Genomic DNA, 144,179 nt, shown 5'->3' on the forward strand with positions numbered 1-144,179 from the left:
CTGTGTAGAAGCCCGCGAAGAGACGGTGAATAAAGGAACCAAACCTGGTTTGGCGCGTAGAGAAAAAAACGAGAAAGACATTTTCAAAAAGAAATGGCGAATAAAACCAGCCAGAACCGTATAAAAACATATATTGTCAAGTGGGTTTAAGCTTGAGGCTACCAAGATAGCTTAAAACAATACCAAGTTTATTTAAGATAACCGCGGTAGGAAAAATAGGGTACTGACCACTGTCACCAGCCAAGTCTTGATGAAAAGGGAGCAAAACCATGCTCCAAGAGAAGCAAACAAAAAGGGATAAGTATTAACCCTTTCCAGTACTCCATGTAAGATGGTTTGTACTGGGTCTGTGGATTTAAAAAGACTAATAAAGTCAATGGCAACTTTACATGTTCTGGGAGACAGTAGTCATTCCCAGAAAATGGAGTCTTAGTTGGGAAGTCTAAAAGACAACCCTGTGTCACTGCACTGAAGGTGCTGTGTAACACACAGTAAAAAGATGCCTGTGGAGTAGGTGAGGCTCCACAGTCTATGAAAACAAAAATGTTAAACACACACAGCAAAACACAAGTAAGAGTGGGAAAAAGGGGTCACACTCTTACCAGGTGAAAAAATAAATCCTAGAAATCCAGCAAAGCTGCTGAGGGACTCAGAAGGTAAGGGGAATTAGCCATTCTTGAGAATTCTCCCTACAAGCTGGGTTTGACAGTAACACCTCGTAACGTAAAACTCTCTGTGTTGACAATTTACTTTTGGACCTTTCCAGTATTGTATAGAGAGCATGTTCCATATAAAGAATGGTGCTGCATCGCATGGTAATACTCACTGATTTGTATACTGCGAATGTGGCGGCAGCCAATGCCTGTCCGCATGCGTAGTGTCCTCTCATTACTGGGCCTAATTTCCCACTGTAATATGCTCGAAGTTTGTGCCCCATGCTTATCTTTTGTGGCAGTACTGCAGTCATAACCTGTCATGATCTCTGCTTCCAAAAGGTCAGGGTTTTCCCAACTCCCTTGGAAGCAGATCCATAACCCAGGTTCCGAGTGCCAACCAGTCCCAATTGGGACCTTTTGGACCCAGTCCTGGCGCCAGTGGCACCAGGCTCATAAATATGCCCAGTCCCAGCGCTGGAAGCGCCAGGCTCATAATGCTTGGGTGGACTTACCTGCAGCAGACCATGCTGCTTACTTGCCTGCCAGTTGAGCCTCTGATCCTCTTCTGTTTGGAACTACTTTTCCTGTTGGGTGGGGCTGGAGCCACTCCCTAGATTTAGAACACTGGAACTCTTCTGGAAGGCAGGAACTCTTTTCTTACCAGGAACTCTTTTCTTACTTAGGCGTGGCTGTGGAAGGAGACACCTAAGCACTACAGGAGGCTATTTAAACCACACCCGGTGGATGAATCTTGCTTTGCGTTATTCTGCACCCTCTGCAGCAGGACGCTCATCGTGTCTTCTGCATCCAGTCCTGGGCCTAAGGAAAAAGGCTTACCATCCTGAATCCAGTCTTCAGCAATACCTATAAAGACAAGAAAGAACAGGTTAGCATTCCGGCATCTGAAAGGCAAAGGCTTACCTACTCTTCGTGCGCTCCGGAGGTCTTCACACTGCATTCCGGCATCTGAAAGGCAAAGGCTTACCTACTCTTCGTGCGCTCCGGAAGTCTTCATACTGCATTCCGGCATCTGAAAGACAAAAGCTTACCAACTCTTCGCACGCTCTGGAGGCCTTCGGCGCTGCATCCGCATCTGAAAGACAAAACAAGGTGCGTTTAAAGACATTGGGGAACTTTAATACTCACGTGCCATTACTCCTTTCCGCATCTAATCCAGTGGGTATTCCGGCACCCTGCAGCCGCTCCGAACTCGTACCTGCAAAATAAAAAGACAGAGCGCATCGTGAAGCAGGCAACAAGCGCTTACTCACGTGCTTCCAGGCGCTTCTATTCATCACACGGGCTCCATCTTCAACTCACTTCAGCCCGTCATCCGCCATCGCCGGAACCCTGCAAAACAAGAGACATCATTACTAAAGACTTTAAAAAGACATTTGAATGACTCGAAACTTACCGTTCGTGCAGTAAACGACGGACAGCAGTCCTCTGAAGTCAAGAGGCCTGCGCTACCTATCCAGTGAAGAAACTGGCTACAGCACCCTGCCCCGAGGCAGATGGAGAGCTCGGCATTCACTTACCTAAGGTGAGAGCGTTAACCTTTGGGGGTCTACAGGAGAGGAGAAGAGGAAAGAGATAGGGACACCCCAATAACCCCAGTTCATTAACCCCATATTTTCTATCTGCAGACATCTTACTCTACACGTCAGGCATACAGTGCACAGAGGTCCAGCCCAAAGAGCCAACCGGGTGCTACACATCACCTTTGAAGATACGGTAGTCGCCCAGTCAAAACCGGCGCCTCTGCGAGAATCAGGTGAGCGTTACAGAACGCAAAGCCTACCGCAAAACTCTCGCCCAGGCGCTATGGAAACCTCGGATACTGACCCCCTAGCCCGGTTACTTGGGGAACTAAGGGCAGAAGTGCATGCAACTCGTCAGGAAACGAATGCTCTAAGAAGGGAACTAATTATTTCCAAGGAGAGAACAGACAATCTTGCTAGACAAGTGCTACAGTCACAAGCCGGACAGACCCCGTTACCCGCATCAGGGGCAAATCTTCCTTCAACATCCTCTATGAATCCAGTGCAGATCAACCTACCTGGGAATGTACCTCTGGCTCCGCCCGAGCGATTTTCTGGTGACCCAAAGAGGTTTGCAGTATTTATCAATCAGTGCCGGTTGCACTTCTTATGCCGGCCAGCAGCCTTTCCAACTGATCAAGCTAAAGTAGCTTTTGTACTTTCGTACCTTAGTGGCAATGCGGCAGACTGGTCGATCCCTCTAGTTCATCAAGATGATCCGGTTCTCCATGATTTTCAAGCCTTTCAGCTTAGTATGGAAAAACTGTTCGCAAGACATTCACAGGGGCAGGCCTTGGACAATGAGCTTCTTTCGTTGCGACAGGGTAATCAAGACCTTTTGGCTTATATTGCATCTTTCAATAGACTAATAGTGGAAACTCAATGGCCTGAGGACAAAAGGATTACGCTGTTTTATAGAGGTCTACGTGGAGAGCTCAAAGACGTTTTAGCCCAAGTAGTGAATCCCCCACAGGACTGTTTGGATTACATAGACTTGGTCGTTCAAATAGATCACAGGCTGCAGAACAGGAAGGCCGATCGTTCCAAGTTTGATGCTCGAGTATTTTCCAAACCGCCAACTCCTTCCAAAGGAGTAGACTCCGGGGAACCCCTGCAAATAGGGGGTCTGAAAGGTCCTCTAACACAACGGGAGCGGGAAAGGAGGAAACAGTTGCAATTATGCCTATATTGCGGAAACTCAGGGCACTTTCTTCGAGACTGTCCGGTGAAACCTGCCAAGAAGGCAGTAGGAGCTGCAGTTACCAAAGTTACAAACTCTGAGCAGGGAAACGACCTCGCCCGACAAGAATAGAGGTCCTCTTGCCGAGCGTAAAAACCAGTTCCGTGACCTCGCATTTCGTGATACCTATGGTCCTCATTAGCCCTGATAATCCGGATCGATTACATGCAATTGAAGCTTACGTCGACAGCGGTGCCATCGGCAATTATGTGGATCATGAAATGGTTTTGAGGATGAATCTAACTCTTTGTCCCAAGGCTGTAAAGGACGTCATTACTACGGTGGATGGTACGGAGATAGCCTCCGGGCCAGTAACGCATACCACTCAAGAAGTGACGCTAGTAAGTCAAGATGGACACCATGAGAAGATCGTGTTCGATGTGATCAAGGCCCCTCAGTTTCAGATTATTCTAGGAATACCTTGGTTAGAGAAACACAATCCTCTGATCGATTGGCGAGCAAGAACGGTCCAGTTTCCAGAATGTGTCTCTACTTGTCACCCTCCACCTGGTGTTGCACTGGCCGCAATTTCTTCAGAGACTCCCCAGTTACCTCCCGAATACCTAGAATACCAAGATGTTTTCCGGAAGGATCAGGCTAACTCTCTACCTCCTCATAGGTCTTATGACTGCCAGATAGACCTGATACCTGGATATACTCCTCCTTGTAGTAGAATTTATGCCCTCACCGAGCCTGAGAACCTTCACCTTCAACAATACCTGGATCAATACCTGGCAAATGGGTTTATTCGTCCTTCCAAGTCCCCTGCTTCTTCAGCTTTGTTCTTCGTTCCAAAAAAGGAAGGAGACATTAGAACTTGTATCGATTATCGCTCCCTGAACCAGATCACCGTTAAGAATAGATATCCGTTACCTTTGATCCCTGAACTCCTGGACCAAGTCAGAAAAGCATGCATATATACAAAGCTGGATCTTAGAGGAGCTTACCACTTGGTACGAGTAAAAGAGGGCGATAAATGGAAGACGGCCTTCCGCACCAAGTATGGGCTATTTGAATATCAGGTCATGCCCTTCGGACTTTGCAATGCCCCGGCCGCCTTTCAATATTTTATGAACGATGTCCTCAGAGAGCTCATAGATGTATGTGTTGTTGTTTACATTGACGACATCCTCGTTTATTCTTCATCGGAATCTGAACATCGGAAACACGTGAAAATGGTCCTCGAAAGATTGCGTCAACACAAACTTTTCGCTAAGTTGGAAAAATGTGTTTTCAACGTGACTGAAGTTGAATTCTTGGGATTCATATTATCACCTGGCGGAGTGCGTATGGATTCAAAGAAGGTCGATGCAGTTCTCAAATGGCCATCACCATCCTCCGTAAAAGGTGTGCAAAGCATGTTAGGCTTCGCTAACTTTTACCGCAGGTTTATCCCCGAGTTCTCTCGAATAGTCCAGCCCATCACTGCCTTGTTAAAGAAAAACAAACGTTTTGAATGGTCTACCGAGGCGGAACAAGCTTTCCAGGATTTGAAGACTAAATTTATCTCTGCACCAATCTTAAAACACCCTCGCCCCGAACTCCCCTACATCGTGGAAACTGATGCTTCAAGCCTTGCCATGGGGGCAGTTCTATCACAAAAGGACCCGGTAACCAATCAGTTGCATCCCGTGGCATTTTGGTCCCGCAAATTCTCGCCTCCTGAAGTCAATTACACGATTACTGACAAGGAACTTCTGGCTATCAAGTCTGCCTTTAAGGCTTGGCGGCATTATCTGCTGGGGGCCCGACACACCGTTACTGCGATTACGGATCACCGAATCTGCAATATTTGAAAACCGCAAAAGCCCAATCCTCTAGACAACTCCGTTGGGCATTATTCTTTGCCGAGTTTGACTTCATAATTACCTATCGACCTGGTACAAAGAACGGTAAAGCCGATGCCCTTTCTCGGATGGGAGTGGAAGAACACTTGATCAACCCTAAACCGGTACCAATCATTCCCGAACAAAGAATTCTGGGTGTGATCGCCACAGAATCCATAGAGGAAGTTAAGGATAAAGCCAGGCAACTTGTAACTCCAGCAGATATACAGAATTGGCATCTGCAGGGAAAGGACTTTGCAGTAAAGGACAACTTATTGTATTTCCAAGAACGATTATACCTACCCAGCACAGATTTACAGAAAAAAGTAATCTCTTGTTATCACGACTCTTTAATGGAAGGTCATCCCGGTATAGCCAAGACCTCAGAAAAGATCAAGCGCTACTTCTGGTGGCCGTCTTGGAAAAAAGATATCAGAGACTTTATAATGTCCTGTGGAGTATGCGCCCAAAACAAGAGTCAAAAGGAAAGACCAGCAGGCCTCTTACGCCCTATTGACATCCCACCTCGCCCTTGGCATACGCTTTCTATGGACTTCATCACCGATCTACCTCCATGCTCCGGATACAATACGATTCTAGTAATCGTGGACTTATTCTCCAAGATGGCGCATTTCATTCCGCTCAAAGGCTTGCCAACAGCAGCAACTCTGGCCCGAGAATTTCTCGAAAACATCGTCCGACTGCACGGTTTTCCTTCGGTTCTAATTTCGGATCGAGGTAGTCAATTTATTTCTCATTTTTGGCGAAGTTGCTGTCGGTCAGCTCAAATTGATGTGAGACTATCGACCAGTCACCACCCTCAGACCGACGGACAAACCGAGAGGACCAATCAAACTCTGGAACAGTATTTACGCTGCATGCTGCAACAAACTGAAAAAACTTGGAAAGATATCCTTTGGATAGCCGAGTATGCCTACAATAACTCTGTCCATTCGGGAACTGGGAAAACCCCGTTTTTTCTTTTGTACGGCAGTCACCCTCGAACCTCGGAGTTGGATCCCCTCCAAGATCTTGAAACACCTGCAGTAGACTACCTGCATTCTACAATCACCCAAGCCTTTAAGGAAGCTGTTTCTCACCTTCAAAGGGCTAAAGAACAATACAAGAAGGGAGCAGATCAACATCGGAAGGAATCCCCTCTCTATCAAGTAGGGGATCAAGTCTGGTTATCCACCAAATACCTATCTCTAAAAGGGCCACGCACATTCAACCCAAGATACCTTGGTCCCTATTCCATCACTACCATAGTAAACCCAGTAGCGGTCAAGTTGGACTTGCCCCCGCACATGAAGATACATCCGGTCTTCCACGTCTCTCTATTAAAACCCGTGCAACCTCAAACCCGACTAACCAAATCTCCAAAACCTATCCTAGTGGATGGAGAACTCGAGTTTGAAGTCAAAAGCATTCTGGACTCCAAGATCTCCAAATCTAAACTATTCTACCTAATTGACTGGAAAGGCTACGGCCCCCAAGAGAGATCCTGGGAACCTGCTGAATATGTCCACGCTCCTCGCCTAATCAAAAGATTTCACCGAACATTTCCTGACAAGCCAAAACCCCCGGAGAAGCCCGGTTTGGGAGGGGCCTTGAGGGGGGGTACTGTCATGATCTCTGCTTCCAAAAGGTCAGGGTTTTCCCAACTCCCTTGGAAGCAGATCCATAACCCAGGTTCCGAGTGCCAACCAGTCCCAATTGGGACCTTTTGGACCCAGTCCTGGCACCAGTGGCACCAGGCTCATAAATATGCCCAGTCCCAGCGCTGGAAGCGCCGGGCTCATAATGCTTGGGTGGACTTACCTGCAGCAGACCATGCTGCTTACTTGCCTGCCAGTTGAGCCTCTGATCCTCTTCTGTTTGGAACTACTTTTCCTGTTGGGTGGGGCTGGAGCCACTCCCTAGATTTAGAACACTGGAACTCTTCTGGAAGGCAGGAACTCTTTTCTTACTAGGAACTCTTTTCTTACTTAGGTGTGGCTGTGGAAGGAGACACCTAAGCACTACAGGAGGCTATTTAAACCACACCCGGTGGATGAATCTTGCTTTGCGTTATTCTGCACCCTCTGCAGCAGGACGCTCATCGTGTCTTCTGCATCCAGTCCTGGGCCTAAGGAAAAAGGCTTACCATCCTGAATCCAGTCTTCAGCAATACCTATAAAGACAAGAAAGAACAGGTTAGCATTCCGGCATCTGAAAGGCAAAGGCTTACCTACTCTTCGTGCGCTCCGGAGGTCTTCACACTGCATTCCGGCATCTGAAAGGCAAAGGCTTACCTACTCTTCGTGCGCTCCGGAAGTCTTCATACTGCATTCCGGCATCTGAAAGACAAAAGCTTACCAACTCTTCGCACGCTCTGGAGGCCTTCGGCGCTGCATCCGCATCTGAAAGACAAAACAAGGTGCGTTTAAAGACATTGGGGAACTTTAATACTCACGTGCCATTACTCCTTTCCGCATCTAATCCAGTGGGTATTCCGGCACCCTGCAGCCGCTCCGAACTCGTACCTGCAAAATAAAAAGACAGAGCGCATCGTGAAGCAGGCAACAAGCGCTTACTCACGTGCTTCCAGGCGCTTCTATTCATCACACGGGCTCCATCTTCAACTCACTTCAGCCCGTCATCCGCCATCGCCGGAACCCTGCAAAACAAGAGACATCATTACTAAAGACTTTAAAAAGACATTTGAATGACTCGAAACTTACCGTTCGTGCAGTAAACGACGGACAGCAGTCCTCTGAAGTCAAGAGGCCTGCGCTACCTATCCAGTGAAGAAACTGGCTACAGCACCCTGCCCCGAGGCAGATGGAGAGCTCGGCATTCACTTACCTAAGGTGAGAGCGTTAACCTTTGGGGGTCTACAGGAGAGGAGAAGAGGAAAGAGATAGGGACACCCCAATAACCCCAGTTCATTAACCCCATATTTTCTATCTGCAGACATCTTACTCTACACGTCAGGCATACAGTGCACAGAGGTCCAGCCCAAAGAGCCAACCGGGTGCTACACATCACCTTTGAAGATACGGTAGTCGCCCAGTCAAGACCGGCGCCTCTGCGAGAATCAGATGAGCGTTACATAACCACTCGGTTGGAGTGCAAGAATAAGACAAATTCACTTTGATAGTCTGGGATCCCTAATACTGGAGCTGTGCATATTGCTTCTTTCAGCTCGTCAAATGCCTCAGTCATTTCTTCTGTCCATTGTAATGTACCCTCCCCTCTTTGTGCTTCCTTCAGTGCACTCAATAAGGGCCTAGTGTAAGTGCTGTAGTCAAATACCCATGCTCTGCAGTAATTACATAGTCCTAGAAGCTGTTGCATTCGTCTCATAGCTGTGGGCCTTGCCGACTTGCGTATCGCCTCTGCTCTTTCTGGTTTCACTTTTTGCCTGTCTTTGGATATCAGTTGTATATAATGTATATAATGTATAATACATCTTAATGGCAATACTGTAGTTTATAGCCTTGTCTACCTTGTACCCCTTTTCTGCTAGTACAGTCAACATGTGCACAGAGTCATTTCTACACTGTGTCTCTGTCCTGCTGCAAATCAATATGTTGTCTACGTACTGTATAACAATGCTTTCTAATTTTACATTTCCTAAGTCCATTCGAATGACACTGTTGACTATGGAAGGTAATTCGCAATACCCTTGAGGAAGTCTTGTATGTTTCCACTTCTTATTTCTATTTAGAAACAAAGTTAAGTCTTGTGAGTCTGAGTGTAGTGGCATAGAGAAGAAAGCATTCTTCAAATCTTCAAAGCAACTTCCGTTGGAATACTACACAAAATTGTCTCTGGATTCGAAACTAAAGGAAATTATACTTCTACAATATGGTTCAGAGGGCGCAAGTCCTATATAAAACGCCATGGCCCCCCGTTGTCTTTTTGACAAGGTACAATGCCACGTTGCATGGTAATTCTGATGGTATTAGGATGCTTTGCTTCACTAGTGCTTCAATTGTCTCATAAATATCTTAGCCTGCCTCCCTGGATAGGATATTGCTTAGCTCATGGTAAAATGGTTCATGGATTCAGTTTTATTTTCACTGCTCCTATACCTTCCAGAAGCCCCACATCATAGGGACTTGTGGTCTAAAAGATGCTGGGGACCTTTGCCAAGTCTTCCTCAAGAAATGTTGGCGGTGTTTGTAGCATCATCGCCATTCTCTGTGGTACCTCTCTGTTATGTATTTTCACCCAGTATGTAATGCTAATTTCAAACACTACCTCAGGATTTGATCTATTGTCTTTGAACAGTTCTTCATCTGTAAGTGTAGTCAATCTATACCCTTCTGCCACAGCGATCACATATCGCCTTGCTCGCCCTGTGTCATCTGCCCCATGTACTGCTATGCAGTCGTCTCCCACCATTACTCCCTCTAGTTCTAATGGCACCATCATCCCTTCCTTCCTGCCTAATGGTAATTTTGGCCTGAACAGGTACTCATTTGGAAGATGCCGCATTTTTCCCTGAATCCCTGGGAGCCATGCTATTAATAGTTCAGTCCCATATCAAAACAGTTCCTCATCTTTTGGCACTCCCCTCTGTACCTTGGGCCCACAATAAGCTTGAATAATCTCCCTCACATTTAGAAGGTGTATCCCAGGTGTAGAACACACTATCCCCTTGTCAGCCCCTTGTCAGTGAATGTTCGGTTTTCTCATGATGTCTCCCTCCATTATGTTTACTGGTGTCTGTCGGCAATACAGTAAGGGTAGCGCTTGGTCATGCTCTCCTATAGAAAGTGCAATATCCTCTGTAAATGGAACCAATTCCATTGCCCCAGAGAATCCTTGAGCATTCATTGCATCGACTGACATTCTATACTTCCCTTCCATGATGCAGGATCTAGTCACCCCTGTGTCTACAAGAAAGGAGAACGTTGTATTTCCTATTGTCACCCCTATGCGTGGTTCCTCATCCGGGTTGGGTGTAATCGATAGGATGGAACACATCAGGTCTGTCTAGGGACGTCATTTCACCAAAATGCCAGGGGTAGCAGAAGGGACATCACATGACCTTTGACCCCCTGATGACATCACAGGAAGTGATGTCATTTGACCCCACCCCGAAGTGATATTGCGGGAAGCGATGGAACACGACCTTTCACCCGTTGACAAAACAGCAAGTGGCATCACACAGCATTGTACACTACGAAAAATATGGTTACGATATCACTATAATGTGATGTACATTTCATGCAAGAATGGATCACCATATGTATATTTAAGATTAGTGTGTATAGGCCCATATTACCAAATTACTGTAAATGCAAGCAGACGTCCATGACCAAATGATAAGGATGTGTTATTATATAGCACTTATGCTTAAGCGCTTTATATAGAAAACATATACACGCCATTTCACTGTGTTGGTACTCATTTATCAACCTCAGAAGGATGAAAGGCTAAGTTGAGGCATTTAAGAACAGACTAAATCAGTGACTCACCCCCTGAAGTGTGCCTGAAATAAACCTGCAATTATTGTATAGAATTCCAGAAAGACACATTATTTGGTATTCCTATTCTTTCTTATTTAGGGTCAGTGCTGAAAGTGTTAGACTTGTGGCACTCCTGTTCTTATTTTTCTTCTTTTTTTTAAGGGGTCTAAACAAGAAAGCCAGCCACCCCAGAACTAAAGAGCCAAATGGTGCTGGCCATAGCCCAGGAGCTTGCATTAAAAATAAAATGTTAAAAAAATAAAAAAAATAAAAATATTTGCTTTTTTATTCAGAGGTCGCAGGGGAGACCACAGAGGTCGCAAGGGAGACCCTAAATGACGTCCCTGGGTCTGTCTGTGGGCTGTCCTATTGAGGGTATAATGAAATTCTGTTTCCTGAGAATGGGTTGCCCCCACTACAGTAACCTCCCTAGTTTCCTAATGGGAGTCATTGCCATGAAGTCAGTGTGCCAGTGTCCCGTTGTTTGGCTGTGCTGTGTTTGATGGCTGTGTGTTATTCTGCACCTGCAGCATTTGTGGTGCCTGTGAATACTGTTGCACTGGTGCCTGTATTTGTGGTGTCTGCGTTATGGGCTGGTGTGTCTGCGGCTATGCATTTGGTGCCTTTCTTTTTAGTTGTGTTTAGTCCTGGGCATAGAACTCAGTCTGTTTCCATGGATAAGCTGGCTGGTATTGCTTTCCCCCATTCTGTGTTATCCCTCCTCTGCTTCTACACACCATACAGATGTGTCCTATCTGTCCCCACACGCAGCACTGGGATGGCTCTGTTATTTGGCTATGATACCCTCCAGAGAACCCTTCTGGACCCTGCTGCATTGGCTGCCTATACCTGCGATACCCCCCTAAAATCCCATTGGCTTTGTTGCATTTGATGCCCATATCCGGGTCTCCTTGGTGGCCCCCCTCTTGCTCAGAAGCCATGCTGCACATCCCCCGCCCAATGAACCCTTCTTCCGCTGGCGGCGGTGCATACTGTGTATGTGGTGTGCTCTGACCTCCCACGCTTGTTAACACTGCCCCTTCCGTGGCGTATTTAGACAGTCCCTTCTGCACTATGTTTATCTCCTCCTGCTTTCTTTCCTCACGCTTTTTCCTCTCGCTTTCCTGCATTAACCTGTTATAATGTACTATTGTGAGTAGAATTTCACTCTACCTTTACCATGAACAACCCTTTACATGTCTTTCATTGTGGCTTCACGCCCCGCCCTACCATTTAATACTCTGTTGGAAGGGTCACGTGGGCTACATGTTTGTCTTCATTTGAAATTTGGCTCATCCCCACCAGGGAGCATTTGCTGTTTTAAATAAAACTTGACTCACAGCAGTACAACAACATTGTTCTGAGCCGCCTTCTGGGAAGTCTCGATCTGTCTATGGGATAGTAAAAGTATTGTGTACCCACAATAGACAGTCCGGACTTGTTATCATTTATATGTGTTTTCAGTCCAAGGTGTAAACTTTACTTTTATACCCCTTTGCCTCTGTGAGGTTTAACAGTGACCGAGGACATACAGGAGTCTAACAACCTTTATGTTGTTATTGTTCTTCAAAAATGGATTCTCTTTGACTTCTTTTACTGTCCCCTTTTTTGTAAGCGGCACATCAGTGCTTCCTAAGGAAAGTTTTCCCTAATTTCATGTATAGGACACGGACAGGCAGTTATTTTCCATCTATCCTGATGTCTTCAAAACCGACCCAGGCTCTCCTTGGTCACTGCTCTGTAGTGCTTTTGTCTTGCGTTAATGGGATTTTCCTACTGCCTAATTTTAATTACATACAGTTGTGTGTTGCCCTCCTTCTTCGTGTTACAATACTAGTCTGTTAGGGCTTCACCCTGCTTACTGCACCTCAGTGCCCTTTGGATTATAACCAACAAAGGTATCCTAAAACTCATATTCTCCTTGTCAATATGTTTCCAGGGTATGTATTGAGGTTGCCCCCCCCTTCCTTTTCCAGTAAAGGGAACTGTGTCAGCCCAGCCTCACCATCCAGTCTCCTGGTGTCTCTGGTGGCGGGGCATGCCCTTGCCACTTCTCCCTTCCTTCGCGCTGGAAGGTCTCTAAGTCTCTGCGCGATGTGGCCCTGGACTGTCGTGGTCTCTTGCACTTGTCGCCCCGCAATCCTCCTGTATCTTTGTCTGTTCCCCATGTGGAGCTCTGATCAGTGTGGTTACCTGTTGATCGACGAACAAGTTGCCCTACTCCTTCATCCTCAATCCCTACCAAGTAATCTTCTGACTCAGTGTCTCCCAAGTCACTGCCGAAATCGTCATGGAGGCTCAGTCTCCTTAGAACCTTTGCTTCTGTGGTTCCTCTTCTAGGTCGATCAAGTTCTTGCAGTCCTCCCTCACGGAGGAACCTCACCGTGTGTTGTTTTGTCTGGCAGTGTAGCTGCCCTATCACTTTTTCTGCCATGATCTTGCTCTGCTCGCTCGTTTCTTCGTTCGTCATTGTCAAAACGTGTCAGCCCTACTTCCCTTACTGCTTGCTCCTCCTCCTCTTTCAAGCCGCTTTATTTCTCCTTTCCCTCTTTGCCAAAACCCGCTTTTCCTTCTCGCCTTCCTCCCTTTTCCTCTCTATCTCCTCCAACTCTCTTTCTCCGGATCTCTCACTGCTCCTGCTCTTTCTCTTCTTGTTTTTTTTCTCTTTGCACTCTCTCGCGTTCCTCCTTTTCTTGTCTCTCTAACTCTTCCATTATTTCTGTCCACTCTTGTGCTTCTCTGTTCTCCTTGCAGCCAGTTACGTCTTTATTTGTCCCTCCTGATTCTTCCGCTGTCTTCCTGTCTAATCTCAAGAGTATTTGTCCTCCTACCCACTCATTCGATCCTATATTCTCCAGCCACTCCCTTGTGCTTGTCTGGATCTCGCGGCGCACCACTTTTCCATCTCCTGTTAGTGCAACCCCTTTCTGCCCCACCTGCTTGGTGTATGGTGGAGGTACGAACATTGGATTTATTTACCCCTCTGCTGCTTTCAATTCTCGTATAGGGTATAGTCTCTCTGCTCATGCTGCAGCCCCTTCTGCACCTATCTGCCTCCCCGGGACACCCACCAATCTTGTGCATGCGCCTTATGCTCACCACCACAGAACAGCTTACTCTGTACATTTTTGATTGCCAAAACCGAATTCTGCACCTCCTAATGGTCCCTAGTCCTATACACGGACCATCCTGGTGATGTCACCTCTTCAATAAGTAAGGGAATGATAGAAATCACTAACAGAGCTCACACACCCAGCATATACCCATGGCTGTTGTTCTGCCTCCTAACAGGGGATACCAATATTTCACGTGCTCAATCTGTACCTACAGCGTCGTAGATAAAACGCCTCTGTGAGACTTGACCAGAAGAACACCTTCCGCATTTCAAGCTAGCTTCATTTGCTAAGCCCTATACATGGGGATACCATCATCTATGACCTGAACTTAAACGCCCAATCTACAGGAAATCCAATATTTACATAACTTCTGTCATCTGTACCGTTAAGTCAATAGTCTAGGCTAACCGCCTGAACCTTTTTACCTCAATATCGAATGTTCCCTAACCACGAACAAATGACATCTGCCTTCGCCCCTTTCTGCAATATAAATTATGAAATTATATTTTATTTATATTGCGCTTGTACACAAGTGTTTCAGAACGCGACCAGGCAAAAAGGGAGGGGAACAAGGGAGAAACAACCACAGAAAAAAAGAAAACAGCAATCTTACTAGGCCCAGTGACATTAAAAAAGAGCAAGTGCATGGAAAAAGGGAAAAGGGGGAAAGTACATGGAAGGGGGGAGTGGAAAGTGTAGAACAGGGGAGAGAACCGAATAAATTGTAAATTAATGAAATAAACCAAAAAAGAATAAAGGCAATACACCATGGTAGTGCAGCCAGCAAGTGGCAGGTGAAAGTTTAGTCAGATAAGGTATATCTGATAAGTGCAGACAAAAAGTGGGAGGGAAACTTTATGGGTACAGATACCGAACCCCAGTGCAGGGGGTGGCCTGGAGCCAGTGCAGGAGGGTGGCAGGGTGAGCAGGTACCTGGGCCCGAATGACAGAGGGTGGCCAGGTGCATGATGCCAAGAGAATAAACGGATCAACAGGGAAGAAGGGGGGCAAAGGCAGAGGCAAAGAGGAAGGTTTTGAGGTGCTTCTGGAACCGGAGATGGTTTTCCTCAAGTTACTTCACAATACTCAACAATACTTCAATGATGCTCAATAATACTCATTAAAACCCCACAACCAACATTTCTTTACCACCCCCCTCAATTGCTGTGTCCCTGAGTCAATACTTACACTCCGTGATCCACTGACGCTGCTCGGCCACCGGCTCTCCCCAAAACAGCCAGACAGCTCTTCTGGTCTGCAGGGCTCCTCGTGGACCCCGGGCAGGATATTTCCCAAGACGGCTCCTGGCGGCCTCTGCATGGGGTGCTCTCCCGTGTGATCTCACGCTCCGTGGGGCGCCTCACAGCCCTCCCTGCAATGGAAGAGGTGTCGCTATGCCAAACGGACGTAGTGAACCATTCCTCTGCTACCAATTGTTTAGGTATACCAGAGGTCCGGGGTTCACACTGCACATTCACCATTCAGAGCACCCAGCACCCAACAAACCCTCCCTCAGTATAGAGATGTTGAACTCAGCCAAGGGCACGTTAGAAATGTCCTTTATTTTCCATAACAGACAGGGATCATACAGGAAATAGGGAAATCTCTAGCAATCACAGTTCGTGAGCCTGTGCCAGGGGATTTTGTGGTGGTGTGTCATCACAAGTCAAGGCTCTTCCCCAAGAACCTAAGAGCATACATGATTGGGTGGCTGGGTGGTATTGCCTATAGACGGCACCTACAGAGGTTAGCTGACTGGTCCTCACATGTCAGGTGGCTTCGTCTGAGCCTTCCCTTAAAACAATCTATTACATTGTTGCAGTGTCACAGGATTACCATTGCCCCCTGCCCTTTGCCATCCATCCCTGGAATTATGTTCCCTGATTGGCTGGAGGGGGTCTCCCCAGGCCTGGGACCCAGCTCTGTTCTTAGCACTCTGTGTAACTTCTCAAGGTGATGAGAAAGACTATGAGGTCATTACGAGTTTGGAGGCATCCATGGCGCTATTAGCGCCATGGCTGCCTCCAAACTCGGGTCTGGTATGGCTGAATGGGGACTTACTGGGACATTCCGACCTATGCGGACCCGGTAAATCCCCATTTTACCATTCCCCATTCCCATTTGAGCATCCATTGTGCTCACTGGGAATGGGGAAGGCGCTAATTCTGGGCCCGCAATTATTATTAGCTTCATGGTCCCTTAACGGGACCCGCAGAGAACAGCTAGTCAGACAAGCTGTTCCTGCTGGGACCCGCAGAGGGATCTCGGAATAGGGCGGTAAGGGTTTACCGGCACCGGCATCATTACCGGTGACCGTTAAGCCTTACCGCCCAACTCGTAATGACCCCCCATATGTCCCCATTGTTGCTACTGGTATAACCACTTTGCCTTAGAGAGAGTTGGCAGGTTGCAACATTGTACAACAACACATGTATCATTTCTTGTCTGCTTCGCTGGGAACTGCTCCTCTTCCCACCATGGGTAAATGGCCATTGTTCGGCTCAGCCGGACCACGTGGGTGAAGATGGCAAAATTGAGGTTTTCCGTCTGCAATTAGTGGGGATTTATTCTGTTATTTTGCAGGTGGCTCCTTATCTCTGGGGCCAGGAATGTTCTGCTTGTCTCTGACCTTGACTGAGAGCACCAGTTCTGAACACTGTACTGCAAACCCTGTTTTCCTTTATCCCATATTCTGAGGTCTGTGGCTTTATGTAATTCTACTATAGTTATGCTCTGAGTTCTATATGTCTATATTGTATTATCGTACTTGGTCCTTCCAGGTTCCTTATACAATCCTGTGGTTCCATATGGTTAGTTGCAATAAATGGCTGCAAGCTTGCTCTGGGCCACTTGCTTTTCTTGTGTCTCTGCAATTCTGCGTTTGGCTAATGGAAAGGAAAGGTTTCTGACAGTATGTATATGTATCTGTCCTCTATCTACGGTTGTATATCAATTGTTCGTTTTACAACTGCTCGAATGACAATTGACCTTTTCACAATTGACCGAATTGTGAAGGTCAATTGTACCATATATGTGGGGGGAAACCCCCACAACCCCCCATCCAACGCCAAAACCCATATATATATATATATATATATATATATATATATATATATATATATATATATATATATATGTATATATATAGATGTATATATATATATATATATATATATATATATATATATATATATATATATATATATATAACCAAACCGAGATATATATATATATATATATATATATATATATATATATATATATATATATATATATATATATATATATATATATATATATATATTCGGTCAATTGTGAAAAGGTCAATACTGACCCTTTAAATTCGGTCAATTGTTCATTCGAACAATTGTAAACGAACACTTTGGGTAATACCCTATCTACAGAACTGTGTAGGCATGTTCTTCGTGGGTGCTCATGTGTGTCTGTGTAAATTCGTGCAGGGATGCGAGTTTGCTTCATGGCTAACGTTCCTGTGTCGTGGTGTCTCTAATGACATCAGCCGAGCTGGATATTTATCATTAGTCGGTCAGGTCCAGTGAGGCACCTGCAGCCATAACCAGTGTTGAGGCACCTGTATCCAGGAAGATGTCAGCTGGAAAAGGTTTGAATGGTTGTCTGAGAGAATATCTGTTTTCATATGTAGATGTCACTGGCCCTCCTGATGGCTGGCCAAACATTGACTGGCATCTTGCTTTTCTGGTGCTTTGTTTTATCATGCTTATAGGGGTCCAGAGGGGAGCAGGACAGGAGCAGAAGCTTACTGATAGCCCTACTGATACTACCTCAGAAAGGCCGAGTGAAAAGTACTTCTTACACACAACCCTCACCAGAAGGTGCAATCAGCTTCTAAGTAGAACATGGCCTTGTACCGCCCTGCTGGTCCCTTTGTAAACTTTTGCTGTTCAACAAAGCCACATGAAGGCTGCAAATACCTGGTGTGTTATAAAAGTGGATTATAGTTTGAAACACCACTGATAACCTAAAATCTGGGTAAATAACTTAACACTGGCCTTGTGACAAGGCACTATTTGCTGCTTTCCACACCTCTGCTGCTTTCTACGTTATGTTAGCCGCAGTTTTAACACGCACATTCACCCAGAGGCATCTTGGTGCAAAGATTCAATGGTTTGGCTAAGATAACTAAACATCTAAAACAGCAAGGTTTTCAGGGATCGCCTGAATTGGAGATGATTGATTCTCGGTGTGCCTAAGAGCAGGCGGCAGGTCGTTCCACAGTTTACCGGCAGCAAACGTAAAAGCATGCTTTCCAACTCTTGATAACTGGTTTTTCAGAATTTCCACCAGGTGAGGAGTGCCAGAGTGGAGAGTCTGTCCTGGAACATACGTACAACATTCTTCTTAGAGGTAATCAGCACCCTAGCGATAGAATGCCCGGTGAACTAGACACAGGATTTAAACTTGATCTTCTGGGCCACAGGGAGCCAATAAAGTGCACAAAGCACAGATAAGGAGAGTTAGTGGCCACCCGGGCAGCAAGGTTTATGTAGCAGCTGCAGTGATGTATAGAGTCAGTGGTTTGGGCCAGATATAGGGTGTTGCAATAGTCAATGTGACTAATAAACAATGAAGCAACAACCAATGGTCATAGGTGGCCAGGAAGAAATGGAAATATTTGCGGAGCACTTGAAGAAGAAAGTGCCCCGTTTACAGACTGCACTCACTTGAGAGGCCATCAAGAGAGCTGAAGAGAGGAGAAACCCCAAATTCCTATCCAGCGTCACTGGAATAGGAAGATCAACCAGGCCAGGGGGCCAGAATGAAGATATCCATATAGATGGATTAGGTGGAGAACCCACCAGCAAGACCTCCGTCTTGTCCCTATTCAGCTTAAGCTAGTTCCCATTCATCCACTCGGCCACGGGTGACAAGCAGGCACGCAAGCGTGACAACACCTCAGCTTTGCCAGATCTAACCAGACCAAAATCTAGGTGTAGTTGGTATAAGAGTAACATCGAAAGCCGTGGGAGGGGATGAGGTGAACCAGCGGCTGAATATAGATGTTAAAGAGCATAGGGGATAGGGTGGAGTCATGAGGAACCCAACAGGACAGTACATGGGATAGAGAGAGGAAAGAAGTAAGAGAAAGCAATTGGCTCCTATCTACTAGGATTGAGGTAAGCCAGGCCAGGACAGGACCAGAAAGGCCTGCCGAGACCATGCGGGACAACAGCATGGAGTGGTCGACAGTGTCGAATGCCGACGGCAGATCAAAAGTATCAGGCCTCCCAATCCACCCAGGTCAACCAGAATGGTCAGGTCATCAACAAAGGACACCAGGACACTCGCCCCGGCCGAAAGCCAGATGAAAGGGGTCCAAGGAATCAGAAGTTTCAAGAAAGAAGGAATGAAGGGGAGACACCAGGTACTCTAACAACTTCATGAAAAAGGGAAGATGAGAGATAGGACAGAAATTAGCCTAAACCTACGCATCCAGTGACGTTTTTAAAGAAGGAGATTAACAGTTGCCTGTTTTAGTTCAATGGGAATTGAGCCCGACAGTCAAGATTAACTGCTTTCGTGACACAGGCGATCATACCCGGAATAATGGCCGTAAGGGTAGCCAAAAGGATTGGGTCAGAGGGAGCAGCAGACTTAAGTTGGCTAACCACCCTCAAGACCCCCTCCAAACAGAATTTAAGAAACTTAGACCAGGAGTGAGTAGCAGTACCCACTGCCTGTGCAGGGTGGTATGGTGACAGTATTATGACCACCAAGATGGATATTCTTCCATATATTAGCGACCTTGGTAATAAAGAACTCGGCAGTGATCTGACCACAACACCTGCTTCACTGAGGAGACACGAATGCTAGATTCAGATGAGAAGATAAGGTCCAAAATGCCACCTTGCACAAGTCAATTCACCCACAGACTGATGGAAACCTAGGTCCAGCATAGCCTAAAAAACTGAGCCAGCACTGGAGTCTACAGAGGATTATAAAACTCCAATTAAAGTCCCCCAACACTACTAAGTTGGCAAACTTTATTTGGAGAGCAGCTACAAGATCCAAAAACGGATTCAGGAATGCAGAATATGCACTATGAGGGCGATATACAATTAGAAAATGCCAAGAAAGTGACGCGGATAGCATAAAACGAACTAAAAGGGCTTCCATCTTTAAATAATGATGTAAAGGAATCATGGAAAAATGGTGAACCATTTAAAAAATAACTGATGCTCCGCCCGCCAGGGTGGGGAGAAGCCTGATCCAGGTGAATGATGCTGTAATCATCGGGGAGTGCCTGTGACAGAGCAGGTGCAGATGTATCTGCAAGACATGTCTCTGTCATATAGACCACATTCAGAACATTTTCCGCCAGAAACTCATAGATAAATGAAGCATAGGTCACCAATGACAGGGAATTGATTAAAAGGACACTGAGAATGCAGTCCTCATCAGTTGCAGAAACGTCGCCAAGAGATGCAGTAATAATAGAATTAATAGGCAGCACCATACCTGGGGTAAAAGGTCCAGTAATGCTTTCCGCGATTAGCTCTGTAAGACTGTACAAACAAGCCCGCCCAACCCGTCTGCGACCCGGTCGGGCCCTGAGGGTGTTAACTTTGGCCCAACTTCAGCGTGACGGCTTGCTCCCACTGCGCACAACCTCTGCTCTGTCTGCCAGCATACCTATTAAGTACCAGCATTGTTTGACTAGAGTGAATCCGGTCCCACTGCCTATCGACAGTGAGAACAGACAGCAGGGGCGCCGAGTATGGGGGGGCTCTGGGGCCCGAGTCCCCCCTGGCACAATCACGTCGGGACTGACCCCCCCCCGGCAGGAGAGAAGTGATGCAGCATCGATGGCCCTTTCCATCGATACTGCATAACTTCTCTCCGGCCGGGTATAATCGCGAAAATGTCCGATTAAGCCCTCCCCTCTAGGACTCATATTGGTGTATGGTCCTGGAGGGGAGGGCTTAGGGCAGCGGTATTCAAACTGTGGGGCGCGCCCCTCTGGTGGGCCGCAGCCTCATGCCCAGGGGGGCGCGCATCCACAGTTTCAAAAGAAAAAAAAAAGAGGATAAATTACCAAAGGATCGAGCTGTTGCTTCATCAACAAGCAGCAGCCCTATCCACGGCCCCTGCCACACATACTTGGTGCGACAGGGGCCGGGCCTTTGTGAGGCCTCAGGCTCCTTTAACAGCCTATTTATGAAGACAAAAGAAGGTGTGTGCTTTTTATTTTCTTCATGAATAGGCTCCTAATGGAGCCTGAGGCCCCACAAAGGCCCGGCCTCTGTCACAATATGGGCTGTGGCCATGGCCGGCCTTTGGAGTCCCAGCGCCCTGGGCGAATTGGCGCCCCCCCCCCTTCCCCTGCACGCCCCTGGTGAAAAGGGGGGGGAGCTAAGAAGTGTCACTTATTTTTTTATTTTTTTTTAAACCTCCTCACTCTGGCGAGGAGGTAATTATTTGACTGGGGCGCATCAGCACCCTGTTGTTATTAGATGAGCTCTGCCACCGCAGATAATAATGATAATTATATAATTATAATAATAATGAGGCGCCTGACACACCTTCTGACACTATGCCAGCTCGGGGGAGACCTTGAAGGACTGCCCCGAGATTGGCGTAGTGGGGGGCTAATGGCAGCATTTGTTGTTGAAGGTGCTGCGGCAGAGGGGCGCATTTGGTGACAATTGGGTGCTGAGCACCCGATTGTCATTGAATACGCCCACCTGCCGTGCCTTCTCCCTCTACGCCAGCTCGGGGGAGCCCTTGAAAGACTTCCCTGAGCTGGTGTGGCGGGGGCTAGTGGCACCCTGGGGGGTGTGGCGCCCCGGGCGGTCGCCCGGCTCGCCCCCCCCCCCTAAGGCCGGGCCTGGTTGTGGCAGCAGTGGTGTGGAACTGCCCAAGTGTCACAGAAGTGCTAGAACATATTTGGGCACATGCACCTACTGTTTTACAAATTAAGCACTTGGTATACAAATGCAGTTGCAATTAAATGTTCATTAAAAAAGTATGCCCTTAAAAGTATGCTATCACAGAGAAACGGGGACCCCAAAGCCAGTTCAACTACCCACTCCCAAGTGTGCTACTGAACAGGTAGAGGTAAGTCGAGAGCCAACCAACCTCTTTCTCCTATCTGTCCTACTGTACCATACAAATAAGGGGGATCGCTCTCCTGCAGGGGGTTCATTTTGTTTACAAAAGTAGCACATTGCTAAAACCCCCTGGCTGCCAGTTCGTTGTCCTTGGAGCGTCCCAGGCTCCCTACCCCCTGAGAGCCACCAACCTTGGGTGCTGTTTTATAACAAATGAAAGACGCCGACAGAACAATAACTGTGTGAGTCAACCGAGAGATGAATGCACTCATGCTCCATTCAGAGAGAGGCTTTGAAAATACAGCTCTGACAAATCAGAGAATCAGGGGGGCAAAGAAGCACTGCACATCTCCGCTCCCTCTTCATGGGTTTATGGTTGCCACCTGAAAGGTTGCCAGCAGCTAACTTGCCAACCTGTCCCAACTCCATGCCTCGTGTCCTATTCCCTGGTCAAGCAAACCCTGTGAACTCATAGGCCGCATACGACCCACAGAAGTCTTTTTACCGCCCGTCCTGAACATCTGTTTCTTGCACCAGTTCTATTAACGCGTGCAGCTCCAAGGTATAATATTAACAACCAGTGTTTGTGGGTAAAGGGCTGGTATAAAGTCTCTATGTTTAAGACCCCTGGCTTTAAGGAACAGGAAGTCAAATAATCCATGAAAGTAACATGAGTATGACGTTCCTGGATCTACATGGGTAGAATAAAAGTTGACTAGAAGATCAACAGCCTTGGGGAATCAAGTTTATGCAGGATGGAATGGTGAGGGTCTGAGTCACCTGAGGAGACAGGGGTATCTTACAGGTCTGAAACCTGGTAATCCACTTTACTATAAAAGACAACATGGAGAGGGGTGATGTCTCTGTGTGGCCTGTAAATCTGCCGAGATACCACCAAACTGTACTACCATTACTGCCACTTGGTCTGGCGGTATTACTGCCAGATTACAAGTGGTGGTAGGCAGTGTTAGTCCCCATTAATTGGAGTCCATAGGACTCCATGGTGGATTTCAGCGGTATTACTGCTGGTAGTAATTTTCCCGGTGGTAATACCCCAAATTGTTCTATTTTGGGCGGTAAGGTGGAGGAAATACCTCCAGCTTCTTGCTGGAGTAACGCTCACCTGGTATCCACGGGGACGTCACTCAGCCTGTTCTGACCTCTTACGACCTCAAACTCTTCCCTGGAGGCTATTCGACTGGAGACTGGGCCTGAAACACAGGATTGGTAGAGTTTAACTCCCTATTATCTCTGTGTGCTTGAACCCCTTCTTCCCCTGGGTCCAACCCTTCCCTCTGATCCACAGCTCACCTTGTTTTCTTGGATAGTGTGCTCTCCGTTCTGCTTTCAGCGCAGGGGCGCGTTGATTGATGCAGGCTCGTTGCTGCCTAGTTACTTACTGGCAAGAGTCCGACAGGTAAGTATAATGAGTCTTTTGAACAGTTCTCTAAATTCGTTCCTTTCCTTCCTTAGATGATGGCCGGCCTCCTGGGATGGCGGCGTACTGCTGAGATTAGTAGTGCTGAAGGTGAGTGTGAGCGCGATGCATCCCTTTCGTATTTGCATTGAACTGAGTTCTTTTTCTGTGTCTTTTAGGTGCCGCAACGTTTTCAGCGTGGATGCCGGTTATGAAGAACAAATGCGGTGGGTAAGTGCGGTATGCAGCGCCTCTAGATGTTTCCACGCTAACCTGGAGTGTCTTTTCCCTCTTGCAGATGGATGAGAAGTTCCGGAGACAGAGTTCCCCCAGAGCGGCTGGGATTCAGATAAGCGTTTGAAGCTCGTACAGTATTTAAAAATAAGCGAAGATTTGCAGAATGCTTACTAATGCCTTTTTTCTGTTCTTTTCCCTTTTCCTTAGGAAGCAGCATGCCGGGATGGGAATGACACCGCCGAAGATGCCCGCAGAACAGAAGGAGCGATGAATGATGGGCAGAAGCGCCGCAAGGTAAGGCTGTTCCTAACAGTGTTCTTGTTCTTGCAGGAGCTGAGCGCAGAAGAAAGATGCAGGCCTACTGGAGACCGATCCGAACACGGTGAGTGTCACGCTGCAGGTGCAGAAAACGCAAAGCATGTTTCTCAGCCTGGGTGTGGCTTAAGGTCTCTGGGTATCCCAGGTGTCTCTGGGCTGAACCACACCCAAGAGACTAGACCGCACATGCAGTTCTGGGAACTGAAATATGTGGGGGCATCCATCTTGTCCCCATCAATGCACTACAAGTCCAATCCCCAATGTTGTCCTATGGGAGTGAGTGAGTCTGGTGCCACAAGCGCCAAGTCTGACTCCAAGTGGGTCTTTTGGGGGATGGAGAGGCCCTTGAGGGCCATGTAGGTGATCGTGGCCTGGCTCCAGCCAGACGTCTTGGAGGGCTGGGGACATGAGGGGCAGGAATCATGACAGCTGGAGTTTTTTCCTCCCCCTTTGCCCTCAAACTCATAGTTGGGCGGTGCGATAACGTGGCTCTATACGGTATTACCAGTGTTGCCAGTCAGAACTCATTTACCTCAGCAATGTATTGAGTTCTCTGTTTTCTGTTCTGACGCTTACAATGTGCAATTTGCATTACAAGCTGTGTGCCGCAGACTGCTTCCACTCTAAGCGGGGGAGAAGTTAGGACTGTGGGAACTGAGACGGCAGGACTTTTCAACCTTTTGACACGAGGGGCCTTCACTGAGTCTTGGGGGGGGCATCACCTCTCACGGGATATGGTACAGTATAATCACCTCATTGCTTTCTAACACTGGTTCCTCTACATCAGCCTCTTGCGGACATAGAAGGGTTTATAGCTGTTCAGTGGGATCTCAGTGGTTAATACCTGTGCTGGCCTGCCATCTTGTGATAAACAGCAGCTATTAATCTTAAATTTGTCGCCATCGCAAGTCTCACTTCTCCCACAGCAACAGCAGAGCCCGCTTACCAGTGCCTGATAATCCCAAAATTCTCTTTAATTTCATGCACAGCTGCATTTTATTTTTACAAGGTTATTTTACTCGCTGAATGCTGATCAAGTGTTTTAAGTCTGGACTTTATTAACAGGGTGCATGTAATTGCAGCACAAGCACTCTTTACAATCTAAACTAGAGGAATGTTTACAATGTTGATTGTTCCAAATTACATCTCCTAGTGTGCTGCTTAGGGTCAGGTGGCCCCCTTTAATCTGTACACAATGATACATTGTCTGGTTGACACACTATGTGATTTGTGTATTTTACAAAGGAAACTAAGACCACTAGAACCAGGGTAGGTGTCAGGCATGCACGCATGCACTAATGGCTTTAACTGGACAGGTATCTGGGCAGTTAAAGGCACATCTGCAAAGGCACATCTGCAACAAAGCGGATACTTTCCCGGGTATTTGATGGCAATGTGTTGTTACCTGGGCTTTTGATGGCAATCCATGGTAGTGGCACAAGTACCTGGGCAGTTTTTCAGTCCTTATTGATGGAGCATGTAGCTAGGTATTTGATGGCAGAGAGGTGAATACCTCGGCAGTTGATCACAATCCTTAGCAATGGAGTAAATACCTGGGCAGCTGATGGTAATCCTTGATTAGGGTGAAAGCCATGGCAGTTGATGGCAATGGGGCTAGTTCCTGGGTATTTTTTGGCAACCATTGTCCATGGCCCAGGTTCCTGGTCAGTTGCCGTTCCTTCTTGGCAATATTGCAAACATCTAGGTAGTTTGCTTGACAATTGTGCAAGCACCTGATTAGTAGCTGGGAATGGAGGATGGTCCTGGCAGTTGATGACCATTTCTGCGATGCAAAGCCGGACCAAGGAGGGGGATATCGGAGTACGTGGCTGATGCCCTCCTCTCCAGTGGCTGTCCTTCCGCCATGATGGCACTTTCCAGGACCCTCGGTTGGGCAGCCTGTGCTGGCAACCTGGCAAAGGAGCTAAACCTGTTGGCTTTGCTAAAGCTAATTTTAAAGCTGTCACTGTTAATTCCAGTAATCGCAGTCCTGTGTTTTGATCACAATGGGCAACATCTGGGAAGGGCCACATGGCTATGGCTATGGACCACTTCGTTTCGTGTCGCTACACAGAGTTGTGTTCTTGATAGGGCGGTCTGTCATTTGAGCAATTTGGAATATTTCGGTGAATGCCGTTTTTTATTTTGCACACTTTAATTCTCTCTGCATCCGTCTACAGTAACCTCAAACAAGCATTGGCAATGTCAACCGTTTGGGCTTTTGTGCAGGCAGGGGAAAGGCACTTGCCAGGCACAACCATAGTGGTATTAACTAGCCAGTGATTGTAGCAGGTGCAAAATGGTGCGAGTACCAGGGCCTCTAATAGCAGTCCCTGACAAATTAAGTGTATGCTCGTTTCTTGGAAGGTAAGACGTTATTAAGCATAAGTGGGGTGTACCTTTTTTTTACTGACTCCTTCATTTTTTGAATAAGGGGTGTTTCACATGAATGTTGAAAACCAGGAAAGTGGGAGTTTTTAAAACATGGAGACGACCATGGCTACAACATTTAGACCCGAGTGCTTCCATCAATCCCAAACATCACCTGGGTGCAGGGTGAGCCTGGGTAACTGCTTCTTAACATTGTACAATACTTTACCAGAATTTCGGGTAAACTACCATGTTAAAAGCAGTTAACACTCTTCCCCCCAAGTCTGAAACCACACTTGATTGCATTATACTTCAGCCAGGATTGCATTATACTTCAGCAGCACATCTAATGTGTCCACTGAAAGGTTTAAGATTAAGCTACATCCCTAACTCGATCTGGTTACCCAGAGGTAACATTTTAGCAAATGTCACTTGTGGCTGGCCAATCTACAGCAGCACTGTTGTAAGTTTGAATTGTTGATGTTTTACTGAACTATGGCACCACACACGTCTTGCTTGGTAGTTTTTAATTGGGAAACGTCTTTACTTCTCGTTTCCCTTGAATTGGGAACTTTTTTTGGTGGTGGTGGCACTCCACCTTGCAGCTGTACCTTCTGTTTAGCAAGCATTTCATTCTCCCATCCTAGTTGTGTTGCTGGACGATTATAGAGCGGTGGAGTAGGGCAGTGATGTCTTACTGGAATGCAACTCGAAGGCTTAAATCTCCTTCTTTCTTGACTTTAGTATATGCAGTGCATGCTAGCCAATGTTTCCACTGTTCTGCGCTGCGCGCGCCAACACCCCCCCTCCCGCACGCGACGTTGCACCAAGTTGGCTACTACATGCAAATTTGCGGTCATATAACTGCAAGTGATGTCACTTCCGGTATTTGCCCCCCTCCCCCTGGAAATTCATAAGTCGGCTTCCCTGACAGACAGCCCACAGTCGATGTGTGCAGGCAAGAAACAAAAGAAAGACCAGTACAGCCCAAGCAAGGGCCGTGGTGTACTTTGAAGCAAGGCACCCTCTGCCAGTCTACTGACATATAAGGACAAAATAAAAAAGCCAGATATATTCAAAGATGACCAAATTTAAATTTAGATAACGAAATAGGTTTGCTACAAAGTAGTGTGAATATATGTGAGAAGTGCCATGTCACGCGCTGGTCCATGTTGTAACCCGGTGCCCGAAAGGAAAAGAAAAGGTGAAAGCCGCAGCAAAATAATGAATGAAAGCAACCAAAGATAGAAGCAGACAACTGTGAAATCCCAGTATCATTCAAGTAAAAACACACAGCAAAAAAAACTTGGTCCATTTTTTATTCAAAAGCCAAGTTAAATGTCGCAAATTCCCCACACACGCTGTCAAAGCATTGGTGCACTTGACATTTTTTAAAGGGTGTTTTAGGGCAGGATACACAAGCCAAGCCCTCTGTTCTGTCAGATAACGTGTGCGCATTTAATTCCCTAGATTCAGGTCGGGGAAAAACACCTGTCCTCCATGAAAGGGCCGGCCCCAGTGCTCCTGTCCTCTTTGAAAAGTGCAGTTCCCGGTTTTCCTGTCAGCACCTGGTACCTAAAAGGCCTTAAAACTAATGTCCTATAGAGTTTCCATAGCCATGCATTTAATTTCATGTTTCATTGCCATGAACCAGTTTGATGGGTCTGCAGATTAATTATCAGTGCACACATTATTCCCTACCACCTCTCACTATCTTCTCCTTAGGTGTAATGCATTCAGGAATACTTTGGGGGTTGAGAGATCTTCATCATGATGAACGTTAGTTACAGTGGCAAATGTGCGCATGTCAGTGATGTATAGTGGGCATGTATTGTGCGTATGTATTTTGGGCGCATCCTCGTGAAAGATATTTACAATGTCAATTCTGGCTCATATTGTATTGAAAGTATTCCACTGTGTTATTGCAGGCACAGATTGTTATTGATGCATAATGAAACAAGCATTGGCAATGCTAACCTATTTGAGCTTTTGTGTAGGCATGGGTAAAGCACTTGCCAGACCCTGTCATAGTGAAATGAACTGCCCATTGATGGTAGCAGGTGCAAAATAGTGCAAGTACCTGGCTATCTAATATTAACAAGACAAAACTGTTCACTTTGCCAGTGCTTGTTTTTAACAAGACTTCAGTGAAGGAGATGCATAGATCAAGTGGCTGAAGGCACACCTGGTTAAGACATTTTTATTACACCAGTAGTGCATTTACAGTGCCAATTAAGTCCTAACTCTCAGAAGAGTGCTTTGAAAAAACACTGACAGGCACTTTGAGTGCAAAGATTGATGGTAAGGCTTGATCAAAACAAGCTCAAACACCTGAGTTCGTGTTTTGGGATGGCAGGGGAAGGAACTGGGTGGGAATGGAACCAGGGCTTAGCATGGCTATGCAGGCCTCCAGATAAGGGTCTTAGCAAGCCTTTTAATGCATGAGAATCTTGTAAATCTGACAGCTTTATTTTTCCTGCATACATTTAGACACAAATTTAGAACAGAGGGAAGTGCAAAGTTTCAGGTTACTCAACAGAAACCAGAACACTTGTTTTGATTTTTATCTACAAGGATATAATTGCAAGGCATGGAGAAAAGCCCCTGTAGCAGATTTCTTTTTCTCTGAAGCCTTTTAAAAAAAGAAACCGCACACCGTGATAAAATAAATTGTTTCTTTCTGTTCAGCTTCTGCTGTGTTGTGTGTAGATGCTCATGGAGCAAACAGAAGTACTTTGTATATTTTATTTTCCTATCATTTTCGGACTGTATAATTATTAAGAATTAATCTTTTGTAACAAATTATGCTTTTTTCCAGTGAAAGCAAACCAGTATTGCACAATTTAATTTTTTAGTGTTCCTGCGCTGTGTGCATAATTATTTAATTTACATTATAATTATAAAAACTTTTTGTAAAATGATGAGTTTCCACATTCTAGTTTATATCCATTGAACCTTGCAGTCAATGGGGTACATTACTATAAATGGTAAGTGGCAGCAAAGTCTTTGCTCAAGGGTGAGTGATTGTCATTACACCAATCTCAGTTGTTAAAACATCTCAAATCATCAAGACTACAATTAAAACCTCCAAAACCTGATTCCAGGAATTGCAAGCGTTGTTCAAAAACAAACAAATAAAAGTCACAATTGTAATTGAAATGGAAACTCAGCACAACCTGTCCCTGTGATAATCCAGATAGGTATTTAACTTTATGTAGCACTTCATGCGTGGTTTGTCCAACATCTAGGCACTGATTATTATACCTGAGTCGATACACAGTTTACCGACCTTTGAAGGACAAGCTAGCTCAGCTGGTTGTGCGCTCGTTGCTGTGATCTATGCGTGATCTGTAGGTCCGAATCCCAAAAAGGCCAACTCAGCTTTTCATCCGTTTCGAGATCGATAAAGTAGTACCAACTTCGGTTTGGTGATAATTGTGATAAATATGTTCTATGCACAGCGCTTTGACAAAAACGCTTTATGAATAACAATTTGACCTTGAGATTAGGTATCGAATTTAGCATGGAGTCCTTGCCTCTCTGCACTGTTGTATGATAACATTGGCATACCGTTAGATAGTAATAGTTCCAGGAAATGAAGATTAAACATCAAATTAAAATTCTGCTATCGAACCTCCAAAATACACACCACAATTCAGGTTTGCTTTGCTATGTAATTGGCTAGGGCTTTTGTGTTTTCAATATTTAAATATATACAGGAGAGATCAAATGGTCAGACCTTAGAGAAACAATGAAAGGTATAGTCTGTCACAATGCAGAAAGCTGCTGCATTGTTATGATTTCGATACAGTTTTTGCACACGTTGGCTGGATGACACATACATTTTACTTTCTTCCAAAGGAGAAAACTCATTTTACTCTCTTGAAATCACATTTACTATTAAAGTTTAAAAATAGGGAGTAAAATACTCCCACCTCAAAATCTTATCTGGAGCACTGTGGCGATGGGAATAGGTGGGAAAATAACCAAACAACCCTTACAAGCTGTATGTCCCTTCTCAAATGTAATTTCTCCCTATCTGCACTCTGATGCAATAGTTTAAACGTATAGGTGGCGCTTTAGCGCAATCTAATTGCCAAAATGGAAAATGCTCTTGGGTACTGTTGGCGCCAGGGCATCTATTCAATTTTCTCATTTGTTACTCAAGCCAACAAATTGTAAACTGTATGTCTTTTACCCCATTTTAGTGTGTGCAGTAAAATATGGGATCTCATCACATTGCTATGTTAGGTTGCTTGCCCTAACTTGAGAGAGATGGTAATGCTTTGTGAGGCACCAGGAATGAGACGCAGACACAGAGGACTTATGATTTTGGTCATAAACCTTTCTTCAATTTAAAATGGGATTGGAAAATGCCTCACTGTCCCTGACCTGGGGGTATTTCCCTGCCTAAACCAAAAACTAATGTGTCTGTCCTTGGTCAAGATGTTCAAAGCAAAATATGTCCTGTGTTTGTAATCATATTCTGGCCCTCACACTCAAAACTAATTGTAAGGTGAAAAGTGTATTGTCTCGGAATCTCAAAAGTGGTCACAATTTTCAAAATCTAAGAAAAAGTCTCAATACAAACCAAAAAGTTCTAAATGGATAATGTTCACAGTTCCAATGACTGGCTCCTCCCCCATATTCCTTTATATCAATATGCAAAAGTTCTTACAAAGAATAGCCAAGTTTCTTGTAACTCAAGAGGACAACTCCCTCGTTTTGGTATGCCCTCAACTCCAGAGAATGGATCCCTTCCACAGAATTCTCCTTATATTCAAGACAACTCAAAATCCCCAAGGTAAGAATCCTCTTTGGGTTTCTCTTTCCAATATTAGCAATTTGGGTGCCAGACTTGCAGATCACCTGGTGTAATTCCCTGCCAGGTTTTCTCCCCACCTTGAAAACAACTCACAAGGGTATGGTTCTTCCTCGAATTTCTTTTCCACTTTTTAAGGATTTCAATCAGGCGATACACCCTGGTCTCAGCCTAGTATGCAGCGCACAACTGAAATTCTTATTTTGTTATGTATAGGTTCAATATTTGAGAGATACACCACTCATATCACGCCCCCTTTTTTAATACCCCGGGTCACAATGGACCAGAAACCAGAGTTGTAGGTAAAGGTAATATTTATTTATTTATTTAGAAATTCCAGAAATTCGCACACTTTTTAATATTTGGGGCAGCAATCACCAATGGGGTGATAATAACAAATAGAAATGTGAACAATGTATTAAATTAACCCTTTAGCACCACAGATAGAAAACACCAGAGAATAGAGATACTTTTGAATTTTGGGAAAGATAGCGCTCAAGTTAGGATTTTCCCCTGCAATATTCCTCAAACCACAAATAATCAATTCTAAATAGATATAAGGATGCAGCAGGTAATCAGGAATGAGGAATAAGAAACAAAATTCAAATCCAACTTTTCCTCCCCAAACAAGAGAGAAAAGTAGATTTAAACCCTTGCAAGGTTAAAGTGACACTCGTAAATGGTTGAATAAAACAATATATGTGTGCAAAAATCCTTAAATAAGTTCATTTCTCTACGGGAGCAACACTGGAAAGTTACAAGCAATCATAAGCAATAGATTGAGCAAAAGCATACAATTGGAAATTGAATGGAAGGTTTAAAACAATTGAGAGTAAAAATAACACATGTAAAACTTTGTAAAAATGCTCATTCCCGCCTAAAATTAACCAACCGGTTTTTAATAAAAATGGGTGAAATATAGCGGTTTTTGGATTGGGGTAACTATGGATCCTAGGTACCATATGAAAGCGAAATGAGGTCTCTAGCTGTTAAACTGAGTGAGTTATGCAAGATCTAGTGAGGTGCGTTTTTGGAAAAATAAAGGCGCAAAAAAGGAACAGAAATCAATGTTTTTACAAGGACAGTTTTACTTTACATCAGGGCATTCAGGCTAGGCTGCCAGCTTGAAACACAGTAAGCTCTGGAGTTGATCCGCGGAATCAACCCCAGCACTTCCGCGCCCGCCCTGGCGGACACAGTCCGATTACCCGAGGGAAGATTAAGGGTTTAGGAATTCACAAGTCAAAATTATTAAATATATTGGCGCTAGCACAAGGAATCAAAGCAGGGTTTCAAGAATGATTGTGACAATATTACAGTTATAAGGATTGGATGACTTATGGATTGGTATGGAACAAAGCAAAGAAATGCTTACTATGTTTCTATGGTTCCTATTGATACTCACATTACACTTTTAGTTTGGATTTTGGACAGTCAGCGGTTCTGGTCGCCACACGGGTCTGGTCTAACACAGGGCAGCCGGACAAACTCAGCGGGGCAGAGTCAGCTGGGCAGGGACTGGTTACCAAAGGATAGTTCTTATGGACTGGCAGTTCTGGTTACTGGATACTATAGGGCATCAGGATTGCAGGATAGGAGGATAGCAGTGAGTGGCAGCAAGCCAGGTAAATTCGGGATGCTTCACCAAAACACCAGAGCGCTTCCCTTGGTTATGGGGATTCTTTTACAATGGAGGCCTAGCTGAAGCAGGATCAGCAATTGCTTGGCCCTGTGGTTGGGATCTGGAGTTTAGATGGATAGATGCAAGATGAAGACAGGAACAGAAAGGAACAGGACACCGGAGTAGGAATCAGGAATCAGTGTGTGTGACCCGAGTGCTAGTCAGGGGCCCTTATTTATAATGCCAGATGACATCATTACAGTGTATGACAGGGGCAGGATTCACTACCCACGCCCCTACAATAGGATTGGGCAAGGGCATAGTCTCTGCCTTGCTCACAATTGGTTAGATATCAGAAAAGTGATGTCATATTTATGAGGTGATTTTTACTGTATCTAGAAACTCCCACATTTCCTTTACTGGAAATCAGATTTTCCCAAAAACAGATATTTATGCAGTTGCCACCTCATACACAGGTTACACATTTGGTGCAGCACAGATTAGTCCAAACCTCCAGTCTGTGCGACCTTCCTCTGCCTTTCTGACACATTTTGGTAATTTTACACATTAAAGATTTTGGCCACAATTCCCCAATTTTATACAAAGATGCAAAATTTGCATCTTTGATGTACGTACAAAATTTGACATTTGCAACATGGATGTTTTTCTGGTAATACAACATATATCGCCGTTTCTGTCCAGAGTGCGTCACAACATTCTACCAATTTTTCAAACACAGCCCACAATTCCACTTTTACGCTGGGAAATGTCCACCTTTTTTCCAATTTTGACAGCTGAGATATGTCTTTTTTGAAAGTTTTTTCTACAATTGTCTTAAGCCAAATGGGAGTCATTGTCATTTTTTTCTTCCCAGCTAACATCAACTCATAGTTTCTTTGAAGCAGGATGAGGGGCCTCTCTCTTGGTTGAAGTTTTTATTGCCCTTCACACTTGACAGGGGAGAGTCTCAGGACTGCTATTGTCCTAGCCTGGAGCAAAGACGAATGTCTGTTGAGCATGTGAAATCCCTTTGTCCTGTTCCATTTAAAGTCTTTCAAGCTCGCAATTAGTGCTTTCCTATGCCAGGAATTTATGGTGTGCCTCTCTTCCTGAAGGAAGTTACAGGGCTGTAACTTGAAGAGCAGGTTTTTGTTGTTATTAGCTTGCCAACTTAGCCTATGAGTTTTAGCCTTCATTCTCTCATTTTAAATATTGACTTAAACAAAATCTGTGGAATTAATGCAGCTCATAGGTGTACCTTTACCAGCAACAAACCATTTACATTGCTAAGCAGGCCTTCACCCAACAATTTACTTTTAAATAGGCCAATTTGTCTTCAGTCAGTAAAAGCACTTTTTTCCACATGTGTTAACAATTAATAACATTTCTTTCTTTTTAAATTCAACTTGGCAGCCCTATCTGCTTTTGCAAACACTGCCTTTGCAACCAAGGTCATTTTACTGGAAGCATGAGTTTTATCAGCACAATGATACATGACACTAACCAGGCGCAGATAGATAGAAGTTCTTTGAAGACAGTTGATGTTTGATAGCTTGTAGAAAAATATGCACGCTTTTCCGTGTGAGTGAAAACAGAGTCCTTGGTTGATTTTTCAAAGTTTCTTTTCGACTGGAGCTGTCATTCAAATGAGGCCTAGTTCCTCTGAGACATAATGATTGATCCTGGACATGGCAGGGCTTTTTCAATCACAGTAATTTCATGAGAAATTGATGAATTTAGCGCCAGGCAGCACTTTTAAGGTTGAATAAGGTGTCATTTTTAAATGTGAATTTTGAGATTTCCAGCAAGGCAATGCTGCCTCTTTCACTTAATTTGTAGAAAATGTGTGTAGCACGGTGATGCAGCCATTTTTTTGGTGGTTGTAAAAACGCAATTTTGAGATCCTGGCGGGCACAGGAGTTAGCACAGCCATTTTTCTGTTTCTTTCACCAATGCAGCAAGTGATGTGGTAAGGCACATCTGAGTGGGTCAATATATCCCACAGATTCCCCCCCCAACTTCATCTGGACTTCCAGTCGTGGGGGAGTCGGGCAAGTGGGATTTCTTTTCTTGAAAAAGCAGGTTTAGTCGGGTATGAGTCCTTCCATCAACGAAGGATGCAACACGCTCCCCTCGCAGCCTCTGGTTGGAATGTGGAATGGTACCCCCAGCCTTCTCTCAGGTTTTCCTTTCTGGTGTGGAGTGACACCCCGGATTTCCTTGGGTTTCTCCTTCTGGGTCCCAGAGGTGGTCCTCCTTGGTAAGGACGTGCTACCAGTACGAATCTATAAAAGTGAACACAAACCGGTTACGACAATTTCCCACTAACTGTCCTCCAATCGGGTTGACAGCAGTGGGATAAGCATGCATTCAGTGACAATTGAAATATTCCTATGCTTCAGATGTATCCCCTACTGGGTTTTCTATGGACTCCTCTATTTGTTGCAAAGTATGCCTGGGGTGGCAACTCATTAGCTGATTGATGTGGACCCATTTCTCTTCTGTCAAGTCAACTTTGGGGATGTGGGTTCCGTAGGCGACAGGTGAGATTTTGTCTACAGTTTCAAAAGGTCCCCGCCACTAGGCAAAAATGTGCGCTCTTTGGTCTGGTTCGTTTGGAAATCGTACAAGTAGACCCTGTCTCCTACTTGGTATTCCTTTTTGGTGGTTTTTAGATCATAGCGTCTTCATGCCCTCTGCAGATCTTTCTAGATTGCGCTGAGCATACACAAAAGCATGTTGAAGGTGTTTTCTTAGATTCTCAACATACTCATGGGTTGTGGAGGCATTTATCAGTGTCTGCTCTTGTGTTCTATAGAGCAGATGCTGGGGTAGCACAATCCCACGTCCAGTCTTCAGCTCAAATGGAGACATCTTAGTTGCAGAAGAAGTGGTAGATCTGATGGCCTTCAGGACAAGCAGTAATCGGATGTCCCAACTTGGCCCAGAGTCTGCCACAAACATTTTTAGTATGCTCACAATGGTTTTATTGTACCTCTCAATACAACCACTACAGGGAAGCGGTGTGCAATGTGTAGTTTCCTTTTTACCCCAAGTATCTCCCACATCTTTGTCATCACTTTGCTGGTGAAGTGACTACCTCGGTCTGACTCAATCCTTTGGGGTAGTCCAAAACCCGAGAAGATGTGATTGATCTTCAGGGCAGCTGCTGTTTCTGCCTTGGAATTTGGGGCCGGGAGACCTTCCACCCATTTAGTAAAGAAGCATGTTACGGTTAACATGTACTTGTTCCCCCTAGAGGAACGAATCACGGGCCTGATGAAATCTACTTGTGAATCTGACCAAGGCAGTGTCATCCACCTCTTTTGGAGGGGAGCTCGGTGTGTGAGTGATGTTGGGTGAAATTGTGCACACACAAGACACACCTTCACGTATTGGTCGAGGTCCTGCCTCATGTGTGGCCAGTATGCAACCTCTCGCAAGATTTCTAATGTAGTATGAAACCACTGATGACCTGCTGTGGCTGCATCATGGGCGTGATTTAGCATCAGACTTCGGAATGAGGTATGGACCAACCACTGGTCACAGCCAGATATTGATCTTCTTACCAACATACTGTCTTGGATTCTGAACATTTTTGGACATTTCATCAGCACCCTGAGGTTCTCTTTCCCAATGCAATCGGTATCCGTCAGGGGAAAGTTCTCAGGGTCCTCAATGTGTTGTTAAAACTTACCAATGATTGGATCCCCTTTTTGAGCCGTGATTAAATCAGCATCTGGGGTCTCCTTTCTCCACTGGGAAGTTGAGAGTTCATTGTGAGCATTTGTCTGCAACCTAGTAAGAGCAGTGACCTGAATTTCCCCCAACAGGGACTCGATCTCAAGGAGATCCCATTGGATGGCTCTGGTTTTGGCCAGTTGATCAGCTAGGACATTTCCAGTTTTGTCAGGTCCCTCTATCCTGGAATGACCCTTGATCTTTTTCCAATAGATGGGCATCCCGCTAGAGGTGAACAGATCGTCAATATTTTGTATTAGCTTGCCATGTTTAAGCGGTTTGTTATTAGCACATAGCATGCCTCTGGTTTTCCAATTAACCAGGTGCTCCACAAACCCGTTCCGGACATAATCTGAATCAGTGATTATGATCAGTTTGTGGAGTTGGTGTTGAATGGCAGTGAGGATGGCTTAATGAACTGCCATCAGCTCTGCCACCTGGCTACTACGGGGACCGATTTTCTACCCAGCGGAAGGTTCCGGGACATCATTCACCCAAGCATTCCCAACGCCGTCCACCAGTTCTTTTTCCCCATTATTGTCAACATGGTTGGACCACCCATCCACATAGACTGTGGGCCTTCCTTCACACTTGGCTTCTTCTTGTGCGGGGAGTTCAGGTAAGCCTCCATGTTGTCCTGGGTTTTAAGACTCTCGTTTTAGAGACAGTTTTCTCTGACACAATCATGCAAGTCAGCCAGACCTTGCACTTTGGAGATATTGCAAAGGCTGGTGTGGAGTCTCCACTGTGATGTGTTCCCCCGGATGAACTGGCGGTAATTTTTCAATGCCCACACCGTTGCCAGGAGTGCCTTCTCACAATCATTGAATTTTTCCTCCACAAAGAATAAAGTCTTGCTTGCATAGGAGATGACTTTATTGACCTTGTCATGCTTTTGATGTAATACTGCTGTCAAGCATGTATTCGAGAAACCTGTCTCCAAGAAGAATTCCTTGTTTTTAACAGGGTAAGCTAGACAAGCCGCTTGTGAGAGATTTCTTTTGAGCTGCTTTACTGCCTCGGCTTGTTCTGGACCCCACTCCCACTTGACCCCCCCCCTTCAACAGGTGAATCAGGGGTCTTGTGATCTCTGCGTAATCCTCAATGAACATTCTACTGTAATTAGTCAGTCCAAGGAGGCTCCTTAGCTCACGCAGAGTTCTGGGGTCCTTTAGTTTCAGGAGTGCTTCCACTTTCTTTTCCTGGGGACAGAGACCCTCAAGAGTTATCTCATGTCCCAGGAAATTGACACATGTCCTGCACCACTGTGCCTTCTGGAAGGATAGTTTTGCTCCGGCAACCCTCAACTGGACAAGAACATAACGGATTTCCACTATGTGTTCCTCCATAGTTGAGCTTATGATCAGGACATCATCCACATAGGCCAGGTTACCCCTTTCACCCAAGATGGGCATGGCCTTCTGTCAGAAGATGTTAAATTTGTTGCCAGAATTGATGTATCCAAACGGAGTCCGGTTCCATGTGTACTGCTGCCCCCGAAGGTAAAGGCCAGCTTGTATTTGTCCTCCCTACTGACAGGTACAGTCCAGTACCCATTGGTCAGGTCAATGGCAGTGTATACCTTTGACCCCTGGATCTGGGCCAGCCCCTGGTCAATGTAGGGGAGAGGCCATCGGGACATATGGACCCGTTTGTTCAGCTCCCTTAGGTCAGCGCAGAGTCTCCACTGGCCGTTTGGTTTTAAAATCCCCAGCACCGGATTATTAAAGGTGCTGTGGACTGGATGAATTATCCCACGGGACTCAAGGTTTTTGATAATTTCCGTCAAGGACTCCATGGATGCGAGAGGCAAGCAGTATTGCTTCACAAACACTGGAGTCATACCAGGGTCCGTGGGAATTGTTGTTGTATGGATTTTGGTGCGACCACAGTCATAGGAGTCCACCGCAAAGAGATCTTGAATATCTAAGAACACCTGCTTCAACTTTTGCTTTTGCTCCAGAGTCTGACAGGCATCAGCTAGGTTGACTCTCTCTTCAACCATTTGCCTGAAGCCTGGAAATATTTCTGGTTTGGCTATTTCAGTGGCCTCCTCCAGCTGGGTAGAAAAGTCCCTGGTTAAAGTATTGACCTGAAGGTTTCAGGTAGGGGAGGCAGTCCCTGTGGACTTGGAAGATCACCTCATCCCTCCTGATGTCACAGGTCACCTCTTCCTCACCCCAAGGGCAGGAAGAGTACACCAGGAAATTCCTCCCATGCCGGGTGAAGATCCTGTCTGGTGTTATGTCATTGTCACTATCAGTGTTAAAACAGTCATTGGGGATTGGTCCTACCAGTTCATTACCTAGATCCATGGAAAAATGCTGGTCATAAACTGCCATTCCAATAATGGTGCCTGCGGCTAGCGTAATACTCATAAAGTCGCTGTTATTCATCAATATTGGAATGGTGTGTTGTTCTACATTGACTAATGGTGTTGGGTTTAACCCCAACCCTTGCAGTTGAAGATGGGCATTGAGGTGTACATATGCGTCATGATTTTGCAGTTTCTGTCCTCTTTTAATTTTTAATTCAAGTGGGAATAGTGAGGTCCGTCCTGGGATGGTGACTTCCTCTCCAATTTGAACTTCAACTGCATACGGCAACAATTGGGCTGACCGAAATGCTTTTACTGAATCAACAAAGTCCATGGGATTACCCCCTAATCGGGACTAGGCTTTGTAATTGATCATGTCCAAATTAATGGCAAAACAATTGAGAATGTCACTGCCTAAATAGAATGCAGCAGGGACATCTCGCACGACCCAACAATTATGTACTATGCTTTTGTTGCCTAGAGAAATTTTGAGAATATACCTGCTAGGCAGGAATTGGGAGTTTCCAGGTCCATTTCCCATTCATCAATCAATTTAAATGTGGGAATGGCTGGATCTTTTGGGAGTTTTTGGAAAATGGCTTCGCTGATGAAGCTCTTACCGTTGTTCATGCACACTCGGGCAAGAACAGATTCCTTCCCCTCATTTAACTGAATAGGGATGAATAACTGTTCTCTAAATTTCTGAATATCAGCTAAACTTTGAGATGGTTTCTCATAATTTTTGACTATGGAATTAGGATTTTCAGATTGTGAATCAGTATAGAATTTCTGTCAAGGTTGATTTGTAACTTGCCCACGGCGTATAGATGAAGAATTCTACCCAACAATATAAGCCTGTGTATGGATAGAAAACCAATACCAAGGGATCTATTATTTGGAAGAATGAACCCAAATGCATGCAGCAGACCTCCTACAACCAGAAAGGAAAATGCACATTAACAGCAGCCTTTTTCTTTATCAATAAGAAAAGGAGTACAACCAATTGGCACCAACCTCAACTGTGCCATAACTAGCAATGGATAACACCACCCTGGCTGGCAATACAGGACAGAATCAACAGGCGTACAAGGAGATCTGAAGCATCTGCAGAATGACAAGGAAAATATATGCAAGATGAGAAATTGTATGAGGGGTCAGAAAAGTGAGATAGGAAAAGGAATGGGATCCTTACTGTGTGCTGAGATGGGACAGTGTCTAACTTGAGGTAGCAAAGTTGAAGCGCTACAAGTAAGGTCCGGAAGCATCAACAAAATGATAGGACTATTCCCGATAAAACGCGAACGCCTATAGGCCTGGAAGTTCCTTGTCGAACCCGACGGAACGAGGATGCTCTCAAACACCCCTCAAGGTACAAAGGAAGTCTCTAGTCCGTACCAGGATGATCGACAGCAAATAGAAGCTTCCGGACTTATGGGGAAGCATGAACAGCAGGTAAGGATCCAATTATCTTGCAGTCCGTTGAGCAATCCGAGTCGGCAACAGGAGGAGCAGTTCAATATCAAAAAACGAAAGGCGTGAGAAGTCCATTAATGAGTTCCGGGTTGGTAACGGGAGGTCTTCGTAGAATCCAGATGCAGGGAAGAAAGCAGTCCTTAAAAAGTACCGGGTCAGCACTAGGATGGGCAGGTAGGTATCGGGAAGGAGCAGGAAGACAGCAAGGTCGAGGGGACAAAGCAAGGGTCAAGAATAGCAAGGCAGCAATTATCAGAAGTAAACCGAAGCAGGCAAGGATTAGATAAAAACAAAGTCCAAGAACAGGCCAGAAATCAGGAAACCAGGAAACACAGAATGTCGAAAACACAGGACGTAGCACACTTCAGCCAAAATCAGAAGCACTGGCTAATCGGCAAGGAGGAGTTTTAATAGCCATGAAGTTAAATGATGGAACGTGTGTGTGATTTCGTAATGCCTCAATGTTTATGCCCGAGGCTCCACGGCAACCGCCACCGCGTGGTAAAGGGCGTATGTTTCCTAACTGCTGTGCATGTCAAGAGACGACCGCTATATCTCAATGCACCATATTTCATCCGATGAGGAAAAGGAAATACATGTGATTGCGCAAATACTTTAGGGGCATTACAAGGTTTACTCGTAAGAGAACGTAACGGAAGAGTGGATGAACCACCGGAATTCCTGACAATTTCCTTGCAGCATGGAATGCCACATGAAACTGGAAGGAAGGTTGATTTTCAGAAATGTAGAGGAGTTCCCATCACCAGTTTGTTGTCCTACACTAATTACTGTCACGTCAGGTACTTGTTTTTTTTAAAAAAATACTTTTTATTATTTTATAAACACACTAAACTTTACCAACATATAGGACATTCACATATATGCTTCACATAATTATTTTCACGTTATGCATCACAGTCCTCCCCCCTCCAACTCCCTTAACTTGAGCCCCTACTTCAATACCTCAGAATTCGTTCCTTAGGGTTTATCCCCTTCCTTGTTCTCAGGCGTGTCATCTTCGCTAAGTTCAGCGTGAGAGAGTCCCACCATCGTGGCCACCAGTTGTCACCACGCTATCAGGGGTTCCGCTTCCTCTTTGTTAGGAAACATTTAATAATTGTATGTAATTTTCCCTCCATGTGGCAACCCCCAAACATTTTGCTGTTGTTTTACACCCTGATCTAGACTTTGCCAGAGAAGCACAGCCTTCCGCTCACTCCTCTGGGCTTTCGCTCAATTGTTATGGGGAAACTGACATGCCCTTAAGACAGTCAGTACTGGGAGACTTTGTTTCCATTAGTCCTTTCCTCATGTTGCAGCTTTTGTGTAACATGAAACAAGAGTGCACTGTAACTTACTTTACCGCGCTCTTGGGTCTCTAGTCATTCCAAAGGCCCTAGAAACCTCTTGCTGGACTTATTATGAACAGTGCAAGTGTGTAACGGACAGGACTGGTGGCAGCTATCGTTTCTCGTGTTTTGAACCCTTTTTCGCCATGTTATCCGCGCTTACCGCGTTTGGCACGAGTAAGTGGCCTGGCTCCCAAATGGCCATGCCACGAGGTTCTTTGTCCTGTCCGCTGACCGTCTTGCCCCTTCACCTTCCCCCAGGTCGAGCCGACCCGGGGCAGTCCTTATTTGGTCATGCACTTTCCCGCGAAACACAACGCTTTCGCGCGCTTCTGAATGCCTTGTGTGTGCCTCCAGGATGTGGGCTGGGATATCTGTTCCCAATACACATCCTGGGTGCCAGAGAGTCTGGAGTGTCCTGAATGTCTAGGACCACCGTGGTCTGTGATAGGTCCACGTATGGTGTGAGTGTTTGTGAGCAGATCTCCCATTGGGTCCTCTCCATTATGGCGCGAAGGGAGCTTTGGATAAGAGGAGGCTGAAAACACCACTACCATGTCGATCTCCTGAGTTCACACCGAACAAGGGATAAGGAGCCAAGTATCCTGCAACAAGAAGCTGAGTCGAGGAACCGCTGGTGACCCGCTGAAGGTTTGGCACCCTGAACTGCTGTCGTCCTGTGAGACCCCTCTGCATCTGATCGTCCTAGAAGGTCTGCGAAGGCCCTTCGACCCATTGGAATAGTGGGATCAACTATTCCCGGCACCTTCATCAAACCCTGCAAGTAAGCCTCTTCGGAAGTGTCCCTGGGCCAACCAGTGGGCTGACAAGCTTACCCAGGACGCTTTGCTCTGTCACCGCCGCCGTTTCGGGGAAGCCCTCAAAACTTGGTTTATTGCTTGCTCTGCGTCCACGGCACCCTCACACCGAATTTCGTACACTTGGCATTCCCAGGTCCGAAGTGAGGTGAGTGCGCCCGGACCAGAGTAAATGCGGTTGCCGTGTTGCCCTGCTGTGGTAACAACCTGTGCATGTCCGCTGCATTTGGGACACCCTCTACCTGGCATCCTGCTACGCAGAATCTACACGGTGTCGAGACGTCCTGATCATCGCAGCTGAACCTGCCAGCAACGTGAACTGAACTGGAGAAGGCTGGGTCTGCCTGCGTTGGGGACCGGTGAGTAGTCCATACCCCAACCGGTGGCCCCTCGTGCAGGAGCCCATTTCTTTTCTACCGCTGTTACGAACTAGCGACTCTATCCCGCACTCTCACCCTGCCTCTGCCCACAAGTGGAGGCCCTGCTTGAGTAGTGGGGACTTGTTCTGCATCGCTCCATTCACCTTCCTGAACTGCCTGATATCCTCGAAGAGGCCCTCTTTTGTCCACTGGCACCCGCGCATGCAGGTACTTTTGAGCACAAGGCTCCTCTCTTCGTAGGGCTCAGACTTCCTCCTAGTTGGGTGTATTTCAGATGTCGAACTGGGTCTAATGATTACTTGCACTGCCTGTTTTCCTCCCCATCTAGGTGGTCTACATATTACGTGCTCCTAACTCCTTAGACGCATCGGTCTTGTATATATATTGTATTGATTGTTTTGTGTTGGTTTACTTTAGTATTATTGTGATTCTTTGCTATGGTCCATGTTACAAAGGCCTTGTAATAAATGTGTCTATATTTTTAATATAACACCTGTCTGGAGTAATTTGTAAGTGTCCTTGCTTTGTGTGCTCATTGCGGGCTTTGTCACCCTCACCCCTATGAGACTTAGTGCCTCATTACACGGTACGCGGTAAAAAACGGCATTTACCGGCATGGCGCTATTAACGTGTCCGCCTAGGCAAGAGGCAGCTAATTGCGTACCATTACGAGTACTCGGACACGAGCATAGCGCCATGCCGGTAATGACCCTATCGCCATGCCGTTAAAGACCCCAAAAAAAACCTTAGCTGCACTGATAGCACTTCCGACCTCCTGCAGCACGCAAATAGCGGTCACCACTATTAGTGGTCACCGTTAAATAGCGGAACCGGAAATAGCGTCTTCACACAGGAACGGGAAAGAGCACGGTGGCCATCTTTAAAAACACAATCCATTGCCATCCTCTGCCCCCTGGACCTTTATCGACAACTGTACCATCCCAAAGCCGCAAGGATCCCCTCACCATGCCAAAGGCCATAAAAAAAAACACTGATCGCCAGCGTAAAGAGAAGTTTACGAACGAGGAACTCATAATGCTGACAGAGACCCTTGCAGCAAACTCTGATGTGGTATTTGCCAACGACATGCGGCGGGAGACCCTGATCCAGAAAAAGGCCATCTGGGCAGAGGTCGCCCTGAAAGTGAGTGCGGTGGGCACCACCACCCGCACCGTCAGGGAGTGCAGGAAGTGGTGGGACAATCTCTGCCTCCGGGTCCGCAGCATACTGTATGCGAACCGCAAGCTGGCCATGGCCACAGGAGGGGGCGCTGATTCACCAATTAGATTGAAGGAGTGGGAGGAGACCTGCGCCAGCACGATTGGCGTTGAATCAATCGAGGGAGTGGGGAGCATGGAGCATGGTGTGGCCGCTACATCAGATGGAGGTGAGTGTACACATGAAACAATGCACTGTGAATGTTGATGCACCGCCCAAATGTGAGCCCAGATTCACCTCATGGATTTGGCCACAATCATACATGCACACAACCCTGCCCATGTGAGTGTCACACCCCAACACACACACTTGCACGCATCACCACAGACAAGTGCCACAAAGACCCATGCATGGATGACCCACTCAACAGCCCCATCACCTGAATTCGCACCAATGAAGTCCCAATGCACAGAACAGCATGATGAACTGAATCTGCATGAAGCACGTTGAACCATCACCAATGCCATCCCCCTCTTTGTCCCCACAGGCTCACATACAGACAGCGAAGAACCTGCCGCTGCGACTCAGGCTCCCCCTGCCAAGAAAAACACAGGGCACAGGAGACAGTGGACACCCCCACCACATCAAGGGGCACAGGGAGGAGTGAGCTCCTGCAGAGGGGCAAACATCGCAAGAGCGCCACTGCACCAATACCGCAGTCTACATCAGCAACAATTGCCACACCCACTGATGTGAACCCCCCACCACAGGCTACACCCACGGAGGGCCCACCCTCCACTGCCACAAGTCCTACTTGTGAGGCAGCAGCCACAGCGCCGCTGTCAGATGTGGAGGACCCTATAGAGTTCATCATGCAAATGCACTCTCCCCCACCCCCCAGGAAGCCCAGAAGCAACTCCACGGCCACACCAGGATCCAGTGTACATGGCCAGTCTGGCAAGGAGAACACGGGAGGGTGCTGGAGCCCACCAGAAGCCTCGCCTGATGTCTGGGATGTAGAGGTGGGCGCAGCAGCCACACCACGAGCTGGCCACAGTGACCATGACCTGGCCACCATCAGGCAGCGCCAGGAGGACATTACAGTGCTGGTTGGGCAGCATGTGGAAGAGGCTGCCTGTCTCAGGGGGGAGATCACGTAGACTGCTAGGCAGTCGAGGGAGGCGATGGAAGCCTGTACCAACAGGCTGTGCGTGGAGATTGGCCAACTGAGGCAGGTCCTCACGTGCCTAGCAGACGCGATGGACCGCCAGTTCCCACCACCACCAGAGGGACAGACACCCTCCTCATCATCTGCGAATTCAAGGCAGACAAGCCCTCTCCGCCGCTCCATGCGCACCATGAGGCGCACATCATCCCAACCTCCTAATGGTGGTGGTGGCAATGGGAATTGGGGACAGCATGGTCTAGCTGGCACGTGTGCAGCAGGACACCAACATTGTGCAAGGCACACATGGGGTCGTTGTGGGGGGAGGGTAGAAAGGGTGTTTCGGGAGTGTTGTTGGGGGAGGGGTGGGTGAAAGGGTGGTGGGATAGTTGCTGACATGCACTTTTTCATCTCATTATACCTTAATACACTGGTGACTAGTTAAAACACATGCTTGGACTTCGTCATTGTGTATGTGTACTTCATTGGTGTCAGGGTCCATTGTGCGCTTCCCCACAGACACCAGTGCACTAATACCCATATCCATCCTACAGAGTTAAACCATGTGCCTCAGAATATTTGGTTGATCAGATGCTGTCAGACATCGCGTCCCTCCTGGGCATCGCCTCTTGCATGACCAGCATCCCCGTCACCTCCGTCCTCATCACCATCATCATCCTCATCAGGTGGTTGCATTTCAACGTCAGGGGGCAGTGTCACATTCCGTCTGATACACATATTGTGCAGCATGACACATGCCATGGTGATCTTGGCCACCTTCTCATGGCCATACAGGAGAGCCCCACCTGACCTGCTTAAGCACCTGAACCGTGTCTTCAAAAGGCCAAATGTCTGCTCAATCACGACACGGGTACGGGTATGTACACGATTGTAGTCCTCTTCGTGCCTGTTTTGTGGGTTCCGTACAGGGGTAAGGAGCCACCTCTTCAGGGGATAGCCAGCATCACCTGTATGGGGGGAAGAATGGGGACCTGTTACTGTTCACCTCAAGTGCGGCCTGTAGATATCACACAAATCGATTTTGCATTGTGATTGAAATCCACGATTACCAGCATGCATGCAGACGATCTGTGTGACTGCAATGTGCAAAGGTGATCTCGACCCTGCAAGTGGACATGCCCGATTCATGCCTCCGACAGTAATTGACATGTCCTGGGTGAGGCCAGGTCTTAGGTGTCCGTAGGCTAGGCAAATTTGGTACCACACTGCTAGTGTACTGCCATTCCGACATCGATGATGCCATGTTGTGAAGCATCACTTCAGTGGTGCTATAGGTGTGTGGTTCAGTGCTATGGCTAGGGGTGATCCCTTTGCATGCATTCAAGGGCGCATTGCTGTATTGATGTTGTGCTGCGCTAAGTCTGTATTACTATCTTGACGCCATGTTGCTGATTTGTGTATGATGTGGTGTGGCATGATGTGCGATGTGGATGGATGCGTAATATTAGGAAACCTGGATTGTTCTCAATGTTGTGCAGCTTCAAATTGCATGTGGGTTCTTCTCAAGTACATTGTGGCCTTCTCTGATGGACATTGGCGTACATCTGTATGTCCATTTGTCCTACGGATGACTGTCAACACCCAGCTGGAGTATGTATCCCCTCCCCCCCAATCACACCCAGTTGGAGTATGTATCTCTCCCCCCCAATCACACCCAGTTGGAGTATGTATCGCCCCACCCCCCAATCACACTGCCATGTGCTTGCCCTGCTACTCACCAAGTAGCCACGAACGTTGTCCGGCTTGTCGCTCCATGTAGCGTGGTATGGTTGAGTTCCGCAGGACCATTGAATCATGGGTTGATCTGGGAAATCGGGCACAACAATGTGTGATTATCTTGTTTGCGTCACATACCATTTGGACATTGATAGAGTGGAATTGCTTTCTGTTTCGGTAGACTACTTCTTTGTGATGTGGGACCACCAATTCCACATGGGTACAGTCGATGGCCCCGATGCAACTTGGGATGCCTGCCAGTGAATAGAAGCCAACTTTGGTGTTTGCGATCTCCTGGGCAGTCCGTGGCAGGAATATGTGTTCACGTGCATGCTTCAGGAGGGCATTGAGAACCTGGTTCAGCGTGCGTGAGAATACTGGAAGTGAGATGCCATGCATCTGCCCCACTGTATGCTGGTAGGTGCCTGTGGCCAGGAAGTGGAGCACAGTCACCACCTTCAGTAGAGGGGGGATGGCAGTTCTGATGTCTATGAGGCTCACAATGTCGTCATGTATCATGTCCACGATGCTGGTGATGGTATCCTGGTCCAGACGGTACAGGGTGTGTGTCTGCTCAGGGGTTAGGTTAAATGGACTGGCTCGGATTCTGGGGATTGGTGGCAGCCTCTGGGGTATTACTAGGTGCCCTGGTGGTGCATGCTGCGCCTGTCTTGCCCTCCTCCTCCTCCTCCTGCATCTCCTCTGTGCTGCCTTTTGTTGTTGCTGCTGCACTGCATTCATGTCCTCCTGCCCATGTAATGCTGCTAGTATTGGAACCATCTTGGTGTGGGAAGGGGTGGGTGAAGGGGTTTGGTGTTCTCCTTTTGTGCTGCCACAGTCTCCATTGCCTCCACCTGTGCTGATTGTGTCCACCTGTGGCAGGTGGGAACACTGCTCAATTCTCTTAACGGGTAGTTCGCGATGCTGGTATTAGCGCCATGCCGGTAAGAGGTTTTTGGGGCTTTACCATGCCGCTATTAGCATGTCCGCATGGCTTGTGATGGTGTGCTATTAGCGCCATGCCGCTATTTACGGGATGAAGGGTTGCACGCCCGCGAACTAGCCGCTATTAGTGGCACCGTACTTAGCAGTGCCGTTAATAGCGGTAACCCGGGTCGTAATTGGCATGGGTATTTAATGATACCGGTATTCCCTTGCCGGTAACGTTAATCCCTTACCACACAACGTGTAATGAGGCCCTTAGTCTTGACCGCCGCCATCGCTACCCTGATTGGTCTGGCTTGTCCAGAGGTTACCCTGTTCAAAGAAACTAGGCTGGTCTTCTGAACCTCTGCCCCTCCAGTTCAGAGTTCAGAAGTCCATTTTAACAAATTGGTGTACCGCGGTGGGATACGACTGAAGGTATCCAGTGTTGTGCACGAGCGAAGGCATTTCGAGTTATTCCTACCAGGCCACATAGTGAATTGTCGTAGTATAACTTTTTAAAGGCCTTAGTCCTATCTAACAGTATGGAAACAAGTACCTTGTTAACTTTAAATGCTTCTGAATCCGAAACATTGAAAAAGATGTGTGCTGAGAGAGGTGTCTCCTCACAAAGCACTAAAATGTAAATGATCCAATGAATCATGGCGTGGCAAGAAGCTCAGCTTAGCACTATAGCTTCAGAGGACAGTACAGAAGGAGGTGGGGCTGCTCTCACTGGTAGAACTGACAGTTCTGCCGCTGCACTGGTCCACAGCGACCATGAGGACAGGGAGGATGAAATGTCCAATGTTTCCTCTGCCAGTGCTGATGGGGAGGCCATACTTGAATTCAAGAAGCAAGAACTGCTTTTTAGACAGAAGGAGCTTGATTTCAATATGGCCAAAACTAAAATTCGAACAGGCAGAAAAACAGAAAGACAGGGATCACCAGTTGGAACTGGCCAAGCTTCAAGTTGCCAATGGATCCAAGGGTCCTGGACATGGGTCTGGGGCCTCCTCTCATCCAAGGTTTCCAAAAGATCTGCTCAGTGTGTATGAGGAAAAGAATGACATTATGGACTGGCTGAATACATTTGAGTATGTATGTGAAGTTCAACAAGTTGACAATGCTGATAAAATTGCCTGGTTACTTAGCAGACTGCCCCATTCTGGCTGCAGTGCCATTATGAAAATGTCGAAAGCTGAGAGAGCAGATTTTGCAATGTTGAAGCAGACTCTCATTTTAAAGTTTGGAAAGACTCCTGTCCAATACTTAAAAAGATTCAGAGAGTATAAGAAAAAAGAAGCTGGTACTTGGGTATCTTATGTAACTGACTCCTTAAAAAACTTGACTGGCTGGGTTGAAGGTTATAAGGTTTCTACCTTTGAAGGTATGATAAGTCTTGCCATGCTGGAACATATTTTTGCATCTTCTTCCCCTGAGCTTAAGCAGCATTTGGCAGATTCAAAGGAGATAGATCCTAAGAAACTTGCCATTGCAGCAGATTTATGGGTGTCACATCGAGTGTCCCATAAGGACAAGACTCATCCTGGTAAGCAGGAGGAAGGGAAAAAGTCCAAAGATAAGGAGGGTGGGGAAACTGATAAATCTTCTTCCCAAAAGGGCCACAAAAAGAAAAATAAGGGTAAGACACAAGAGAACTCACAGGGTAGTGGAGGTCAGCCTCCGAAACAGAACTCTGGTTATAATAAGCTTCCCTATGTAAACAGACCCCATGGATCTTGTTTTGCTTGTGGAGCAACTGACCACGTGAAGAGGGATCCCAGATATAAGGTAAAAACCTTGGGGGTCCACTCTGCTAATCTGGCCTTCTCCTCCTACAAGGAAGAAGAGATTACCGGAGCATCCTTCTCCTTCCTCAGACTCCTTCCCCAGTGGGATAGAAGCTGAGGTAGTTTTAGTTTCCCTGGGTTCCTGGGAGCCTAAAGTCGCAGAGGCTTATGCTAGGATTCCAGTTAACACCAAGCACTACTTTAAAGACAGTGTGCTGATCAATGGACTAGATACTCCAGCTCTTAGGGATTGTGGGTGCAGTCGCACTGTAGTGGATTCTACCTTGGTAGACTCAGAGGAAGTTGCCAGAGCTACTCTGATGCCCACTAGGTTGGCTGACGGCCCACCTCTCATGTTCCCCGTAATACCTGTAAATCTTACTATCAATGGTACAGCAGTCAAGATTCCAGTGAGCATTCAGAGGAGTGTCCCAGGAAAGGTCTTGTTGGGCAATGATCATGATCTCAGGGCTTTAGGGCTTGTGGGAGATACTGTGACAGACCCTGCACAAGGTCTCAAACGAGGGAAGCATTGGCCAAGACCAATGCCCTGCCCCAGCCAAAGGGGAAACCAAAGGCTAAAGGAGTCAAGAAACCAAGAAGAGTGAAAGAGAATATTCCCCCTAGCTCGCCTACCACTGCTGTGGAGGTAGTTGGTCAGGACCTGACGAGGAGGTGGTGATGCCTGAAGTATTTGACCCCAATGACCATCCTGAACTAAACGATTTGTTAGTAGAAGGTGGTCCTGACAAGGAAAAATTCAGTAAAGGCCAACGTGAGTGTCCATCTCTGGAAGGCCTAAGGAGACAGGCCTGCTCCAAGCTTGAGGGTGAACCTCCTGGGAAGCATCGGGTTTATTGGGAAGGTGGACTCTTGTATAGTGAGCCCACAGAGTCTACAGAAGGAGACCATAGGAGGTTGGTGGTTCCCCTTGCTGTAAGACCCTTCCTCCTGCAGCTGGCGCATGAAGTGCCTCTTGCTGGTCACTTTGGTATTAAGAGGACCAAGCAAAGGTTATCCATGCACTTCTACTGGCCCAAGATGGGGGTGTAAGTAGAAAGTCACTGCAGGAGTTGTGCCTCCTGCCAGTTATCTGGTAAGAGTGGCTCAACAATCCAAGCTCCATTGGTACCACTCCCAGTTGTGGGAGTACCATTCGAGAGGGTAGGGATCGACATAGTTGGTCCCTTTGACCCCCAAACATCCTCAGGCAATAGGTTTATCCTGGTATTGGTCGACCATGCCACCAGATCTCCTGAGGCCATCCCATTGAAAACTGTGACTGCCAAGTCAGTCGCAAAAGCTTTACTCGGCATCTTTACTAGGGTTGCCTTCCCTAAAGAAGTTGTGTCTGACAGAGGCAGCAACTTTATGTCGAAGGAATTTGCAGGCTATGTGGAAAGAATGTGGGGTCACCTACAAGTTCTCCTCTGCATACCACCCCCACACCAATGGTCTGGCGGAACGGTTTAACAGAACATTAAAAAGTATGATTGGGGCTCTGGAAGAACCTCAAAGAAGAAAATGGGATCTTCTTTTACCATGCTTACTGTTTGCCTACCGAGAGGTACCACAGGAGGGTGTTGGCTTCAGCCCCTTCGAACTTCTGTTTGGTCACCCTGTGCGGGGACCCTTAGCCATAGTCAAGGAGGCATGGGAGATGCCCACTCCCCCTATTACTACCAACGTAGTAGACTATGTGTTAGGGCTCAGAAAAAGGATGGTACTCCTGATGGGTCTGGCTAGTGACAAGTTGAAGGCAGGACAAGCCCTGGTGAAACATTGGTATGACCAGAAAGCTTCCCTCATCAACTTCACACCTGGTCAGCAAGTCCTGATCATGAATCCCATAAGGCCTAGAGCTTTACAGGATAAGTAGTCAGGCCCTTACACAGTGGTGGAGCCCCTGGGTGAGGTCAACTATTTAGTGGACCTTGTAAGGCCTGGACAGGCTCCAAAAGTGTTCCATGTAAATAGGCCGAAGGCTTCCATCCCAAGAGTTGAAATCGCAGCACTGCTATTGGCTTCAGATGTTGAGGAAGAGGAGTCTGAACCTCTCTTTGACCTGTTTCAAAGTAGTCCTTCAGATAGCTCCTTTGAGGGTGTCCGAGTGGCCCCTCAACTGACCTCCGATCAGCAGGCTGAGGTGAAAAGTTTGCTTAGGCAATTTTCCCACCTGTTTTCACAGTCCCCTGGTTTGACACCTTGGTGCAAACATAACATAGACACAGGAGACAGTGTACCTACCAAAAGTAGGGGATACAGGATTTCAGATAAAGTACGGTGTTACATTAAGACGGAGGTGAACAAAATGTTAGATCTTGGGGTGATTGAACCCACTAGTAGTCCTTGGTCCAGCCCTGTGGTTTTATTTCCAAAAGCCGGTACTTCCGAATCGAGGCTCTGCATGGATTACAAGGCTCTGAATGCTGTCACCAAGACAAATGCCCACCCCTTGCCTCGAACAGATGAGCTGGTGGGTACTTTGGGTGCCTCCAAGTACCTCGGCACGTTTGACCTCACTGCAGGCTATTAGCAAATAGCCCTTGCAGAACATGCCAAGTAGAAGACAGCGTTCTCAACTCCAGAAGGTCTTTACCTGTTCAGGGTAATGCCTTTTGGTTTGAAGAATGCACCGGCCACTTTCCAGAGGCTTGTGAATCATGTGTTGAATGGGTTGGATGAATTCTGTCTTGCATATCTAGATGATATAACAGTTTTCAGTGCCACCTGGGAAGACGATGTGAAACACCTTGGGATTGTGTTACAGGCTCTTCAGAAAGCCCACTTGACCATAAAGGCCAGTAAATGCCAGATTGGACAAGGCTCAGTGGTTTACCTTGGACATGAAGTAGGTGGAGACGAGGATACAGCCTCTTCCCAGTAAAGTACAAGCAGTACAAGACTGGCCTACCCCCACTACACAGACCTAAGTGAGAGCCTTCTTAGGACTCACTGGGTATTACAGAAATTTCATGGCAGACTATGACACCATAGCTGCCCCTCTGACTGCTCTCACCACTCCGAAGAAACCCAAGAAGGTAACCTGGACTGAAGTGTGAGAAGGCCTTCAATGGCTTAAAAGACTCCTTGTGCCAGGCCCCTGTACTCAGGGCCCCTGATTACCAAATACCTTTTATTGTGCAGACAGATGCCTCTGACACTGGGTTGGAGCTGTACTATCACAAGTAGATGAGAAGGGTAAGGAACACCCTGTTGGTTTCATTAGTCACCAGCTTGCTGAACAGAGAGCTCAGATGGTCCACAGTAGAGAAAGAATGTTTCTCTGTTGTGTGGGCCCTACGGAAGCTGAGGCCCTACCTCTATGGGACCCACTTCACCGTGCAAACTGACCATAAGCCCTTAAAGTGGCTGATGAACATGAAGGGAGAGAATCCACAGTTGCTTAGGTGGTCCTTAAGTCTACAAGACTTTGACTTCACTATTGAGCATAGGCCAGGTGTCCAACACAGCAATGCTGATGGGTTGTCCAGAATGTTTAACCGACCTGAACAAGAAACTCATCCAGGGGTGGATTAGTACCCCCTGTCCTTAGTCTGGGAGGGGCGAGTGTTAGGAAAGATTTCATAATTGTATGTAATTTTCCCTCCATGTGGCAACCCCCAAACCTTTTGCTGTTGTTTTACACCCTGATCTAGACTTTGCCAGAGAAGCGCAGCCTTCCGCTGCACTCCTCTGGGCTTTCGCTCAATTCTTATGGGGAAACTGACATACCCTTAAGACAGTCAGTACTGGGAGACTTTGTTTCCCTTAGTCCTTTACTCATGTTGCAGCTTTTGTGTAACATGAAACAAGAGTGCACTGTACCTTACTTTACGGCGCTCTTGGGTCTCTAGTCATTCCAAAAGCCCTAGAAACCTCTCGCTGGACTTATTATGAACTGTGCAAGTGTGTCACGGACAGGACTGGTGGCAGCTATTGTTTCTCTTGTGTTTTGAACCCTTTTTCGCCATGTTATCCGTGCTTACTGCGTTTGGCACAAGTAAGTGGCCTGGCTCCAAAACAGCCATGCCACAAGGTTCTTTGTCCTGTCCGCGGACAGTCTTGCCCCTTCACCTTCCCCCAGGTCGAGCCGACCCGGGGCAGTCCTTATTTGGTCATGCACTTTCCCGCAAAACACAACGCTTTCGCGGGCTTCTGCATGCCTTGTGTGGGCTGGGATGTCTGTTCCCAATACACATCCTGGGTGCCACAGAGTCTGGAGTGTCCTGAATGCCTGGGACCACCGTGGTCCGTAATAGGTCCATGTATGGTGTGAGTGTTTGTGAGCAGATCTCCCATTGGGTCCTCTCCGTTTTGGTGCGAAGGGAGCTTTGGATAAGAGGAGGCTGAAAACACCACTACCATGTCGATCTCCGGAGTTCACACCGAACAAGGGATAAGGAGCCAAGTATCCTGCAACAAGAAGCTGAGTCGAGGAACCGCTGGTGACCCGCTGAAGGTTTGGCACCCTGAACTGCTGTCGTCCTGTGAGACCCCTCTGCATCTGATCGTCCTAGAAGGTCTGCGAAGGCGCTTGGACCCATTGGAATAGTGGTATCAACTATTCCCTGCACCTTCATCAAACCCTGCAAGTAAGCCTCTTCGGAAGTGTACCTGGGCCAACCAGTGGGCTGACCAGCTTACGCAGGACGCTTTGCTCTGTCACCGCCGCTGTTTCGGGGAAGCCCTCGAAACTTGGTTTATTGCTTGCTCTGCATCCACGGCACCCTCACACCGAATTTCATACACTTGGCATTCCCAGGCCTGAAATGAGACGAGTGCGCCCGGACCAGAATAAACGCGGTTGCCGTGTTCCTGCTGTGGTAACAACCTGTGCACGTCTGCTGCATTTGGGACACCCTCTACCCGGCATCCTGCTACGCAGAATCTACACGGTGTCGAGGCAACCTGATCATCGCAGCTGAACCTGCCAGCAAAGTGAACTGAACTGGAGAAGTCTGGGTCTGCCTGCGTCAGGGACCGGTGAGTAGTCCATACCCCAACCGGTGGCCCCTCGCGCAGGAGCCTGTTTCTTTTCTACCGCTGTTATGAACTAGCGACTCTATCCCGCACTCTCACCCTGCCTCTACCCACAAGTGGAGGCCCTGCTTGAGTAGTGGGGACTTGTCTGCATCGCTCCATTCACTTTCCTGAACTGCCAGATATCCTCGAAGAGGCCCTCTTTTGTCCATTGGCACCAGCGCGTGCAGGTACTTTTGAGCACAAGGCTCCTCTCTTCGTAGGGCTCGGACTTCCTCCTAGTTAGGTGTATTTCAGATGTCGAACTGGGTCTAATGATTACTTGCACTGCCTGTTTTCCTCCCCATCTAGGTGGTCTACATATTACGTGCTCCTAACTCCTTAGACCCCTCGGTCTTGTATATATATTGCATTGATTGTGATGTGTTGGTTTACTTTAGTATTATTGAGATTCTTTGCTATGGTCCATGTTACAAAGGCCTTGTAATAAATGTGTCTATATTTTTAATATAACACCTGTCTGGAGTAATTTGTAAGTGTCCTTGCTTTGTGTGCTCATTGTGGGCTTTCAGTCACCCTCACCCCTCTTGAGTCTTAGTCTTGACCGCCGCCATTGCTAACCTGATTGGTCTGGCTAGTCCAGAGGTTACACTGTTCCAAGAAACTAGGCTGGCCTTCTGAACCTCTGCCCCTCCAGTTCAGAGTTCAGAAATCCATCTTAACACTCCTCCCCTCCCTTGGTAACTGCTTCATACCATGCCGCCGTCTCCGCCTCTGCCCACTTCAGGAGGTCGGTCCACCACACCTCTATTATGGGCCTTTGGGCTGCTTTCCAGTCTATTGCGATTCTCTGTTTGGCCAAGATGTAAGCTAAGTCTTTCATCTTAATGATGTGCTTCAGGTTGCGTGGTCTGGCAAAACCCCCCAGCATGCATGCCCATACTGACTCCACCTCCAACTTAATCCCCTTTTGGGACAGACGTTGTCTATCCTCCGTCCAGAATCTGCCCACCTCCGGGCACACCCAGAACATGTGAATCACCCCGGCATCCACCTCCCCACACTTAGGGCATTTTTGTATCACTGAGCTTCTAAACCTGGCAATTTTGCTAGGGGTCATATATGCCCTGTGGGTGACATATAACTGGATCTACTGTAGCCTCGCATTCCGGGACACCTTCTTATGATACCTCTGGGCCCTCTTCCATTGTCTGTCTTGCACAGGTTCTCCCGCCTCCTCCTCCCAGTCCCGCCTCAGTTGGAGAAACTCCTTGCCCACCCTGGTCATCAATAATTCGTAAATTCGGGATATTTCAGGCCCGCCCTCTGAGATATCGTACATCGTCTCAATGACTGTATCGGGTTGTTCCGCTAGTACTACCTCAGGCCACCTTTCCCGCAAACGCTTGATAATTCTTGTATATGTAATGTATTGTCCTTTGTGTACCCCGATGTCCTCCATTATCTTCTGGTAGTCTAGTACCCCCCCTCTTGCCACATGTATCTGAGGGTCGCAAGGCCCATCAATTCCCAGTATTTGCGGATCCCTTTTATCATTTGTGTCTCCTCCCCGCATAGCACCACTAACGGCACCTGCGGGAAGCATGGGGTCGGGTTTCCCGCTATTTGGCATGCTCTGCGCCATATTTTCCGACCCAGTTCCATTAATGTCGCGCTTCCCTGTATCTCTGATTGAGGTAGCCATACCAGTTGTCTCAGAAAAAATGGGGCGGAATCCTTGCTCAACAGTCTAGCTTCGACCGTCTCTTCTTCGGACAGCCACCTAGCCACATACTGGAGCTGTCCAGCCAGGTAGTATATCTCGAAATTCAGTAGGTTTATGCCCCCCTTATCACACAGGTTCTGCAACTTTCCAAGGGCCACCCTGTTCCTGGAATTGTGCCACATTCTGCCCCTGCATAAGCTATGGAGCTTCATGAAAAAGTGTTTGGGGAGCATGTATGGGATGTTCGTGAAAAGTGTAACAGCCTGGGCAGAACCACCATCTTGATCAAGTCTGCCCTTCCCACCATGGCCAGGGGGAGCTTTGCCCAGAAACCCATACTATTCCTGATGCCTTCCACTGCCTTTTCTGTATTGTATTTATGTTCGTCCGCAGCCATATGATGTATGTTGATCCCCCAAGTATCGGAATGTCCTGGTCTGCCAGGGTATCGGCAAAACAGGTAGTTTCCTATGCAAGGCCCCTCTATCTCTCCCCACGGGGAACATGCTTGACTTCTTGGGGTTTACCGATATGCCCGAAAGGGTCGCATAGCGTTCCATCACTTCCAGGACATACTGTAAGTTTTCCTCTGGGAAGCGCAGGTATAACAACACATCATCGACGTACAATGATATCAGGTGCGGTCCCCCCTTCATGTGGATTCCTATCTCCCCGTACTGTTGTCTGAGACAGATCGCTAGTGGTTCTAATGCAAGAATGTAAAGCATGGGCGACCAGGTGCAGCCCGGTCTAGTGCCCCTACCAAGTTGCCATTTGTCTGAGATTATCGCACCCATTTTGACCCTGGCCATTGGGGAGCTGTATACCATTTGAACCCACATCAGATACCCTGGTCCCATCACGTATTCTTTCAGGGCCACCAACAACCGCGGCCACCTCACAGAGTCGAAGACTTTTATTGCATCCAGCAAGGCTATTGCCATTACGCCTGGGTCCTTCTCTGTCTGTTCTATAATGTGGTGGAGTTTCCTGTGGTTGTCGGTTATATTCCTGCCCGGAACATAGCCTGTTTGATCAGGGTGTATAAGTTTGCCAATTACCCTTTTGAGTCTGTTTGCCAGCACTACCGTTAGAATTTTGCTATCTTGGTTCAACATAGATAGGGGTCTGTATGACCCACAATCTGTGCTTGGCTTACCCTTTTTTAGGAGTGGTATGATCACCGCCTCCTTCAGAGACTCCGGCAGCCTTCCCCTCTCAAGCTCTTCATTGAGCATGGCTAGCAGCGGGGGGAGTACTTCCTGCTTATATGTTTGATAGAATTCACCAGAGAGCCTGTCCGACCCCGGGGCTTTGCATGTGGGTAGGTGCAGAACCACTGTCTCTAATTCCTCTATTGTAATTGGGGCGTCCAGGTTCTCCCGTTCTTCATCGTTTAATTTGGGTAATCCTATATCTTCCAGTGTTTCCTGAATCTCCCGAACCGTCTCCTCCCCCGTGTCCTCATAGAGGCGTTTATAGAATCTAAGGAACCCCTCGTTTACTCCCTCTTGGGTGTCCCAGGTCTAACCTTCCTCTCCCTTTATCTCTCTGACAACTGTTCTCGGTGTCTCATTTTTATATAGCCATGCTAGCTGCCTTCCTGGTTTATCTTCTTCTGCGTGTTGCCTTTCAATATATTTTTTATAGTTCAATTTACATAGTCTTTCTCAGTGCTCCCTGCTGGTTTGTTGTAGTAAGTTCACCTGTTCGGCGTCCTCCTGTGAGGTGCCCCCTTCTGCATCATTTCTTCCAGTTTCTTCTCTGCCTCCTGTAGCTCTCGCTCTATGCCCCCTTGGAGTCCTCTGGATTTGGATATGGCCGCGCCTCTTACACCACTTTAAACGCCTCCCATAAGGTTCCCTCTGACTGCACGCTCCCTGTGTTGGTGTCAAAGTACTCGATAATCTCCTCCCTTAAATCCTCTTGGAATACCGAGTCCTGCAGGGCCTCGGCTCTGAGCCTCCATGTCGGGATTCTCGCTCTGGGGGGCTGGTGTCTCCACTCCAAGACCAAGGGGGAGTGGTCCGATAATACTCTTGCCTTGTATTCTGAGCCTATCATTTCCCCTACGAGTTCCGAAGCGACAAACGTATAATCCAATCATATATACAGGCTATGTGGGGCAGCGTAGTGTGAATAATGCCTATCATTCGGGTGTTGCTGTCTCCAGATATCCTCTAGTCCAAAATCTCTCAGCAGGGCCTGTAGTGCTTTCGCGGCAGGGGTGGGTTTATCTAGTTTATTGTCTGACCTATCCATTTTGGGGTATAACGTGCAGTTAAAATCCCCTCCCCATATAATCGCACCTCCCAAATGGGGGATGATTTTGCCGTATAAAGTCCTGAAAAAGGCTGCCGTGTTGTGATTGGGGGCATATGTATTTATAATACTCACTTCTCTATTTTCCAGCAGCCTTCACAGCACTATCATCCTCCCATCTGGTTCCGCCGTGGCCTGCAGCATCTGAAACGGCACATGAGGTGCCACCCAGGTAACTACCCCCCTAGCATAAGCAGAATACGTCGCTTCCATGGTGGTCCCTCTCCGTTTTTTTTTAACCACCTCTAGTTTCTCTCTAGTAAGGTGGGTTTCTTGTAGTAGCGCTATGTCCACTTTCAGCCTTCCCAAGTACATCATTACTTTGTTCCTCTTCAGGTAACTATTGAGGCTTCTCACATTCCAAGTTACAATTCTAAGACTTCCCATCGCCATGCGTGATTTGTCCCTTCTCCCTCCCTCTTTGTTCTTCCCACCAATCTTGTTTGGCATGAATATGGGCTCGTACTCCTTCCAATCTCAACATTAACTCCCCAACTGACCCTCCACCCCTTCTTCCCCAACTATGTTCACAGCACACATTCCCACCCCTCCCTCCTCCCGACCCGTCCCCAACTGGTGCCCAGCTCCATCCCTGGATCTCAGGCTCCCCCACATTTGGTCCTCTCTCGGAATGTCAAGATCACGTTCCCAGCAGGGTGTCACCGATGTACCGGTTACCTAACTAATCTGTTAGTGGGGGTGTGAGAGCAGGTTCCTTTAGGTTCCTATATCTTGCACTATATTCCCGTGCCCAAAGGATCATGTTAATACAGCCCTTGTTGCACCTATCCCAGCAGTCTTAGCCCTGTCTTATATTCTAGTCCTAGTGTCTGATTCTGCAGCACCGTGAGTACCGCTGCCTCCCTTTTACTTATCTGCACCATCTTCCTTCTTGATACCTGATTCCAATGGGCAGCTTTGTGTGTCAAGCCACTCTGATGCATCCTCTGGAGTATCAAAGAACAGTGCTCTGTTTTTGTGGTACACCTTCAGTTTCACCGGGTATATTAATATGTACTTGTAGCCCGCTTCCCGCAATCTTCTTTTTACTGCACCATAGTTCATGCGTCGTCTTTGTACCAACATTGTGTAATCCGGGTATGCCGTTATGTTTGCCGATGCCCTCTGTATCGTTCCTCCCTTCCGGAAATGCTCCAGGATTTTCTCCCTGTCTCGATAGTTCAGGATCTTGACTATTATCGGCCTCAGGGGGGCTCCTGGTGGTGGCCTCCTTGTCAGGGCCCTGTGCGCCCGTTCCACCGCAAATCCTTGAGTCAGCACCCCTCCAGTTATTTCTTGCAGCAGCATTGTCTCGATATATTCCGTGGGGTTTGGTCCCTCTGCTCCTTCCGGCAAACCCACAATGCGTACGTTATTTCTCCGGGCACGTCCCTCCGCTACCTCTGCTCTGTTTTCTAAGTTGCTCACGCGTTGTTCAAGGATGTGGATCTCTGATTTGTGGGATGCACTTGCAGCTGTATTCAGGGCTACTTCCTTTTCCAATTCGCCTGTGCATTCTGCTAGTGTTCTGACATCTTGTCTGAGGAGGTTCACCTCTTCCTGCACTGCTCCTACTTTAAGTTCCAGTGCCGCCTTCAGTTCGACCATAGCCGATTCCAATTTAGTTTCCCATGCTAGTTTCAGGTCCGCTATTGCTTCCAGGATTTGCTGATCTTTGCTCATGGTGTCAGTGCCCGTGGCGGTGGTCCTCTCCTTGCTCGTGGCTCCTTCTGCCGTTAGCAGTGTTCTGGCATATTCTTTCAGTGTGTTTTGTTTGCCCTTTGCTTTAGCCTGTTTGTTGGCCATCTTGATGTTGCCGTGTGTTTCTCTGCGGGCACCCCCGGTTTATGGTCTTCAGCTCCTCAAGGTCATTTCGTAGTCAGCAGTGGCCCTTGGGGGAGGCCATAGTGGGGGTATCTGTGCTCTGTTAGTTTGTGTCTGGAGTGGATTGTGTCGTCCCATGTACTTGATCGCTATCGCTTCTGATTGTCCTTATGCCCCGACTCCTGGTAGTTCAAATCCGAGGATCGTGGACCTGTTTGGGTGTTGTGGGCCTATCTGTCTCTAGCAGTGGGTGTTGTTTATTAGGATCGAGCTCCAGCGGGTCCCCCACTCCAGGTTATGCCCCAGGTTGTACCCTCAGCACATCTCGTGTGCCCCGGGCGGCTTTGCTAGCTGCCACCGGCTTCCTTATATTGCAGTACACGTGGTCTTCGCCGGGGCCTCCAACCTTGGGGGGGAGCGGACACTGCAACCTTTGTGACCGTCCCTCATATGGCATCCGGTGTAATTCGTTTTGCCCCGTGTCTTTCAGTGCTCTCAGAACTGCACTGCAGAGCAACATTGTCAAAGCCCACTGAGCCTCCGCTGTGGCAGCCTCTCACGTGTGTGTTCCTTCTTTGTTTGTTTATTTTTTTTATGATCCGCGCTCACTGCCAAGTATGCGGCGCAACAATGTATCGGCAGCAGTTCTCCTCAGGGCATGGCCGCGTATGCGTGTGTTTGCGGGCCCTGTGGGACGTGCCTGCAGTACAGCTCGGCGCGGTCACCCCAAGCGTATGCCTGTGGTCTGATTGTGGACCTTAGTCAGGGCGTGCTCTGCTCCTAGCCGCTACTGCTGTGCCTCACTCCCCAGCCACTGTGTCCCCTGCTATGTCACTCCGCCTCGGGTGCTCCTCGCTCGCTGGGTCCACCGTGGCTCCTCCGCGGCAGCGCTAATTCGGGCCACTCCACTTCTCCGCCCCGCGGGCGTCCCAGTGTTCTCTTCACAGGCTCCTATGTCCCCCTTACGTGTCCGCCTTTCCCTTGAACTGCTCCGCAGCCAGGGCCAGAATGGTTATGTATTGGTTGTTCTTTGTCATTTACCGGGTCCTGCTAGGGTTTGAATGTTAATGTATTGGCTGTTGCCCTCCTATTCATCCGGGCACCTTCATCCACATGCCACCATCTTTTGCCCCTCTCCCACTGGCACAATCAAGGGCTCCAATTGCAGGTCTGCTTTCCCATCCAGGGTTCAACTGGTGCTGGAAGCTCACAGTGTCATTTGCCCAGTACAGTCACATGAAGCGGTTAATCCTGCTGTTTCATATTTCGTTTCTGAGCTACAATGTATTGACCCACTCAGCATGTCAGTTTCATACCTCTGAGAAGGACCGACTGCCCTTCAGTGTTCACATGGCACAGCTTGTGTCTCTGAGTTTCTGCACACGCACTCCGGGTATGTTCTCCACCCAGTGCCTGCACGGCGGCTGGCTGACCCTATTTCGTGTGTTGTTGGTGTGCCACCACCCATAGCCATTATGAGTGGGGGCTTGTGTCCCGAATGTTTTCTCGATCGCGCACGCACAATGGCCCTTCACTGCGATGAGAAAGGGTTGCAGTTATGCAGCGCTCGCCTCGCGGGTCCATGGACCCCTCAGAATCCCCTCGGCTGTGCCCCGACGTGCTGAATGTCTCCACGGGCACCGTTGCATTGGCGTCCCCAACGGCTGTTTTACCGCTCCTAGTGATGGGGGCAATGCAGCAATGTTTTTTGTGTGTGTGCACTGCACTGTCCCATTTATGCCACCTTCACACAGGCAATCCTCGATGGAATCCTTCCTTCCCATAGTTACTTCAGGCGGTCCCTTTGATGCTCGGGACCGCAATTTTGTATCATTTGTTCATTCTGTGTGCATCAATTAAAGACTCTGGACTCCTGAATCATCACACTGAGACACTTCCAAGTTTCAGCAGTTGTGCAGCCTGCTTTCTGATGTCCAAACCATCTTTTATGGAGTATCTTGGTACATTATAACGCACTTAAGCGCTGATCGATTTCGGATCAACAGGAGCCATCAAGAGAGAACGTCCTACTCCATGGCTGGTCAGCCACACCCCCGTCAGGTACTTGGTTATTCTGGAAATGAAACTCAATATGATCAGGTTTTTGTTCAACAATGTGGCATGTGCTATTTAAACTAACATGGTTGACACTATGTTTTAATTTTATCGGCCTGTTGGTTTGGGTCCAGAGGACCTTTTTCACACAGTCTATCAAGGGGGACAACCTTCACAGGATGCCATTCCCTAGTAGACATGGTGTGCCCTCTGGAGTTACGACTATGACAGGGTGTTTTTAACTTATGTCGCCCCATTTTTTTCCAAAACCTCAGTCCCCTCGACAGGAATTTCATTCCCATCGAAGTTCTGAAGTTGTCCAGGAAGAGGGGTGAGAGGGATCTGGTATTTCTCCCCCCTTCTTGAATTCAGCTGATCGAAGGCCCTCTTTGACAGAAGAGTGGCTTGGGATCCAGTGTCCACCAGTGCCGAAAATGTACATTGCCCTTGCACTTGGACTGGGGCATAAAATCTACCCTCCTTCTCCTCCAATGGGCAAAGGTAATTGGCATTCTGGGCAAGTTTGGTGTTCAATTTCCTTATTTTTGACTCTGATACAGGGGTGGTTTGGTCATGATTCGTGTTGGAGTTTGGGAATCTGAAAGGAGAATTTGACATTGGAATATGTGGGGAGTTTGGGGCTGCCCTTCTTCTGATTCTGGTCCGCCCCACCCCCCCTTTTTGGAGGCAGTCCCCAGACTTGATTTTGACAGTGTGGTTTCCGGGATGTTCATTCTGGGGTTCAATGACAGGCGGTTTTGACTCAGTCCCCACCTTCCCCCAGTCTTCATTTGGATCTCTTGGGACCCATTTTTCTTTGGGAGGAGTTCCCCCGTCCCTGAAGGAGAAGATTATTTTCCCAGAACCCTCTGAGTATTTCTCACCTTCAAATTAGAGGACACTAACCTCCTCCACAAAATGGGTCTTTTTGGGTTCTTTATTTCTCCTACCTGCCCTCTGTTCCTTGGGTTGCAGGTTTATGGGGGCAGGAGATTTTGGTTCCGGTTCCTGGGTGTCCTGGGGCTTTTCATGGGTAATGAAGGAAGTTTCCTCTAGGGCTTTACACCTCCCTTCCCCCTGTGCCTACTCCTCTGGAACCAGTGAGTTGTCTGGGTGTCCCCCCGTCATTGTTCTGGAGTACCAGACCCTTGGCTGTTGGGGTTCTGAGCCGCCATGTTAATCCAACGGTTCTGTTGAGCCCTCAGCATGCGACCCAAATCCTGGGACAGGTTCTGGACCTGGCGTTCCAGTTGAGACACCCGTTCCGGCTGGTACGGGGGTCTCTGGTCAACCCTAGGCGAGTCACGTGAAGGGTAACTATCCCTTCTCCCATAGTACCCTGGGTATGGAGAATTTTGGTAACCCTCCACCCTTTGCCTCCCCTCTCCTGGATTGGGCTGTCTGGGCTCCTGAAAGCGGGTAAAGAATGGAGGGTTGTCCTGCAGGTTGGGGCTTTGTGAGTAACAGGGAAAGAAACTCAACCTGGCATTTGGGGGATTACTGCCCTCCTGGGGACAGTTAGGAGGGAAGTTTCCTGGGGTGGTACCTACCTAGTTGGATCCCTCCCTTGGGCTGGGGGAGTCCATACATACCCCAGGATGGGTCTGTTACCCTTGTATCGGGGGCTAATGTAATCAGGGGAGTTAGGGGTCCCATTTGTGGGATTACCTCCCTGACTAACATCTGTCTGGGATTGGCCCGAGGACCTTCTGGGTCTTTGATTGGATGGATTTGGTATAGGTATATTTTTAGGCCCCCCATCTCCAGATCTAGAATGGGGGCAACCTTCACCTCCGCCACCTTAGCAGCAGCAGGGGTGTTGGCTGGTTTGAGGTTTTTGTTTGTGTTTTTGTTATCTGCCGGTTTTGGTACCTCATAAATGCGGGTCGACTGTTCTATGACCCAGTCCAGTGATCTTTTCTCATGAAAGTCCCTCACCAGCTGGGTCATTACCTATTTTGGGAGGGCATGAAATAAGGTGGTGATGAACTCCCGACTATCTGTGCGCACCCTCCTTGTGGTCTGTGCAAAGGCGCGTTTGAGCTCCTGCACAAATTCTTGTTGGGCCTGATCTTCCCCGCACTGCAGATTGTAGGCCGCTTTGCGGGCCTCTTGGGGGTTTCTGTGAGCAGAGAAATGTTTTAAGATGGCTGCCCTGTAGGTGGACCATCTGGAGTGGTTCTGGTCCTCCAGTTCCGCAAAGAAACTGGAGTACTCGGGGGAGAATGTCCATTTCACATACTGTATGCAATTCTGGCTGTCCTTCATATGAAAAGTATCCATCATTTGTTCATATAATTCTAGGTGTTCCGAGACAGAATACTTGGCGTTTTTATGATATGCAGTTATCACACTTCTAATGGCCTTGATCTTCCTAATGGGATCTTTTTTAATAGCTCTCTTAAGTTTTTTTGCTTTCTTTGTTTTAGTCACCCGAGTCCACTCGTCCTCAGACACAGAGGCACTGCTACTGGAGGTCCTTTTTTGATCCTCTAGGCACTCCTTGATTCTGCGAGCTAGAGAAGGGCTCGCAGAATGTTGGGGCCTAGTTTCCCTACTCCTGGGGTGCTAAGAAGAGTCTTCTGACTCTTCTCTGCTCCCAGGATTGGCAGAGTATCCCCCCCCCACTGCCCTACCTGGGTAGAGGTCTTCAGGATACACTTTCTGGGCTTTATTTCCTTAAGTTCCCCCCAAATTTCACAAACTGATCTTTTGGAAGGTGGTATTTTAGCAGATCCAATTCCCTAACCCTCACCTCATAGGAGTCTTCCTTGTCAGAGATATCAGCCCAAATATTTGGGTATCTGTACAGGGACGCCCGTCCATCAATTTCTGGGGGGCGCGGATCTGTCAGTCCCATCTTACCAACCCTATTGAATTCTGCCATCCCCAGGGCCACTGGTTCATATGAGCCAGTAGACATGAAGCTGGCAGTGTTCATGGTATTGAAGGGGTTTGAGTCCCTGAGTTCAGGGGTCTTTATATTATGATCAGGGCTTGCTCTGTCCCTCTCTACCTGTTCAGGGTCCCTCCAATCTTGCTACCTTTTCTTTTTCAACCCCTATTTCCTGGTGATAAGCAAAAATCTGAACCTTTTCATCTATCAAGGCCTTACTGGTCTCAATTATTCGATCTTGCACTGCTACTTGTTGGTGGAGACCATCAATCTTTTCACAGAGGGCCTCGTTGTCCCTCTGCGCTTCCTGCATGTTTTGGGAGCACTGGGACATTCTCTGTTGCAAGTGATTCATCTCCTGGTTTTGGATGTCTTTGGCTTGGATGTTCTCTTTCAGAGCATCTTCTACCTGTCCGGTGTGCTCTAGTCGCTTCCCATGCTCAGTTCTTAGTTCCTTTAGCTCCTGGAGGGCCAGCCTACTTTCTTGTAACTCGGTTCTTAACTCGCTTATTTCCTGGCCTATGGCGTCTTTCTCTTGATTTAGGGTACCCCTCTACTAGGTCATCTCTTTGTTTTTTGATAGTGTGGGATTTCTGGCGCTCCTGATTAAATTCCTCTTGAGAGTGGAGGTCTTTCACAATTAATTTATTATTTTTATCTTTCAATTCGTCTATCTGGTCTTGCAGGATAACCGTCCGCTCTGCGCAGGCTCTATTAAACTGTAATTGTTGAGCCAGCTTGTGTTGACTCTCTTCCAGAGAGCCAACCCTTTACTGACACTCCTCTTTTAGTGACTGTAATTGGGTGTCTTGCTCTGCATTCTCTTGCTGTAGGAGAGCCAGAACCTCTTTTAATTTTGTGACATAATGTCTAGATTCTGTCTCCAATTCCTAGCTCTTCTGTAGCCTTTGTTCTGCTGAGTCTAGATCATTCTGGATTTTCTCTAGTGATTCAATTTGATTCTGTGCCAGAATTATGTTTTCAGCGTGCTTTTCCCTTATCACTCCTACGTGGAAGCATAGGTAGGCCGCAATTCTGGCAATTTTGCTTTGCTCCTCTTTAACGTTTGGGGCCATGTACAATCCGCCCTGCCATGTATCCAGGTTCATGGCAGTGACCGGTTGCGTGATTTCCTGTAGCCAAACATGTTCATTCTGTTCTGGCCTCTCACCCTTGACAAAAAGCTTGTGCACAAGGTGCTCCCTAGCCATACCGATTTCTACTGGGATAGTCATTTTGGAAATGTCAATTTCTTTATTAATTATTTTGGGGTTGATTCATTTTTACTTTTACAGACCGGCCTGGTCTTAGAGTATTTGTTTGGGAGGCGCTTGTACAGTGTAGCACAGTATACCAACCACGCAAAGTAACACTACCCTGCAGGTTAGCCTGCTGTGCTAGACTGTCACGGGTGGTAATCAAACTCAAAATCACGGCACAAGCCCCCAAACTCGTTAAGGACTTCAATCAGGCGATACACCCTGGTCTCAGCCTAGTATGCAGCGCACAACTGAAATGCTTATTTTGTTATATATAGGTTCAATATTTGAGAGATACACCACTTATATCACACACCCTTTTCAAATACCCCGGGTCACAATGGACCAGGAACCAGGCTGGTAGGTGAAGGTAATATTTATTTAATTATTTAGAAATTCCAGAAAATCACACACTTTTTAACATATGGGGCAGCAATCACCAGTGGGGTGATAACAACAAATAGGAATGTGAACAATGCATTTAAATGAACCCTTTAGCACCACAGATAGAAAACACCAGAGAATAGAGATACTTTTGAATTTTGGGAAAGATAGCACTCAAGTTAGGATGTCCCCCTGCAATATTCCTCAACCCACAAATAATCAATTCTAAATAGATATAAGGAAGCAGCAGGTAATCAGGAATGAGGAATAAGAAACAGAATTCCAATCCAACCTTCCCTCCCCAAACAAGAGAGAAAAACGGATTTGAACCCTTGCAAGGTTAAAGTGACACTCAGAAATGGCTGAATAAAACAATGAATGTGTGAAAAAATCCTTAAATAAGTACAATTCTCTACGGGAGCAAAACTGGAAAGTTACAAGCAATCATTAGCAATAGATTGAGCAAAAGCATACAATTGGAGATTGAATGGAAGTTTTAAAACAATTGATAGTAAAAATAACACGTGTAAAACTTTGTGAAAATGCTCATTCCCACCTAAAATTAACCAAACAGTTTTTAATAAAAAAACGGGTGAAATATAGTGGATGCGGTTTTTGGGTTGGGGTTGCTATGGATCCTCAGTACCATATGAAATTGAAATGAGGTCTCCAGCTGTTAAATTGAATGAGTTATGCAAGATCAAGTGAGGTGAGGTGCGTTTTTGGAAAAATAAAGGTGTGAAAAAGGAACAGAAATCAATGTTTTTACAAGGACAGTTTTAATTTACACTAGGGCATTCAGGCTAGGTTACCAGCTTGAGACACAGTAAGCTCTGGAGTTGATCCGTGGAATCAACCCCAGCACTTCCGCACCTGCCCTGGCAGACCCAGTCCAATTACCCAAGGGAGGATTGAGGGTTTAGGATTTCACAAGACAAAATTATTCAAGATATTGGTGCTAGCACAAGGAATCAAAGCAGGGTTTCAAGAATGATTGTGACAATATTACAATTATCAGGATAAGGATTGGATGGCAGGGATTGGGATGGAACAAAGCAAGGCAATGTTTACTATGTTTCTATGGTTCCTATTGATACTCACAGTCCACTTTTAGTTTGGATTTTGGACAGTCAGCGGTTCTGATTGCCACACAGGTCTGGTCTAACACAGGGCAGCTGTACAAACTCAGCGGGGCAGAGTCAGCTGGGCAGGGACTGGTTACCAAAGGATAGTTCTTCTGGACTGGCAGTTTTGGTTACTGGATACTCTAGGGCATCAAGATAGCAGGATATCAGGATAGCAGTGAGTGGCAGCAAGCCAGGTAAATTCAGGATGCTTCCCCAAAACACCACAGCGCTTCCCTTGGTTATTGGGATTATTTTAGAATGGAGGCCTAGCTGAAGCAGGATCAGCAATTGCTTGACCTTGTGGTTGGGATCTGGAGTTTAGATGGATAGATGCAAGACGAAAACAGGAACAGACAGGAACAGGACGCCAGCGTAGGAATCAGGAATCAGTGTGTGTGTCTTGAGTCCTAGCCGGGGCCCTTATTTATAATGTCAGATGACATCATTACAGTATATGACAGGGGCAGGATTCACTACCCACGCCCCTACAACAGGATTGGGCAAGGGCATAGTCTCTGCCTTGCTCACAATTAGTTGGATATCAGAAAAGTGATGTCATATTTATGAGGTGATTTTTACTGTATCTAGAAACTCCCACATTTCCTTTACTGGAAATCTGATTTTGCAAAAACAGATATTTATGAAGTTGCCACTTCTTAGTAAATCAGATACACATGTTACACATTTGGTGCAGCACAGATTAGTCCAAACCTCCAGTCTGTGCGACCTTGCTTCGCCTTTCTGACACATTTTGGTAATTTTACACATTAAAGATTTGGCCCACAATTCCCCAATTTTATACACAGATGCAAATTGTCCCCAGGGATGTATGTACAAAATTTGACATTTGCAACATGGATGCTTTTCTGGTAATACAACATATACCACTGTTTCTGTCCAGAGTGCGTCATGACATTCTACCAAGTTTTCAAACACAGCCCACAATTCCACTTTTACGCTGCGAAAATTCCACCTTTTTATCAATTTTGACAGCTGACATATGTCTTTTTAAAGTTCTTTCTACAATAGTCTTAAGCAAATGGGAGTCATTGTCTGTCATTTTTTTCTTCCCAGGTAACATCAACTGGCAGTTTCTTTGAAGCAGGATGAGGGGCCTCTCTCTTGATTGAAGGTTTTATTGTCCTTAACAATTGACAGGGGAGAGTCCCAGGACTGCTGTTGTCCTAGCCTTGAGCAAAGACGAATGTCTGATGAGCATGTGAAATCCCTCTGTCCTGGTCCATTCAAAGTCTTTCAAGCTGGCAATTAGTGCTTTCCTGTGCCAGGAGTTTATGGTGTGCCTCTCTTCCTGAAGGAAGTTACAGGGCTGTAACTTGAAGAGCAAGTTTTTTTTATAGCTTGCCAACTTAGCCTATGAGTTTTAGCCTTCATTCTCTCACTTTAAATATTGACTTAAACAAAACCTGCGGAATCAAAACAGCTCATAGTTGTACTTTTACCACCAACAAATCCTTTACATTGCTAAGTAAGCAGGCCTTCACCCAACAATTTACTTTTAAATAGGCACATTTTTCTTCAATAAGCAAAAGCACATTTTACCACATGTTTTAACTAATAACATTTCTTTCTTTTTAAATTTGACTTGGCAGCCCCATCTGCCTTTGCAAACACTGCCTTTGCAACCAAGGTAATTTTCCTGGAAGCATGAGTTTTATCAGCACAATGATACATGACACTAACCAGGCCAGATAGTTAGAAATTCTTTGAAGACAGCTGATGTTTGATACATTGTAGAAAAATACACACATTTTCCATGCCAGGGAAAGCAGAGTCCTTGGTTGATTTTTCAAAGTTGCTTTTTGACTGGAGCTGTCATTCAAATGAGGCCCGGTTCCTCTGATGATCCTGGACATGGCAGGGTTTTTTCAATCACAGTAGTTCAGTGGTCTTCAAACTTTTTTGGCCTGGGCCCCCCCTGAGCAAAATGTAAGCAGGCCAGGGCCCCCCAAAAATGCCAAATGGACAGTATGTACAAATGGCTATGAACTACCTTGCGCTGTCACCACACCCTACTCCCAGTATAGTACCTGGGCTCCCCAACCTGCTCCTTTCACAGTCACTGGGCTCCCTCATCCCACTCCTACACAGTCCTTGGGCTCTCTCCACCCCATCACAGACCCTGGGCTCTTCCCACCCTGCTCCCATCACTATCCCTGTGTTCCCCTCCACCCCGTTCCCAACACAGTCCGAGGGCCAGTCGGAGCTGGTTAATTTTTTAAGTTGAGGGGAATAAATATTTCCCCCAAAAATGCCTAGCGACCAATGGCAGCGATGGAACCCGGACCAATCAATTGGGGTTCGGGGGGTTTTCCCCCATGATTTTCTTTTAAATAATGGGTTAAAATGCTGAATTTTTAGCATACATTTAAAAAATAAATGGGTAAAAAGCCCAGCAGTTTACAATCGGCGCTGGGGGCCCAAGGGAGAAAGCATGGTATTTTTGACTGGACATCTATGATAGATAACAAATACCATCCCTGTCCCCTGTGCTCCACAGCACCTCAGAAGGAGAGCTGATTTTGGCAGCTGGTTAGGGGCATTATGCAAAAAAGGCATTTTTAAAATGCCTTTGTTGTACAACCCTCCTTCCCCCTCACCCCCCCACTCGCCAAAATCAGCTCAACAGACCAAAACAAACACACACACCTTCACACAGCAATCACTATCATTCATTCATCTTATTCAAGTAAATATGTACCTAACCCATTACTTGCAACACGAATAATGTCTGTAACCAATCTTTTACCATGTCCACATACTGTACCTATGTCACTGTTCCCATGTAACCCTGGAACAAAAGCAATGTCTGTAACCATTCGCCTATTGTTGTCCTCATATTATACCCATGTCAAGTAAGCTTCATGTAGCAGCGCCACGATGCCTGAGGGCAGTTGCGCACTTTAAAAATGCAAATACATAAATAAAATAAATAAATACGAGCACCCATCACCATACACTCACTCATAACACAAGCATACATGCATCCATACACATATTTAAATAAAAAAATAAATTAACATAAACGTACCTTCTGCAGGGACCTGCGCGTGGGTGCTGAAATGCCCCACTCCAGGTTGCTCTGTCCGTATGTGTGAGGAGGTGCAGGAGCTCCCCCTCACACATACAGACATGCAGTGCCCCAGCCAGCATTTCCAATGAGCTATGTAAGGCTGGTGAAGCAAAATGTCCCCAGCCTTGCATAGCTCAGTGAGCATGTGCGGCTGGGGTACTGAACTGTCAAAGGGAAACAGTGTTTCCCTTTGACAGTTCAGCCAGCCCAGGAGCACTCCGTGTTTCACTGGGCTGGCTCCTCGGCTGGTCCATAATGGGTGAGGGGCCACTGGATGGACGCCCCCTAGCCCATTATAGATGAGCCGCCAGGCTCGGACTGGCCTATAGGGTAATAGGGCAAGTCCTGTATCAAAAACGCAAAATGCTAGTGTAGGCCAGTCAAAATGGGTCACTCTTTTTGGCCCATGTGGGCCAGTTTGATGAGTTACTTCACTATACAGCTAGTAGGTTTGACCATTGTTGCTGAATAAATATTCTTTAATATCACAATTTGCTTAAATTTTAACAAAAAACACCCCCTTGGGTACTATTCAAACATTCTGTGCCTAAAGGAATGAATACCCATTTGCAACTGTGGGACACTTTTTAATTGGTGCCTGAGCTGTTTTATGGTCCAATCCGACCATTAGAGCCACCCCCTGCCCAAATCTTGCAAACTTACAAAAAAACATTTTTTTTTTTTACACATGTCATGCTGGGTTCTCGCGCCCCCCCTGGGAGGTGGCCTCATGCCCCACAGTTTGAAGACCTCTGCAGTAGTTTCATGTGAAATTGATGAATTTAGCACCAAGCAGCACTTTTAAGGCTGAAAAAGGTGTCATTTTTAAATGGGAATTTTGAGATTTCCAGCAATGCAACGCTGCCTCTTTCACTTAATTTGTAGAAAATCTTTGCAGAGCACACTGGCACACTCCTGCGGTGTGTAATCTGTTCCTCCCGGCCTAAAATGTGTGTGGCAGGGTGATGCAGCCATTATTTTGGTGGTTGTAAAAATGCAATTTTGAGATCCTGGCACGCACAGGAGTTAGCGCAGCCATTTTGCTGTTTCTTGCACCAGTGCAGCAAGAGATGTGGTAAGGCACATCTGAGTGGGTCAATATATCCCAAACACTGTAGTTTATTACACACCCTTTTACTTTGCCTGGTGTACTCTCCTGCTAGGTCTTTGATGCAGTCTTTCAAACATCTAACTTTCCCTGGTATACTCTCTTGCCAGGGTTTCAACACTTGGACTTGCCTAGTATACTCTCCTGCCAGAACTTCCTTGTAATCATTCAACTACTCACCGTACAGTCTTTCTCAAATGCTTTACTTTGCCTGGTTTACTCTCCTGCCAGGACTTATATGCAGTTGTAATAGTAATTGGTTAGTTATAACGTGCTTAATACCCAGAGATTTCTAAGCGGGGACCGGAGATCGTACCTGTGTGGCTCTGTGTCATCTTGCTTCCAAGATGAGCACATTGCCCCTGAGCTATCCTCCTGAGACAACTTTCCTTTTGCCCACAAAGTGATGTTTGCCCACTGTTGGCTTATCACCTCCGGCTTTATAAAGTTTGTTTCAATATCTGTACTTGTATTGGTTATAATTCCACTTTTCAGGTATGGGCCCAGCGACCTGTTCGTGGTATGTTTTAAAACCATGTTAAACCCTTCACAGGTTTCATTTAGCGTTTCTCCTGTTACTTTCATGGTGCAGCATGCATTCTTAGGCACCCTGGTAACCGTCCGCCTTCCCTGGTCTTACCTGGTGCTGTGAATGCTCCTTGCGCCTATTCATTTCTTCTCTGTGCAGCTTGTTGGCTCAGCATGTGTCCTTCCAGCTGCTGTAGCTTCTACACATTCAGTTCCACTCTGCGTGGCTTCTGCTGCCTCTCCAGTCTCCCCCCATGTGGTCCTTGCTCATATAACTGCCTCCAGGGTCAGGATCAGGTAGCGACTGCCGTTCCCTGGCCATATGGGAAAAGGCTTTCCCAGTGAAAGGCGTGATGACAACATGGGATTATTCACAGCCTCCACTAAAATTATTCACCAGCCACCACTAACTTCATTTAGAATGCAAGTGCCCTTCCAGGAACCACCTGCCCCACTGACACCAAAATCCTCTTTCGCCTCTAGCTGGGACACCTGGAGCAATTCTAAACAACATTGTAGCATTTGGCTGCCCATGGTACACCTAGGCTGAGAGGAAGGGCAGAGTTGAGAGGTACCTTAAGAGATGGTAGCCGGTCACATCCATGAGCAGCAATTTTGGACTTTAGAGGGCAAGGACTATGGATAGATTGGGATTTTAAGGACTCAGGGAGGTGGTCTGGACATTTCAGTTTCTTTTCTGAAAACACTACATGGACACACTGGGCATCACTGACATATTTGTCAGCTAGAACTCAGAAGATATGTGGTCTGGGCACAAATCCCAACAACACCTCTTAACCAAAGTGTGTGATCCTTGACAAGTTAATTGATCTTTGTGCCATATCTGTCAGTATTGGCACACCTGGTATGGGCCTAATGATGTGTGGGGTTAGGGTGGGGAGCCGATACTTTGTATGAACAAATGTACTTTAAAGAGCGCTCTTTTTAGCCATTATATTCATGGATTATGGGGTTTTGGGTTGAGCTATTTTGCTACGCTTGATAGATGCAAACTGGGGGCCACTTTGAAAATAATTTCCAGGACCACCTTTGGTTCCCAGTCCACCTCTTCGCTTCAGTGGGGTAAGCAAGGTTTCATGAGTTTCAGAAAGTAGGGTCTGGTGCCAAACAGGTGACAGAAGGTCTTTGCCCGAGCTGTATTTTTTAAACTGACTCAGGCAGAAAAGGGTTTATAATTATTAGCAAGGAAAAAGGGGTACCAGGCTTGCACTCTTTTCTTGGCAATGCGTGGTTGGAACGGGAGATCTCTGCTGAGTGAAAGTTTTACCAACTTGCCATTGTTAGAAACTTGGATTGTTAATCAATCAAGTTTCATCTCTGTAATTGAACTTGGACATGGCTTGTGCTGTATGAGACTTAGTTTGCCAATGAGATTTAGTTCGTGTTTTGCGAGGAGTTTCAGACAAGCACTAGACAGCAAAATTGGCAGACAATTTAATTTAATTGGTCATTTATAACAGGCTTAATAGCCAGAGGTTTCTAAGCGTCCTGGGGATCGAACCTGCGTTGCACCCGCATTGTCTTGCTTCCAAGGGGAGAATGTTGCCTCTGAGCTATTCTCCCGGCCGGACAATGTTATAGTATTCCTTTCAGTTAATGTATGTGCCTGCTTGCAGAGCCGTTCAACTACTGCTTAGTCCCATAGGAGCCTTGGTGTGTTTGAACTTCACAGTTTGACAGCACTCGTCCCAAGTGCTCCATATGAAGATCATTAACCCAAGGCTGGATTCAAGGGAAACCATGCGCATTGCATGTGGTTGCTGAGATCTGAGGAACTATTTGGACTGACTAACACTGGTTGGAAAGTTAGAAGGGTATCCTTTGTAAGATGGTTTCCTTGAAGCCTAGTCATGTTGCAAAAGTTCAAACTAGTCATGGCAAATCACCATCAAATTCATGAATTTCATGCAGGAAAGTACAGGTTTTTGGTTCTTCATTCACAACAAAATATTGTTGTCAAGGGACTTTTTGTGCACCCAATTTGAAGTTACAGAAGGATGTGTTAGGCCCGGACTGGGCCCTTGAAAGGAGGACAGACACACCGATGGAGAGTATACGTCTTTCTTTATTCGTATACATGCATAAAATGAACTCAAACTCCCTTCCCCCATTCTGACGTACTTCCTCACGTGACGTCTCCCACGTGAAGTGACGTCTCCCACGTGGTAAGGTTGCAGTCTCTTAAGGAGACACGAGCCCTGCAATGGCATAGCCCCGTAACATCACCCCCGGACGAAATGTCCTTGCATCGGGTTCAGCACTCTTCGACTAAGCGTGCTGGTTTCTTTATGACATGTTGGGGCCGGGTGCTGGTACCTTCTTGAGGATCCTCTTCAGGCCTCTCTGTCCTCTTGATTCCTGGCCGGGGGGAGAACCTTGGAGGCGTCCACAATGTGTCTCGCACATCTACTGTCATCGTCTCAGGGTCTGGGGTTTGGAGTCCCTCAGAGTCTGTGGTTGTTGCCAGCTTGAACTTTGAGCAGTTCCTTGTAATTTCTCTTTCTTCGTTTTCGGCGGTCACCATTGTTCCTCTCACGGCAGTGACCTGTAGTGTCTGCGGGGAGAATCGGGAGTCACTCTTCCTCACCGTTGGCTGTTGGACAAAGACCTCATCTCCTACTTGAAAGTCTTTCTGATGGGCTCGCCGCTTCTCATCGGTTCGGGTGCAGGCCCGTTCTTTTCTCTGTGTGTCTCTTTCTATGAGTTGTGTGTCAGCGTCCGGTCTGTTCAACGGGTGTTGAATGATCCTGGTGCGAACCTGGTACTTTACCATAAGTTCAGCCGGGGTCATGTTTGTCGCTTCATGCGGCGTGTTCCTGTAGTCACGCAGCATTCTGCACAGAGCTTGGTGGAGATCTACGTTTTCTAGCTTGGCTCTTTGTACTGTCTTCTTGATAGATGACATGAACCGCTCCGCCATGCCATTCGCCTGGGGCCAGAGTGGCGTTATTTTCTGGTGTTTGAACCCCAGGTGCTTTGCCAGTTTTGAGAAATCATGACTACATAAAGGGGGTCCGTTGTCGGATAAGATCACATCTGGTATGCCCCATTCGCTCACTACTTCATCAAAGATTGCTGCTACTTGTGCAAAGGCTGTGGATGGTGACCTTTTGACGATGGGGAAACATGAGTGTTCATCAATGAACAGGAGTAGGTATTCTCCTGACTCTAGGGGCCCGTAGAAATCTACCGCCACCCTTTCCCACGGGCGTTCCCGGATTTGCGTCACTTGTAAAGGTGCGGGTGCCTCCTCTCTGGCTGTGCATTGGCATGCCATGCAGTTTCTTACCCATCGATCAACCAACGCATTGAGAAAGGGAAACCATACGTGGCGCCGTAGTTGGCGCTTGGTGTTGTCTGCGCCTCTGTGGCCTTCATGTGCCATCTTGATTATTTCAGATCTCAGGGCCGTTGGGATTATTATTCTGCACCCTCTGAGAAGTATGGTGCCGTCCTGCACGGCTAGCTCTGAGTGAATTCTTGCAATCCTTTCCAATTCGTCTCGCTTTGCTCCTGGGTGTGTTGACAGAGCTCTCTTGTAGTCTTTCCACTTGTTGTGTTCTGTGAGTTCAATCGCCAAGGCCATGGATGGGTCTGCCGCTGTTGCGAGTGCCACTGTTTCCAGTGACATAGCCGGAGGTAGTGCGTTGGTGGTGACATAGTTTATGTATTCTATGTCGCCTTGCCTTGGCATCGACGTTCCGGAGGGGTGTCTCGACAGATAGTCGGCTGGATTATGCTCGCCCCCCGGTCGGTGAATGATGTGATAGTCATATTCTTGCAGCCGGATGCCCCATCGCTCTATTCTGGGGGGCATTTTCGTCCGCGGGTTCCCAAACAGCGAAAGGAGGGCCTGGTGATCCGTGATGAGGGTGAATCTTTTCCCGATGATAAAGTTGTGAAAGTGTTCACATGCCCAGACTGCTGCCAGACTCTCCTTTTCCGCTTGGGAATATGCGGCCTCGGGGGGCGAAAGTGCTCTGCTGGCATATGCCACTACATGCCTCGGGTGAGCTTCAGTGCCGTTGGTCTGGGCGAGTATGGCACCCAGTCCCACCGGACTCGCGTCGACCACGATTTCAGTGTGCCGTTCTGGGTCGAAGTAGGCCAGTTTTCGCGCTTCAGCCAGGGACTGTTTAATGGAGTCGAACGCTTCCTGGCATTCGGCGGTCCAGGCGAAGATCATGTCTTTCTGGAGCAATTTCCGAAGAGGTTCCGTGATGGTGGCATAGTGGGGGATGTATTGGGCGCAATACCCAGCCATGCCTAGGAACGAACGGATGTCGGCAATCTGTCTCGGGGCTTGCAGATTGAAGATAGTGGCCACTTTGTCGGGGTCTGGTGTCATCCCGTCGGCCGAGAAGATGTGTCCGAAAAATGTTAGCTTGTTTTTGCTGAACCTGCACTTCTCCACGTTCAACGTGAGGCCTGCATCCTGGATGGCTTTGCATGTGGCGCGAAGAGCGGCGTCATGCTCTTCACGGGTACGCCCGAATACCAGTATGTCATCACTGTAATTCAGTGTGCTTTTGATCGGACGTATGATTTGCCTGATGGCTTCATGAAAAATTTCCGCAGCTGACGAGATGCCAAAGTTTAGGCGTTTGTACCTGAACAACCCATCGTGTGTGGCAAACGTGGTGATCCCTCTCGATTCCGGGTGGAGTACCATCTGGTGGTAGCCCTGGTTCAAGTCCAGTTTCGAGAAGAGGGTGGATTTATTCAGTTGCACTATCATATCTTCGATACGTGGCCCGGGATGCCTTTCGCGTTGGATTGCTGTATTGGCTATGCGCATGTCAACGCAGAGTCTGAGACGTCCGCCTTCTTTTGGTACTATTACCAGCGGAGATACCCATGGGGTCGGGCCCATGGCTGGTTCAATTATTCCATCAGTTAGGAGCTGATTGAGTTCTGCTGACACTGCGGCCTGAAGATGGAAACCAACTCTTCTCGGGTGCTGTGGTATCGGTCAGACGGTGGGATCTATGTGAAGTTTCACCGGCGGTCCTTTCAGTTGACCCAGGCCCTTGCAGATGAGGGGAAACTCTTCCAGGATGTCATCGCGCGACATCGTTCCAGTTTTAGTGGGCGCTGATGAGAGGAAAAGCACTGTCTCCCTCGTCTCCAGTGTTGGGTCTGTCGAACGTATTCTGTCCCCTTCGCAGACATGTATGTCGATGAGTCCTAGGCACGACGCCGTCCTGTAACTGAGCAGGCATCTGCCTTTGGTAGGGCTGCGAATGACGTGGATGTCCGTCGTGGTGGATTGGTTATCATGGATGAGCCGACGGCTGAAAAATCCAATCGATTGCAGAGGAGTTGTGGCGCCCCATTGGTAGATCTTGGAGTTTGAGGGTGTCAGGGGCGGCCGGTTGGTGATCTGGTTGAATTCCTTCTCACCCATTATGTTAACGGTGGCTCCCGAGTCCACAAGGAAACAGAATTGCTGCCCTGCTATGTCAACGGGTATCTTGGGTGCTTCACGTGCTTCGCCTTCATCCATGATGAGATTCACGAATTCGTCGTGCGGATTCTGGTTGTATTGGTCGAATTCCTGTTGGCCCCCTTGTGAGCCTCCCTCATATTGTGAAAATTGTTCCGGGGGCCCGTCGTATTCGTCTCTGATGTGGGACACTTGCTCTTCACCCTCGTGCTCTTGACCGTCATCCATGGGGTATACTTCTCCGACTACTCTGACGTATCTCCGTGGATTCTGGGCATACGGGCGTGGTTGATAGGACTGGGTTAGGGGATTCCTGACAGGCGTTTTGAATTGGGCGGCGATTGGGAACTTTTGTGTCGGGAATGGTCTGCCTTCTCTGCAGACTGATTGGAAATGTCCCTCTCTGCCGCAGTTGCCGCATCTCTGTGATATGGCGGGGCAGGTCCCTGCGTGAGGGAAAGTCATTCCACAGCAGTAGCATTGGCGTTGTGTCCTCGGCGTCGTGGAATAGTTGGGGTTGACGCCCTTGTCCCCCTGTCTTGCGTGGCTGGCCTGTACTGCTGCAACGGTTTCAGCTCTCTCTTGTCTCGGCGAGGCTGTGTTCGAGATTTGGGACACCTGCTTCTCGACTCTCTCTAGAATCCTGGCCATCTGGCTCACTTCCTCTATGGTGATAGGTTTTTTGAGGAGTTGCTTCTTTAAGGTTTGAGACAAACAGCCTTCAATGATCCTCAACCATATGGCTTCGTCGAGTGAGAAGGCTTCAAATTGACAGTTGGCCCCTTTTATTCGTAGGCGGGTTATGAACTCGTCAATGGTTTCATCGACTCTCTGTGTACAAAGGTTGAATATGTATCGTTCATAGTCTCTGTTTGGTTCAATAACTAATCTTCTGTTTATGGCCCCTATTAGTGTTGGAAAGTCAGCTTGTTCTGCGGGGGGAATGGTCTTGGTGAGGACTTTGATGTCATTGCCCGCCAGATTTAGGAACATGCTTCGTAGCCGAGGGGACTTGTCTTCCCCTGCCGCATCAATGAAGGTGTTAAAGTCCTCTAGCCAATCAACCCATCTTGGACCCTTGTCTGCCTGTGGCATCATTGAAAATGGGGGAGGCATGCGCCATGCTGTCGTTGCCGTGTTACTTGCAGGGGCATTCGGCGGTTGTTGGGCCTGAGGTAAGCTCATGCTGAGGGCTTATGCAGCGGTCCGCACGTGCGTGGGTATGTGCGGTCTGACCCACCTTCGATGGCTTCTAGGCTTCCGTAGCACTTGCTGGTGGGTCGTCGAGTGACCGGTGTAGGGCGTTCCGAAAGTACTCCTGGGCAATCAGCGCCTGGCACGTGGGTCCACTGTAGTCTGGAGCCTGGTGGTGGGGTTGCTGCGTCACACGGCGCGGGCGTGAGGTCACCCTCTCTTCAACTCTGCGGGACCACTGGCGGAGGGGGCGGACTTGTCCGCAGCCTGGATGCGCTGTCTGTTCGGTGAGGCGAAGGACGGGCCTGGGATCAGGCTCAGCGCCGGGCTCGGAACTGCTCGCGGCGCGGATGCGCTGTCTGCGCAGCGAGGAGGAGGCAGGCCTGGGATCAGGCTGGGCGCCGGGTGCGGAACTGCCCGTGGTGCGGATGCGCGGTCGGCGCGTTGAGGAGGAGTCGGGCCTGGGATCAGGCACGTGCGCCGGGCCGGAAAGTGCCCGCGGCGCGGTTTGGAGCGGGATCATTGCACTCAAGGAGGAGGACTCGGTGGTCTGGTAGGTCAACTCGTCGCCAGATGTTAGGCCCGGACTGGGCCCTTGAAAGGAGGACAGACACACCGATGGAGAGTATACGTCTTTCTTTATTCGTATACATGCATAAACTGAACTCAAACTCCCTTCCCCCATTCTGATGTACTTCCTCACGTGACGTCTCCCACGTGAAGTGACGTCTCCCACGTGGTAGGGTTGCAGTCTCTTAAGGAGACACGAGCCCTGCAATGGCATAGCCCCGTAACAGGATGTTTAAGGGCCGTACCAGATTGTACATTTGGAATGTTGGCTGTCCCATTGTTTTAAAAGGGGCAGGAGTGGGCGTAAACCCCCAATATAACGCATGCTCCTGTCTCAGAGCCAGTGTTCCAGCATGTGCGGGGCTGAGAGGCATAGACAGGGTAGGGCCTGAGTGGGCACGGCCCACCTAAAATCTGAAAATCTGTAAATGCCCACTCAACAGCGCTGCGTGGGCCTTTAAAGATGTTAATGTCCCTGCTTTGGGCCCAGCTTAATTTGCTTCAGGCTCCACTTATTTGACAATCCTGGCTGTCCTTTCCGTTTCTATGGGCACAGATAAAGCATCGTTAAAATCAAAAGCACCTCTTCAAGCATAGTGTTTCCAATCAACTTCAGGCAGCGTTTGTGTAAATTGTTTTTCTTTTACGTGCCGTATTATAAGGGCATTACAGACAGCTCTGGCGGGTTTGTAACTTGTAACGACTGTCAGCCCATTCTCTCTCGCAGAGCACCTTCAGTTTCACCTTGGGTCCTTTACTCAGGAATGGGTCAATACAACCTTTTAGAGACCAGTGATATGCGCTGGAATGCCTCCATAAAGCTCCTGCTGGGCATATCGATTTGAAAGGGATTCTGGGATTTGTAAGACTGCAACTTTAGTGGTCTACTTTACTGGCAAATATCGGTCATTATGTACTTTCTTGGCCGATGAGGAAGTCTTGGCATCAATAACTTGGTAAAACCCTTAGATATAGCTCTTGAATCATGTATTACTGTAGGAACAGGTGCCATTGTTGAGTTACATATTACTGAGGGGTGTTACGCAAGGTTATACAGGCTATCTTGCAAGATGAGACATTTATTATCTTCAAATTATGATGTGAACTGCCCAGACCCTACAAATCGTTGTATTCTTCTCGAAGGTCGAGGAAAAATGTTGAGAAACCTTAGTGGCAGATTCTCCTTGTTTGGTGTTCAATCGATGCAATTGGAAAAACACTTGGAGGCTCTGCAAATATTATCCAATTGATGCGGTTGGAAAAACCATGCAGAAAATCTCTGATTGGGATTCCGATACAAGCAGAAAGTGGAGCTAATATTGGTAAAGCCAACAGGTCTAGTTTTTTTGGAGTTATGTGTGAGTAATGTAATGTAATGCAAAGTGGTTTTATATGGCACACTCCTGCCATTTTTGTTGGCCTTGCTCTGTAACAAAAGAGGCAGGGAGTCTGTTAGTGGGATAGCTGGTGAGGCAAATGCAAAACAAACCTGTGGTATTGATGGGTGCAAGCCAGAACTACCCAGCTCCTGGGTCATGATATGCTTCTGTAGGTTAGACAGAGACACTTGGGAATATAATGTCCAAAAGGGAGAGCTCAAGGTCTGATAGGCCAACTTGCTTTGTACATTTATCTGCTGACTGCGTGGAAGTGTAATAGGACTAGAGAGGAGAGCTTAATCCTTGCTTCATTAGTGTTCATGTGGTAGTGGGTCGGCCCGTGTCAGCAGTCTCTGGGGGTTTTGTGCGTGGAGTGTTACACCGTTGAGGACTTAAGATGGGAGTGTTGTGTTGGGGAGATGGCCGAATAGTCAAATTAGGGGTATGTGTTCTGGGGGAAGACGATGGGTGACCTATGGGTGTGAGGTAGCATGCGCCACCCGTGAAAGTGATTAAGGTGGTTTGTAAGATATTAACTGAAGTATTAGTTTGGTTCTGATTTGGTTGTGTAGGTCCACTGAGCCCCCATTTCAGTATTCTTCATCTGGGGTCTGGTACTAGAGTTCGTAGAGCAGCCAGGCTTTTCGAGGTTTTCTCAAGGTTTATTGATCTTCTTCTGTGCTGAGGTCTTTGGGGAGAATGTTCCAAAGTTTAGCAGATTGGAAGGAGACGGAGGACCCTTCGTGCCATTTCTGATTAATGTTTGGTACCATTACCAGTGTGCCACTACTGGATCAGAGTGTTCTCAATGTTATGCAGTGCACGAACTCTGATATGACATGATAGTTTATATATATAGCTCCTATACACAATGTGTTTCAAAGTGCTTCAAGGCAAGGGAGAGAATAAAAAAATACAATGACATTCTTGCAGGCCATGAACAGTAAGGTTGTGAAATTAACTATGGTACTCGGCCTGACGACATTTCAGATAGTGCAAGAGCTAAGACATAGATAAGGAAGGGAGGGGGAGAGTGGGAAGTAAATGGAAACAGACAGGCGACTACCGTACTAGGCCTGGTGACATTTCTGGTAGAGCCGGAGAAAAACAAAAAGTGAGGGACAGGGGTGCAGAAAGGGCGGGGAGGAACAAAACAAGCGACTATCATACTAGGCCTAACGACATTTCAGTTATTGCTGGGGGGGGGACAAGTAAGGGGAGGCGGGAGGAGACAGACGAGGTTGATATCATACTCGTTCCAGGGACAATTCTGATAGAGTAAGTTCATAGAAGAAAGTAGGGGAAGGAGATAGGAAAAGGGAGAAAGGGAGAGGAGGAGCGAACAGAGAGCAAGCAGTCAAAAAGAGTGGAGAAGCAAGAGGGGAGAGCGAATACATTGCAGAAGTCAGTAGTAACACATAATGTTGCAAGTCAGGATACAAGATGAAGATGGGAACAGCATGATTCAGGGCCACCGTGAGTACAAGATGCAAATGAAGTCCAGCATGAGAGTTGAGAAAAGGTGATGCACCGTGAATCAATGAAGTCCATAAAAGTTCAATCCAGCATTGGCCACAAGAAAGTGATGGTGAAACCAGAATGTATCAGGACAGACTCCTGGAGAAGTAGGCTGGAGGGAGGGGGGGCGGTGGTGAGCAGGGTACAAGAATCAAGCAAAACAGGCAACACCTGTGTTCGAGAACAGAGGGGGGCACAAGGGAACATCACACAGGGACCAGATTCCCTGCCATGGCAGGTGGGATGATCAAGTGAGGAAGGATAGGGTTGTGTGGGTGTGTTAGTGAATATGGCAGTCTGGGTGAATGGAAGTGAATATGGCAGTCTGGGTGAATGGAAGAGTGGGTGAATAGAGCTGGGAGTAGGCTGCAAACCAATTGGCGTAATTTAAAACTTTGAAATGGATAATTTCCAAAAACATATTTTTGTGACTATCATAAAAATCTAGAAGGAGATATAAAGAGGGAGGCGGTATGACGTCGTCAAATGTGTTATCAAGGCATTTCCTAACAGAGCCCGGATGTACAAATGAGCTGTGGGCTTGTTTTATAATGCCTCATTGTTTCATACCAAAGCTTTGCATAATATAATGACTTTACATCTTGTAGCAGCAGCTTCTCTTTAGCATTGATTCATTGCTCATATTAGCTGATACACTGAAACACCCTTGTGTCCAATCCTGGTTCATTGGGCAGATTCTGTATTGTAGCGATTAAGATTCAAAGTGTGCAACTCCATTGAAGTCAAAAGAGAGCGGATAATTAACTTTTTGCTGTTGCTTCCTTGAATAGAGGTGTTAACAAAATCAGAAACGTATGGAAATTCAGCAACTATGCCGCAAGACTGTGAGTAGAATAGATGGGACAGTGAACACAGGAGACTGGAGGAATTAACTTACTCAATATGATATACATAGAAATTCAAGAACTGAAGTATTCAGCAGGCTTTTTGCTTCACAAACAGCGTGTTGTCAATATGACCCCTCTACTGCGTACTTTCAAGAGCTCTAGAAGAGAGCTAAAGCTCGTTCTATCCAGGTTAAGAAAGCGCTGCCAAAGCTAATAGCTTTGTTTCTCTACATTGTTTTACATTTGTAAGTTTGATTGCAGTAAATTCCATACCCATTAATATATACTATACTAAGAGTACCTGGACAGGTCTCGGTCACCCAGGTGATCAGTAAATATAAACAAAGCAGTTGACCCAGACCAGGAAAGGGTGAACCGAACTAAATGTGGATACTGCTGACCAGGGTTACTCAAAAAGTAACCATTTATTTAAACACACATTTCATAGAAATAGATGGCAATATCAAAGTGTAAACGAGCATCTTCATACAAAACACCTGTTAAAAACATATATAAAGCCCCAACGCCATTCAACCTATTTGATAAGACATACTCAATCATACATTCATTCATACCTCTCATTCAATGCACATTTTCTGTACTGGCCTAAATCAATAAAAGGCTTGGTTACAATATTTATTCAATTCGTATACACCCCATGTGTCTACAGATGTGTCTTTCTATTATGCAACAGATGTTGTCGACAGTTGGAATGTGCAGGCCTTTATACTGTGGCTCTCAGATATCTCCAACCTTCTTCAGGACAAAATGGGCACTTTGCTATGCCCCACTTCTACGCCTTACTGTGTTGGTGCCTCATCTACAAAAAATAATAATGCAAAAGTCCTGTTACCAACCATGTTCTGTCCACCCTTGTTTATTCTTTAATAGAGCATATTTACTCAGTGAGACATATGCATTCTAGACAGATGGCCATCTTTTCTGAGCATTAAACACTGAAAGAATTGCATGGGAAGGGTGCATGTGTGTCAGAGAATATGCATGCCAAAGTGAGAACAAAGGTTGTATGTAAGAGTGAGAGCTAGGGTGCATGCAAGAACTAAGGGACATATGTGACATAATTTCAACTGGTACAGGTGTGATTAGATTTTTTGATTTTTATTAATATAAAGTGATGCAGAAAATTCTGTTTTTGAAAGGTAGACCTGCTATGCAGACCTCATTTAGTTAATATCTATGCCAAAAGCTGTGTGCATCCATGTGCGTTTTCTGCACCAGTCTCCAAATATTTGCAGTTCCTGTTCTTCAGTGTCACTGGGCAGGTTCAAATTTCACATGTGCATCCATGACAGCTAATGTGACCCAAAGTCACTTTAGCCAGAAGTAGCATTTTAAAGTCTGCACCTCTTTTCTAAATTATTCAAATTGTCTGTCTTAATCAGTCTGGTGGCAAAGTAATCTCTAAAAATAGCCATGCCTGGCTATGGTATGGTGACTGTAAAATGCACACAGTTGTGAAAGCCACAGCAATTTGATGTCATGCACGTGTCAACCATGTGAGCCAAGAAGATAGACAGAATAAAAGGCAGACGAGTGATTGCCCCCTAATTATCGCCTGGGGACAAAGGCCTGCCAAGTACTACCAAAACACCATAGCCAAGGCCAGCAATGAAAGCCGAGCCCTCTTCATAGCCATCAAGCCCTGCACCAACCCTATGCACAACCCACTCATATCACACTCCATCGAATAATCCACCACCATCAACTCTTTCTTCATCAAGAAGATCAGCATGATCCGCCAACATATAGACAATTCCACAACTGATAAAACATTACACATCCCATCTTGCAAAAACACAACCACCTGGACAACCTTCGTAGACACTCATTATGGAAGACCTCACTGCCACCCTAGCATCCCTCAAGGTCACAACTTACACTAATGACTCCTACCTGCCTTCATACTCAAGACCATTCCAGCTGAAGCACTGCTGCCTTACCTGACAATCATCAGCAGCTCCCTAACTCAAGGCACCTTTCCCTCCACCCTCAAGACTGGACAAATACTCCTGCTTTTCAAGAAACCAACACTGGACCCTGATGACATCAGCAGCTACCACCCAATTACCCATATTCCCTTTCTAGGCAAGATCCTTGAGAAAGCAGTAGCCACGCAACTCCTCAGACACATCGAAGCAACCAAGCTTCTTCAGTCATACCAATCTAGCTTTATACCCAGATGTAGCCGAGAAATGGCTACCATCAAGGTGAACGACGATGCCCTTAAACACCTTGATGTTGGTCATCCTTGCTTCCTGGTTCTCCTTGACCACTCAGCAGCATTCGGCACAGTAGACTACCAGACACTGACCAACAATCTACATCACCACATGGGGATCAGTAAGATCATCCTATCATCCTCAGTCGGTTCAAATCATACCTTGCTAATCACCACCAGTTTGTACAAATGGGTTCCTTCAGATCACGATCTTTACCCATCACCTGTGGAGTCCTGCAAGGATCCATACTTTTCCCTGTGATTGCAAATCTTTTCATGGAACTGCTTTGAACTTTCCTTACGCGATACAACATCCATATCTATATCCTCCAATATGCAGAGGACACGTAGCTCTACCTCAAGATATCCTCGTTTGAAGTTATCCAGAGTCTGAAGGCCTGCCTCACATTCATCCAGTCGTGGATGTCCAGTGCTTATCTAAAGTTCAACCCTTCCAAGACTGAATTACTACTGCTGACCAACCACACTGAACACCCTGACATCCAGACCTGACTCTCTGCTAGGAGAGAAAGTTGATACCACCTATTTATGTCTTTCTTGCTATTTGCTGTTTGAAGAAGAGGTGGCTGTCGAACCCAAGAGACTTAGCGCAGATTGCCAGCTGCTGTGTGAACCTAAAGCCCTTCATCCCAGAAAACAACTTCAGATCTGCAGTCCAAGCCTTGGTTCTCCCGCACCTGGATGGTGGTAATGCTATTTTGGAAGGCCGTTAGCCGACCACCCTCGCATCCATGAGATGTGTTGTGCATGCTGCAGCATGTCTCATCAATTGACTCTGCAAATTCGACCACATTACCCCAATCCACATAGAACTGCACTGGCTACGGATGCAAGCCTGCATCATCTTCAAATCCTGCTGCATCATCTACAAGGTTTTCACCCTGAAGTCCCCAAACTACCTCACTGAGAAACTCAGCATCTTTGGAGGGTTACGATCCACCAGAAGGAAGGACATGTGCAGACTTGAACTCAACTCGGGAATCACCTCCCGTCAACATCATACCTACCCCCTCGCTTCTGCAATTCTGGAATGAGCTCAAGACCCAGCTCTACAGTGAATGGCTCCTCCTCAGCACCTAGGTGAACACACCCCTACTGGTGAATGGGTGATCTGCTCCTCACTGTTTCCTCCCCAGATTGGTTGCAGAGCCCTTGCTACAAAACTGCCCACCCTCACCCAACCGTCAGTTCCCCACTCCCTTGTTTCTCTGCTTCCGTCACCATGTTCTTCCCCCTATGAATGTAGACCACTCCATTGTTCCCAAATCTAAGTCTGCACTCAATAAAAACAATAATAATAATAATAATAATAATAATAATAATAATAATAATAATAATAATAATAATAATAATAATAAAAGGATCACTAGAATGCTTTTGCTCCCCAATTTGTAAAGGTCAAGCACTCCCACAATGTCCATTGCAAGTTGGGAAAAAGAGACTTCAATAATGGGTAGGGGCTGCAAGGCGGCTCAAGGTAGTGGAGGTCTTTTGACAAATTTCATACGAGGCGACATTGGCATAGACACTGGGCCAATACAATTTGCTAAGAACCTGATCCTGGGTTTTCCTTATCCCTTCATGTGCAGCTGTTAAATGGGAATGGGCCAGTCCCATCATGATTTTTCTGCGACTCCAAGGGATGGCCTATTGGCTTTTCCAGCTCCCATCCCCTGCTACATAACCTCGATATATGAGACCCCTTTTTGTAAAAAAGAAGGGTCCCTTTTGCTCAGCCCCTTGTTCTTCAGATATAAATCGCTCAAAGGCTTTGACCAGATTCTGGGTTCCTCTGGGCAAAGGCCAGATCCGGTAAGCTAATGGTATCATCCTGATCTGCTTGGGGTACAGGGGAAGTGGTATTCAAAACTGTGTATGCTGAGTATAATGTGGTTGCTGTCCACCCATGTGCCATTTCTGCTATTTTTTGCTGATCATTTTGAATAACCGAAGCCAACAAAAATGTCCCAAACTTAACATCCAATTGGCGCAATTGCGTAACTGTGACCTGAATTGATGAATAAAACATTGGGAAGCGTGATCATTTATAATTCTTGAATGTAATAAACGTACCTAAATGCTTAAAAGTCTCTACCTTCTCTAATGTCTGACCCGCCATTGTCCATTTAAAGGATTTAGATGGCATTTTACCTCTCAAACATCTTCTAGGGTTCAATGTCATGATTTTTGATTTCCCAATATTAAGTGAGAGATCCAAATCCTTACAATAATAATACACCGCGACCAAAGAGCGTGGTTAACCCACCGATGTATAATCAAATAAAACAATATCATCAGCATATAATAAATAGTGGGTTACAACAGCTCCTAATTTGTGAGGATTAGCTCTCACGGTGCCTAAAATTGTTTTCAGATCCAACATATAAATACTAAAGAAGAAGGGGGCCAGCACGCATCCTTGACGTAGTCCTCGAGTTGTGCGAATCCAGAGTGTATAAATGTCTCACTGATCTAATCTGACTCTAATTCTAGTGTCAGTCAGTAAGGCTATCAGCATATTCAAAAGTGCACCAGGGCATCCCAGTTTGCGCATTTTTCCCACAGTGTTTCTCTTTTAACACAATCCAAAACTTTCGTAATATCTAAGAAAGCTACAAATAACTCTAAATAACTTTAGCCGCCCTACATTGCTCACCCAATACTTGAATTACAATACAATCTATCAACGTGCTGACCCTCTTTTTAAAACCAAACTGATAAGGGTCCAAAATATTCATCTCCTTTGCACATGCTTGTAATTCTGACAAGATAAAAATCGCAAAAAGGTTCTAAGAAGAATCAAGTAAAGATATGGGCCTATAATTACTCGGGTCCACACTGTCACTTTTCTTATAAATTAAAATCACTGTTGCTTCTTTCCATAATGGCGGTATAAAGCGCATGTGCATTATTTTACTGTAATGGTGAAACAAAACCTTAGCCCACAAAGTAGGTATGATTTTAATGCAGCATTCGATAGGCGGTCTGGGCCCGGGCGTTCAATACTTTGCACTTCCCAATTGCCTTTCCTACAGTATAAGTGTCTATATCGAGACTTAACCAGACCCTATGATTCTCTGGGATGACCACTAGATCTTTCATATCCCCACCTCTACCATCAGGTGATTAATGTTGCGTTAGAAAGTATTCTTCCCAGACAGCCTTAGAAATGGATTGCACTTGTAATACAACTTGAAGAGCAGGAGATTTAATTAAGGCCCAACATTGAGAACTGTCCAGTTGATGCATTGTTGCCAACATAGCCTCTGCATCTCTCTGATTCCTCATAAAGCGATGTGTTTTGGACCAATTCTTATACTGCTGTTTTAATCTTTTAATCACAATTACATGACCTTGACCTTTTTTTTGCAATGCACTAATCTTTCTCTTTAATACTCGTTTTTTAAACTGAGCCATTAAATCAAAATCATGCTTATGATTTTTAGATACTCCTGTAACTTTTAAAACACTAAAGGAAAAAAAGGTGAAATAAGACAACACTAAGTTGTGAGGAGAATTCTGCAGGGGACGCATTCATGAAACAACCACTACTATACTTTTCTTCAACCAAATTGTTAATTTGCAATCGAGTGCCCCCTTGCCCTGGCTTGTTTAGATCCGTTTTTCCTTGCATAAGATTTTTGTCATCTTATTTCAAGACAATAGCTATTAAAGTCTCCCAACTGGATTATGGAAGCTCTTTCAACTGGCATACTATGAGTTAATACCTCTGCTACTTTATTTAAGAACGTGAGTAAATCGTTTGCTCCCAGGTTAAAATAAACATTTAACACCAAACAGACCCTAATTCTAGTACTGCAAACATCCCACCATTTGAATTTTGCTATCAGAAAATCTGTGAATGAACGGTGAACTATCTCCATGGAAATCCCTGACAGATGTTTTACAGCACATAAAAAACCACCATATGGTCGGTCCTTTGGGTCTCGAGAGGCCGGAGTAAAACACACAGAAAAGCCACGCAAAAACTGGCTCCTCCGATCTATCCACATCTTTTTTAAGCAAATAAAGTAATATTCAGCCCAAAGGTCACTCTTACCCAAAAGACGCCAATACCCACAAGTATTACATGAGACTTTCCCAAATTGGCCATTTCTATTAGCATTTCAGTTAATGGTTTGATTTTCATTTGTATGCAATGCGTTAACTATTTGTGAACAGTTGTACGTTATCACCCTTCTATTAGTTTTTACTGGATTACTGATCCCAGTATGCCTTACTTGTGCCATCTCATTCGTCTTAACGTGAATTACCAATGGGTCTCGTGGCATACTCACTGGTTTTGATGATAAGACCCCTAAAAAATAATTTACACCAACAAGATTTTCTTGAATGTCATACACCATTTGACTAAAGACTAAGGCTTCGTACAAAACAACATATCCAATGAATTTCTAGGTAAAGCTCAATTTGACTCTATCCACTGTGAAGAAGCCTGTTGATCCCTCACCAAAACCCTGCCTCAAGTCTCCTCCCAGGTGGCCAGGTGAGGGCAGATGCTTCCTGATCCAAACCCAGGGTGCGGTGTACTGCGGGAGGATCACATGGGTGGAGACAGGGCCCAGGGTAATGCAGAGAGCCTGTTGGGTGAGACACTGTATTTTTCCTCTGAAGGGGATATTCTGCCAGAAGAGGTTATGGCTTACTGTCATTATAATATCTCTCAACCTCCTGTTCACACTAAGGTTGTAACATCCAAAGAAAGAATCCCGTTTATCCCTAACAACATATGTCCTCCTAAATATCAAGCGTACACTACAAAGAATAGTGAAAGTGTTTTCTTCTCTACCACAGCTTCCCCTAATAGAGGTGAAATGTATGGCCCCTCTGTTAAAACCTTTAAGGGAATTAAATCTACCCTTAAAAGGTTACAAGAAGTGGGAAAATCTAACTTTGATGAAGTGAACTACATGTCACGAAAACACGTTGTTATCGAGACGAGGAAGTGGGCCGAGGAGGCATGTAGAAGTGGAGGACAGGCAATCAGGCCTACTAGCCTTTGCCAGGGTCAGCCAATTCACTATAATAACCTGCACATGAAATTAATTGCCCCACCTAAGAAGCATTAAAGGCGGCAGCAGGATGGGGAACAGTGAGGGAGCTGGATAGGTAGCAGTAATAGCAGAAGGATAAGAGCACAAGGCTGCAGTTCATGAGAAAGTGTGTTCACTTAAGGGACGCCGGGACAGAGAGAGAGCAGAAGTCACCTGCAAGTTCTGAGAGGGTCCTGTGTTCACAAACCCTAGTTTTCCATGGCAAAAGACGTGCTGCAAGTGAAGTCCTTCTCAGATGTGCCTAGTGGCTGTTGCTGTGATTGCAGAGCCATGCTGAAGCCTGAGGCCCGTGGTAAGAAGCAAGCCAAGGGACAGAGGAGTGCAGGAGACTCCAAGTTGGCATGGCCAGACCAGAGACAGCCATGATGTAGAAGGGTGTGGGTCCCAGGTGCAGAAGCAGAAGCAGAAGCCAGGAAGGTGAAACAGCCCGTAACCGCAGTGTATCTGGAGATGGTGAGTAAAGCTTGGCGTTCAGGTTCACTTTTAAACTCTTGCCGGTAACAGCTCTAAAGTGCCTCTAAAACTCTTGCCGGTAACAGCTCTAAAGTGCCTTGTGTAAGAGCAGAAGCAAGTAGAAGTTGTTTGTTGTTGTGAAAACTATTTTTAGACAATGGAAATGGATCACACGCACTTATAATACCAGATAGAGTGCTCGCGTATAAAGAGAAGCTTTTTGTTTTTCATTGTTGAACGTTTAAACCTTATCGGAGTGGTTGCGTGTTTCCAATTAAAGGGGAAACATTTTTGAAAGTTATGAAAATTCTGAAGCTGACATCCACACCTTGTTTCAAGAACTTATAACATCAAAGAAAGGTTGTGTGTGACCAATTATACTTTCCCCTCTGGAGTAGAAAGTGTCTGAGTGTTAATCCATAGGAATACCAAACCTTACAGAAAATTCAGTTGAAAATCTACCTGAAAGATTGGTTGCGTATACCTAAAATAGTTTTTGTTTTGAAGACTGAATCTTATAACTTTAGGAACGAAGCAAACCCTTTCTATACTGAAGAAAATCATTTTTTAATTAATCCATCTAACAAGTAAAGTTGTTAAAGGTCCAGTGTCCTCTGATACAAGTGAGAACAAAAAGGAGGGGCTCCAACCACATGTCAAATGTTATACACTCTAACCTTAATTGGAGTGTTTACTGTGCTGTATCAGTTATCATTAACAATTAGTGGTGCTTCAAAAGTAAGCTGAGTATCCAATAGTAGGGTTATTTTACTCTGGATCTAGATTCCATACACACATCTTGAGACACCACTTTCGTGCTCAGAAAGAGCTGCTTTTATTTAGCAGGTCCAGTCCTCTGGCTGGATTTACACCTATCATATTCATATTTCAACAAATGAACAGAGTATGAATATTATAATGTTTTAAACAGTACTAGACCACATCACAGCGTATAAATCAAGGGTGTGTTAGTACTGTTTGTGAGGTAAATATTACATCATATTTACGTTTTTGTAAAAAACAAGCGAAAGACAAAGTAACAGTGTTCACACATATAGGGGCAGTAGTCTGCACAATTTCTACAGTATTTCTATATACATGTTCCCTTGTATTAATCCAAAGTGGGGATGTGTCCATACACCTTGTCGTCAGGAGGAGAAAGAAACAAAGTAAAGAATACAGGCTAATCTAGTAAATCTAGGCTAGCTGTAGAGCTGGGACTAGTTAAAGTTGCCAGCTCTATGGAGGGTTAAAAATATTCCCACAGAGTACCAAACCGCTGGTCTACGCTGTGATGTGGGTCTAGTACCGTTTAAAACATTGCAATATTCATACTCTGTTCATTTGTTGAAATATGAATATGATAGGTGTTAATCCAGCCAGAGGACTGGACCTGCTAAATAAAATCAGCTCTTTCTGAGCACGAAAGTGGTGTCTCAAGATGTGTGTATAGAATCTAGATCCAGAGTAAAATAACCCTACTATTGGATACTCAGCTTACTTTTGAAGCACCACTAATTGTTAATGATAACTGATACAGCACAGTCAACACTCCAATTAAGGTTAGAGTGTATAACATTTGACATGTGGTTGGAGCACCCCTTTTTGTTGTCTACTTTGCTCTAGCTCTACTTCCTTCCACATAAATAGGGCTATCCCTTTCGTTACCTCTGATACAAGTGAGACATTGTTATCTGAGGTGTGGCAATAAAGCTACAAGGTAGCTACTGGAACGAAGAAGATGTACATAAAGCTGTGGAAGGGAGCTGGGTACTTGTAAAAAAAATCAAGCCAATAACCTGTTATGCTAAGACTGTTTGAGTGGGGAGGAAGTCAGTCTGGAAGCAGAGGTAGGCTATCCTTGTGGCAGTATGGCAGACTGGAAGAGACAAAGAGGCGCGCGCACCAAGGAAGTGCCTGTTTGTGCCGGGTACGCTGCTCCTATGAAGAGCTGAGGAGCATTTTTCATTTGGACTTGTCACAGTAGGTAGCCCTGCCCACCAGTCTCTTGAAAAATCAAAAGGGCCAGTGCACGCGCACCTGCGTGCGTGCACCAAGGTAGTGCCCAAAAGTGACTGTTTGTGCGGGGAACAATGCTCGTATGAAGAGCTGAGGAGCATTTTTCATTTGGACTTGTCACATTAGGAGATAACTGTGGTCTCACATTTGACCAAGGATGAACATTGCCACATGCACTGTGTTAGGCATTTAAAAGATATTTAAAAAGGACTTATAAGCCCTTTTATTTTGTGTTTCCTAGGTAGCCCCGCCCACCAGCCTCATGAAAATTCAAAAGGGCCAGTGTACCAAGGATGTGCCCAGAAGTGCCTGTTTGGCTGTTTGGGGTGTGTGAGGCGGCGGCGAAGCAGTCTGTTGTTATCATCTGTTTCATTATAATAACATTGAAGGGTTGTAACGTAGTGTGGTAGAATGAACATTCACACAGGCGGCTCATTGAGCTACGGAGCTGGCAGATACACTGTTCCAACGGAACAAGGTCCTAAGCAGAGTATAGTGAGTGGCAGAGCGGCAGAATCACTGAGAAAGCCGTAGAGGTGAAACGCCATAAGGAAAGTAATACAAACCTCAACTCTGTTCATTACAATGAGCAGCTGAGCGTGTGCGAAGTTTTCTGCCTATTGCTTCTGATAATAGCGGGTAGCGTAACAGTTACAGTTGTAACACAACATTGACATATGATTTGTTAAAACAGCTAGTTTGAAGAACGAGTTTGTTACACTGACAATGGTAATGCCGCTATCGCGAGTGTACTGAGTGAGTGAGCAGCTGAGCAAGTGTGAAGTCCTCGGCCAGTCGCATGTTATAATAGTGCGTAATGCAATAGGCATAGTTGGAAATATGGAAACATAACATTGTCATATGACTCATTAAAAAAGCTGTTCTATAGGAAGAGCGAGTGGCTCTGACAGATTATGGTAATAGTGAGAGAGGAAGGGTGGTTACTAGGACACAGAGTGCCTATGGGAACTTGCGTGTACGAGAATATACACTGTATGTTAGCGAGCCGCGTTAAGGGGCTGCAAGCAAGGATTTGACTTATTTACAAATACAGTGGGTAAAACCTGTACACTAAGTAACGTCAAGGTGGGGTAGATAAGGAAGAAAGCAAAGGAGGCACTTAAGAGCCTAACGTTCTACAGAGATAAGACATACAAAGAATAGAACAACTGGGAAAGGAACCGAAAGATTTAAGGAATGAGGAAAAAAATGATCAGTTCAAGGAAGGATACAGTGCTTGCCCCACTGATTTTTACAACTAGGAGGAGTACCTTTTCCCGAGCTCTACGAATGCCTTTGCCCCAATCACTGGGCCATAAATCAGGGCCTGTGGAAGAAAAAGGGGATAAGGGGGAGTTGGGGGGAACAGACGCCCAAATGATCGAAGTTTTACAGGAAATAGAAGTTGGGGGGTGGGGGAGGGAAATGAGAGCTGTGTCACTCACAGTCACTATGTGAAGAGGAGGGGGAGGGTACTGAGTTCCCTATGAGCGGAAGTGAGGAACTGAGAGAAGGGGAGGCGGGTGCTGGAGATTAGTATAGTTCTGTGCTGGATACCCCGCCGATATTTTCAAAAGGGGTTATAACCCAAATGACAAGGATGGGCAAACCAATCGAGTTGAAGGAGAGGGGAGAGAGAGAGGCAGAAGAGGAAGGGCAAAATCTGAGTAATGGGAACTCAGATAGAAAACTGATACTATTGACATTGTTGGAAACTAGATCGTGGGTAAAGAAGGAATTAAAATAACAAACAGGGTGCCTAAGAAGTATAATGGAAAGGTTGACGAAAATAGAACAAGTAATGAAATTTGAAAGAGAGACCTTGCAGGAGGGAGTAGAAAATGGGGAGAGGAGGGCTAAAGGAGTAGTCACGGAAGGAGAAATTGAAGGAGAAAATAAAGCTGATGGAGAAGTGATTGTGATTCACGATGAAGGAGATGAAGAGAAAGGTAAAGAAGGGGAAGTTGGAGAACCACTTTGTTTTGTAGTATAAATAAAACGCAAAGAAAAGGGAAAAAAAGAAAATGAGAGTGTTAAAGGCTGCTGAACTAAAGAATACCAAAGCATCCTCTCCCAAGTTTTTGCGGAATGTTGGAAGGAGCCTAAATGCTGAACAAGCTATTAGGGAGTAAGAGGGAGAGTTGAGTGATGACAAGGAGGGAGAGACTACCCCAACTAAAGAGCATACAAAGAATAAAAAGGGTGGTTTGAATCGAAGGACTATTCTAATTCTGAAAGGAGACTTGTGGACGTACTGAAACAAAAAGACTGGAGACTTACAGGGAAAGAATCCCTAATAATGTAAACAAAGGGGTACAAATGTTTCGGATATTAATCAACCTGCAAATCTACAGAATAGGCTTGCAATGCCCTATTCCTGTCTCAAAGGATGATTGTGGAAAGTGTTTTGGGATGTGGATAAGGGTCAATGTGTAGGTATTCAAAATCTGAGCTCAAAAGGAGAAAACAGTTTGATGTCAGCGGTGGGGGACGATGAAATAAGAGGACAACTGAAAGGCGGACAGAGGGAGGAGGTACAGGGGGTAGAGGATGGCAACAAGAAAAGTATCATGGACTCGGTAGAAGATGTAAGAAATATAGTGAGAGATATGCTGAATGGAAAAACGTGGGAGACCCTCTAGGGAAAAAAAGGAAGGAGGGTGCAGAGGTAGAAGGTAGGGTGGAGCAAGGGGAGGGGCAAAGGGGAAATAAGGAGGGAGAAGGGATGGAAGAGAGGCAGGGAAATGGCAAAGTTGGTATGGGGCAAACTGTGACTGGGAATAGTTTGGAAAGGGGCTTGGGGTGGGGCAACCTGACTCTGAAACTAAGACCACCAAAACAACCAGAGTCACCTAGTCTGATTCTGAATTACTTATTTGATGAGGGAGATCCTAATTCGCTACAAAGGATGGGTATTTTGGCACTATTTGAGGACATTTCAGCTTTAAGATTGATAGCCTCGGCTGACATCCAACTGGTGGACTTCATACATCCTCAGAGGTATGATAACGTAAGATTAATTATATATTAACCTCTGGTTAGGAATATAATAATGAAGGAAGCTGCAAGTTTACAAAAACATGGCTATGATATCACGATTTTTAACGAGATGCACAAGCAGGAGGAAAATAAGGAGAGGGAGGATTGTGACTATGAAGAGAGGGAGAGAGGTAAAGGTGATGAGTGGAGGTTGAAGCAGAGTGAAGGTGATGGTCCAAATTGGAGGTGGTTGGCGCTCACTTTAAAAAAATCAATTGATCAACTAACATCATTGAGTCAAACGCTTTAGACGAACTGGCTTATTGAAGTTCCTAAGTTGGAATTCTAGGGGAAATAGGCATTTGTTGGGTAATACAAAAGTATGTGAAGAAATGTAAAAGGGGTGAATGGAATAGTGCCCATTTTAATGATTAATGTATATAGGACGCTAGACCTTAATCTGGAGACAGTGATTGGTAAACTAAGTCAGAAATTGGAGGAATGGTTTGCCTCGCATGAGGGGTGTGTGTGATCATGGCAGGAGATCTGAAAGCTAGTTGTAACATGGAAGATTTAGACAGAATGAACTGTCTGATGATCGCCTCCACACAGGTAATAAAAGGTAAGAGGAAAATAAGAGAAGGGGGTTTGTGGCTAAACTTTGCAGAAAACTGGGGGTTGTTGCACCTACAGGATGAGAGTCCTATATCGGCGGCAAGGGATATCTCCTCTGAGATAGATTATATATTTATGACAAGTAATCTGTTTTCAAGGATAAGGACATATGATAATAAGCAATCTGGGGTCAGTGATCATGCTCAGTTGAAGATGGAATTGGAGTGGGTGCCAAATTCTGAAGTTTGGGATAGGAATCTGAGAGACTTAAATATGAATATTAGAGGAAACTGTGTGAGATGGTCAGACAAGAAAGTGAGTAGATTCAATTCTACTATCCTGAAGGAATTTCAGTCATGTACATTGGTAGAGAAAGTGGAAAGATATTTTATTAGGCGACTACCTGAATATCTTGAACCAATTTTTGGGGAAATGATTTTACAGGGAAGTAAAAATGTGCAAACAAGTAAAAAGAACAGGCACATGTTTAATATAGAAGTAAAAGAACGGAAAAAACGAACTCCATAGGGAGATAAGAAAAATTGTAAAGTCTAAGGAGAATGGGCTAAATAAAGGTGAGACAATCTGGCTCCTAAGACAAAGGCACAAAAACTGGTTGAAGTATGAGCGTGTAAGACTGTCCCAGGTTGATGGGGAAAGGATGCTAGAAAACATTAAAGGGAAACATTTGAGGGCTTTTTGGGAGCAAATCAACAAATCCGATAAGAAAAATGTATTATTACCAAGTAACCTTGTAGCCGAAGAGACTTGAGGTCAATATATAGCAGAGAGCTTTAAATGTAATGATCTCACTTATGAGAGCGATGAATTCGATCAAGTGTGGGATTTAGATATTTCTGTAACTAACATTGAAGCAAAAATTAAGCATTCAAATCCATCAAGGGCAGAATACTAAAGAAAACCCTGGGTTGTTGGCTAAACTCTTATGGATTGAATTTGGGGATATTTTGGACACCCTCAAGATACCGGAATCATGGAGAAGTTAAAACATGGTTCTCATCTTCAAGAAGGGTTCGAGATTTTTACCAACAAACTACAGAAAAATATCAATAATGGATGTTGACTCAAAAAGGTTTGCTTCGTTGGTTCTGGATAACAAATGAATGGAGTGTGAACAACAATATTTTGGACTACAGGCAACTGGGGTTTTCGAAAAGGCATTGGTACTGACTGTGGGGTATTGTTGATGAGCTGTTTGAAAAATTATGCTTGGTCATCTACAAACCGAGCTATATATGTGGCTTCAATGAACTTGAGCAAAGCTTTTGACATGGTGAATAGAAATCTACTATGGAAGAAATTGGATCAGTATGGAATCCCTAAGGGTTTATTGAGCATGGTTATATTATTACATAAAGAATCTAAAATACAGATAAGATTACATTGAGAAGGTTTATTGTCCAGGGAGTGTAAAATGGTGAGAGGAATAAGGCAAGGGTGTATTTTAGAGTCCACCTTATATAATCTATATGTGGTGGATGCTGGGGGGATAATACATAAAAACACCTTGGCCTCACCCAAAATTGGTGCATTAAAAGTACATTAGGCAACTTATGCCGATGACTTCTTGCTTATATATGCCACCTCTGTAGGTCTACAAAGACTAATAGTAGCCTTTGGAAACTATATGTCATCCATGAAATTAAAAATCAACCCTGCCAAAACCGTTATAATGAGAATAGCCAACGGGAAGGAGAAAGTATTGCGTACAGACACTGTACTGTCGGAAAAGGATAATCTGCAATTTCTGGGATACCCCATTGTAGCAAAATACAGGAAAATATTTTACAGAAATGACTTAAAAACCAGAGGAAGGGGTATGATAAATCAAATGAGGCAAATTGATTGCAAAATTGGAAGATTCTCGCTCATAACTTGTAGAGAATTCTACAAAAGCAAAGTTCTTCCAAGTATCTGCTATGGGCTAGAATTCTGGCATAAAAAACTAGAGGCAGACTATAGAGGTATTGAAAGTATGATATGGAGACCTATTCTTAACTTTCTGCCAAAATGTGTGCCGTTGCAGGTTATCACATATGAGCTTGGGCTGGAATCTATCGCCAGTCTAGTTGCCGGGAGAAAACTATGTTTGCTTAGTAAATGTGAGACCTCATGTGAGGGGTCATTATATCAACTGCTTGGAGCAAATGACACGATAGGGTTTATGAAGAAGTTAAGGGAGGAGTGTGAGACCATCTTGGAAAAGCTCGGCCTATCCATGGAGGTATTGAAAACTAACCCGACTAAGGTAAAATAGGGGCATGGACTGGGAGAGTAAATGGCTGGAGATTTTGGAATGTCGGATCAATGCTCAAGTGTTATTATCACAAAGAATTCTGGGTGGGATGGAAGCATAATGTGGTCAAATTTGAAGTAAGAAGGTAAACATGTTTATGAGATTTAGACTGAAGGTGCTGACATCAAATGAAATAAATTCCATTCGAAATCAAAAAGAAGGGGGAAATGGTACGTGTAGGCATTGTAAAAACCCACGTGAAATAAAATAATTATTTAATTTATTAGTGGAGTGCCCAGTGCTCTTGCCTAATAGGTTACAGTGCTTTGGAGACTTTGTAAATACAGAATCGGTTCTTAGAGATCTGTTTTGGTTAAGGGTGTTACATGGGAATTCAATGTCATTGAAGTTAATCGTGCTAGCGTTTATAAAAAAGTCTGTAAAATAGAGTAAAGATCAAAGAATTTAAAAGCCTTAAGGTATGTAGTTGTATACATAGAGTATTTTACAGTAAATGCTAATGTTTATAGAATTTTTTTATTTTCTTTCTTAAGAAAAAAACCCACTTTTAAACACTTGTAAATATTTTGTAAAGATTGTGCTTAACTTTGCTAGTTTTGTAAAGGTTTTTATAAACCATATGCAAATAAAAGGAAAAAAAAGAAAAAAAGACAAAGAGGATGCCCTTTTCTTAGAGTAAAGAAAAGAAGAGTGCCTTGCCTACCTGTAGAGGTTGAAGTGTCTTGTCTTTAAAATGCTCAATCATTCTACTAAATGTAGTTGAAGCAGAAGTGAAATATGTGTGAAACACAAACTACCCCTATCTCCTGTTTCATAACGCAAACACTTTTTCAGACCATATATTATGACATCCAGTGGTGGTAATCTAGACCATCATATTAAAATACCCAGACTCAGTGCTTTTTGCTTATAGCAAGTATAATTGTTGCTTTGTTCATTTGATTTTCAACAAGAATATCTTTGTTACAGCTTTTTTTATACAAAAACATAACACTATACATACTTAACACATTTTTCTTCAAGGGTTTCACAGGAGGCGGTTCACTTCTCATAGCTTTCTGTTACAAACATTGTTCTTATTTCAAAACCAATTCTTTTGTCACTTTTCTACATACAGAGATTTTTCTCAAGCTAATATGTTTCTGAGATGATGTGTCAACGCGTTTCAGCCTTTCTCTCATGGGATGAACCTCATTTTCAAAAAGATTTTCCCCGAGGCCTTTGTCAGGACAAATGGCGCTCTTAGTTGGCTAATGAGTCGTCTAACCCTCAATATAGATTTCTAGAAAAAATAACAAATAAAAATAATGAATAAAAAGCACTTTGCTTACTGGGTTATTCAATTCAATTAAAAGTGTTGTACATAGGTCTTGTCTACTTACTTTATTGGTAGACTTGGAACAGGGACCACTGACAAATGGGAATGTTGTTTATGAAGCCACTTGTTAACAGTGTTGGACAAACATACAGAGTTGTTGTTTTATTATGGATAGAGTTATTGTCCAAATGTCGTTCTGTGTATTTAGTTTTGTTTATTAACATACCTTCAGCATGCAATGAATTAGTAGATGTCGTGCAATGTGTCTTCTATTTTCCATTCCAAGTTTGAACTCCTATGGGTGATAATAAGAAGACTGTAACTGATAGTGTTTAATTTATAATTACATTTTTTCAAAGGGCCACAAGTGACCTCATATGGTTTCCTTTCATGTTGCAAATACATTTTTCATCCATATTTGCTCTTCAAACTTACTTTTTTTTCTGCCAGTAACATAATATTATGCTGGCTCTGTAGAGCTTTTTTTCACAGCCACACGATTAATAAATGATGCTGTGTTGAGTTAAACAGCAAAGTCATATTATCTTCTTACTAAGCTTACATTCTTTTCTATTTCACAACCACATGCAAAATATGTAGTGATGTGTTGTGCTCAAAAATCCCAAACATATTTTCTACTTTGCTAGGCTTGTATGCTTTACGGCTCAGATCTTAGCATTGTGCTTTCTTAATCTGAATAAATGTACTGCTGGTACTGGGGACAAACCTCTTCCCTCCCAGCACTCCAAATGTGTATTTCTGCTAACCTCGTATTCTTTTCTCTTGCAGGTACTGTGTCCGATGTAGCTGGAGAAGGGGTTTAACCAGGACAGGTGAAGCTCATTCAAATTACTGATTGTTTATTATTTGTGTTTTCATGTTTACATGTTTTGCTGTTAGTGTGAGGGCCAGTTTGGTTCTGTTAGGAGCGATTCCCTTAGATCGTAGATCAGGTAGGGAACTCCCTGATAAAGCAGGTTTAGCAAGGAACCTTTTTCTTTTAATAAAATGTTTAATGTTGAGAAACCTACAAGCAGTTGTCCACCTTGCATAACTGAGCACTCACACCACTCTGTCATTTTCAAAAAAGTCTACACGAGTAAAGTCTGATGTTAAAATTGTAGCCAACCTTGGAATTTCAGCAAAAAGGAGCAATATATACTTCCTATTAAGAGGATAGCATCCATTGGCCCTAAATTTAAGTTCCAAAAAAACAGACTGCAAAGAGTCCACACCATAACTCTATGCTTGCTATTTGCCAATAGCCCGTGTACACTATTAGTGCTTCAAGGTAAACTGAAAGGCACTTGTACTTTTGGTGACTGGCCCATCTGCATTCTTTGAGCTTCCACGTTATCACTCACTGGTTCCAAAGAGATCTGCTTTCTCTTTTCCTAATGCCTGAAACATGGGTTAATAGTTATCAGCGTGAGACTCTATGATGGCACTAGGGACAAACATAAGTGCTGTAGGTTGCAGTTTATTATCAGCTTCATGACTCCTCTGAAAGTGCGCCATTGAAAACGCCCTATCAGATGGAACCAAGATTTGGGCGGTCTCCATTTGGGTGTTTTGCATCTGGCCTGCAATACTTTGGGATATATTTGCGCCGTCTGAGTGATTCGTGGGCAAACTAAGAGCCATAGAATCATCCTCTTCAATCAAAATGCTACTCTGAGCAGCAATAACACCTGCAGAGACACATGTTTCTCTACTTTGCCAGTTTTAATCAACGGGACAACAGTCAGAGTCACTAGGCTAGTGCCAGGATTATCATTTTTATGCATATTAACCACCCCGTTCTTAGTCAAGTTATTTTTGTTTTTACGTTTATTTGTAGCAGTACCAACTGGGGTCATTTGGGTTGTATGCAAATGTAAGCGCTGTAAAAATGTCCCTTCATACTTTGTTTAGAAATATTTTTACAATTCTTTCGATTCCCTACTACGTCGTCCAAGCCATGTTGCTCATAAAAAGAAGACTCTGCTGCCCCAGAACACCCTCTCCCCCCGCCTCCCGGTCCCACCCAACACAAATCCTCCTGAGTAGCAGGGCAAGGAGACTTGGCTACTTCTCTCTGGTTTAGATCTTCATCTCCCAGGATATGACTAGAGATAGCAATTGAGCACCCAAAATTAATACATTTAAAGGCTCTATTTTTTCCTGACAGCTCACCACATCCTGGTGAGCCGTATTTGCTTCCACAAAAGCATTCATTTATTTGCCAACTCTAACAACATATTTTCCATATCTCAAATATGGGAATTCTCTGAAGACTGTATTGTGGGACCAAGTGTCATTATAAAGCCTTTCTATGAAGGACATTTTCAGGGTAAATCATAGATTTCAGCGCAGAGGCAGCGCACGCAAGCAGCGCAGAGGTAGCGTGCGCCAGCGTGCGCCAGCCGTGTGCGCCAAACAGAATTCTGGCGCACCTCGTATTCATGGAATATCAAAGGCATTTTGAACGCTGGCGCAGATAACATCCCGCAGCGCCAGTTACGCCCCCAAGAATGCCCCTTGCGCAAGGTCAAGGCATTGAAATCCCCAATGCAGCACAAAGGGCAGCGCTAACCCTGCACCCGTCCACAGGGCCGGTACAGTGCATTTGGGGGGTGCACGGGAAGTTTCACACGCGATAGGCCTTGTGCAAGCGGGGTACGTTCATTCTGAGGGGTGCGCGGGACGCATTACACGTGATTTCGCTGGGCGAGCGGGGTACGTGTATTCTGAGAGGTGCGCTGGGAGCATCACACGCGATAGGCCTGGTAGGAGTGGGGTATGTGTATTCTGAGGGGCGCGCGGGACGTATCACATGCGATTTCGCTGGATGAGCGGGGTACGTGTATTCTGAGGGGAGCGTGGGGAGAATCACACGCGAAATGCCTGGGGCGAGCGGGTTACGTGTATTCTGAGGGGTGCATGGGACTTTTTACACGTGATAGGCCATGTGCGAGTGGGGTACGTGTATTTCGGGGGTGCGCGTGAAGTAGCACACGTGATAGGGCCTGTGCGAGCGGGGTACGTTTATTCTGAGGGGTGTGCGGGACCCTTTACATGCGATAGGCCTTGTGCGAGCAGAGTACGTGTATTCTGAGGGGTGCGCGGGACGTATTACATGCGATTTCGCTGTGCGAGCGGGGTACATGTATTTCGGGGGTGTGTGTGAAGTAGCATACGCAATAATCCTTGTGCGAGCGGGGTACGTGTATTCTGAGGGGTGCGCGGGACGTATTACACGCGATTCCGCTGTGCGAGCGGGGTACGTGTATTCCTGGGGTGCCCCAATGCAAATTGGCAGTGTGTGTCCTCCCAGGTGTGTCCTCTCCCCCCCTCCTCGGGCCCTGCAGGCAGCCCACAACACAGGGGAATACCCTGCACCCCAGGCCATGCCCCGCAGGCAGCCCATCCAACCTGGCCATGCCCCGCAGGCAGCCCATCCACCCTGGCCATGCCCCCCAGCCAGCCCACATGTCACCATGCACAAGTAAGCACCGACACATGTCCCCCTGCACCCCCAGCCACCCAGCAGTGACAGGCACCTGCCAGCAGGCCCCAACTCATGTCCCCCCACCCACTCACCCACCCAGCAGTGACAGGCACCGGCCAGCTGGCCCGACTCATGTCCCCCCACCCACTCACCCACCCAGCAGTGACAGGCACCTGCCAGCAGGCCCCGACTCATGTCCCCCACCCACTCACCCACCCAGCAGTGACAGGCACCTTGCAGCAGGCCCCGACTCATGTCCCCCCACCCACTCACCCACCCAGCAGTGACAGGCACCTGCCAGCAGGCCCAGACTCATGTCCCCCCACCCACCCAGCAGTGACAGGCACCTGCCAGCAGGCCCTGACTCATGTCCCCCCACCCACTCACCCACCCAGCAGTGACAGGCACCTGCCAGCAGGCCCCGACTCATGTCCCCCCACCCACTCACCCACGCAGCAGTGACAGGCACCTGCCAGCAGGCCCTGACTCAAACCCCCCCTCGACACGTCATGACAATCCACAATCATGGGCCTTATGGCCACCCAAATCACATCCCACGCCACCCCAGTCCAAACACACAACCAGGTATTACATCCAGCCCACAATGAAATCCCCATCACATGACACATCCCAAATGGAAAGTATGCACATCAACACATTTCCGTCACACCCACACAATGGGTACCAAAGAGAGAATACCAGACATTGAAGTAGGAAATAAAAATGTATTGAACACAAAAGCAAGGGAATGAAATGAAACACACAAAAATGGAAATAAATAATGAAAAGCTGCATGTCCAAAATATAAACCAAAAATGCATGCTAGCTAAATCCAAATCAATCCAAAAGCACGTGTCCAAAGTGTCAGTCCGGCAAAACAAATCCAAAGTGCAAAAACAAGAAAAAACAATTGATCCATGGAAAAAAAGAAATAAGAAGCCAAATCCATTGTCAAACTATTTACAAAGTACAAATCCAGGGTCCATGTGCCCAATCATTGAAATGAAACCTATAAAAAAAACTACCTAATGAAGAACTATATACAAAAACGTGGGGCATTGTCCAAGCTCCCCAAAATAAATAAAAACAGAAAGGAAACCTAACACTAACTAACTATAAACAATGGCGGCGGGCAAGTCCTGCGACTCACTCTGTGATGTCCCGGGCTAGGGCATCATCGAACTCCATGTCAATGTCTCGGAGGCGGGCCTCTGCCCTGGCCCCGAGTTCTCTCAGGGATGCAGTCATGGCCTGTTCCAACTCCCTGCGAGTTGCCTCGAGGCACTCAGCCCGCCTCAACGCCCGGCGCATGGAGAACTGCGTCCTGACCATGGTGAGACGCCCCTCTTCCGCCTGCCGCCGCTCCGCATCTATCCACTGGCCCAACCGTTGCCACACGGACGACACTCCCATTCCAGGGTCCTCCTGCCCTCGGGCCGATGCCTGCCCCTCTGATGTTGATGGCCCCGAGCCATCATCGCTCCCACCTTGAGTCTGCTGCTGCTGTCTATGTGCCCTGCCCAATGATGTCGGCACATCCTCCATCTGCTGGTCTCCAGTTGGTGGGGTGTCCACCCCTGCTGGACCTCCGACTTCCGACTGTTGCAGGGATTGGAGCTCCACCAAGCTGGCTGCGTTGGTCGGGTCTGGTCCACAGGGGGCCCTGGTGGAATCTGGGCCGGAAGACGGTAGGGAGAATGACTGGCGCATAGTCTCCACAGAGGAGGAGAGGGCCGCCAGAGTGCTTGACACATGTAGGAACCCTCCGACCAGGGCCCATCCCAACTGTGCCACGTTGCCATGCAGCTCTTCGTGATGGTGTGCGTGGTCCCCCCAGGAAGCACGCACATCATCACGAATGACACGTGTGCGCAACGTGACACCAATCAGGATGGAACCCATACGGTCAGGGGTCTCCTCGTCTGGAGATAGTGGAGTGCCAGATGACATGGGCCTCCCCCCTACCTCCGGACGGGCCTGGGACGGGGCATCCCTGCTGGTGCATGGTGGTGCAGTCACAGGGTCAGGGACAGTGACATGCACAGGCTCCTCCGCGGAGACCTGTGCTGCCTCCTGTCCCTGGCCCTGGACTGCACCACTTGCACCAGTGGTACTACCCCCACCAGGCCCCATGTGCGGCTCAGTAGCGGCCTCCTCCTCCTCTGTGTAGACCACCAACCTAGATGGCTTTGCACCGTCTTCCGCCATTGCAAGCCCCTGTGGGGGCTCACCCGGCCCTTGCGCTGCAGCCGTAGTGGCAGACGCGACACCAGTCCCCTCGCTCCTGGATGATGGCAATTCCTGGGAGGGTGGCTGGGCCTTGCATCGCCGCCCAGTGGAGGCATCCCTGTCGCTTTGCTCCACAGCGCCGTCTCCGCCCTCTTCTTCACTCGACACTGCGTAGAGGGAGACATAGAACACAAGGTACTGTACAATAGTCCCCTAGACAGGAAGCAATAGAACATGAGTGGCACTGTCAAACGTCACTTCCATCCTGTCCCTCCACAACACATGGGTCAATGCAGGCAACAAACATGCAGAAACAGGCACGTCACATGCAATCAACATTAGCATCCATGTTCAAGGGCCTCTATTGACATAAAATTTTGGCTTCAAACTCATATGCATCATGGCTCATACTGATCCCATGCACACACATCAACGGAGGGTCATGCGTCAGGGCTCGTACACCACAGACACAGTGGATACAAGGATGACTAGACTGCATAAGTGAATCAACACATCGTCACAGACATGTGTCATGCATCCATGGCGTTTCAAAGTCACACAAACTCAGACACACAGACATGTACACCATACATGTCCATGACAGCAGCACCCATCTCTCACACCCCATCCATGTCCAAGAACAGAGACAGGCATGCATTCATGTGTGCATTCCGCATGCTGCTCCCCATGTTGCATTGGAAGACATCCACCATCCATGTGGTTTACGCATGACTGGTCTCACATTCAGCACCATGATGTCCCTGCACACACACATCCATACATGGCCTATGTCACACATCCAGGCAATTAGCTTACTACCAGCACACTGCAACATGCCCTGTTTAACACAGCAATGCCTGGCCACTTATCACTCAACTCCAAACGGGTCTGCTTCTGAAGGATCTGGATGTGGAGCGCTGGGTTTATGCGTTCCAGGACCCTCATCTGGATGTTGGTCAGGCTGACTCGGCACCCCTCTGCATCCTCTGCCTTCAAGAGGCACCGGGCCTTGTTGAGGGTCCTGGACCTGAAGTCCTCCCAGCGCTTCCGGACGTGTTTGATGTCGCGGGTTGCCACCCCCTGAGCTTTGATGGCAACCACTATGTCCTCCCAGATCCTCTCCCATCCTTCCTTGTTGGTGCCTGATGGTGTGAAGAGGGCATCATAATGCCCCAGAATTTGCTCCACCAGGGTACCAACTTCCTTATCGGTGAAGCTGGTAGCCCTCTGCCTCTCTGGCTGGGAGTCGCCAGTGGTCTCGGATGGTGTTTTCCCCGACATGGCAACCCCCGAGGCAGGTGTGGGCGGGCAACTGGGGCCTGGGGTTGGGATGTGGAGGGATGGTATCCCAGTCAGGAGTCTTCTGTTCCAGCAGGGGTGGACACAGCTACTGGACCCCTGCAGATGGCTGACGTGCAGGCACCAAATAGCAGGGCACGTGGGCAGCAGGCAGGCAGCAGCAGATGGCAGGTGGGAGTGTGCTCAGGGCTCTCGGGGGCAGGAATTAGCCTTTTGGGCAGGAGCATGGTCTTCCGTGTGTTGTCGCGTGGCCAGCTTGATACCGAGTGATTCGGCACGTGAAAAAACTGCACATCAGCGTGTAATTCGAGGAAAGGCCCTTAGCTGTGATGTGATGTGCAAGGGCGTTGCCCTCAACACGGGTGCATGTTGATTGTACACGTTCAATAACTGCATGTCAGGGTGTCACTGCATGCAATTGGAGGAAAGGGCCTTAGCGCGTACGCGCGTAAGTGATGTTGCACGTGTAGGCTGGCTCAAAAGGCACACGTATGACGCCATTTTCTCGTACGTGCTTTTTGTGGAGAGCGAGCGGGTGATTCTTGTACTTCTTGTCGGTTCACACGCGATTACTTCACAACGGTTCCAGTTCGTACTCCCTGTTTACTCAGACAGCGTTCAATTCTTCTTTTGGGGGGGTGTTGCCAACGCGCACACGTGCGTCTTTTTCACGTTCTTTTTCCAGGCAGACAGTGAGTCGCGCGCGTATTTACCAACTGTGGTTGCCCACGTGTGTCGTGTGCCCCTTCAGAGGTCATTGTAGGCTGCGTGTATCACGCGTACGCTTATTTTTGTGTTTTTGGGGTGCCACAGCATAGTGCAGGTTAATTTTTCCACGCACGTGGTCTACCAGGGGTTGCGTGCACATTTAATATTGTTTTCGGGGTGCCTGTGTGTTGCGTGACCCGTCAACTTCCCCCAGGGGTCACAGACAGCCTTGCTAGAGTACTAGGGTACGAATTCCATCTAGTACCCTACCCCTTTCACCCAAATTGCCCAGGACAATTGTTTACTGCAACTCCCATACGCACAACAACATCAGTGCCATGGTTGGGAGGCGACCAAGCAGTAAGGAAGGCTAAGGTGGCCAAGCTCAAAGAGGTGGGCGCGGTAGGAGACGTGGCCAGGATGTGCCGGGTGGCCCAAGAGGCCAGTGTGTGGAGGACCAATCGGGGACACGTATGCCCCCCAGGCCCGCAATGGTTGGGGGAAATATAGCTGACACCATCCCAGCTCAGCCCTTGTTAAACTGCCCCATATTGTCAACTGAACCAGCACAGGATGACTCCCAGGCTGACTTCCGTGTCACCAAGTCTAAGCCACGTGTGGCAGTGAAAGTTGCTGTCACCAGGCCACGTGGATCTGGGGCAGCAATGTCATCTGCTGCCCCAAGTAGCCAGGGTGAGGAGGCTGCAGGGGCAGCTGCAGCTCAATCCACCCCAGCTCCGAGTCTCCCAGCCGGGACAGTGTCGGTCCAAGTCCATCACACAGAGGTTGGTCCTGCCAACATCACCCTGCAGCCAATGCCTGCAGTGAGGCCTTTGATCATTGTGCCTTTGGAAACTTCCAATGCTCAGTCCACCTGCGCTTCTGCCCCTACCAACCAGAGCAGACTCAGCCACTCAGGGTCCGCACCAGCTTCCAAGAAGAAGAAGGGTGCTCTTGCAGTACAGGCTGGGACCCCAGACATGGCTACACGCTCCGGCACGTCAAGGAAGCCTAGTTTCAATGTCGCTGAACTAGATGCAATGTTGGCCTATGTGTTGGCACATAGCCACGAAATGGTGGTGACTGCAGGGTGCAAGACTACGCCTGCTCAACGTAGGGCCCACTGGCAGACCATCGCGGACCGCATTAGTTCCCTTAGATTTGTGAAGCGCACAGCTGATGATTGCTCTTAGCGGTGACATGACCTGAAACGCAGAGCAAAGAACAAGCTGGCTTCCAATCATGCCTCTACTCTGGTGACTGGCGGTGGGTCTCTACCAGAGGACGACCAACTCACTGAACATGAGTCTGTCGCTGGAGGCTTCATCACAGAGGATCAGATCTGAGGCGTGGGAGACCTACCAGATCTTGAAGCATTGTCCTGTGAGTGCCCATGCATGTGTGTGCAATACATGTGTATGTTGCTTGGGTGATGTGTTCTGATTGAGTGCCAGGTGAGGCTGTGTAGTCATGACTGGTATGGGTCACGCATGTGGTCCCTCCAAACCATTCCCCGGCCTTGGGTTTGGGTATGACAGTATCCCTTCTGACCACAGTTGCCAATTTGCACCAGATTACTGCAGTTGCCCTTCGACTGTCATTTTGCAATAACATTGTTCAAAATGTTTTCCTGTTCATTCAGCCATTTTTACCATGCATTTTTTTGCCGTACTGCCACAAATGTAACATACTTCTGTCGTAGATTACACCCCACAATGGCCCACATTTATTACCTTGTTTTGGGAATTATTTAACCATTCAGGCTGATTGAGTAATGTGCACCTACACATGGCCTGCACACAATCATTTTTGGGCCCCGTTTGAATGTTGACCATGACTGTTGTCTTCTGTCATGTTGAAGTGACCAACCATTGATGTATCCATCTGCCTGCCATCACTGCATCAGTGAACACTGGATTTGTTGCAGCGTGTGGCACATGCGTGTTTTGTCACACTATTTTGCATGTTTTATCTCATGATGTCCATCTCACATGGATGGGTGACCGTATTTATTTCCTACCATATGGCTGTACTTGTCAAATGTACCATGGCTATGCTACGTGCCATCTGTGTGCTGGCATGTGTCAGGTATGTGTATTGGACATGCCACTCACAGGCTAATGTGTGATGCCAGTGCTATCCAGCATGCAGCACATGTGTTGCGTTTCCATCTTGGAGTACTCAGTGTCTGCTTTTTGCCTCCCCTTCCAACTCATTGACAGTGCATGCATGACAGGGTTATTGTCATGTGGGACATGTGTCATTTATGTACTGGATCTCTGCCTCATCAGGCCTATGTGTGTGTGCTATGGTGCTCATGCCTGTTTCCATTTGTTATCTTTCATGTTTTTGCAGGTGATGAGGCACTTGATGCTGTTGAGGAGGAGGAGACGGTGCAGACCCAGGAGGAATCACAGCCACAACCGGGCACCAGTGGAGGACGTGGGGTTGTGGTGGGTGAAAACCCATTTCTCCTACAGACCATGCTGTCCACGGGTGTCTCTGGGTACACATCTGGAGACCTCTATGAATCAGGTGCTGAATCAGACATTGAGACATATGTGCTGTCACAGGTGAGTGTTTCTGGCAGGGATGCTGTTCTGTCCAACCCACCTGCACCGGGGTAGACCCCTCTATGGGGATTTCAGTGTTGGAAAGTCCGCCTGTGGCGGTTACGGATGCAAGGTCACACTCCACAATATTTGCTCCTGTTCCTGGGCCAGCAGATCAAAGGAGGAATGCAGTCCTGCAGCCTCAGGCAGTGCCAGCACAGCAAGGTGCACATTGCCTTGCCCCAAACAGGTGTGGTGCCCGCCAACGTAGTGGCCGTGTGCCACCATGCAATACTGTGTGGGAGAACTCCATCTACACTATAGCAGCACAACAGGGGCATCGTGTGAAATGATGGCTCAGGCAATGGATAGGCTGGCCACTTCCATTCTCCCCCTGAAAGGCAGATGGAGCTCCAGCAGCAGGAAACAGACTCCATTTGCCACTCACAAGGGGGGACATGTTGGCGTCCAACATGGACCGACGGGCTGGACTGGAGACTCTGCGCACAGCCATATCTGTAGAGTGTAAGGCCCACAGGGAAGCCCTCAGGTTAGAACACAGGTCCCTCAGAGATACTCTGGGTGAACTTGAGGTGTCCCGGAGTACAAGGGCAGAACAGCAGCTGGAGAAGCTGACAGGTACACTGTCAGCTGACCTCCAGGCAACCCGTCAGGAGATCCCGGCATCACGCAAGGCCATGCAGGCAGAAATGCGTGCTACCCGTGAGGTGCTGCATGGGGATCTCTGTACCATTATCCTCCAGAACCAAACCTTCCAGACCTGCATGCTTGCTGCCATGGAGGACCATACCAGGGCTTTGCGTGGTCTGCCTCCCAGGTCACGGCCACCTCCTGATCAAGCAGCAGAGGGTGATTGCAGCGACGACAGTTCTCCCAGTGTAGCGTAGCCGTGCAGGCCATGAGTCCATGGAGGTTTTTTTTTCTCTCAACATCCACGCATGTGGGTGTTGGGGTGCACCCTGTACCTCGTCCCTCCTGGGTGGCCTCCCCCCCCCTTGGCCAACACATGGCCATTTTTTATTTATTTATTTATTTATTTATTTATTTTTTACAGTGTGTTGCTTTGTGTGGCTCCCGTGGACATCCTCTGTGTATTCCAGCTGGGCACATGCAGGCTTGTCCTGTCTTTGGGTTAGATGCTTGGGTTCCTGACACACACCCCTCCTGCTTTCCCTTTCCATGGGCTTGAAAAGGGTGTGACCAAGTGACAGTAACTTTCACAGTGACATTGGGCTCTCATGAGTTGTGTGGCCAGTCTGTAGTCAAAACTGTGTGTACATCCCTAGTGGGGATTGTTGTTCGATTCTCCACTGCATGGTGGATTGATATTTGCTTGTGCATCTATGTCTTTATCCTTATATATATGTAGCTTCTTCATGTCTTAACAAGCCCATCTCCTTTGCAGATGCAGTTAATGTTGTATGCAGTACACTGACACATTTGCCTGACAGCAACACTCTGCACTTGGTAGGGGTCGATATGCTGCCTTAGTCAGGTTGTGACACTTGCACTACTTTAATTTTTTACTGTCATATATTGCCACTGTTTCATCGTGTACTGATGTTTTGTGTTGCTAGTAAGTATTAGTTCATGTGTGCTGTTTCTTATTGATTACTGAGAGCATATTGTCTGTGGCCTGTTTCCATTAGGGACAGTGCACTTTGTGACACTTGTGTCATGTGTTGTGCATTAATTTGGTTGCTTTCACATTGCATGCCATGCCATGGTGTGTTGGGTAGCTGAGATGGGGAGGGGGTGGGTGATATAGCACTATTTTGATGTGGTATTTTGCAAGGGGGTAGTCATTCATGCTGCATGAATGTATGTCTTTTTGTGACACAGCATTGGGTGTCTTTAAGTAGCTAGGGATGCACACAATGTAACACTTCCAGGTAAACAATCTCAGGCTGGTATGGTTGTAACAGTTGACTGTCCCTTTTGTCATCATCATTGATTGTCAGCTGGTATGTGCCAGGGATGTGTGCACTCCACAGGGGTGGGATTTTAGGTGAAGTAATTTGCCACAAGCTGGGTACAGACTGCCTCACCACGTGCCCTTTCACCCCCCATGCGCAGCGGCCGTGCATGTGGTTGGAGATGTGGGGGCATCACCATATCCACCGGCACGCCCCGCCGGGTTGCAACGTTGTGCAGGACACATGCTGCCACTATGATCCTGTACACTACTGGGGGCGCATATAGCAGCTGCCAGCCAGAGCGGTCAAGGGAGCGAAAGCGTGACTTGAGCACTCCGAATGTGCGCTCCACTATGCCCCGGGTTGCAATATGGGCTGTGTTGTATCTTACCTCGGGTGGTGTGGTGGGGTTCCGAATTGGCGTCATCATGTAGGTGCTTAGAGGGTAGGCACTATCCTCTGGGGAAGTGATAATGGCTATCATTAGTGGGGTTTTCACATTACTCAGTGTCTGACATGCATGCATGTGCAGAGGCATTTATACTCACCAATCAGCCATGTGTCGCCATGCCGCCCAGCTTCCAGGTCCCGGTTTAAGGGTGACATTCTGAATATGAAACTATCATGGCTTGACCCTGGATAGTTGGCATATACTGAAGTGATGATTCCCTTGGCATCACATACTACCTGCATGTTGATTGAATGCCAGTGCTTGCGGTTTCGATAGATGTGCTCAGTGGCCCTGGGAGGACGTAGAGCCACATGGGTGCAATCAATGGCACCTAGCACTTTGGGGAAGTGTGCCATCCCGTAAAAGTCCTGGACCACGGCCTGCCTTTCTGCAGGTGTTCTGGGCATGTATATGTGCCTGCGGACTGAGGGGCGTGTAGTCATGATGGCCAACACCTGGTGTAGGCAGCGTGACTGCGTGGCCTGTGACACACCCCCCACTATGGCACTTGTCCGCTGAAATGAACCAGTAGCCAAGAAGTGCAGTACATTGAGCACCTTTTCCAATGGGGGCCACTCCCTCACCAGGTCTAGGATTATGTGCAGTGGAAACATGTACCTCCCATACACTGGGTCATCAGGCATCCCAAAAAGGCTGGTTCTGGGTATAAAAATGCAGGGCCTGGCTATCCTCCTCCTGCGGTGTCCCACAACCACTGCTGCGAGGAACGGTATATTCATCGTAGCGTCTGAGCTTGTTTGTTGTTTGTGCACACTTTTATGCTGCGCGGGGCTGCTTACGCCTGCTTCCTGCTGGCGTATGTGTTTCCGGATTAGCGTGTCTTTTTTGGCGCACGCCTTTCCCCTGTTCGATTCCATGAATACGTGTTGTTAGCACGTGTGGGCGTTGCGAGCATTTACCTCCTGTACTTCCCCCGTAACGCCCACATTTTCATGCATTGTTCCCCATTCCGCGTGTTACGCCCCGTGTTACGCCCACTTTTCTTGTGTGCGCTGCGCTATGTGTGCTTTCCCTGTGCGCGCAGAGCACGCCGTTTAGTGACGTGTGTGCCCGCGTGCGCCACCCACAATTTTAGCGCACATCCCAGGATTTACACGCGCACTGAATTCCATGAATCGATGTGCACGGCTTTGGCACGCGTGCGCTGCGATTTTCACGCTTGCGCTCCCCTTTTCGGCACACATTTATTCCATGAATCGGCCCCTTTATGAACTTAATCCTTTAGGACAGAACTGTGCTCCCGCACATCAAACTGCAGATTGTCACTTCCTCTGTCCATAGACTTAAGTATCCTGGACAGTACAGGAAAAGACAAAGCATCTACAACCTGGTCACCTGTGATAGAATTAATATTAGTACCACATTGATCATTTACGTTACGGAATTCTTTACTTGGGTCCATAGCCTCATTACGAGCCCCACCCCCTACCAGTTTCAAATCAGATGGGTTTACTCTAGCCACCCCCGACTCTGAGTCAAATTGCACTGATTTATTAAATAATAATCGTGACGATTCCAATCAATGCCAACGTTGACCTCTGTAAAGATGCACTTCCTCTTTTCCCTCCCAAAAAGGGGAGCCCGCCGTGCAAAGATCCAGAGAGAGCCACACAACTTTTGCAAGTTCGTGGGATATAACTGAAGCCAATATAGAAACATCAGAAATAAGGTCTTTCTCTGGACAATTAAGAAAATCCTCCGGATCAAGATGATCCAATGAAGCCGTTGTTTTCAAAGGGCTTCCTGCCTTACCTACAGCATGATCTTTGTTGCACAGCAGCACACATTCCCCATCAAGCGGGTTGGGGTGCCTTATTCAACGTAGAAGAGGGATCTACAGATCCATTGTGACACACCTTAAGGGCTGCCATATGAGGGTCCAGCTAGAAGCGGAGGGGTAGCTAAAAGTTCATTAACAGGCCAACAGGGCTCTGCCACCACCTGAGCTAAAGTCCTCCCTTTTATAAGGTCTGTCGCCACTGTATTAATGTCTAAGGGAGTATGCTCCTGCTGCTGAGCCTGAGTCCCACTTGACAAAAATGGGCAACTGGATGATGACATGCTCGATGACCGCTCCGTAGGTTATAAACCATGTAGGGGCCAAGATTGTAGACACTCCACACAGGTAGGCTGGACAAAAGGGCACTTGCTCCCTCACTGCCCCTTGAGTCACACTGAATAATGCCAGCTCCCCTGTGGTGCACAGACTACTTGTAAAATCTGCCACTGTGTTCTATAAACAAACCCGAGCAGATTTAAATCCTAAAGCAAAGTTCACGAGTACAACAGAGTCACTCATCACATTTCACCAAATGGATCCACTTCTTCGTGAAACTCAGTCTGCTGCCCTCGGAGTTAGACCTGAGACACAGAACACAAAGCACAGTCACACCAAACGCAAAACACACTGCCCGCACACCACGCATGGTCCACATCAGGGGCTAGTGCTTTTGTTTCTGTGAACTCTGTGATCTTTAATGAAAGTGTCGACGGGCTCTGTATTCGGTGCAGGTTTTTGACGGAAACAAACTTGCAATGTTATAGGAGCAAAAAAAACTTTCCCTGTCAATACCGTCTCTCTCCAAAACACACTGCCCGCACACCGATTAATTCCATCACACATATAAAGATGTGGATTAGGGTGTGCATCGGATCTTAACCAGTCAATACGGGATTCTGTACACTCAGATGCTTCCTTTGTGCACCGTCTACTGGGCTCACAAAGGAGAAATCGAAGAAGCTGAATAACGGGGTCAGTGGTCCATTTGGGTAGGGCTTAAAATAGCGAGGTAGCCATTTTCCCTACAGAAGAATAACCTGGGCACTTTTCCACATATACACACCATGACCAATTTTGCCCATTTCCATTTAGTAACCCCATATTCATACCTCCTTGCGTCGCATAACTGCAGGAGGCTATTGTTCCTTTTTGGCATAAAAGGCTGCATGTTTATTATAACATATCACATCACTCATCTACTTCAAAACTACATGATTGTCATCACAGAAAAAACATTCTCTGGGGAATTGTTCCCCGGGTGTGGCGACCAGCCGACTGATTCATCTTTTTTGCTTCCCCCCTTTTTTTCCCAACCAACTGCACTTCAGGCCAAAGCTCCGCCACCGCCCTTGTCCATGACCCACCTGCCCCTGCAGGCGGTCCTGGGCTGGAGGAGTGTACCTTTTAAAACAGTTTGACCTCCAACCCTGTATCCTCTTAATAGGTAGCAATGTCGTGCCAACCCCTGCCGCAGAGGTGGCTGCACTGATCCTGAAGGAGTGGGTCCCAAAAAAAACCTCTGTTACCCCTATTCCTCTTAACACAAGGCTCATTATGCTTGTAAACTGGAACCTTCTCAGCGCTGTCCCATCAGTGTGTAGGAAGAGTGGTAATCCCGCCCTTCCTGGGCGTATTATGGTTGGGTATGCTGATAGGCATGTGATGGGCCAGCATAGGCTTCCCCTGATGCTGTGTAGAGTGATTAATCTACCTCGCCCGTCTGATCAATTTTGGACCTTCTTAGCTGTAGCTGTGCTACCTCTTGTGACATCTTCTAACCTTATATAACCCCTTCCCCCACCATCTTTGTTGTCTGAAACCAACTTGCTGATCCTGAAGGCCTCGAACAATGCCAGTGAAAAGGCAGCCCTGAAAATGGCAGCCTCAAAAGTGTCCCTGTATGTCCCTGCCAGTCTTCTGATTCTATTGTCGAGTTTCAAAATGTCTATAGGGCGCCTAGGGTCCTCACTCCTTTCTGTTCGTTCCGACCAGCCTTTCATGGCCATCCTCACATAATGCTCTTTGGTTGGGTCCTCCATCCCCCCTTATTTGTGTTAATGAGCTATTGCTGCCAGATGGGACGCCGTCCATGCTCTGGTCTTTTGTGATTGCTAAGCTCGCCTGATGAAGGCACGCACCTCCTTGGCGCACCCTCCGAAACCCGTCCCTGAACTTAAGAAACCTCTACCAGCACGCTTTATATCTCCTTTCCGTGGTAGGTGCCAGGGCTGTGCTAATGAGTGAGCTTAGAGTTTCCCAATTTTGTCCCACCAATGGCTCTTGAAAGGGGTCATGGTCTCGGATGCGTCTGGCTTTGCCTCCCGAAATCTCCCGAACTGTCAATGAGAGAGAGCGTCAGTTGCTATATTCCTGACCCCTGGTATGTGTCTTGCCCTTACTTCTGTGTTCCCCCTGAGCAGACTTGCCGACAATTCCCTGAGTAGCCGTAGTACCCTCCAGTTACTTGATGTTCCCTGATATATATTATCTGTACCATTGCCAAATTGTCTGACCATAGAATCAACCATTTGTTTGCCAGCGAGGGCGCGCGCCCATAGGAAAAAGGATAATATGATGGTAAACAGCTCCAGTAATGGGATATCTCATGTCATTCCCCCCTCATGCCATTGAGGAGGTCATGCCTGTGCACACCATGTCTTCCCCAGTATAGCTACAAAACCGTGACAGGCTGATGCGTTAGTGTAAAGTCTCAAACTGTCACTGCTCGCCCATTGCTCCCTGCATGCACCACTCCATTAAAACTGTCCAGGAAAATGTTTCACATCTTTAGGTCTTCTTTTACCTCAGAGCCCAGGTGTACGTTTTGGGAAGCATGTTGAAGACCCACCGTTTTAAGTGAAATAGTTCTTGTGAATACCCTACCCGCTGGTATGACCCTGCCCGCAAAGTTCAATTTTCCTGTCAGTGACTGCAGTTCTCTGAGTGTCGCTTTACTCCTGCCCAACATTCTTTTAATAGTTTCCTTCAGGTCATCCACCTTGTCCTTCGGTAGCCTAGTTTTACTTTCCTCTGAATCGATTTCTCTCCCTAGGAAGGTTAATTTTGGGAGAGGGCCAACTGACTTCCCTTCGGCCAACAGCACTTCAAGCTCTTTTGTTAATTCCACAAATAGTTTCATTAAAGTACTGTATTCCTCTGTGATGAACATAAAGTCATTCAGGTAGAGCATCACTTTCCCCATCCTAGCCCTCTCTTTCAGTGCCCATTCTAGGAAGGTGCTGAACTTTTCAAAGTACGCACAAGAAATTGAGCAGCCCATGGGCAGACACTTATCACGGTAGTACTGTCCCTCAAATTTGAAACCCAACAAGTTGTAGCTGTCTTTGTTCATAGGCAAAAGCCTAAATGCCGACTCTGTCGGCTTTCCCCAGCAGTGCCCCTTTGCCGGTGGCCCTCACTAGCTCCGCCGCATCATCGAAGGATGCATAGGTAACCCTGCAAATGTCTGTCGGAATGCCATTGTTTATCGACTCCCCTTCCTGGAAGGATAGGTGACAGATCAAGCGAAATTGTCCCTTCTCCTTTTTGGGAACCAGCCACAAAGGGGATACCTTGTAATTTCTTAATGGAGGTGCGCTAAATGGCCCTACTACCCTCCCCAAACTGAGTTATTTGGCAAATTTTTGTTTTACCACTTCTGTCAATTTCAATGCAGACTTAGGTTCTCAGCCTCTCTCTGTCTCCCTCCCCCAGCGTAGGGAATATCAAATCCCCCAGAAAACCTTCCCCAAATAGTTTTTGCGTCCGCGATGTTGTGGTAACCATTTAATAGTGGTAGTATTCTGGTCAACCTAATTGGGGAAGGCAGTGGGCTGTTGAGGAGGGGGAGAAAACTGCTTAATTCCGCTTCTGATTTTCCCATCATCGATTTTGGCCCTGTGTAATGCCCCCCTGCACCTTTGGTGCCTGTATGTTTAAAGCTACATGATTTACCAAAGGGACAGAAACCCTGCTCAAACTTCCAGCATGCGGCCTGCACCCTCTGCTGATAGCTGGACCGGTTGCTCCAGGAAGAGCGCCTGACAAAGGAACCCCTCCTTTTATCCCCATGGCTGGCCAAATCTGCATCTTCAGCTGAAACCCCTGTCATACTTCAACCAGGTATCGCTCCCTTATGTTAAATAGGCATTGTGGTTGTACTGCTCATCTGCCCATAATGTGCCCGCATCCGCTCAGTATTTCTCCACCATGATGGATGCCAACATCCTAAAACTAGCTAGCCAAATGTGAATTGTCGCCTCTTTTTTAACCCAGTGCCTTTCTTTTTTCTCCTTCTCTTTTTCTGATATTTGGCACATGTCGAGACCCGTCTGTTCTAGCTCTATCAGTGTAAAGATGTCAATAAATTCCTTCTGCCATACCCTCTCTTTAATGTGGGCAGGGATGTACCAAACTAATGCGTTACCCTTAGATGCAAACCCAGGCATCCCTCTCCCATAAGTAGTACTATTACCCAGACTATCTCCTAAACAATTGCCTGGCAATGTAAACGCTTGTTGTAGCTGGAGAATTCCCTGCTGCCCCCACCAGCATACCAACCACATTTTCTAATTGCCCAGGGGAGCTTCTGCCTATGCCCTCATTGCCCCCGTTGCTGACCCCTATTTGAACCTCCCCTTGTTGGTTCACTGACACAGTATTCCCCTCCACTTGATTAAATGCGTTTACATTACCGCACAACATTTGACCATTAATCCCATTGCCCCATGCTTGCAAGCACTGTATAACTATAACTTTAACTTGTTCCAAGGATGCAGGTCGCTATGGTGCCTCCACTGCCATGATGGCCTCACGCGTGCCGGGTTCACTGCTCCTTTCCCTTGGTTTCTCTCTAGCAGGATCCGCTGGTGCAGCTGCAGGCCCCTGCTTCTTCCCTTCGTTCCTCTCTCCCCCTGCTGATTTCCCAGCTTCACCTTTCTTCTTTGCTGCCTCCATCTGTTGCCGAATTACCTTGGCTTTGGCCGTTAAAGTCCTTCTTCTCTTGGCCACTGGCTCCTCTTCTCCCAATGAAATGAGCTCCTCCAATGCTTGCTCTTCTGAGGATGCAGGGAACAGCAATGGTGACTGTGATCTTTCCCTAGAAGGCCCTGCTATGCCCCCTTCCAGTTCTGTAGCGACTTTTTGGAGCCAGGTTGGGATATGCCTGGAAGCAGCTGTCCTTGCCATGTGGAGGAACTGTTCCAGTCAATGTCAGAGCTGCTTGCTCCCGGTATCCCCGAAATTCATGTCTCCATCCTCCCGTTCTTTCTGCAGCAGCCTTTTTTGACTCTGATGCTCCCCAGGGCACATGCACTGCTCTGTTCCTTTTGCAGGCCGCGCTTGTGAGGTGTTGGTCTTCGCGCTGCTTTGCGGGTAAATTTCTTATCCCTCCGGCCATTCGTTTATTGCACAGCTTTGTTCTGCCTCCAAGCGTCTTGGCTCCCGACGCTGATGATTAAAAGCTGCCGCTTCCTACCGTGGTTATGCTGTGGTGATAGTGCCTTCCTCACCGCTTCCTGCTCCCTCATGCTTCAGTATTTTCTCTTGGTGCAAAATTGCTTCACGCTCTTTGCAGCTTAGCTTATTTGTCGCGCTGCCTTGTCCTTCTTCCAAAATTCAGCCACTTCCCCCGCTGTCCCGCCTCCTCACCTTGCTCACTCTCTTCCTCATCAGTGAAATGAAAACCGGCAGTGGCCTTATAGGCACACAGACTGCCCTGTTTGCTCACGGCCTGACGAAAGTCTGGATCCCTTCTCAAGGATCGACGTGCAGCGTTGACCCAACACACAATCCGGATCCTATTCTTGCAGCGCCCTAAATCTGACGTGTCTTCATCACTCCTTAATCAGCGGCCCCCCATGGCACCCACACTGCTCTGTGAACAGCTGGTGCAACAAAAAAGAAAACAAACCGGTCTTTCTTGTGTGCCTCTTTGAAGCAAACTGCTGCTGCAGACTTCCCAGCACCACATATTGCCAGCGCCTGCCCCGCTCTTCCAGGCGTTATCCCCCACCCTTTTCCTTTGCTTCTTTTCACAGGCTTGCTGACCGTTTTCCTGGGCTTCCTGCCCCTTCTTGTTTTGCAGGCTTCCACCCATGGCCCCCTACCAGTGGGGGAAGGGAGGGACGCGGACGCTGTTATCTATGTGCCTCCTTTAGGTGAGGTGGGCTCCTCACCGTCATCACTGCGAAGACAAAAGGAGATCTCATGGTAGAAAATTATGAAAGAAAGTGGCACAATGAAGACAAGTAAAGCACTGCAACCAGGCCACACAGAACACACCTTCTGGGGGAGGCTACGCATCCAAGTTAAGAAAATGGGCTTGAAAGCTACCTTTTCCCAGATAGCCAAAGGAGAGAAGATGCTCAGTGAAACATTCACTGAGCCTGGAGACACCTGTTGTGTAGTAAAGACTACTTCAAATAATGATTCAAGTGTCAAAAATGATCTTTGTTTGTAAAAATAAAATGCAGAAATGCTTCAATTTTCTGTAGTCAGATAGTTTTCTGTTTTATTTGCTCAATTGATTATTTACAGAAGCCCTAGCTGATGCATTTCGGCCTCAAGGTCCTTCTTCAGGGCAGGCTCTAGAAGAAAATAATAAATACAATCTTGTAAAAATAGAGGGCCTCATCACGAGTTTGGCGATAGCCCTTAAATCCAGCGGTAGTGCTGTTTCCGCCAGATTTAAGGGTCCGCCAAATCACAGCTTCTGCTGATTTCCCCCCACCTCTAAGCTGAGGGGAAATCCGCCGAGATTTTGCCGATTTTCGGCGCGTTTAACGTCGGCGTGAAATCCACCGGCGTTAAAAGCGCTACATTTTCCCATTGAGCCCAATGGGTAATGGGGTATTCCTGAATGGGCTCAATGGGGAATGGGGATTTCCGATTCCGCCAAACCCGTGATCCGGCGCTAATAGCGCCGGTGGGTTTGGCGGTAGGGCTAATAACACAAGCGCTATTAGCGCCGGTGTTACCGCCCAACTCCTGATGAGGCCCAGATTCTTATAACAGAGAATTTACAGTGAATAAATACATAAAGCCACTTTATTATCTAGATAAAAATATACCTGTTCAGTACAGAATTTCGAGTGATTACAAATGTCTTCACTCTTTGTTTTGTTGTTGCAGTAGTCTGCCTAATATGCATCGGTACACATTGCTTAGTGGAAGAGAACATACCATCATACTATGGGCCTCATCACGAGTTGGGCGGTAACGCCAGCGGTATTACCGCTGGCGGTATTAGCCCTACCGCCAAACCCCCCCGCGCTATTGGCGCCGGATCACGGGTTTGGCGGAGTGGTTAGTGCCCATTCCCCATTGGGCCCATTCTGGAATTCCTCATTCCCCATTGGGCCCAATGGGGAAATTTCACGCTATTACCGCCGCCGGATTTCCCGCCGGTGGTAATAGCACCGAAAATCGGCAAATTTGCAGGGGATTTCCCCCCAGCTCAGAGCTGGGAGGAAATCCGCCAAGGCCATGATCTGGCGGACATTTAAATGCGGTGGTAATAGCGCTACTACCGCATTTAAGGGTTACCGCCAGGCTCGTGATGAGGCCCTATGTGTTAGTTGTAACGTTCTGTGTGTTTGAGAAAATCAACTATTGCCAATTTACACATGGAAGTTACCTTTACGATGGTCCAATCATCATGTACTTATTGGCTCTGGGACCAAGTTATAGATGCAGCAATGTGGCCGAGTCCCTGGTACCTATTTGGGGTTCAATGTACAGAGAGAGTGCCTAAGATGACTGGTCAATGTAACTAGACATACAGATCAACACTACATGTTGCGGTGCAAGGCGATCTTGTGCTGGCTTACCTAATACATTACATAGTAGTGACAGCTTGGTAAATTTAAGGGGATGCTGATGATGAAGTGCGCAATCTAGGAGTAGCGTGGAAACCTAGCAGGAGAGAGGGCAAGCCAATTAGGATCATGCCATGGAATGCTGGGCGTTCTGCAAAGGGATGTATAGGGTATCTATAGAACATCTGAGTGCATTAGAATGCCGCCACAGTACTCATGTTCCTCGCTGAGGGTCCCAGTGCGTATCCGTATTCCGTACGATGGAAGGTTGGTGTTACCATGGGAGCAGCAATGCTGGGCCCACCAGCGAGGTTAATAATGTCTACGTCATCCCCTGGGAGCGTGAGGGTCGGGCGTAACCACGGAGGTCTCGTGATATATGGGTACAGTAGTTCCTGAAATATCCAGACCATAGTGTAAGTGCTGGCTGATGTAGCACGTCTTCAAATGGAGCCTACAATGCCAAATGGGCCGTCTGGATATATTATAGTTACTTACACAAGTATGTCAGCTTCTGATGCATTATTAATGTTTAATCATAGTGAAAGGTCTGGTGCTTGGTGTTCAAATGTGCGTAAAGAGGAGACTTGTATGTGCAGAATATGAAAAAATAACAAGCAAAGAAGAGCAATACCTTAACACATCCTTGATCATTAGCAACGATTTTTAATCATTTAAACATAAATATATGCTTTCTATAATTCTACAGTTCTACTCACTGTGCACTGTCACACACACCTGTGTCTCTGCAGGAGCGATGGACGAGCCTCCCTTGACCCTGAGTCTTCACTTCCCCTGTTTCACCCGGAGGAACACCTGTCAAATACAAGGTGTACACTCAGACCTGAATTCACCCGATTCCCCTGGGCCCTTCCCTTCTCTTTACTGTGTGCTGTGATGTCCCCCTACGGGCTTACCTTGATCTTTAGTAGGGTGTGCATTCCATCCTGCATTTGCAGGGGCGCGATTCACTCATGTGATTGGTGCCAATATCTGTAGGCTGAGTTCAGATGCCAAACACTGTTTTATGCCTTCACAGCAAGGCCGAGAGTTCAAGGCGCCAGTTTCTTCACTGGCTAGAAAGTCCTTCCCACAAGTGAACATTCCACGGAGAATGTTGAGTATCCAAAATTGTCCATATTGTCTTTGTTTGCCAGTATTTTTGTGGCTGAGTAGCACTGCGTGTAGAAGCTAGCTGCTGATAGGTTTGCGCAGCGCCTTCAATTCGAGCGCGCCTGGTAATGTCTCTCCCTTTCCCTTGCATGAGAAATGATGTGGTATTAGCGCCTCAAGTCTGGGTTCAGCGCTACTGGAGACTTGGTGGTTAGGTAAGTTTGCACATAGGCTTTAAACAGGATTTTCCGGAGCAGGTAAGCTGATGCTGGCTGATCCAGAGCACGGCAAGTGTGTTGCTGATACAACTCACACTAAGCAACACGAAGTACTGGAAGAATCTTGGGTGTGGCTTATATAGCCAACCACACCCAAACACTAGAGAGCTCATGAGTTATCATGCACTTCCTGTTTGGCAACAGGAAGTGGTAACCAGGAAGTTACTACAAACACTAGGAAGGAATGAAAGGAGGGATTTGTTATGGGTTCTTTGTGTGCCTATGCCAGGCCTGCCAAGCCTCCATCCAGCTTGCCCCAACTACCTGCCTGATACCCATGACAGTCTTCCCCCTCAAAACCCCTCCCAATGGTGTGTATGAGGGCTTTGGTTTCTCAGGATGGTTCCGATGGAATTTCTGCACCAATCGGGGGGCATGCACGTGCATGCTGGGTTCCCATGATCTTTCCTGGGGTCCGTACCCCTTCCAGTCAATCAAATAATAAGGGTCTTTCGTACTTGTTTGGAATCTAATATGTTATTTACTTCATATTCTGGTGCTTCTTCACCCACTTGTATGGGTGCGGGTGGTGTGGAAGTTCAGGTTCCTGGGCGTGCTGGTGTTAATAGTGACACGTGAAATACGGGATGTATACGCATATGTTGAGGTAACGCCAGTCTTGTGGCTGCTGGATTAATTACTTTTTCTATTGTATACGGGCTGATGTATCTAGGCTGAAATTTCTTGGGACCCTTTAAAGCAGTGTGTCTAGTTGCCAGCCAGACCGAGTCTCCCACTTGATAATCTGGGGCTTTTCGTCGATGGTGATCAGCGTTTCTTTTCTGTATTTCTTTGGCTTTCTGTAGGTTCCTGCTGGCTTCTCTGGCTGCTTTCATGATGCTGGCATGTAGATTCTTTACTGCAGCATTTCAATCTTTTCTGGCGGATCGTAGACCGACGTTCTGGGGTTTCGACCATACATAGTAAAGAAGGGTTTTGCTTGGGTTGATGAATGTGTTGAGTTGTTGTAGGCATACTCTGCCATCCATAGAATTTCTGTCCAGCTTTGGCTTATTTGGTGTATTAGACAGCGCAAATACTGTTCCATGGTATGGTTCGTGCGCTCGGTTTGGCAATCTGTTTGAGGGTGGTGACTAGAAGACAGATGAACTTCTACTCTTGCCAGGGCACAACATTTTTTCCAAAAACGAGATATAAATTGGCTGCCTCTGTCAGAAACGATTATGGTAGGGAATCCATGTAACTTGACGATTCGGTCTAGAAAAACCTGCGCCAGGGTCTGAGCTGAGGGAATACCCTTTAGAGCTATGAAATGGGCCATTTTGGAGAAGAGGTCCACTACTACAAGGATGGTATTATAACCTGAGTTAGGAGGTAGATCAGTGATGAAGTCCATTGATACTGTGTGTCAGGGCACTGGCGGAATGGTGATTGGCTGAAGGAGGCTGGCTGGCTTTTGCCTGGATCTTTTGTATTGTGCACACACCTCACAGGTGCCTATGTAGGTGGCAATATCTTCTCGCCAAGTTGGCCTCCACTAAGATTTACTTACTTTCTTCATGGTTTTGGCTATACCCGGATGGGCTTCTAACAGCGAGTCATGGTAGTCTGATATGATTGCTTGTTGCAGATCCTTAGTTGGAATGTACAGGCATTTTTGGTAGTATGGCAGTTTGTTTGTTTGTTTGTTTGTTTATTATTTGTAATGCGCGAACGTACCCGAGGGTATCAGGGCGCAACATTTTCAGGAATATGCGAAGCTTAGTTACAATAGTCATAGAATGTACAGAAAGGCACACCAAAGTTAAATACAAGTCAACAAAGATTTACATAAATGAAATATACATATAGGCCAGTATGCACGTGGTTACAGTCTGTGCGGGTTGCATGAGTATCTTAGACAGCTTACGTTTTCAACCAAGAAACTACCTTAGATCGGAAATTCTGGTAGGGTAGGTCTGCTCTGAGATTTGGTGGCAATGAGTTCCACAGTTTGGCTGCTTTCACTGGGAAGCTATTGCCCCCTATGGTGGCTCGTTTGAAGTTGGGGACTGTGAGGCAGTCTTTATAGGCAGTTCTGGTGGGTCTCAGGGAGGGTTGTCTGTGGAATCTATTTATAAGGTAAGTAGGGGCAGCATTATTTAAGGATTTGTGGGTGAGTGATGCAGTTTTTAAGAGAATTTTGTCGTTGATGGATAGCCAGTTGTTCTGTTTGCTGAGTCCTGAGATGTGCTCTCTTCTGGAGATGCCCAAGGCCGCTCTGAGGGCATTATTTTGGAGAGTTTGTAGTTTGCTAGTGGTAGCCTTTGATGATCCGAGATAAAGGGCATTGCAATAGTCAAGGCGGGATAGAATAAGGGCTCTAGCGAGGGTGAGGCAGTTAGTGTCAGACAGAAATGGTTTCGCTGTGCGGATTAATTTACATGTATATGCCGTGGAAGAGGCCAAGGAGCTCACCTGTCTTCTGAAGGAGAAGTTAGAGTCCAGGTAAAAGCCCAAAGTTTTGACCTCATGTCCAACCTTAATGTTGTTCCCATCGATCATGAAAGAGTTATAGGTAGGGCCAAGTTTCTTTAGACTGGATGTGGTGCCTAGAATGATGAGTTCAGTTTTATCATCATTCAGGCATAGTCCATGTAGGGCCATCCATGCCTGGATGATGATGTACACCCTATTTAGCAAGGCCAAATCCTTTCCATAATCTCCAGAAAGCGGAAGGAGGATCTGGGTATCATCTGCGTAGTTAGTGTAGGTGATACCGAGATGATCCAGATCATCGAAAAGGGGCTTGGTAAATATGTTGTATAAGGTGGGGGAGACACAGGAACCTTGTGGGACACCACAAGTGATGGGTATGGGGTCTGCCGCCGCTGTAGGTGAGAAGACCCTCATGGTTCTATCATTAAGAAAAGCAGTGATCCAGGTGATAGCCTCGGCCGAGAAGTGAGCTGAGGTGTGGAGGTGTGTGCATAGGACAGAGTGATCAACCAAATCGAAGGCTGCAGACAGGTCGAGGAGGAGAAGTAGGGCGGCTTGGCCGTTGTCTCTGAGCGTATCGATCTGAGCCTTCAAGTCAATGAGGGCAGTTTCAGTTCCATGTTGAGGGCGGAACCCTGATTGTCTGGAACCCAGTAGACGGTGTTCTTCCAAGTGCTTCTGAATTTGTACATAAGCAACCTTGTCCAGGATTTTTAGTAGGAAGGGAACAGTTGTTATGGGTCTATAGTTTGTAGGCGTGGCTGGGTCGAGTGTGGGTTTTTTTAATAGTGGAAGTACCCAGGATTGTTTCAGGTTAGTGGGGATAGAGCCAGAGGTGAAGGAGGCATTAATCAGTTTTGTGATGAAGGGAGAGAGGTCACGGGCAGCATCTTTAATGAGCTGTGCTGGGCATGGGTCTCCCTGACAGTTGGACGGTTTCAGAGACAGGATGATTTTTTCTACTTCGAGAATCGTGACTTTGGAGAAGTTAAAGCGAGGGAGATCTGTGTGTGTGGGCGTGTCTGGTGTTTTGGAGGGAAGAGAGCCGTTGAGGGACACTTTTTTGCAGGCTATTTTGCTTTGGAGGGTCGCAATTTTGTTGGCTAGGGCACTTTGAATTTCAGAGCACCAGTTTTTATCTTTAGTGCAAGTGTCGAGAGGTACTATAGGGGTTTCAACTTCTTTAAGGATGGAGAAGAGTTCCTTCATGTTTGATTTTGCTTGGGATATGCGAGAGTCAAAGGAGGTTCGTTTAGCCAGGTAGATTTCTTTTTTGTAGAGTGTGGCTAGTTTGGGGAGTTTAAGTTTATTCGCATCTGAGGGGGATTTTTTCCAAGTGGCCTCACAATTCCTTTTTTGCTGCCTTAAGTTTTTAAGGAATGGGGTGTACCATTTGTTTAGATGCGTCTTTGGTTTGCTAGGTCTCAGTTTGAGGGGGGCAATTAGGTCCAACGAGGTGGCCATGGTCTTGTTATATTCTTCAACTAAGGTCTCAGGTTCTAGGTTGTCTGGGAGTGAGTTGAGGGTAGGGAGTAAGTGCGGTAAAAGTCTTTCAGCTGTCATATTCTTCTTATTTCTTGTGAGGGTGGGCGGGGCCCTGATAGTGGGTGGGGGAGGGGGTCTGTCAGTAGAGAGCAGGAATGAGACCAGGTGGTGATCAGTCCAGGCTAGGGGTGATATGTTAGTAATGTTCGCTAGGCAGTTGTGATCGGCCACCCAATCGAGTGTTCTGCCTTTGTCATGTGTAGGTGCCTTGCTTCTTTGCGTGAAACCTAGTTCCGAAAGAGTATTGATTATGGTGCTGGCGGAATGGTCTTCAGGATCATTGTGGCCCAAGTTGAAGTCACCCAGGATGAGGACTTGGGTGGAACTAGTAAGGTTGGTTGAGAGGATGGTACTGATATCTTCATCGAAGGTACCAATGGGGCCTGGCGGGCGGTAGATGAGGTGGATGTTGAGAGTTTGGGTGTTGGTCAGTGGGATTTTGACTGAGAGTGTTTCACATGATGGGACGGTAGTAGGTGTTGCAAGTCTCATGATGAGACTACATTTATGGATGATGGCAACACCTCCTCCTCTGGAGTTAGGACGATCTTGTCTCAGGATGGAATAATTATCTGGGACTGCCAACATGAGCATGGGGCCTGCTGCTGGGTGCAACCAGGTCTCAGTAATGGCAAGGATGTCAAGGTCTTGAATGGTGAACTGACCTTCCTTCGTGTCCCAAACCAGTAGGTCTTCTTCAGACATATTTTCTTTTATTGTTTCCTGCAGAGTATTTAACGGAGATGGGTCGATGCAGAGGCTGAGAATTTTATGGCTGGGTATGATCTCCACCGGGTTAGGGGCATTGTAGAATTCCTCTCCTGTGCCAACGCGGGATAACGCATCCGCTTTCCCGTTCTTAACTCCGGGGCAGTAGGTGATTACAAAGTCGTATTCCATTAAGGATAGTGCCCAACAGAGCTGCGTAGAAGACTGAGCTTTTGCTGAGCGTAGGTATTGCAAGTTCTGATGATCTGTTATTATTGTGATGGTGTGTTTTGCTCCTAGTAAGTAATGTCGCCATTCACAGTGTGCTTTTGATTGCTAGGAGTTCTTTCTCAGAAATTGCATAGTTTAATTCTGCTGGGGAAAATTTCCTTGACCAAAAGGCAATGGGGTGAAGGCACCCGGTTTCAGGATTTTGTTGAGACAATATGGCCCCCATGGCAATGCTTGAAGCGTCCGTTTCCACGATGTACGGTATATCGGGTTGTGGGTGTTGCAGAATTGGGGCTGAGGTGAATTTTTCCTGGAGAGCTCGGAAAGCTTCTTCCGCTGCTGGTGTCCATTCGAACTTTCGGTGTTTGCGCAGCAAGGACATTATTGGATGTACAATATGTGAGAATCCTGGTATGAAGCGTCGATAAAAGTTTGCAAACCCTAGGAAACTCTGTACTCCCTTTACAGACGTGGGTGAGGACCAAGTGAGGATTGCCTCCACTTTTCTATTGTCCATCTTGATCCCCTGCGGTGTCAGTAAATATCCCAGAAACTCCACCTCAGTGACGTGGAAGGAGGATATTTCTAGCTTTGGGTACAGTTGGTTTTCACGCAATTTGCAGAGTACTGCTCGTACGTGGGTTATGTGCTCTTGGGGAGTGGTGGATTAGATCAGAATGTCATCGATGTAGACGAGTGAGCAGACATCGAGGAGTTCCCGTAACACATCATTCATAAAATGCTGGAACGCAGCTGGGGCATTGCAAAACCCAAAGGGCATGACCTGGTATTCATACAAGCCATAGCGGGTACAGAACGCAGTCTTCCACTCGTCCCCTTTCTTCATGTGTAAAAGGTGATATGCGCCGCGTAAGTCTAGCTTGGTGAAAATCTTCGCTTATCTCACCTGGTCTATGAGTACTGGTATCAGAGGTAACGGGTACTTATTTTTTATGGTGACTTGATTTGAGGCCCGGTAATTAATACACGTTCTTAAGTCCCCCTCTTTCTTCGGTACAAAGAAGAATGGGGAGGCGGCTGGTGACTTAGATGGTCTAATGAAGCCATTGGCCAGGTATTGATCCAAGTAGGTCTGTAGATGTGTGTTTTCGTCCTCGGTTAATGCATAAATGCGGCTGCACGGTACTTGTGCTCCTGGTTGCAGGTCGATCTGGCAGTTGTAAACTTGATGTGGTGGTAGTGGATTAGCTTGCTGCTTCGCGAACACATCCTGGAACTCCTGGTATTCACTGCAATCTTCGGGAGGATTAACTACTTGCGCCAAGACATCTTTTAATTCTCCTCTCAGTCCTCGATAAAATAACGTTATTCGTTTCTCCTCTGGCCAACGGGATTCGGCTATTAAGCGATTGAATGTGGCGACATAGGAGATTAGATCCTGACCACCCTGTTGCAGAGAGAGTAGCTCATCATCCAGGGCCTGACCCCGAGTCCGATGGGCAAATAGTTTTTCCAGTTCACGCTGCAAACCTGAGTAATTTCTCAGTAAAGGGTCATCCCTAAGCACTAACGGGACAGACCAGTCTGCCGTGTGCCCTCCTAAATAGGAGAGGACAAAAGCTACTTTAGCTTGGTCATTCAGAAAGGTGTCAGGTTTGCATATGAAATGTAGCCGGCATTGATTCATGAACCCTCCAAATTTCTTGGTATCCCCAGAGAAGCGTTCCGGGGTGTTAAAGGGATGTTGCCTGGAAGCAATACCTGAACGGGTGTGGCTACAGGTGCCACGGTAGGCTGCCCCTGTGGAACTCCAACTGGTAGGGGTGCTAGACCAGCTTGGGTCTGTAGGAGCTGATTTGCCGAATCGCCTGTGTTGTCCCTGTTGACTACAGTTCGCGCCTTAAGGCATTTGTCTATGAGCGGGCTGCATGCACCTCGGCCCATAGTTCACCTAACAATAGGGAAAGCTGGTCTACCTCAGAGGTTTCCATCGCTCGGGTAGAGGTATTGAGGATGGCTTTGTGTTCTGTCACACTCACCTGTGTCTCTGCAGGAGCGATGGACGAGCCGCTCTTGACCCCGAGTCTTCATTTCCCCTGTTTCACCCGGAGGAATACCTGTCAAATACAACGTGTACACTCAGACCGGAATTCACCCGATTCCCCTGGGCCCTTCCCTTCTCTTTATTGTGTGCTGTGATGTCCCCCTATGGGCTTACCTTGATCTTTAGTAGGGTGTGCACTCCATCCTGCAGGCCGAGAGTTCTAGGCACCAGTTTCTTCACTGGCTAGAAAGTCCTTCCCGCAAGTGAACGTTACGCAGAGAATGTTGAGTGTCCAAAATTGTCCATATTGTCTTAGTTTGCCGGTATTTTTGTGGGTGAGTAGCGCTGCGTGTAGAAGCTAGCTACTGGTAGGTGTGCGCCGCTCCTTCAATTCGAGCGCGCCTGGTAATGTCTCTCCCTTTCCCTTTCATGAGAAATGATGTGGTATTAGTGCCTCGAGTCCGGTTTCAGCGCTACTGGAGACTTGGTGGTTAGGTAAGTTTGCACAGAGGCTTTTGGTAAGTATGCACCGCGTGGAGAGAGAGAGCACAGTGAAATAAGTGTCTGCGTTATTAGAGCGAGCGCAATGAATAATGTCTCTTCTTTCTTACAGGGGTTTGTGCGCTCGTGCAACTAACCTGGATTCCAGCATCGTGGGAGGATTCGGTGAGTATGCGCAGCATTACTGATGTGCGCGTGTTAACGCTGTTCTTCTTTGTTCTTACAGGTGCCGGTGTAGACGTCCCCTCTTCACTGGAGATAGCTGCGGCATGGAGTAAGAGCCAGGTAAGCTGAAGCTGAATGATCCGGAGCAGGTAAGCAGAAGCAGGATGATCCGGAGCAGGTAAGCAGAAGCAGGATGATCTGGAGCAGGTAAGCAGAAATAGGATGATCCGGAGCAGGTAAGCAGATGCTGGCTGATCCAGAGCACGGCAAGTGTGTTGCTGATACAGCTCACAGTAAGCAACACGAAGCACAAGAAGAATCTTGGGTGTGGCTTATATAGCCAGCCACACCCAAATACTAGAGAGCTCATGAGTCATCATGCACTTACTGTTTGGCAACAGGAAGTGGTAACCAGGAAGTTACTACAAACACTAGGAAGGAATGAAAGGAGGGATTTGTTATGGGTTCTTTGTGTGCCTATGTCAGGCCTGCCAAGTCTCCAACCAGCATGCCCCAACTACCTGCCTGATACCCATGACACGCACTGTCTATAGAATGTAAAGTGCCTTTTTTGTCCCCTTCATGAATATACTTAACATGATGTGTGATATATTTGTTCTTAGGATGCTACTGTGCTGTGTCCTAATGGTATCCCAAAGCTAAGTTTCCTGGCATGTAAATGAACGTCGTGTGATTAGACAGTTACATCACCGCTCTCTGGATCATTTTTGGCAGTATTTGTACTTAAGCCATATATAATGTCTTTATCACACATGTTAACTCTTTCTTGTTAACTTCCTTAGCAGTCTGTAATGCTAGAGAATCCTTACAGTGGTGGCAGTTGCCTCCTTGTTCATACAATTGTGTAATTCATAGCATGTATAGATAGTTGTTATACCAAAAAAAAGGGAATGGTCACAGGTAACAATGCAGATCCAATTCTTCGTTCATGCCAGATGGAAAGGCTGTGTCCAGTCTATCGATCCAGAATGCCTCTACTTGCTCAAGCCTTTTAGTTAGGCTTGTTCTTACGTCTTTTGTGTCAATCACTTAAAGTATCTGGAATCTAATTTGTGCCAGTTGGTGTATATGCTGATTAAAGTGTCTTGCTAAAGGTGACTGTTGGTTATGTGTTCTGATGTTCAACTTGTGTTCATTGCATCGTACACAAGCTTTGCAACTAGTTTGTCTAACGTATGTCAGTCCACAGGGCCATTTGATCACATATATAACGTTCTGGGTCTCGCAAGTAGCATAGTCTCTCAATTTAACCTTTCTCCCGTTCTTGCGGGAGTGATAATGTTGCCTTTGATCACATTATTGCAGCTATTGCATGCTAGGCAGGGGAAGGTGCCAGGGTGACTGTTTTTTTGTTTCCTTCGTCTGTTGGGTTGCGTTTTAACGAGTAGGTCCTTCAGATTATTACTCCTTTTAAATGCAAAGATAGGCAACTTCCCACTCACTTGTTGTGTTGACAATTCTTTTCACCCTTAAAAGTTGGCTCTATGGAAGACTTTTGAGTGTTGATGGTGGATGAAAACTCATTCCGTATAAAAGGTTGTTCCTGTCCATAGGTTTATGATAGATTTTGGTTTCAAATCCTGGTGCCTTGGGTGAGATCTAGTGTAGACCTGGGTTTCCAATTTCAAATGTAAATTATATCCTGTCATTGATCATGTTCAGATATGCAAGAAAGGTAGCGAGTGTTTCAGCAGTGTCATTCCATATCAGAAATATATCATCGATATATCTCCCCCAATGTCGTATATATTTGTGCCAAACCGCGTGGTGTAGTATGTGATCTTCCTCATATTTTAGTATAAAGGCATTGGCATAGACAGAAGGCATGGTTGCTCCCATTGCTGTTCCACTGGTTTGAAGATAGAATTTCCCTTTACATTCAAAATAAGCGTTTTGTGAGCTGAATTCTAGCATGATCATGATCCAATCCTTTGAGGATCCAACATCATCCTCTTTGAGTAGTATGCATTCTACAGCTTGTTGACCCAAGTCATGTGGTATTGCAGTGTATAGACTGCAGATGTCTATGGTTACCAAGATGTTGCTGTGGTCTAGCTTGATGTCGTGAAGTCTGTTAAAAGAATTGGTGGTATCTTTGATGTATGTTGGACATTTCTGAATGATCGGTTGCAAAATCTTATCAATGTAGTTGCCCAAAGGATGTAGAATCCTGTTGGTTGCTGCAACGATCGGTCGTCCAGGAGGTTTATACAAAGCCTTGTGAATTTTGGGTAATAGATAAAAGTGTGGTAATTGCTTGTCATAAACATCCTTGTTTTGTCAGTGATCCATTCATTGTCTTCTACCATTGCTAGCAGGGTTTCAATGGTTTTTCCCCAGATAGCCTCAGGGACGACCAGGGCAGCACATTTACAAAAGGGTTTCATTTGAAAGTGAAGTTTAACAAATATCACACTTACACAAAAATGAAATCCAGACATGACAGAGGGCAACAAAAATATCGGTGGTCTCACAAAGTGAGGTAAAAGTAGCAAAAAGACAAAATCCTTTCAAACAGCTTTTCCCCTACTCTCCCCATTACTAAACTATGCTCTTTAGCAACCATTTTGTGTAGCTACAACACCTCAAGGAAAGCTAAAATCAATAAACAGGTACTTATAGGTAAGTGCATTGATCTTCAGCTGTTGCACATGTATTGGTTGGTACTAGCCCTCACCTACTTTCTGCATGACTCCAACTCCCTCATGGCCATTCAGGACAATGATTGGTATGGTCTTCTATGTGCATGACTGCAGTTTGAGTGGTGATGGTGGGGCACCTCCTATTTTTGCTGGGCATTACTTGCATTTGTCCTTGCCCATGGTACTAATCTGCTTTTTAAGGTTTTCCCGGCACTACTTCATATCCAGCAAGCAGTGGCATTAATGAGACACCTCATTGATACTGCTACTGATGGCTTCCCACCACATGGAGAAGATGTGCAGAGGGGTTTTATACCGCTCAGACCAAAAAAGGATGACCACCTACTTTACAGTTTTATCCATCATGTCATCTAAGAATATGGTCTTCGCACTTTCCCCAGACATGAGACAAAGAGTGGGCAACATGTCTTTGCATCAGAAGCAGGGATTTGTACTGATTGGTGGAGGCAGTGTAGGCCAGAGCAGGACACAATTGGGAGAGGACAGCACTAGGGAGAAAGCAGGTGCAGGTTGCCAGAAAAAGGAACATGGTGGTTGGGGGCCAGGAGTAGTGAAGGCGTTTGTGAGGGTGCTAAAGCAGAGAGGATTCATGTATTAGGCTTTAAATGGTTACACGGAACTGCCCCAGAGCATTTTTGCTTTTTGGTTTTTGGCTGGTCCCAATGTGTGGTTCCCTTTTCATTAAAATTATTGTGCAAGTGAAAATACACAAACACCGACTGTTCTTTCACTGTAGAACTTGACATGTGCAGGAATGCATCTGAGTCTGCAAGAAATAGCCCATCCTGCTGGTGTCAGAAGGCTGAAACGTTGGCTTCCGTCAGACCTGCTTGCCCCACTAGTCCATCAATACCTAATGTCCCCCTACTTTTAAGTTGACCAGCTATTTGGACTCAGTCTCAGGGAAAAGGGGAATTGGAAAAATAATAAATACCAGCGACTTCCTTTAAGGTGGCACTGCCTCTGGAAACCACTAACACACTATTTCATTACTTCCTCCCTGACTTCCCACCTCAGGCCCCTACTTATATATAATTACATGTAGAGTGATTCCTGGTTCTACCTAGCTAATCTCTGCTGTCTGGTGTTTCCTATCAACCTGCTACTCTTTTCTACACCTGATTCTCAGATCAGGTCCTCCTTTACCTAAGCCTAGAAGAATTTGGCATAGCTTTTACCAACTATGCTGACGACACACAAATTCTTCTCCCCCTAACAGGAAACTACGAACAAGACCTCAACACCCTCCAGAAGACATATGCGCACATCCAGGCTCGGATGGCAGTCAACGGTTTCTGTTTAAATGTGGAAAAAACAGAAATTCTACTGGTAGACCCAAAAGAATCCCTAAAAAAACTAGACAATAAATACAGTTCTTTCAGTATTGAGAACACTGTTAGTACAGCCTCTATTGCAGTGAAAACCCCCTGTATCTATCTGGACTCCACCTTATCTATGGACAGGCAAGTCAGATCCATCTCATCCTCAGCTGCACTCACAACTAAAATCATAAATGCAGTAAAACCCCACCTGTCACCAAACAACTGTCTTAACATCGCTAGAGCCACAATTGGTGCAGAACTTTACTACTGTAACATCTTACTGCTAGGCACATCTGCAAATAACATGAACAGACTGCAAATTGCACAAAACAGTAGCCTAAGTGCCGCCATAAGCATCCCAAGGAGAGAGCACATCTCCCAGGCGAGGAAAGACTCCCACTGGCTCCCAATCAAAGAACGCATAACCTTCAAGGCCCTCACAATCACATACAAATGCCTCGCCCAGACCGCCCCCAGCCTACCTAGCAGAAAGAATACACCAGCCTCCTGCCTACAGATCAAAACGTGACCAATACACTCAACTACTCTCCGTCCCCACAGATGAAATGTTATTCAACAGAGCTAAAGCCTGCGGCACCAGCTTCGAAGTATTAGCCCCAAAAGCCTGGAACGCGCTTCCACATAGTTTAAGAAACAAATAATTTCTCACAATATTCAGAAAGGTGCTAAAAACAAATCTATTTAACTAAACCATTTCCGAATGTACTACCTCCACCACCGTTCCACTGTAACCTTGGAACACTCTCAGCACTGTCTTTCAACCTGTGTTACTACCTGTGAAATATCTGTCATAACTTGTATTACTGCTTCTGAAATACCGGTCCTAACATGCATTAAGTGAATTTTCTGTAACCTCGCCACAATGCCCCTGGCCCGCTTGGGCGCTTTATGAATCCAAATAAATAAATAAATAAATAAATAAATAAATAAAATATCTTTTGCTTACTGGAACTTATTCAGATTTTTTTTATTTGTCATGTAAGGTGTTGTAAACTCCTTTGTGAAATATGTTACTTGAATCTCTGTTCTTCTAGGTTTATGGATCAATGCCTAAAATTAACTCTCCTTAACTGTTGTACTTAACAAAAATATTGCAATTGCACAAGATTACATGGAGTTGTTATGAGAGAATCGAGCACTTGTCTGCTGTTTGCTTCTTCGAAATCCACTGCTTTATGCTCACGAAGATATTGCCTCAGTGAAACATTATATATTGGAACAATGTTCTTTCCAAAGGTACGAGTTTCTACAGAGGAATAGCGTGTCATACACCTTCCGACTTCCCTAATGTTGCAATGAAGTGAGGGCTTTCATTGGCTTTTTTCTGCTTGCATCAGCTTCAGAACATCCAGTATTATTTACGAACCTCTAATGTCCAAGACACCATCATACTTAGCTGAAAGGATAACAATCTCTGGAGGACAATGCAGCACCAAGAGCCAAGATATTGGCAGAATGGAATCCAAGAAGTGCAAGAAGATGACCAGAAAACAATTATTCACCTGCTATCGCCCTATGCTCTGGAACAACCTTCCTGCTAACATCAGGCTGGCTCCCCCTCACCCGCGATTCAGGTAGTAAATGAAAACACTGTTCTTCATGGAACACTTCAACAACAAAAAGAGTGTCCTTGAGTAGTGGACCCTCCCATCCCCTTCACATCTTTTATATTAAAAAATTATCAGTCAAAATTCATTTAAATTTAAGAAGTTCCATTATTTTCAACATGATGAAATGCTCTGAAAAGTTTGTCTTAATGACAATGGGCCTCATTATAAGTGTGCCGGTCTGGAAACAATGGTGCTGGTAAGCTTACAGGCACCGTTGTTTCCGGACTGGCACACTACGGGTTTGCCTGCCGGATCCGCTGTGCCCGACAGGTCTGACCCTGCTGGGCGCAGCGGTCACGGTAGGCAAAGCCATCACGGAAGCACCGGCACCGCTAAAAATGGTGCCGGTGCTTCCGTGGTCCCCATTTCCATAGAGTCCAATAGGACGTTATGGGAATGGGGACATACAATTTGCTGGCGTCTGACTTCCCGGACTGCCGGGGTTGTAATCCCCCACTGTTACCGGGACGTCAGACTCTGTTAAATATTTACGGGTCTTGCGGCAATCGTCATTACCACCGGACCCATAATGAGGCCCTAAGTCTTTACCAAACAAAACTAAATGAGCTCAGTGCAATTAGGGGTATACCTTCATCAGGAGAAAGCGTCTATAGATTCTTCTGTCTGTTTCAACTATCTAAAGCGTAAATGAAAGAAAATGATTTCAGTATTTCTGTGCAGCATTGACTCTTCGTCACAAAAACTGTGCTAAAACCTTACATGGTGTCTTGCTGCCATTTACCTGGCTGACTCGCAAAATCGGTGTGTGGGTGTGGTGATGATACGTCTTAGCATCTCCCAATGTATTTCCTATCCTTCAGGATCCAAAAAAGGTATGTGTCTGTTAAATAAATTAAAAGGAAAAGCCCTCATAATAGAGATTGTACTATCTGAAAATGTAGCTAAAAAATGATGTCATAATCTCAAATAATGTTGAGTCAGCATCCATGTTCCCAAGCACATATTTATAAGGCTGAGGGTGTGAATCCTCTGGAAGATCTATGGGAGTAGGTAAGGAAAAGCTCTCGTCACTATTTTGTCAATATGTTGGAATACATACAGTAGGTAATGCAAAAAAACATACCAACCAAAGGCAGGAATGGTAGAATCCTCAATGAATGTCTGCTATTTAAGTTACAAAAATACAGCAGGTCTTAGAGTCCCCACAGATGGAATGTTAAGGATAGCCCTTCTATTATTGAATAGGTGGATAATGAAGGCTTCATACAGTTGTTCTATCTGATGATTTAAAGATAATTAGGAGTTACTTCTCCATCGGTCTTACCTAAGTGCTTGGCCAGTATACCAGGCCTTTCATTAAACAATCTTAGTGTGTGCGAAAAAAATGGCTGCTTTATGGATGCATGCCTATGAATGATGTCATCACGTAAAACACAATGATGTCATAATGTGATTGCTGCATTTTTACAATGGCTAAAAATAAAAACGTCTCATGTCTGATGATGTTTTTTGTTGTTAGATATAACGTTCGAATAATATTGGAGAACTCTGCACATAAAAGATGTTGACATCTTGAATATATATGTGTAGGGTAACTGAATGTCCATTGATGATGTGAATTCTAAAATGGTACTATGGTTCAAAATAAAAATGTCTCATGCCTGATGACATTTTTGTTGTTAAGTATAATGTTCTTCTAATGTTGGAGAAATGTGCTGAGTTAGGAAACTGGACCTGCTCAGTGTGCACATAATAGATGTTTGACATTTAAAAAATAAATGTGCAGTTTGAATAAATGTCCCATGATGATTTGTATTCTAAAATGACACAATGGTTAGAATGTAGCCAATCATCGTAAAGATCAGTGTTCAATATTCATAGATGAGAATAGTCAGCCAGGTATAAATGAGAGCACATATCCCACGTTCACAATCTAATTCAGGACCTGGTATGTAGAGATATGCTCTTCATTATCTCAATGCTGTCTGAGAGTCATCTTTTTTATTTGTGTCTCTCTTGATCGCTGAAGCAGTTCTGCATGTTTCTACATCCTCTGTTATGTCAACAAAATAGTGTTATATCACTCGCAGAATGCAATTCAATGTGTCAGCAATATTACATTGTCCCATAATACAAGCAATCCAATTAATAATTGCATCAGGTTCATACATGTATTCATTGTGGCATCATAGTAAGTGATTTTCTCAATGGGTCACAGTTGTTGTATTGTCTAATTATTATGACAGTATAGTTGGCAATTGCATTCAGATCATAGATGCAATTTCAATTGTGCATCAACAATGTTGTCTCCCACTACTATGATATCAATGCTGCCATTGGGCAATGGTCCTGCAGCTCCCCTTGTCTAGTGTGATTAATTGGCGTGTGCTGTTCCTCATTAATAATCTAAATCAGTATGATGTGTGCATAATATTTAGACCTGTAACAATGTTCACACTATGTACTTGGGTAACTCAGTTTAACTTAAAGAAAAGAGGCTAGAGGGAATTGTTTGTTTGTGCCTGTTGGTTCTAGTGAGTCCATTTTGTATATCCAGTACATTTCTCTTTTTACTATCAATTCGTTCAAGTTCCCTCCTCTTGGGGGTCTCTGTAATTGTTCAAAGATAACAAACCTCAATTGTGTGAGTGTGTGTCTCATTGTCCCAAAGTGTCCTGCTACAGGAGATTTTTGAATCTTTGTTCTAATATTTGACTTCTATTCATTGATGTGTTCTTTTATTTTTTTTCCTGGTTTGCCCCACGTAATATTTTTCACTAGGGCAGATCAGTCCATAGATTACATTCTTCGAGTCACACATGGTAAAATGTTTGCATGTTATTTTACGTCCAATGTATGGGTGTCTAACATGTTCTCCTTTCTAAATGTTGTTGCAATTGCTGCAGTTAAGACACAGAAATGTTCCTTGTTTGGGTTTTGTCAAGAACGATTGTGAGAGAGCTTTAACCCGCTCTGCTTTGACAAGAGTGTCTCTCAGATTTCTCCCTCTAGTATAAGCCACCATGTGTTTAGGGAACAGTTTGGCCAACTGGGTTTCCAGTTGTTAGATCTTCCTGTTCTTTTTCTGCAATCTTGATATTTGTGTGCTTTGCTTGAAGAATTTCATTAGGTGAATCAGAGTGGGGGCTGTGTTTATGTATCTCCTGTGCTAGCAGTTCTTTCCTTGTTCTGAGATCACATGTTTGCTTCGCCTTGGTGAGTACTGGGTCTGGCTAAACTCTTTGTTTGAATCGTCTGTTATGACCCTTGAGGCTCCTTTATACTTTGTTTCATCTGAGATAATTCTTCTAATCCTAAAGTATTGGCTAAGGGGTAAGTTATCTTTGAGGTGCTGCAGTTGTAAACTAGCATAATGTAGAGTGTAATTCATGTCTGTTGGTTTGCGGTAGATGGAGGTCTCCAAATTGCTGTCAATGAGCGTTACCTCTGCATCAAGGAAATGTATGTTGGGATTCCCTATTTGTAATGTGAACTTGATGTGTTCGAGACATGAGTTTAGATTTGTTCAATTCTTCTCATGCGCCTTTCCAGATGCCAAATATGTTGTCGATAAATTGTTTCCATGTTGCTAAATTGTCTGCCCATTCAGCTAGTTCTAAAATGTGTTTTGTTTTAAATGCATACATGAAGAGATTTGTGTAGGCTGAGGTCATCGCTGAGCCCATTGAGGTCCCTGGTGTTTGTAGATAGTAATTGTTTCCAAAGCGAAAGTAGTTGTTATATAGAATGATTTTTGTCAATTCTAGTGTTAGAATTGTATTGACTTGAAAGTATTCCTCTTGATGAAGGACACATACAATAGCCTCTAGACCTTCACTGTGAAGAACCGAGGTTTATAAACTCTGTACATCAAGAATGAACAGAATGTAGTAGGGTTGTAAATCATTTATGTTCTCTTGTGTTAAGAAAGTGTGTTGTGTCTCGAAGGTAAGTGGAAGTATTCTGTATTACTGGTTGTAACACTTTGTCAAGGTATTTTGCCAGAGTCACAAATGCTCGCATTAGCTGCTACAATTGGTCATAATGGAGGTCTCTGTAGGTTCTTATGTATTTTAGGTAAGATATAGAAGACTGGCATGATCGGAAATGTGTTGGTAAAATATTGTTTTGTCTTGCCTGTGATCCATTCTTCACTAAGAGATTTTTCTAAGGTGGTCTCATTTCTTCTGTTGGATCCTGATCTAACAACAAGTAAGTGTTGGAATCATCCATAAGGTATGGGCAGCTTTATGTGTAGAAGTCGCGGTCCATAATGACAATTGCTCCCCCTTTATCCGCTGGTTTAATTGTTATAGAGGAATCCTCAGTCAATTGTTGTAGTAGCTTAATTTGAAGTTTCCTCATACATTGTTCCCTGAGATTGAGAAATTTGACAAATTTCAATTCCTTTATTATTTTGGTCTCAGGTAATTCAAGAGCCGACTTCTGTATCGATGGATTGAAAGTGCTTTTGGGTTTAATTTCTTGGAAGTCAAATGTGGACGATCTTTCTTCCATTGGTGGTTGCGAGTAAAAAACACGTTGTCTCATCTTTCTTGTAAGTTTAGCAAGATTGATTATTCATCAAATAAAGATGAGTTGTTTGTCGGTACAAAAGATAGTCCTAAACTCAATAGATCAAGTTGTTGATTCATAAATGTCTTGCTCAAGATGTTGATGACTATCGTGGGTTTCTTTCTCATGTGCCTTTTCCTAAATCCTCTTCTGTTCTTTCTGTGTCCATAAATGGGCGGGTCGTGTTAGCTCTTGTCGCGTCACTGAGGTTAAGGTTGTTTGTGGGGCCAGTTCCTGTGGGTTGACAAGGGAGGATAACGGATGGTAAGTCCCTCCCACTATTGGAGGCATCACTCGACGGTCTGGTGTTCTAAGTTCTAGGTCTCGCTGGTCTAAATGGTCTGTTCTGTTGATACTCCTGCCATGTGTATACTAGTCTAATGTGTCGCATCTAAACTTTCTGATTTTTCTTTGTTCAATGTCTTAACAGTAAGATTCTAATTTCCTGTTTGTCTCTTCCAATACCTTATCAGGATCTGCCTGGGATAATAGAGTGCTCAGTTGGTCCTTCAGTTCAGATATTTCAGTATTTATAGTTGATAGTGATTTAGCTAATTCTTCTATTGTGAGCAGTATTAATTCTAGAGAACATTTATTTAATATTTGTTCCCATTTTATTACAAAGTCGCTGTTCTCTTTGCATACTGTTGGTCTGAGGTATACCCTTAGTCCTCATGGTATCCACTGTGCTTTACAATATTGTGGAAGTGTTAATGCATGACGTTTCCGAGATATTTATTTTCTGATAAATCTTTCCAGATTACTAATTACTTTATCTGGGATTTCTGTGGTAGTGCTTGTTCATTCAGCATCGGTAATCAGTGATAGAATCAGTGTGGCCTCTCCCTCACTGAATGCTAGGCTTTCTAGGCATTTTTGTTGGTTAGTTGTAAATAGTTGACAGCAGGTTCGCTTTGCACATGCACTGTGACTGCTTTTGTCCAATGCTGCATCAGCGGCATCCATCCAGCTCATCCAGGTCGGAGAATGATTCCATCTGAAATTCCAAAATGTTTGAAATGCTGCTGGGCTGTATACTTCAGAAGACTTCTGCTATTTTGAAAGCAGAGCAAAAGGGCAACACATGGCCCTTGCCACTGGTAACTGTTGTTGAAAGGAAGTTGATTTCGTAGCAAGGCATATGGAACATTTCTTGCATACCTGTCCTTCACTCGTGAGTGCAGCCATTTTGGACCGGGAATCAATCCAGTAGGTTAATTTAGGAAACTGCTTACAGATGCTTAAAAACTCTTATCTAGGGGCGATGTTGAGCTGCTTTATTGAGATGCTCCTGCCATACAGAATCCTTATCTGAAATTAATTTGATTATGCCCTTTGGAACAACAAGCTCCTGATTCCGGTTGTTTAAGCATTGCCCAGTGAGCCTATGGATTGCATCGGTGTCCGGGCTCTGAGCAGCGAGCCGTTGGGAGTCCTATGCAGTGTAGGTCTGCTGATGGTGGAGGCGGAGCGGCCCTCTTCCCGCGCTTTGCTGGGTTCCCGGTGAAGTGGACTGCAGCCACTGTTTACGAAGACTCCACTGATATATGACATCTGAGCAACGTGTGCTTTGCCTGATATCCTGCCTAACGAGGTGCCTGGTCTCCCCTGGGCTATCGAGCTGCCTGCGGGGGTCTCTTCTGGAGAGAGCCGCTCATAGCCTGAGGACCATTGCTGAGCCGGGGTGTAGCCTGGACGAGTGACTACCCCAGTGATCTGTCTTGCCGGATCGGGCAGACTGGTGGTGTGATTGTCCTCTGTGCTCTTGACTGCACCCGTTCAGGCCTGAAGGAAATGCAGTGGCTCGTGTGCCGCCTTCCCGGGAGGTTCTGCCCACGATGAGAAGGGCTGAAGACGCGCAGTGCGGGACCGGCATCTTGGCCTGCTGCA

Source organism: Ambystoma mexicanum, chromosome 7q (genome assembly GCF_040938575.1).
Source record: "Ambystoma mexicanum isolate Mex_15411 chromosome 7q, UKY_AmexF1_1, whole genome shotgun sequence".
NCBI classification, from domain to species: Eukaryota; Metazoa; Chordata; class Amphibia; order Caudata; family Ambystomatidae; genus Ambystoma; species Ambystoma mexicanum.